The sequence below is a fragment of the Lampetra planeri genome, chromosome 3, assembly GCF_965212315.1.
Source record: "Lampetra planeri chromosome 3, kcLamPlan1.2.h2, whole genome shotgun sequence".
In the NCBI taxonomy this organism is placed as follows: Eukaryota; Metazoa; Chordata; class Hyperoartia; order Petromyzontiformes; family Petromyzontidae; genus Lampetra; species Lampetra planeri.
The window spans coordinates 28,245,996-28,369,461 of record NC_136109.1 but is presented as its reverse complement, the minus strand read 5'-3'; the positions used below and the strand labels follow the sequence as shown (position 1 = coordinate 28,369,461).

The 123,466-nt window shown below is 53.2% G+C and overlaps 1 protein-coding gene and 1 long non-coding RNA gene across 3 annotated transcripts; one reads left to right on the top strand and one right to left on the bottom strand.

Annotated features, from left to right (window-relative positions):
- Positions 1 to 56,631: 56,631 nt before the first annotated feature.
- LOC144717199 (GRAM domain-containing protein 2B-like) lies at positions 56,632 to 95,523 on the top strand. 2 transcript variants are annotated; one of them, XM_078592562.1, is made up of 13 exons: positions 56,632 to 57,123; positions 61,970 to 62,106; positions 69,924 to 69,990; positions 71,320 to 71,392; positions 71,923 to 72,026; positions 74,822 to 74,920; positions 76,988 to 77,059; positions 77,408 to 77,494; positions 78,036 to 78,195; positions 81,854 to 81,988; positions 87,275 to 87,395; positions 88,640 to 88,779; positions 90,181 to 95,523. In XM_078592562.1, exons 2-12 carry the CDS (start codon positions 62,006 to 62,008, stop codon positions 88,752 to 88,754), a joined length of 1,134 nt encoding a protein of 377 aa, XP_078448688.1. In that variant the 5' UTR covers positions 56,632 to 57,123; positions 61,970 to 62,005; the 3' UTR covers positions 88,755 to 88,779; positions 90,181 to 95,523. The 2 variants fall into 2 exon arrangements, with proteins under 2 accessions (XP_078448688.1, XP_078448687.1); XM_078592561.1 differs by having other exon boundaries at positions 56,633 to 57,123; positions 88,640 to 88,750.
- A 21,967-nt stretch (positions 95,524 to 117,490) lies between these two features.
- On the bottom strand, positions 117,491 to 122,579 carry LOC144717200 (uncharacterized). The gene is made up of 3 exons (XR_013585058.1): positions 122,224 to 122,579; positions 118,432 to 118,552; positions 117,491 to 117,712 (listed from the first exon to the last, which is right to left on the bottom strand). It is a non-coding gene; the product is annotated as an uncharacterized LOC144717200 (long non-coding RNA).
- Between the last annotated feature and the right edge of the window lie 887 nt (positions 122,580 to 123,466).

Below are 123,466 nucleotides of genomic sequence, written 5' to 3'. Positions count from 1 at the left end.
CACTTTTGTGGGATAAATATGCTGCAGTTACGTGCGAGTGTGAGTCGTCATTGTCATCATCCGTTTGTTGTCCTTCCCCGCACCTCCGATTAGCACGGTTAGCTACGCACGGCGCAAAAGAAGTTACCCTATACGCTATTTTTCAGAAGCGACCTAGCCACAAACGATATCTCAACGAAGTGGCTCTTCACGTGGGCATTTATAGCAGCAAAATACTCTTAAACGCGCGTTTCTAAATTGTGGGAGGGAAAAACCGGAGGACCCGGAGAAAAATATCCACACGACCATGGGGAGAGAGACACGCAAACTCCAAATATACAGCAGCAGGTGTCAAGGTCGGGATCGAACCCACGACCTCCTGTATACCAGGTGAGGTTGTTAACATCACCTAGCCACCGTGATGATGATGAGAGACGCAAACACCAACTATACAGCAGCAGGCATCGGCAGGGTCGTGGTCGCGACCGTGGCGCCCTTAAACGTACTTACCTGCATCCTCATCGGTCAGCGTCTATCCGCTGCTGGATGAAGTCCTCTTCCGTCATCCGTAACAGTCGCCGTGATGCCACAATGCACGCACCCCCTACTGCATGCGCGCGTGCAGCAACGCAGCGGCCTCGGGATCTGTGCTGCTGCCCCTTTGCAGAGGAGCTGTTGAAAGTTGTTCAGCTCAATGGGCCTCGGCGGCTGGAATCACGGCCCAAGGGTTTCACCGCAGATCCACCGACGAAGCATCGGCACTGCATCTCCCCCCACCCCCCCCCCCCCATTAGTGGCACGCGGCTCTCAGTCGGTGTCTGGACGCAGAGACGGCTGGCGCCGATCGAAAACGACACTGCCCACGTGTGCACACAACACGTGTGCACACAACACGTGTGCACACAACACGTGTGCACACAACGCGCGTGCGTTGCGTCAATAATGTTTGGTGTACGGGAGGCCCAGACCTGGAACCTTTCTGACGGCAGTGTCGGGTTAGAGCGGGGGGTCAGCAACCCAAAATATTCGGTAAAAAAATAAAACAACTCAACAATATTTGAAGAGCCGCAGTGCAACGTGAATAACGACACGAAGCATTGCCGGATTCAGCTAGTGCGGGGCCTGTAGCTGATGTTATAAAGGGGCCCTTCATGAAAAAAACCGCGTAAATATTAAAACAAGTATTTTTTTTACCTGCACAGTAAAGTAATTGATTGTTTTCATTTCTATACGGCAAGATAATACGACAAATAGCTAACCTTAAACACCGAGTCGTTCATACAATTTGAAGGCGGTATAGTACTATATTAATAGAGCAAGTGCAGAATCACTGATTGATAGCTTGAAAGCATTCAGCGCGGGGCCCTTGAACGTACGGGGCCCGTAGTTACTACACATGTAGTAGCTACTGCACATGTAGCTACTACATATGTAGAAAACTACTACATATCTCTGCCGCGTTGGGCGAGATGCCCACGCTGGTGCCTCGCTCCGCTGCGACATTGCCAGCCCCGATGCACGCCGGCGACGCCGCCTCGTGTCGCCCTGAGCCTCCACTGCGTTGCTGTTGCACCTGGGACGGCGGCTGGGCACGGCTGCCAGGTCGGCCCAGATGCAATTGGCGGCTGCTGCTGTTGCAACTGGAGCACCCGGAGAAAAATACACGTGACCACGGGGAGAGAAGACATGCAAACTCCAAATATACAGGTGTGAGGGTTGGGGTAAAACCTACGACCTTCTGTAAACCAGGCAAGGGAGTTAACATCTCGCCACCCCAAAATCCCAATTCACCCCCATCCCCGTGTTTGCTGTGGCCGCTGCTGCTGTGTTTGCTGCGACTGCTGCTGCTGCGTTTGCTGTGGCCGCTGCTGCTGTGTTTGCTGTGACTGCTGCTGCTGTGTTTGCTGTGACTGCTGCTGCTGTGTTTGCTGTGGCTGCTGCTGCTGTGTTTGCTGTGGCCGCTGTTGCTGCTGTGTTTGCTGTGGCTGCTGCTGTGTTTGCTGTGGCCGCTGCTGCTGCTGTGTTTGCTGTGACTGCTGCTGCTGTGTTTGCTGTGGCTGCTGCTGCTGTGTTTGCTGTGACTGCTGCTACTGCTGTGTTTGCTGTGGCCGCTGCTGCTGTGTTTGCTGTGACTGCTGCTGCTGTGTTTGCTGTGGCTGCTGCTGCTGTGTTTGCTGTGACTGCTGCTGCTGCTGTGTTTGCTGTGACTGCTGCTGCTATGGATGCTGCTGCTGTTCCATGGCAGCACCGAATTATTTGCATGATTCTTTGGCTGCTAAACGTCACATAGATCATAAAAAAGTGTTCGATAATTGTTATCGTAATGAAGAGCGACCGTTTCACACAAGGCACGGCGATTTTCTCTCCGCGCTCTGCTGCTGCTGCTTCTGGGTGTGAAGGCAAAGGGGCAGGACCTGCAATTGCTCGCTCACGCACCTGCCGTCGGATCTGTGCTAAGACAAAATAGAGCCACTCATCACGTGTTGCATGTACGTTGAACGTCTTTCGCACCGTACGTAGCCAACCGCGCCAATCGGATGTGCGAGTGTTCACGCGGTATATCACTGGGGCCTCACGTTGTGAACGACCGCCCACTGACATGTTTCTGACGGTGGGCTACCGGCGCTTCGCCGTGCTGTAGATGATGCTGTTGGTTGGCTCGGCACGCAGTGCAAACACCATTAATAATTACTGGGGCCCACGGTCAGACCCGTGTCGGGTTAAAGTGTGTGAGCCCCCCCCCCCGTTTCCCCAATGACCCCCCCAGACTTCCCCCTGCGCCCCTCCTACTCCGACCCTCCCCTGACTCCCAGGTGGCCCCTGCTGACCCGTGACCTCCCCTGGGTCGTGATCTCTGACCCCGGCTCGAGGCGCTGCCCCTCCCCATCGCAGCGCACGTCTTCATTCGCTCACAGTCTCATTCTGAAAAGAAAAAGAAATGAATAGCAACTGACCAAGCATCTCCATCGCTGGACCCAAGCCAACGAAAAAAATGCCTTGAGACTCAGGCGTTTGCGTAAACACGAGATGATGCAAATAAGTAAAGTATTAATTCCGGACCCCAGTGTCTGGCTGCCCAGCGGGACACGACACCCCAGGCTGCCTCCTCTCTCCCTCGCTGTTGTTGTCGTGTTGTTGTTGTTGTTGCTGTCTTTTTACGTATTTATCTTTCCGTTTCATCCGTATAATTTATGCGGGAGATGTAAAATATTTTAATATTTCCCGTTTCATCCAAATACATTCCAACTCGTATCCACTCCACTCTCTTTTCTCTCCCGCATTCCCCTCACCTCCACCCCACTCGTCTCTCCCCCCCCCCTCCCCCTTCTCTCCCCAGCCTATTTATTGTTTCAAGAGATGAAGCCTCTTCCCCGAGGCGGGGGTTGGGACGGGGTCACACGCGGCTGCCGAGCCCCGTGGCAAGATTAACGAGGCCCCTTCAGCAGCGATTAGGCCCCCAGCGCGCGCTCCATCAGGGCCCACCGGGAGGGCGCTCACACACCGCGGGCCGCGGGGATGATGACGACGATGTTGCTGATGATGATGATGACGACGATGTTGCTGATGTTGATGACGACGATGTTGCTGATGATGATGATGACGACGATGTTGCTGATGATGATGATGACGACGATGTTGCTGATGATGATGGTGACGACGATGTTGCTGATGATGATGACGACGCCGCCACTGCTGCTGATGATGATGATGGTGCTGATATATTCCTGATTTTGTTGCAGTGTCGGCTGATGTTGCTCCTATTGCAAATGATGATGCTGATGATGAAGCTGCTGCTGATGATGATGATAGTGCTGATAGTCATGCTTTTGTTGAAGTGTCTGCTGAGGTTGCTGCTACCGCGAATGATGATGCTGATGATGATGCTGCTGATGATGATAGTGTTGATATTCATGTTTTTGTTGAAGTGTCTGCTGAGGTTGCTGCTACTGCAAATGATGATGCTGATGATGAAGCTGCTGCTGCTGATGATGATAGTGCTGATATTCATGTTTTTGTTGAAGTGTCTGCTGCGGTTGCTGCTACCGCGAATGATGATGATGCTGCTGATGATGATAGTGCTGATAGTCATGCTTTTGTTGAAGTGTCTGCTGAGGTTGCTGCTACTGCAAATGATGATGCTGATGATGAAGCTGCTGCTGCTGATGATGATAGTGCTGATATTCATGCTTTTGTTGAAGTGTCTGCTGAGGTTGCTGCTACCGCGAATGATGATGCTGATGATGATATTGCTGATATTCTTGCTAATGCTTTTGTAGCCGTGTCTAATATGGTTGCTCCGACTGCGAAAGATGATGCTGATGTTCCTGCTGATGCTACTGATTGATACTGATTGTGTTACCAATAACGATGCCGCTCCATGTGGTGGTGCTGCTGAGAATTACGCTGCTGCTACCGCTGCAGTTAATGATGCTGCTGCTACTGCACGTGGCGCTGATGCTACTGCTGCTGCTGATGATGACGCTGCTGATGATGACGGTGCTGATGATGATGATGCTACCAGTGCTCATATTGTTGCCACTGCTGCTGCCACTGCGTCTGTTACCGTGATTCCAATCTGTGCATGACGAGCAGTCGGCACCAACAATCGTCTCAGCTGTGCGGTCCTCTCTATATTTGAAGATGTCACCGGCCAATCAAATGGGCGTGCGTGTAGAGGAAGCTGCCAGCCTTACCCAGACCACCAAGCTCAAAAGAACTGAGTTGTGTGTCCGCGATGTCGTTTGGGACCACCGACTCGAAGAGGTGGGTGGTCACGTGGCCATCGCAGCGGGGGGGCGGGCGTCAGTGACACCAAGCACACAGATGGTAGGGTAGGTTTCGTCCACGTTAGAACTCACCAGCACAGCGCAGTTCACCGGCGTCCTCTCTAATGGAAGCGTTCAGCGAGGATGTGCACGGCTGCGACTTTGCCTTACATATTTATATACATACAGTCATAATCCCCATTTACGTCTCCCTCATTCACGTCGTTTCGCAATTACGTCGTCGTTATTGTTTGACTTGCATTCCACTGGGATGTTTGCACACAGCATTGATATACGGTGCTTTTTCTGGAAGACTTTGCTGTTTTTTCCTGGATTTTTCTGTTTGCGCGTAGTCACTAAGGTAGTCACTAAGATGTTTCTTGTTCATGTTTTGTTTGTTGCGGTTGCACCCGATTCAAGAGCCGAATGGCTCACAGGGCTATACCTAATAAATGAAACTGAAAACTGAAAAATAAACTTTATTAACAGCGCTGCTGACCGATTCGCGTGGCCTCAACCCCACGCTCACGTCGCTCAAGGCATCGCCCGTCCATTCTCGCTCAGCCGTCGCCTCCACCGCCACCACCACCACCGCCACCGCCACCACCACCACCGCCACCACCACCACCGCCACCACCACCGCCACCGCCACCACCACCGCCGCCGCCACCACCACCGCCACCGCCACCACCACCACCGCCACCACCACCACCACCGCCACCGCCACCACCACCGCCACCACCACCACCGCCACCACCACCACCGCCACCACCGCCACCACCACCACCGCCACCGCCACCACCACCACCGCCACCACCACCACCACCGCCACCACCACCACCGCCACCACCACCGCCACCACCACCACCGCCACCACCGCCACCACCGCCACCACCGCCACCACCGCTACCGCCGCCACCACCACCACCACCGCCACCACCGCCACCACCACCACCACCACCACCGCCACCACCACCACCATTGCCACCACCGCCACCACCGCCACCACCACCACCGCCACCACCGCTACCGCCGCCACCACCACCGCCGCCACCACCACCACCACCACCGCCACCACCACCACCACCACCACCGCCACCACCACCACCACCAGCCACTACTACCCTGCCAAGCGCTTTTATTGACGCCGTTTCGATATTCGTCGTCGCAGCTTTCGGGAACGCATCCCCGACGTAATGCGGGGTATTGCTGTATATGAATCAAGGTCGCTCTGCGCACACACACACACAACCCCAACTTCGTTTTGTATTCCTAAAGAGGCACATCTGAAAGAGAAAGCCATACAGCTCAGTGGGCCTGAGCTAGTAACATAAAAATAGATAGATCTGACCGAGCGTCGTCGTAATCCTTGCCCGCCATAGCGAAGCAAACACCACGCGCGAGTGCGAGGGAGGTCACGCGCGCGTTTGGACGAGGATGGGATGTAGCCTGGGGAACTAGAGTGGTCTGTGTGTGAGACTGTGTGTGAGACTGTGTGTGAGACTGTGTGTGAGACTGTGTGTGACACTGTGTGTGAGACTGTGTGTGAGACTGTGTGTGACACTGTGTGTGAGACTGTGTGTGAGACTGTGTGTGTGTGAGACTGTGTGTGTGTGAAACTGTGTGTGTGACTGTGTGAGTGAGACTGTGTGTGTGTGAGACTGTGTGTGTGTGAGACTGTGTGTGAGACTGTGTGTGTTACACTGTGTCTGTGAGACTGTGTGTGCTACACTGTGTGTGTGAGACTGTGTGTGTGAGACTCTGTGTGTGTGAGACTGTGTGTGTTACACTGTGTGTGTGTGAGACTGTGTGTGAGACTGTGTGTGTGAGACTGTGTGTGTGAGACTGTGTGTGTGAGACTCTGTGTGTGAGACTGTGTGTGTGTGCGACTGTGTGTGTGAGACGGTGTGAGACTGTGTGAGACTGTGTGTGTGAGACTGTGTATGCTACACTGTGTCTGTGAGACTGTGTGTGAGACTGTGTGTGTGAGACTGTGTGAGACTGTGTGTGTGAGACTGTGTATGTTACACTGTGTCTGTGAGACTGTGTGTGAGACTGTGTGTGTTACACTGTGTGTGAGACACATACATATAGCCTGTGCAGGCTATGTGTGTGTGGGGGGGGGGGCCTATGAGCGAGCGAGGCTGTTGTCTTTGACAACGCGGGGTCGAGTCTGGGTCAATGGCAATGCGAGGTGGTGAGGGGGAGGGGAGTGGAATTGGGCGGGGGAGGGGGTAGTTTGGGAGCGTGTGGGGAGATGGTGTCTGTCTGTGTGTCGACTCAGCCTCAAATGAGTACCTGGTGCGATGTGTAAACATCGCCACTGGGGAGACAAAGGCGACCGGGCGTGGTGTTGACCACCCACCCCCTCGTGGGCCGTTCCGGCCTTCATAGGTGCTCGCTAACAGCACTTGCCCCAACAGTCTGTCAAGGCTACACGGGGGATCTTTGTTTTTACTCTTTGAGGAGCGTCTCGGTCAGCGCCACGCTGCGCTACGAACCCAGCGACCCCAGTTCGATTCCCGCTCAGGGCCAACACCCAGTGACTATTATCTGAACCTGTCCTGGGCCTCCCCTAGGTCGACTCAGCCTCAAATGAGTACCTGGTGCGGTGTGTCGTAAACATCGCCGCCGGTGACGGAATCGATCCGTACGCACTCGCGATTGGACCAGGGGGATGGTGAGCCGTGTTGACATTCACGGATGATTTCGCTCCACCCATGGAGGGGCGGGTGAATCTGATGTTGAACTCGATCTCCCAGCTGTTATTTGTTGCGGCCGTCTCCACAGCAACGGCGGCAGCGTTTGTCTCTGCGCGATAATCGTCACCCGGGGGACAAGCGCCGCTTGACGCGCGCGCGCGCCAATAGCGCCATCGCTTCCTTCCCCACCACCACCACCACCACCATCGCCGCTATCGTTACGACTACATGGCGAGATACTCCCCCTCGTTGCGCAATGGACGCGTCCACCAGCGAGCTTCCCTGCAGTCTCACTACCACAGAGATCGGGCCGTGCAGGTCCTCCCCTCTTCACACGCTCCAATCCGTCCGTGGATCTTGACATGTTGGTGTCCGCCCTTCGCTGGCAGCCCGCAGTCCCTTACTCCCTCCAGCCAGCCAGCCAGCCAGCAAAACTTTATTCCCAAATACGGTGTATTGCAGCCCGCACATATTTGGACGTGACTCTCCCACCCATCACCCCTCCCCCCTCCACCCCCCACCCTTCTTCCCACCACCACCACCGTTCCGACATCAATCGTCGCGTCTGTGTGGAATTGGCCCAGAATCGTGACCACAAATATTCCTGACAACAACAACAACAACAAAAACACAGACAACCTGAACGTCTCGTGGTTCCCGTGTAATTTACACTTTCCCCCCCACCACCACCACCCTCAGCTCCACGCCTGCCCCCCCCCCTACCAAACGGAGAGTCATTTCCACGGGGAGACGCGGGTGTTGATTGAACCACTAATGTTCTTTATTTATCCAGCAAAGTCTCATCAGGAAAAAAAGGTCGTGCGTTTGGAATGCTCGGCCAATTGCTTTTGTGTGGCAGAACAAGGTCCGCCGTGAGACGCACCGTGCACACCGAAAGCGCCGCACACGGTAGGAGCATCAATAATCAACTTTGCTCGACTGCCATGTCTCCCGTCCACCTCCTCGCACATCCCCACTGAATTCTTTGAGAGATGTCATTCATCTCTGCGCTCTCCGTCAATAATAATAATACAAAAACCGCAGGCCGGAATCGAACCCAGTCTCTCAGCCATGTTGGCGTAGTGCTCCGTGGCATGACACGGGATTATCCCCACCCCCCCACTCCCAAACCATCCCACAGCCAGTGGCGTAAATTATAGTTAGTGTTGTAGGCGGTGCAACAGCACCGAGCGGCTCACGGGCCACGCTACGAGGAGGGGCAGGACATTTAACAGGGACTCATGGGCCAGGGACCCGTGGGCCATGATCAGGACCCACGCCAGGACCACGTGCCAACCAACGCTACCGCAACTACCTCTGCGTCGCCCCCGAGCGAGGCACTCCACGCGCAGCATTCTTAGAGAGGAGCTGGAGAGGGAGAGGGTGGGGAGAGAGAGAGAGAGGGCGGGGGGGTGGGTGGAGGATTTAAGCAGTCGCAAGTTGTTGCTGCTAATCGCAGTCAAATACCATACGGGTCCCCAGAGATACCAGCCCCGCCCCCCACACCCCCACCCCCAGCCCCGCCCCCCCTAGCCCCGACCCCCCACCCCCACCACGACCCCCCGTGGGGGTTCTCTGCTCACTCGACAGCCGAGGGTGGCGAGGCGGAGCGAGCAATGCGCTTAGGCGATGTTTGACTCCTCGACTCGCAGACGCGGTCACACGCGGAGCCACCGGGTTGGGTCACGTGGGCCCGGCAGGATCACTGAGGCTTTACAAGGAAATCAATATACGGTCGTAATAACGACACTGTTACGCGACGTTTCGAGCCGTGGGCCTTCTTCGTGTGCTATATGAAGAGGGGCGAATCATTGCCCGAATTGTCGCCTGTTGTATTGATTGGTGGTACAGATGAATGTGTGTGACATTTTTCTCGTTGTTGTTGTTTGTGGTTGCGCACCACTGCCAACACAGCATCCACGGCATTCGCAGCAGCAGCATCAGCAGCAGCATCCGCAGCAGTAGCAACATCCACAGGAGCAGCAGCGTTTACAGCAGCAGTAGCAGCAACGGCATCCGCAGCATTCGCAGCAGTCGTCGCAGCAGCAGTATTTGCAGCAACAGCATCAACAGCAGCAGCATTAGCAGCAGCATCAGCAGCATCAACAGCAGCAGCATCAACAGCAGCAGCACCAGCAACAGCAGCAGCAACAGCATCAGCAGCAACATCAACAGCATCAGCAAGCAGTATCAACAACAACAGCAGCTTTAATAGTAGCAGCATCAACAGCATCAACATCAGCAGCAGCATCAACAGCAGCAGCATCGGCAGCAGCATCAACATCATCAGCAGCAGCAGCAACAGCAGCAGCAGCATCAACAGCAGCAGCATCAACAGCAGCAGCATCAACAGCAGCAGCAGCATCAACAGCAGCAGCATCAGCAGCATCATCAGCAGCATCAACAGCAGCAGCAACAGCAGCAGCAGCAGCAGCATCAACAGCAGCAGCATCAGCAGCATCATCAGCAGCATCAACAGCAGCAGCAACAGCAGCAGCAGCAGCATCAACAGCAGCAGCAATCGCCCAACGCTTTGGGTCTAACAGCGGCTTGAGTGCAGGCGTGAAGAGAAAGCCCTTTCATCGAGGAGCAGACGGACAACGAACGCCCTGTGATGCATCTGGCGCGCAGTCACGACGAGATAGCGACGCCGCCTCACTCGGCCGCCTCGAAGCGGCGGCGACGACGCGGAGCGCGTGGGGCGATGCGGACAATAGCGCAGCACGTGGGGTGTGGCGCGGTCACGTGCTATGGGTGGAGGTGGCCCTCATCCAGCAGCGGGTCGACCGCAGTGCCGGACACGTCGAGCCCAAGTGGATTTGTCTGCTCCGCTCGAATGGGGAATTGAAGGCATCGGTGCTCGGCTCCCGTTTACAGCTATGAGCCACTGGAGCGAATTCTACATTCCTATGACGGGGGCGATGGCCTATCCATAAGCCATACCATACGTGTACACATGAAAACTGCCGCACTGACGGAGATCGATGTGGTTATGGTAACAAAAGAAATAAAACAAATGTTACGCGCGTGTGTGTATTTCATTCTTTGCTACTGGGGGTGGTGGCGTTCCGTCTCCCCTTTAAGAGGTCCCCATCGCGCGTTTATGGGCGGGGGGCGAGCGCTGACGGATGCAGGCGGTGACCGATGCCCTGATACAATTTGACTGAGCGATGGGAAGTGGTGGGGGTAATGGGGAGGGGGGCTTGGAGACATCAGTGGAAAACGCAGTCCGCTTATTAAAAACCAATTTCGTGCCACGGGAAGGGCATGTTAATGCCTCGTGAATGCGCATCGCGCGCCCTGCAGCGGAGGCGCTCGCTAATTGGGCCGGCGGAGGCTCGGGCGCGAGTGTCGAGGCGGAGAGGTGCGGGGGAGGAGAGAGAGAGAGAGATAAAGAGAGACACACGGAGAGATACGGAGAGACTTAGAGGGAGGTGGGGTTGGGGGGGAGTGTAGGGGAGAGATAAGTCGCAGGGGCCGCGAAAGTGACAGGCGAAGGGAGGGAGGGTGGTTGGGGGGGAGACGCGAGGGAGAGAGGCGAAGGCGGATGACGGTAGCTGAGGGTGGGAAGGGTGAGGAGGTGGATGAAAATGGAGGGCGTAAAGGGGGCATTATGATGATGATAATGGAGGATGTGGAGGTAGGATGATGATGATGATAATGGAGGAGGATAGAGAACGAATATATGTTAAACGTCTTTTGTATCGTGTATAGCCAACCGTGCTAATCGGAGGTGATGAAGGCGGAGGCCTACGCCAATGATGATGATGATAGTGGAGGAGGATGATAATGATGATAGTGGATGATGATGCTGATAGTGGAGGAGGATGATAATGATGATAGTCGATGATGATGATAGTGGAGAAGGATAATAAATGGAGGAATATGCAGCATGACGGTGGTGATGGATGAGAGATGAGGTTTATAAGGCTGGAGGAGGAGGAGGATGATGGATGTATGATGATGATAATTATGGAGGGTAGATGATGATAATTATGGAGGGTAGATGATGATGATAATTATGGAGGGTAGATGATGATGATAATTATGGAGGGTAGATGATGATGATAATTATGGAGGGTTGATGATGATGATGATGACGGACGAGCAGGAGAAGCGCGCGAGTTGGGGTTGGTGACGCAGGCGGCGATTCGCCGATTCTCTTCGTCCGAACTTCACCTCCCGCTAGAGAGCGGCACCGCGTGCTGCACCACGGCTCAGCCGAGTCAACGTACGCGGGGGGGGGGGGGGGCAGGATCGATACAGATGTTCGCCACTGACGCTAATCGTGAACTCCGGTCGCCGCTTTCGCGTTGACCAGCGCAGTGCGCTAACCACTGCGCCACCGCTCCGAGCCACGGGAGTACGATTGCGGACATGCAACCCAAACTACGGACCATATCACAAGCACACAGAGACACTCTGAGACTCATAAAGACACCACACAGAGATACACGGAGACGCATGGAGACACCACTCAGAGATACGTGCAGACTCATAGAGGCACAGAGGGACGCATGCAAGACAAGGGCACGGTGGGAGGGTGGCCATACGATTAGCGAGGTTGGCGACGTACCGAAAGACGTTCAACATCCATACAACGCGAAATATCGACCACACAGTATACAACTGCAGTCTGCGCTCCATCAGCGGAGGAGGAAAAGTAAAAAAAAACATCAAGAACTGTCTCTCTCTGTCTCTCTCTAAGCCCTCTGTACCAGCGTGGACGGCACCCTCGTGTTCATCTTCTGAAGCGCTCGCTCGTCACCGTGGCGTGCGCGATGACACCACAACCACCACCACGTGACTTTTCCTTTGTATTGTGCGCGGTGTTTTTTAGCGCCACAGCGCGTCGATTTGTAGCGTTTATTTTCTTTGTTTGCTGGTGACTTTGTGTGTTTTCTTATTGAAATCGCCTCCAGTGCTTTTGCTGCTGTCGGCAATTAAAGTTGTTTAAAAGTCAAAAGTCTCTCTCTGTCTCTCTCTGTCTGTCTCTCTTTTGACTTTCAAAGTCTGTCTCTCTCTCTATTTCCCCTGAAGCCCTCTCATCGTGGCCAGGAGCAGCCCTCCATGTTTGGCATCGAGCTCCTGAACCACATCGCTGTAGCTGTCATCATCATCATCACCATGCGCACCATACACCAAGCTGCGACCACACACGCAAACACAGAAATGTCCGTTCACAAAGACACGCACGCACGGGATGATGCGAATTCAATTCACGGCCAATTCCCCCATCTCATCTCTCTGTCTATCGCTTTTCCATTCATCCACAGTTGAACACGCGCACACCGCTTTTTAGAAGCAAGACCCAACCCTCGAATACGCTACCCCTACCCTATCCCGTCTACCCCACCCCCTTAGCCTACTTCCCTACCCTACCCCCTACCCTACCCAGTACGCTACTCCCTACCCTCTACTCTGAACCCCCCTTACCCACCCCCCAAATCAAGACATAAATAAACCTCAACAAAAACACAGAGCGATGCGGGATTTGGAACGCGGCCGCAACTCCTCGAGTGAGCCGGGCTTGTAATTCCCAGCCCCCCCGACCCTCCCTCCCCCCCCCCAGCGCCTGTTTTTTTGTCGTGGATCGCAGAGCGATCGCTGTCCGCAGGCACGGAACGAGCTGGCGACCGGCGGCCGCGCATTGAAAGGGGGAGGCACAGAGACCGCGTTCCGCGTGTGGAAAAAAGCGAGAGGCGGGGCAGGTGGAGAGATGTCAATTGCCGCGTGATTATAGAACAACACTCACCGAAACGTGTCGTGTTGTCTTTCTCTCTTGCTAAATGTTCGGTAAATAAATAATAACGTACCCCCCCCCCTGCCCCCCCAAAAGCCGGCTGAGCTGCGTTTTTGTGACTTGGTCGTTCGTCGAAGAGTACGGCTCTCATTCAAAATGGCACGATGAAGTTGCTGGCTGGAGACACCGGCGAGACGCCGACGGCACTCCAATTGCAAATGTCGTGGTGGGTTTACTCTCCAACACACAACCGGTTAGTGTACTAGTTTACTACACTATACACTACACTATACACTACATTATCATTGTAAGTGTCGTAGTGGGTTTACTCTCCAACACACAACCAGTTAGTGTACTGGTTTACTACACTATACACTACACTATACACACTACACTATCATTGTAATTGTTGTGGTGGGTTTACTCTCCAACACACAACCGGTTAGTGTTGTACTAGTTTACTACACTATACACTACACTATACACACTACACTATCATTGTAAGTGTCGTGGTGGGTTTACTCTCCAACACACAACCGGTTAGTGTACTAGTTTACTACACTATACACTACACTATACACTACACTATCATTGTAATTGTTGTGGTGGGTTTACTTTCCAACACACAACCGGTTAGTGTACTAGTTTACTACACTATACACTACACTATACACTACACTATCATTGTAATTGTTGTGGTGGGTTTACTCTCCAACACACAACCGGTTAGTGTACTAGTTTACTACACTTTACACTACACTTCACACACTACACTATCATTGTAAGTGTCGTGGTGGGTTTACTTTCCAACACATAACCGGTTAGTGTTGTACTAGTTTACTACACTTTACACTACACTTCACACACTACACTATCATTGTAAGTGTCGTGGTGGGTTTACTTTCCAACACATAACCGGTTAGTGTTGTACTAGTTTACTACACTATACACTACACTACACACACTACACTATCATTGTAATTGTTGGAGTGGGTCTACTCTCAAACACACAACCGGTTAGTGTACTAGTTTACTACACTATACACTTCACTGTCATTGTAATTGTCCTCGTGGGTTTACTCTCCAACACACAACCGGCGTGCTGCAGTGGCAACTCAATTGGCACGTGTTGTTTACGTGACACACCTTGCTGATTGGCTACGTCTGGTGGTGTTGGGGTAAGGACACATTTATATCCACGCAGTCTAACCCAAAAAAAAACCCTTCATTATGAATGATATTGGTCGCGAAAGCCCTATTACTACTACTACTACGCGTCAAACAAACATTACGGATCTCATTTCCCCATCCACTTTACTGAACGAATGCCTTCCAACGCCGTCTCGGTTGTAGGGGGGTGGGGGTTTGTCTGTCCATACTTCACCACGCTGGTCATTGCAGGTTGGTAAAGGCGTGGGGGGTGGGGGGGGTATGCACGAGTGGTTCAGACATCACTCGCCACGACTGTCTTTAGCCGCGGGCTGGCATCAAACTCACGACTTGACGGGTTTAGAGCGCAGCTTGCGTTACAGGTCTTCCTGCTCGCATCTCCAACAGGAAGACCTGTAGGATTTCCCAAGTTGTAAAGCATTAAACCATCTTCATGATCCGTGATCTTTCCACTGCTGGATGAAGGCCTCTGTAACATGTCTCCTTTGCTCACGATCTCTCGCGACTCAACAATTCAGCTCGGCTCCCCGCCGCGGTGAACGCCTCACCCTTTGGCGACCGCTCCGTACTTAGTCTCGACCATCACCCCACCCAGCCACGTGACCTTAACGACATGGATGTGACCTCTACTCGCCTCGTCATCTCTCTCTCTCTCTCAACCTCGTTTCCATCACCGTCTACCACTCTCCCCTCTCTCCTTTTTAGAGTTTCCATCGGTTTGTTTGTTTAACGTTCATAGTAAGTGCACATTACGAATAAGCTTGAAGCACAGCGTGCTCCCAACAGACCAATGGCATTTTAGAGGGGACATTAACACAAAGCCCATACCACAGGTTAACCAACCGTTTGGTCCCCATACTGGTAGCAAGGGGAGGAGAGGGGGGGGGGAGTAAACTGCTTTACAACAGAAAATTATTTCACGTAAAAAAAACCAAGACCACCACAATTCACAGCGAAGTCTCCCCCCCCCCACCCCCTCTTGAGCCATGGACCGGATGCATGTTGATGGCACGGCAGCTCCTGAACACTTCACGCGTCTGGCTGACTCTTCTCCTGGTCAATGCTGCGGAGTTGTTGGGACGCTCAACACAGACACGACCTCCCGGGTTCCTCTTCCCTCTCTTTTGTTTTTACGATCAGTGGAAACAAGAAGATGCCCGGTGTAGTCGGCACTTTGCTTCGTTGATCATTTCGTATTTTTTTTTAAATCTTTGCTTTATGTAACCTCTCGCTCTCGCTCACTCTCTCGCTCACTCTCTCGCTCTCTCTCGTTCTGCACGCAGCCCTTCTCGCAGTCCAACGGCCTCCGACGGGTAGCTCATATCAGCATGCAGAGCTCCCCGTCATCTGCCACCGAGCACACGGCCTCCTCCATCGCCCACTGCTCCTTGAAGGCCGGCACGGCGTGGGTCAACTGCGCATGGCGGAACTCCAGCCCACACACCCTGGGGTTCCGACCAGAGCGCGGAAGATGCCCCCAGGCTGCTGGCCGGACGTTTCCCCTCCAGGGCCACCTTGCTCGCCCTGTATATGGCGAGCTTGGCATCGCCTCTTTCCTCTCTCCACTGTGTGTCTGTCTTCCCTGTCTCTCACAGTTGTGTCTCTCCGTTCCATATAATTTATCCCGCACCTCCGATTGGCACGGTTGGCTACGTACGGTGCGAAATAATTTCAAAGTAGATACCGCTCTCAACTCTCGTCTCTCTCTCTATCTCGATCACTCTCCTCTCTCGCTCCACGCTGTCCCTCTCTGATCTCCACTTTCTCCCCTCCCTCTCTCCCCTCCCTCTCTCCCCCTCTTCCCGCCCACCCCGCTCCCCCCCCCCTCTCTCGCTCTTGCAGGGAGAGTGCTGCTCGGGGTGCTGGTGGTGGTGTTGGGAGCGCAGCTGTCGCCCGTAATTCGATGAAAATGAAGCACGCGCCGCGAGCTCTCCGAGCCTCCTATGCGATGGAAGCGCCGGCGAGTGTGAGGGTTGTGTTGGGTGGGGAGGTGGAGAGGGTGGGGAGGAAGGTGCGGGAGGGGGGTCAATGTTAAGGGCTATACTGAACATCTTACGAGTCGCGGTGGCTGGATGTTAACTACCTCGTCTGGTACACAAGATGTCGTGGGATCGATCCCGCCCCTGACGCCTGCTGTTGTATATTTGGAGTTTGCGTGTCTCTCTCCCTGTGGTCGCGTGGATTTGTCTCCGGGTCCTCCTGTTATCCCCCTCCACATTTAGAATGAGCATGCGTTTGGAGTATTCGGCTGCTATAAATGTCCACATGATGATACGCCATTTCATTAAGCTATCATTTGTGGCCAGACTTAGCACAGCAGTGGTTCCGGAAAATACGGAGTGAATTGGCGCCCTGTGTGTGTGTGTATATTAGGGTTAGCTGATTTAGCATTAATCGGTGGAGGGGAGGGAACTCAAGAAGAGACCAGGAGAGTATTAGTTTGCAAGAGTCTATGTGTCTGTATGTCTGTCTGCTGGTTTTCCTGTCTGCACACCGCTGTGAATGAGCCCGCCCAACCTTCGACCTGCGTCGCTAAGCTACTGCCACCGCTGCTCTCAGCGAAGAGGAGCGAGGGTAGGGAATGACGATGGGGATGGGGGGGGGGCAGGGGAGGGTGAGGAAGTGTATGGAGTGGGGAGGAGGTAAGAGAGCAAGCCAGGAGGACGAGGAGGGAAAGGGGAAATGTGAAACAGGAGAAGGGGATAGGAGCGCTCGGGTCAGAGCAGAGGTTATGAATGGAAATAGAAACCGAGACTCAGAGCGGCGGGAGGAGAGAGGGGGAGTGGGGGTAGGTGGAGGATGCGGGGGTGGGGGGGTTAGTGGGGGGCATTGGGAGCAGCCGTTAAGAGGAGACAAAGGCTCACTCGGAGAGTTGACAGCTCCCAGCGGCCACGTGTCGTGTTCTCGTGCGAGGGGCAACGTTGGTTTTGGGGGAGTGTGGGGAGAGCGGGGGAGGGGGGAGAGGGGGGGATGAGTCGCGCTCTGCTACCCTCCGAACTTTTGTATTTATGCAAAACAATGAAGGGGAAGGTATCCAGGAGGGCGTTGAGTCTGTTTCTGTTTAAGACCCGCGGCCAGAGTCGTTTCGCCCAGGAGGTTTTGTCGAGATGGAAGCCGTGCAGGTGACCCGGCTGGATTGTAATTCCATCGCAGGATCGGCGAGAAGGCGGCGACGGCTTTGGGAGGTACTTCATATCCAGCAGTGGATTTGACCCCAAGGGCTGATGAGAACGATGATAGACTTACCGTGCGTACGTGTGCACAAGTCGTGATGCGCGGTCGTGGGACTTGCGACATCCGTACTGCACTCTGCCTACAATGGCCAGGACGGAGTGTCAGGCATGTGGGGGCAGAATAGAAGAAGATTCGACCGCGCATGCTTGGCAGATTTCAAATCAAGCAGCGTGGCTGTGACTTGTCCAGTCGCATAGCGAGCGTGGGGCCAGCTCTCACCACGCTCGTGGCCAAAGCTCCGAGTTGGGGCACCCCTTGACATCCACCACGTTGTCAACAACAGTGTTAAAGGACAAACGCTAATTTAAAACGCGGCAAAAAAAATTCCCATGAAAATGACCCCATTTACGTTTCACGTTTATTTTAATGTAATTAGAGCGGCAATGCAATGTTGCGAAGAGGTAACTACGGAGCTGTGGTGGCTGTGTTTTGCGACGATGGAGCGCCCCTACAGCGTTAAATGTTCGAGACCGTGAGCGTAACGGCGACGTGGATTCGGCCAGAGGAGCCGCGAGAGCTGTCAGCCCTCCAGGCGCGACCGTGCGAGACAAATCACAATACTGGGGCCCCACCTGACCGATTTCCGCCCCCCCCCCTGAGCCGACGATAATGTCGTCACGACGCCGCTGGACTAGGCGGTGAAATGTCACGGTTCAATCCCCACAAGGACGAGCGCGACTTTGTGCTTGCAGTTTTATTGTTGTTATTATTGTTAATATAGAGATACTAGATTTGAAGATTTCGTGACTGCAAGGATTCATATTCTTAGGTTTTTTCCGGTAAAGTCACGTAAGTAAAGAAATTAAAATTTGAATCAAAATTAATACTTGATACAGCTATCGTGCTGTGACGGTTCCACCTGAAGACAGCAGCTTGTGTTGCCTCCGAAACGTCGTGATTTTGATTTTATTTTTTATTTTACTTTTATTAATTTAAATTTTAATTGTTTTACCTACGTGACTTTACCGAAAAAACCTAAGAATATTATAGAGATAATTGTCGGCAAGAGGTGAGCCACGGCAGTTTTCGCTGCCGTCCGTCCGTAGGTTTGCTTGGCCACGCTGGCAGTCGATAAAGATCGGGGCGCAGCGCTGCGATTTGCTCACTCACGCCACCGACTTTGGTTTTTTTTCTGGAGACGATATTTGACAATCACTCAAATAAAAACAACTAAAATGATTCTTCCCAATCGAGCAGTCGCGGTGGCCCCAAAAACCAGCGGTGGAAATTCCACATTCTCATGACGCGGGGTGGGGTGGCGGGGGTGGGGGCAAACCAAAATTTAATATTTCAAGAGCCACAAATGCACCGTGGCGGTGACTACGAGATGGTGGTCCCGAAATAAAATCAAGGGTCACGAAGCGGCACTCCTTGAAGAGCCGCACGCGGCTCCGTAGCCGCGGGTTTGCCGACCCCCTTCCACAGCGGGATCAGTCTTGCACAGAGGACATCGGCCGTTGCCTTGCCACGTGTTTTTTGTTGTCGTTGAAATATTTTATTTTTTATTTCATCGACCCCTGGATACATGACGATGATGGTGCCGCTGATGATGACGACAACGATGAACCGATATTTTTGACCCCCCTGAACCCTGGAGACGGCGCGGGTCGCGTTGTTCCGTGACCGGAAGCGATAATCATCACAAATCATTGCAAACGCGTTACCGTTAAATTGCCGTTTAATCGGTTTAATTAGGAGCGGAGTCATTGATGTTTAGTTTTTTTCTCTCTCTCTCTCAAACCAAATCCCAGCAGCCGTCTTCCTGCCAGCCGTGCAAACAGCCACCATCACCCGTGACCCTATACCATCATCACCTGTGACCCTTTTCCGGGAACCCCGAGAAAGGGGCAAGGACCCCCCCTCTCTAAAATAAAGGATAGATACCCCATTACGGACTCCGTCTCCCTCACCCCTCCCTCTCCATCTCTAGCCCCCCCCCCACCTTTCTCTCACGCACCTCTGGAAGTTCGCGTGACTCCCGGCTGATGAGAGACTGAATGTGGAACCCGATACTGGAGTTCGCGCTCGCGTTGGACCAGCGCTGACGTAATCGTGCCCAACCCCCACCATGCACTCATTGAAGGCTGAATTGAATCAGAATCAGAATATGTATTTTATGCCGGTTGAATCCGATGAGCTAGAAAGCTCTTTTTCACAGATGTCCGATTGACCTAGGCGAGGTCCAGATCCAGTTCAGATTTCACTCATCAAAAACACAAATACAGAGATTCCACATAAATCCATACAGGCTGCTGGGACAAGTGCTGTTTGCGACCACCTATTAAGGCCGGTACGGTACACAAGGGGGTCAGTGACCAACACCACGCCCGGCCGCCTTTGTTTCTTCTATTGTTGTTTATACACTGCCCCAGGTTGAGCCAACCTAGGGGAGGCCTATTAGCGGGTTATATAATCGCCAATGTTATTTTGTCATGAGCGGGAATCGAACTCACGTCGCCGAATTTCGTAACGCCAGTGACGCTAACCACTTCGCCACCGCTCCCCGCTCACATGCACACACCATTTACACAGTGGACTCTCTCACGGTTGCGCGTCTGAGCGTCCGTGAGAGGAGGCCCTGAACACTAAACCCCCATTCTCTCTCCACGCTCACTCTCCCCCACGCTCTCCCTCCCTCTCCCACACGCTCTCCCCCCACGCTCCCTCTCTCTCACTCTCCCACGCTCTCCTCCTACACTCTCTCCCCCACGCTCTCCCCACACGCTCCCCCCCTCCTACACCCTCTCCCCCACGCTCTCCCCACACGCTCTCCCCCCACGCTCTCCCTCACTTCCCCTTCCTACACCCTCTCCCCCACGCTCTCCCCCACGCTCTCCCCCCACGCTACCCCCTTCCTACACCCTCTCCCCCACGCTCTCCCCCCACGCTCTTCCTCACTCCCCCCTCCTACACCCTCTCCCCCACGCTCTCCCCCCACGCTCTCCCCCCACGCTACCCCCCTCCTACACCCTCTCCCCCCACGCTCTTCCTCACCCCCCCTCCTACACTGTCTCCCCCACGCCCCCCCCCCCACGCTCCTCCCTCCCACTCTCGCCTTTGTCAGCCGCTCTCTGCGCGCCTCTCCTCATCCCTCCGCTGTGTTTATGGCCGCGCTCATCAATTAGCGCTCATCATCATCACTGCCTCCGAAGTCACCTCCCTGTCCACGACTCGCGCGCGCGCTGCCATGCAGCGCATTGGCGGCCTCGGAGGCGGCGGCGGCGGCAGCGGCGGCGTGGCTGAGCGCGCCGCACCGCGCACCGAGCCACGGCCAAGTTCGATTGCCGGCCTCAAGAGCTCAGCTGACATCCGTGGCGAGTGGCGTCAGAACGGCTCCTGGCTCGCACTGCCGCAACCCCTAACCGCGCGGCGACCCTCGCCGGCGAGCGCGGTGGGAGGTGGTCAAGGGGTGGGAGGTGGTCAAGGGGTGGGAGGTGGTCAAGGGGAACCGCGATTTCGAAGAACGCGGCGAGCCGGGAGGGGCCATTTTCTTGCCCGGTGTCGAACCGGGTACTGACAGGCGGGCGCGCCGTGAACGCTGGGTGATACATAGCCACCAAGCCAGCGTGGTGAAGTATGGCCAAACGACACTCTGGCCAGCACTTCACCTTGCTGGGTCAGTACCGCGTGTGGTGAGGTATGGTCAAGCAATTACCACGACCGACGCGGACTGCGGTGGGGTGGTGGAGGGGAGGGCCTTCATCCAGCAGTGGATTGACAAAACGTGCTGGCTCGTTCATTACAGATGCAACCCATTGCCCCCCTCCCCCCACCTCACCTCTATCTTCTGTCGCTCTCCCTGGCGCGCACTCTCTCTCTCTCCCGTAGCCAAACGCTGCGGTGACCTCCAGTGGAGGTTGGCACACTGCACGTTGCCATCAGCCGTGTGGCTCAGCCGAATCTCGCCAGGGGTAACAGACTTGTGCATTACCTGCGGTGCCAGGGAGGATCTGCCCCACCGGTACTTACGCTGCCAGCAGCTCAAACCCAATGTTCCGCCTTTTGGGGGACATCTTCAGGGAACTGTGGGTGCCCTCCTACAACAGCAGCTTCGTATATGGGGTGCCTTACCTGGCTAACAAGCGCCATGACCTTGCCAACTTCGCCTGTGCTCAGGCGAAGATGGCAGTGTTACAGAACGAGGAAAAAGATGCTGGAAGGTGACACTGACGGCTGCTCTGCGCTTCCAGTGTTCAGGGGCCTGCTTAAGGCGCGGCTCCGGCTGGAGCACGCCATGTACCACACACATGGGGAACCGGAAAAGCCCTCTGTACCAGCGTGGACGGCACCCTCGTGTTCACCTTCTGAAGCGCTCGCTCGTCACCGTGGCGTGCACGATGACCACCACAACCACCACCACAACCACCACCACCACAACCACCACCACCACGTGACCTTTCTTTTGTGTTGTGCGCGGTGCTTTTAGCGCCACAGCGCGTGGATTTGTAGCGTTTATTTTCATTTGTGTTGCTGGTGACTTCGTGTATTTCATATCGAAATCGCCTCCAGTGCTTTTGCTGCTGGCGGCAATAAAAGTTTTTAAAAGTCAAAAGTCTCTCTCGCTCTCCGCTCCCTCTTTCTCTCTCGCTCTCGTTCGATTAAACGGGGGCGGGGGGGGGGGTGTGCGTGTGAAAAGCAGCCGATTTGAAATTAAGCCGCTGCCTAGTCTCTCGTTCGTACGCCGAGCGCGGATTCTCGCCTTCGATTCCGCGCATTAGCATCGCGATTATCATTCTGCAGCGAGCGCTCCCGATCTCGCTCGCAAGCACGCACTCATTATCCAAATCAGGCCCCTCTCCGCTCGCTCTCTCGCTCACCAACAAACGCCGCCGCCGCTGCAGCCTTCTTCTCCGGTAATGGTCCTAAGGGAGAAGAGAGGAGAGGGTGGGGAGAGTTGTGAGGAGAGTGGTGGGGAGAGGAGGGGGTAGTAGAGAGAGAGAGGGGGAGGGAGCAGGCGGCACTTTCATTTACAGCGAGGTCGGCGAGTAGAGGGAGGGAGCTGCGAGAAACACGCGGCGCCACGCGCTCGTGCGTGTGTGTGAGTGTGTGTGTGCACGTGTGTGTGAGTGTGCATGTGTGCACGTGTGTGTGTGCACGTGTGTGTGAGTGTGCACGTGTGTGTGTGCACGTGTGTGTGTGCACGTGTGTGTGAATGTGCACGTGTGTGTGTGCACGTGTGTGTGAGTGTGCATGTGTGTGTGTGTGCACGTGTGTGTGTGCACGTGTGTGTGAGTGTGCACGTGTGTGTGTGCACGTGTGTGTGTGCACGTGTGTGTGAATGTGCACGTGTGTGTGTGCACGTGTGTGTGAGTGTGCACGTGTGTGTAAGTGTGCACGTGTGTGAGTGTGCGCATGTGTGTGTGTGCACGTGTGAGTGTGCACGTGTGAGTGTGCACGTGTGTGTGTGAGTGTGCACGTGTGTGTGTGTGCACGTGTGAGTGTGCACGTGTGTGTGCACGTATGTGTGAGTGTGAACGTGGGTGAGTGTGCACGTGTGTGTGTGCACGTGTGAGTATTGCACGTGTGTGTGGGGGGTGTATGGAGCGGTCGTGTGGCGGTTAGGGGCCATCCATTGAGTAGGTACGCAAAAATCTGTCAAAACGTGACCCCTCTCCCTGTACGCACGCGAATTTTTTACCCCCCCCCCCCCACCTGCGTGCGTACGTACGATTGACGCATCCCCCCCCGAATCCTATAGAACGGCCAATATTTAATCCACGTAGGAACGATCAAGGATTAATAATATTAACGTGTTTAAGCAAACAGATAGTCCACCGCCGAACTATCTAACTCATTTGAAGGCCAATGTAGACAAATTATTATCGAGGCTTCACCCCCCCTCCACGTTCCCTATGCGTACATTGTCAGTAGACCCCCCTCCCATACGCAAGCTACGCATTTGGGTTAACCCCCCCTCCATGCGTACGTACTCAATGGATGGCTCCTTAGTTCGCTGCGCTACGAACCCGGCGACCCGAGTTCGATTCCCGCTCACGGCTAACACCAGTGACGATTATCTGAACCGTTCCTGGGCCTCCCCTAGGTCGACTAAACCTCAAATGAGTACCTGGTGCGGTGTGTAAACATCGCCACTGGAGAGACAAAGGCGGTCGGGCGTTCTGCTGGCCACCCACCCCCTCGTGTACCGTTCCGGCCTTCGTAGGTGCTCGCTAACAGCACTTGCCCCTACAGTCTGTTAAGGCTATACGGGGGATCTTTTTCTTTGTGTTTTTTTGCGTGTGTGTGTGCATGTGTGTGAGTTCGTGAGTGTGCGTGTGAGTGTGCGTGCGTGAGTCGGTGTGTAAGTGTGTATGTGCGTGTGTGCGAGTGGGGAGCGGTAGTGCAGGTATTAGCGCGCTGCGCTACGAACCCGGCGACCCAAGTTCCCGCGTGGTGCTGGCCACCCATCCCCCTTGTGTGCCGTGCCGGACTTCATAGATGCTCGCTAAGAGCACTCGCCCCTACAGTCTGTCTTTTGGAGCTGAAGGCAGTCGCCCTCCCGCAACAACAGTGGAGGGCAGAAGGAGCGACGCTCACAACAACGAGCGGAGCCGCCGGCGGATATAACGCAGCGAGTTGGCACCGCGAGGAGCACAGCTGGTGCATCGGCCAGCCAACACACGGCACCTGGGTCTGTTCCGCAAACTCCTGCTAGAAGCGAGCCTTCGACACTTCCCAACGACGGCCTCAAGGTGCACCTAGCCTGGCACAAGCGCCATGGTGACGCCACTGCCACTTACTGGCCAACGGCGACACCGGGCACCCGAGTTCGCTTTCGGCCAACGCCAGTTACGCATATCTCAACTGGTGCTAGACATCCACCCCCTAGGTAGACTCAGCCTTAAATGAGTACCTGCTACGGCCTTCATTGGTGCTCGCTAACAGCACTTGCCACAACAGGCTATTAACGGCAATACGGGGGATCTTTGTCTCTGTATGTAATCATGGAGGCGCGCGTGTGTTAGTGGGAGCCTTGAATGTTAATCCGGTGCACGTGTTCCGATCAAGGTTCTCCCCGTCTCGCTATTCGAAAGGAGACGAAGGGAGAGAGAGAGAGAGCAAATGAGGAGAGGAGGAGGAGGAGAGAGCGGTGGGTGGGGGGGAGATTACGGCCGAGAAAAAGCCGGAGGCTGGCCGGGCCAAGGCACAGCTGCCGCGCGCGTTACGCAGACGATGGAGCGATAACGCCGCTCGATTCATTTCAGATCGAGACCTCTGCCCCCCAAAATCACACGAACTTCTCCACCACACCTCCCCATGCCCCCCCCCCAACATCCTTCATACCACCCCGTTAAGCGGCAGAGCGCGCGAGGGGGGTGTTGTAGCCAAAAACAAACCTCCCCGTCGCCTTTGTCTCCTCAATGGGTGATGGTTACACACCGCACCGGGTGCTCGTTTAAGTCCGAGTCGACCTAGAGGAAGCCGATGAGGCTGGAGGAAGCTGGAACACAGATCGCCAGGTTTGTAGCGCATTGAGCCTAACCACTACGCGTCTGCTCCCCGCACAAATACAAAGATCCCCCGTAAAGCCTTGACAGACTTTTGGGCCAAGTTCTGCAAGCGAGCCCCGATGAAGGCCGGCACGCTGCGCGAAGCGGTGGGTGGCCAGTACGTGACTACACACACGCACACCTACACACACGAGGACCTACACACACGCACACCTACACACACGAGGACCTACACACACGCACACCTACACACACGCGAACCCACACACACGCGCACCTACACACACGAGGACCTACACACACGCACACCTACACACACGAGGACCTACACACACGCACACCTACACACACGCGAACCCACACACACGCGCACCTACACGCACGCACACCTATACATACACGCAACAACAACCGCCATTCGCCAAGTGGCGGTGACGTCACCACGACGCTTGTGCCAGGCCATGTGCACCTTGAGGCCACGTGAAGTGTCGAACGCCCGCTGGCAGGAGGTCACGGGGCAGACCCGGCTGCCACGGGTCGACTGACTGAGATGACCGAGATGACTGGCTGATGCACCACCTGTGCCCCCTACTGTGCCAACTTGCTGTGCTTTAGCCACCCGGTGCTCCGCTCATTGTTGTGAGAGTCGCTCCTCCGCCCTTCGTTGTTGTTGGAGGGCGACTGCCTCCAACTGCCCAGGAGCGTCCTTCACGAGCCTCCTCCACAGAGGCCGATCTTGACACCGCTAGTACCAGTCATTGGCAAGTCCACTCAGCTCCACGTCCTCCTGTACCACATCACTCCCTCTCTTCACACACAAGCGCACGTTGATCTGGCTGCACCCACCCTCATTTGAGCCGAGAACCAGCCGAGACTTGATGCCTGCATAGAACAGCGGCAGTTGCTGCCAAAAGATCTCCCCCCACCCCTGCATCACCCCCCTCCCTCCAGCCCCTCCCTCAGCTCCCTCCCCCATGACTACCTCCAACCCCCTAACCCGCTCTTTTTTCTATTTTACCCTCTCACCACCGCCAGCCTAACACCGCTCCACGCGGCTCCCTCTCACGCGCACCACTCGCTCGCCCACCCCGCTCACTCCCCACCCGGTTGGTGAACGAGTCCGTTAGGGGCCGTCCATAAATGACGTCACGCGATTCATGACGTCACAAAACTCTGCTCCCCCCCCCCCAAAACCATAGTTCTATTTTGAAAATAAAATGTGCTTCAAATCGCTATAAACTATTGTCATTGTAGTGCGTATTCAATGTGGCGCTGCACTCTGATGTTTGTAGGAGAAAACATTTATCAAAAAGTATATTTAATTAAGTAGAACGTGTTGTCTATATTTATTTAAAGTTGCGCATTTTGATGTGACGTCACATTTCTCGTCACGCATCGTCACAAATGTCTGACCCCCCCTAGGTGCGTGACGTCATTTATGGACGGCCCCTTACGAGGCCGCACTCATTGCACGCGCACGCAACCATCACGTGACACTCCGGCGCTCATCCTCGCAGCAGCAGCGGCGGCAGCTTCCTGGCTGGGTCATCGAACGCAGGCGGCGGTCACCGCATCGCGTGGCGTTTTCAGATCCGCTTCTGCGGCCGTCTGGAACGCTCTCCCGTCCCATATTAGGAAGCCGTTGGAGCTACGCCACTTTTACATCTAAACTGGAAACTCGTTTCTTTAGAACTGCTGTTTTGTGTTTCGTTCGTTGTCCTTTCCCCGCACCTTCGATGAGCGCGGTTGGCTACGTACGGTGCGAAAGAAGTTCAACGTAAATGCACCCTCATCCTCCCCCGACTGAGCGCAGCAGGCGGACTAGGAGAGAGAGAGGTCATCATCGTCAAATCATCGCCACGATCAGACAGCCCGTAGGTGTCCTCTGCGCATTTCGTCATTTATCTGCACGACATTACGGCCAACTCATCATCAGTAACATTTGGCACGACCCTCCCCCTTTGTTTTGAACCAGACTTGGGATTTGGCTCAGCTGTCAATTGAATTGTGGAGCCCCCGAGGTGGAGTTAGGGGGAGAGGGTAGGAGATTTGTATTTTTGTTGTTGTTCGTGTTGTAAACTGTCGACTGAAACAAGAGCGAGGCCGTCACGGGAATCACTGTCACCGCATGCATGAGATGGCCCTGGGGAGGGGGGAGGGAGACGTCCCCCCACGCCCCACGCCCCCCCCCGCCCCCCCCCCCCAGAGGTCAGAGACGCTGAGCGTCACCGCTGATAAACCCCTGGGTTCGAAGCCCGCGTGGCAGCCGCCTGTGATGAAACGGGCGTCGCTATGAAGTGAAGACTTCAGTCCGGTAACACAGAGAGACCCATAGACTCACACTAGAGACCCATAGACTCACACAGAGACCCATAGACTCACACAGAGACCCATAGACTCACACCCGATATCCCATAGACTCACACAAAGACGCATAGATTCACAGCAGAGACCCATAGACTCACACCAGAGACCCATAGACTCACACAGAGACCCATAGACTCACACCAGAGACACATAGACTCACACAGAGACCCATAGACTCATACCAGAGACCCATAGACTCACACCAGAGACCCATAGACTCACACAGAGACCCATAGACTCACACCAGAGACACATAGACTCACACAGAGACCCATAGACTCATACCAGAGACCCATAGACTTATCACACAGAGACCCATAGACTCACACCAGAGACCCATAGACTCACACAGGGACACACAGACCCACACAGAGACCCGTAGACTCACACAGAGACATATAGACTCACACCAGAGACCCATAGACTCTCACCGGAGACCCATAGACTCATACTAGAGACCCATAGACTCACAACAGAGACCCATAGACTCACACAGAGACGCATAGACTCACACAAAGACCCAGAGACTCACACCAGAGACCCATAGACTTACACCGGAGACCCATAGACTCACACAGAGACCCATAGACTCACACCAGAGACACATAGACTCACACAGAGACCCATAGACTCATACCAGAGACCCATAGACTTATCACACAGAGACCCATAGACTCACACCAGAGACCCATAGACTCACACAGGGACACACAGACCCACACAGAGACCCGTAGACTCACACAGAGACATATAGACTCACACCAGAGACCCATAGACTCTCACCGGAGACCCATAGACTCATACTAGAGACCCATAGACTCACAACAGAGACCCATAGACTCACACAGAGACGCATAGACTCACACAAAGACCCAGAGACTCACACCAGAGACCCATAGACTTACACCGGAGACCCATAGACTCACACAGAGACATATAGACTCACACAGACACATAGAGTTATACAGAGACCCATAGACTCACACAGAGACCTATAGACTCACACAGACACATAGAGTCACACAGAGACCCATAGTCTCACACAGAGAGACCCATAGACTCACACAGAGACCCATATACTCACACCAGAGACCCATAAACTCACACAGAGACCCATAGACTCACACCGGAAAGCCATAGACTCACACATAGACCCATAGACTCACCACAGAGAGACCCATACACTCATCACACAGAGACCCATAGACTCATCACACAGAGACCCATAGACTCACACAGAGACCCATAGACTCACACCAGAGACACATAGACTCACACAGAGACCCATAGACTCATACCAGAGACCCATAGACTCACACCAGAGACCCATAGACTCACACAGAGACCCATAGACTCACACCAGAGACACATAGACTCACACAGAGACCCATAGACTCATACCAGAGACCCATAGACTTATCACACAGAGACCCATAGACTCACACCAGAGACCCATAGACTCACACAGGGACACACAGACCCACACAGAGACCCGTAGACTCACACAGAGACATATAGACTCACACCAGAGACCCATAGACTCTCACCGGAGACCCATAGACTCATACTAGAGACCCATAGACTCACAACAGAGACCCATAGACTCACACAGAGACGCATAGACTCACACAAAGACCCAGAGACTCACACCAGAGACCCATAGACTTACACCGGAGACCCATAGACTCACACAGAGACCCATAGACTCACACCAGAGACACATAGACTCACACAGAGACCCATAGACTCATACCAGAGACCCATAGACTTATCACACAGAGACCCATAGACTCACACCAGAGACCCATAGACTCACACAGGGACACACAGACCCACACAGAGACCCGTAGACTCACACAGAGACATATAGACTCACACCAGAGACCCATAGACTCTCACCGGAGACCCATAGACTCATACTAGAGACCCATAGACTCACAACAGAGACCCATAGACTCACACAGAGACGCATAGACTCACACAAAGACCCAGAGACTCACACCAGAGACCCATAGACTTACACCGGAGACCCATAGACTCACACAGAGACATATAGACTCACACAGACACATAGAGTTACACAGAGACCCATAGACTCACACAGAGACCTATAGACTCACACAGACACATAGAGTCACACAGAGACCCATAGTCTCACACAGAGAGACCCATAGACTCACACAGAGACCCATATACTCACACCAGAGACCCATAAACTCACACAGAGACCCATAGACTCACACCGGAAAGCCATAGACTCACACATAGACCCATAGACTCACCACAGAGAGACCCATACACTCATCACACAGAGACCCATAGACTCATCACACAGAGACCCATAGACTCACACAGAGTCCCATAGACTCACACAGAGAGACCCATAGACTCAGACAGAGACCCATAGACTCACACAAAGAGACCCATAGACTCACACAGACCCATATACTCAGACAGAGACCCATTTACTCACACCAGAGACCCATAGACTCACACAGAGAGGCCCATAGACTCACACAGAGACCCATATACTCACACCAGAGACCCATAAACTCACACAGAGACCCATAGACTCACACCAGAGACCCATAGACTTACACCGGAAAGCCATAGACTCATACCAGAGACCCATAGACTTATCACACAGAGACCCATAGACTCACCACACAGAGACCCATACACTCATCACACAGAGACCCATAGACGCATCACACAGAGACCCATAGACTCACACAGAGTCCCATAGACCCACACACAGAGACCCATAGACTCAGACAGAGACCCATAGACTCACACAGAGAGACCCATAGACTCACACAGACCCATAGACTCAGACAGAGACCCATATACTCACACCAGAGACCCATAGACTCACACAGAGACCCATAGACTCACACAAAGACCCATAGACTCATCACACAGAGACCCATAGAAGCATCACACAGAGACCCATAGACTCACACAGAGTCCCATAGACTCACACACAGAGACCCATAGACTCAGACAGAGACCCATAGACTCACACAGAGAGACCCATAGACTCACACAGACCCATAGACTCAGACAGAGACCCATATACTCACACCAGAGACCCATAGACTCACACAGAGACCCATAGACTCACACAAAGACCCATAGACTCATCACACAGAGACCCATAGACACATCACACAGAGACCCATAGACTCACACATAAACTCATAGACTCACACCGGAGACCCATAGACTCACACTAGAGACCAATAGACTCACACCAGAGACCCATAGACTTATCACACAGAGACCCATAGACTCACACCAGAGACCCATAGACTCACACAGAGACCCATAGACTCACACAGACCCATAGACTCACACCAGAGACCCATAGACTCACACAGACCCATAGACTCACACCAGAGACCCATAGACTCACACCAGAGACCCATAGACTCATCACACAGAGACCCATAGACTCACACCAGAGACCCATAGACTCATCACACAGAGACCCATAGACTCACACCAGAGACCCATAGACTCACACGCAGAGTCTATGGGGGTCGCTACCTCCCCTCGCTCTGTGTCTGCCCCCCCCCCCCGGCACTCGCCGTCTTCTGGTGCTCCGCGCCTCTCGTGTCCGTCTGTCGACGCCGCCGAGTCGCGCTCCGCTGGGCCACTTCCGCTAATTGCCGCAATTCTCGCTCCGTTTGCAAAATCCTCGTTCCCTTTATGCGGTGCCAAGCAATAGCAAAGCCCTCCCCATCACTGCCACAACAACCACCAGCAGCAACAGCAGCCCGATCCGTTCTCTACGCCTCCCCTCCACCCACCCCCAACACCACCCCCCTCCCCCCACCCACCCCCCCAGCCTCTCTACCCCTCACCTCGCATCGCCTCTCCCCGTGTCTCCGAGCCGAGACGGGAAATGTCAAACACATTACGTAGGTCCCCAGACACTGAGCTCCATACATATTCATCTTGCCCCGCGGATAGCCAAACCCTCGCCTCCGTGTCACCCCCACTTCTCCTCCCCCCCCCCACTTCTCCCCCCCCCCACTTCCCCCGCACACCATCGGCCCCCCACCACCTCCTGCACTCCCGACAGCTCCCCCCCCCCACCACCACAACCATCACGCCGCGCGCACTACAAAGACAAATATCCCCCGTGTAGCCTTGGACAGAGTGTTGGTGCAAGTGCTGTTAGCATGATTTGGCTGAGTAGCCGGCCCCGCTCGCGAAGCGGGTCTCCTCCCCAGTGCAGCACCATGATCATTGTTAGCGAGCACCTATTAAGGTCAGTACGGCACACAAAGCATCACGCCTGGCCGATTTTGCCGCGCCAATTCCGATGGTTTGCACACCGCAGCATGAGCGGTCCTTTGTTTGTTGTTGTTGTTAAGGCCGAGTCGACCTACGAGGGGTCGGTTCAGACATTCCAACTCGCGTCGCCAAGTTTGTAGCGCGAACCACTGCAGCTACCGATCCCTCCACGGACGCAACAACCGAACCAGCAACAGCCGAACCAACAACAGCCGAACCAACAACAACCGCCGTGGCGGTGGCGTCACTAAGGCGCTTGTGCCAGGCTAGGTGCACCTTGAGGCCGGCACGTGAAGTGTCGAAGGCTCGCTGACAGCAGGAGGTCACGAAACAGACCCAGGTGCCGTGTGTGTTGACTGACCGCGTGGGTTGGCCGATGCACCAGCTGTGCTCCTCGCGGTGCCAACTCGCTGCGTTTTATGCGCCTGCGGCTCTGCTCGTTGTTGTGAGCGTCGCTCCTTTGCCCACCATCTGCAAAAGACAAAATCCCCCTCGTGTAGCCTTAACAGATTGTAGGGGCAAGTGCTGTTAGCGAGCACCTATGAAGGCCGGCACGGCACTCGAGGGGGTGGGTGGCCAACACCACGCCCGGCCGCCTTTGTCTCCCCAGTGGCGATGTTTACACACCGCGCCGGGTGCTCATTTGAGGCTGAGTCGACCTATGGGGGACCCTGGACCGGTTCAGAGAATCATCACTGGTGTTGGTCGTGAGCGCGAATGGAACTCGGGTCGCCGCAGTTCGTAGCGCTAAGCGCTCGCTGCGCTACCGCTCCCCCAACCTACCGCCATCTCCGAGCAAAGACAAAGATCCCCCGTGTAGCCTGAACAGACCGTTGGGGCAAGTGCTGTTAGCGAGCACCTATACAGGCCGGAACGGGCACACGAGGGGGGTGAGCGGCCAGCACTACGCCCGGCCGCCTTTGTCTCCCCAGTGGCGATGTTTACACACCGCACCGGGCGCTCATCTCCGAGCGCGCACGCACGCCGACCCTCCCACCCTCTAACGCTTATCCGCCCCCCACCCCCCGCGCGCTCTCCCTCTGTCGGCGTTGTCGGTCCAACACACGGAGCACTAACGGCGCCTTCAAGCGTCAGCGCTGAATTATCAATGAGCGGCGGCGGCGGCGAGGAAGCCCGATAGCTGCAGAAGCCGCCCGCGATTCACTCCGCGCGAGCAGCTCGCCTCGCTCTGCATTATTCACGAGGAAACGCGAGCGGGGATTGGATGATGCGGGCGGAGGAGGGGGGGGGTTAGAGAGGAGGAGGAGGTGTGAGGCTGTGAGCGTAGTCGTGTTGGAGGTGGTGGCGGGGTGTTGGGGGGAGGGGTTGGCATGCTGCGGTGCTGTCGATGGTTGGGGCTGGGTATGGGAGATGGATGGGAGGGACGGAGCGAGGCACGGAGGGAGGGAGGTTTGTAAAGAGCCAGTTGGAGGTGTGTGGAGGGGGTAGGGATGGGAGTCGCGGTGTAGAGGGATGGGTGGGTGGGTGGAGGGTTGAGTGCTATGGATTCTGACAGCGGAGGAACGAGCGGGAGGAGAGAAAGGGGTGGGGGTCTCGGGAAGAGGGAGAGAGATGGGATGGGGGGAAGAGGGAGAGATGGTGGGTGTGGAGTGGGGGTCTCGGGAGAGAGAGAGAGATGGGGTGGGAGGAAGAGATGGTGGGTGTGGAGTGGGGGTCTCGGGAGAGAGAAGAGCTCTTTGGGAGGCTGTGGGGGCTGAAGTTCTCCGCCCCGAGTTCCGGCTGCGAGGAGCAGCAGCAGTAGCGGCACGACGGCGCGTGACACACGCAGAGGCATTATCTCGCCACGGGACAGGGGGCCACGTGCGCGCCTAAGTGCCCTGGCTGCTGAGTTTCGCTCACGTTGTTTCGCGTGCAGGTGACCGGGGGTGGGGTGCGGGGGTTGGGGGGGGGGTCACGACCGGGCGTCGGCGGGGTGATTCATAGTGGCCGCGTCAGAGACACCGAGCGAGTCGGTGGTGGGGCAACGCACTTGGCCCGTGATCCAGGATTGGAAGCGCAGTGCACACGCATACATCGCCGCTCCACCGCCACTCAAACTCAGACGCACGCGAACCGCGAGAACCTTTCACAAAGACACAGAGACCCCGTGTAGCCTACAACAGACTGTTGGGGAAATCTGCTGTTAGCGAGTAGCACCTACGACGGCCGGCACGGCACACGAGGGGGTGGGTGGCCAGCACCACCACGCCTGGCCGCCTTTATCTCCGTACGGGGCAATGTTTGACACATCGCACCAGGTACTCAATTGAGGCTGAGTCGACCTAGGGGAGGCCCAGGACCGATTCAGATAATCGTCATTGACGTTGGCCATGAGCGGGAATCGAACTCGGGTCGCCGGGTTCGTAGCGCACGCACGCACGCACACGCACACACACGCGCACGCACGCACACGCACGCACACGCACGTGCACGCACGCGCACGCACGCACACGCACGCACACGCACGCGCGCGCACGTGCACGCGTGACAATCCCGCGCCGTGCTGCTGCAGCTGCAAGCGATTTGAGTAACAACTCTGGGCCGCGCGGGGAGGCGTCTCGAGCAGAGCCAAAGATAGCACGGCGAGGGATGGGGGGAGCTCTGTCAGCGACAGCTCCCAACCCCCACCCCCCCAAACACCCCCCACCCCCAAGCCACACTCTCCCCCCTCTTCTTCTATTTCCCCTGTCTCCCTCTCTCTCTCTCGCCCAGCCTTTTGCGCTCTCTCTCCACCCTGTATCTCTCTTTTTTTACGATCAGTGGAAACAAGAAGATGCTCGGTGTAGTCGGCACTTTGCTTCGTTCATCATTTCGTAATTTTTTTTTAATAATAACTTTGGTTTATGTAAACCCCCACCTCTCGCTCACTCTCTCGCTCACTCTCGTTCTGCACGCAGCCCTTCTCGCAGTCCAACGGCCTCCGACGGGTAGCTCATAACTGCATGCAGAGCTCCGTCTCCCCCATCTTTCGCTCTCTTTGTCTCTCTCTCTCTCTTCCAGTCGCGATCATCACGTTACCAATCTCCCGCAAACTCCCCCTTCTCTGTATCTCTCTCCCAGGCTCTCTCCTGCTCCTCTCTTTCCCTCTCCACGTCTCCCGCTCACTCTCCCCTCTCCTCCCCATGCCTCGGCTGTCTCCAGCTTTCTCCCCCATCTCCCTCCCTCTCCCGTGTCCAACCCACACTCACACTCTCTCTCCCCCCTTCTCTCTGTTTCTCCCTCTCGCTGCTTCCCTCTCTCCCGCTCTCACAGCGCCCTTGTTAGGAAAGTCCTTGCAACGACATTCCTAATATCGCCTGCGAACACTGGGAGGCACCCGCGCCCGCAAGGCGCATTCCGTGCAGCAGCAGCAGCAGCGGCGGTGCTGCAACGCGCCGCTGCTGCTGCTGCGGTGTTTGATCTCTTGCAGCGCTGGACGCGGGGCATTTCGTCAATGACATAGTACAAAACACCGACAATAAGTTAAATATATCCATTACGTTAATAGAGTTTTTTTTTGGGGGGGGGAGGGTTAGATCACGTAAATTACGTAAATTACGTGATCCATACTCCTCTATTATGTATAATATTGATCGCGAAAGCCTACGCGCTAAACTGATATTCATATACACTATGAGATCTATTTTACCAGTGGCAAAATATAATAGTAGGTTTTTACCCTTTTAACTGGTACAAAACTGACACCTTTAAAGGTGTCAGTTTTTTAACCAGTTAAAAGGGTAAAAACCTACTATTATGATATTCATATCTTTCAGCCATGGAGCAGGTCCATTGCTCCAAAGGTCGCCGATTATTATTTGTGTTTGCCGTATCGGGGGGTCGCGTGACGAACAAATGTGTTGCGCCCGAAAAAAATGCGTGAGAGGCAAGGGGTTGGTGGATCACGTAGAGATGCGCGACACTCTCCAAACCAGGCTCGGGCTGCTGCGAGGTTGGCCATGAGGTGGCAGTACAGCAAGCGGGATCGCGAAACTGCGTGCGAGCGAACAACGATCCGTGGGCAACGACCAACGTGAGTGGTGAGTGATATCGAACGTTCTAAACCAGTCCTGTTGTCCACCCCCCCCCCCCCCCCGTAGCGTGGTGAGCCAGGCTGACCAACGCGGTGAAGTATGGTCAATCCACCCACGTGACTGGCACCGCGCGGAGAGGCGGCCTTCCTCCAGCAGTGGCTGGATACAGGGCGCTAAACATGATTAATTATCATCAACTATCACCACTGGCCAAATCGACTTTTCATTATCAAAGACAAAGATCCCCCGTATAGCCTTAACAGACTGTAGGGACAAGTGCTGTTAGCGAGTAGCACCTATGAAGGCCGACACGGCACACGAGGGGGTGGGTGGACAGCACCACGCCCGACCTACTTTATCTCCCAAGTGGCGATGTTTTTACGCACCACATCAGGTACTTATTTGAGGCTGAGTGGATTTAGGGGAGGCCCAAAACCGGTTCAGATAATCGTCACTGGTGTTGGTGGTGGCCGTGGGCGGGACTCGATCTCGGGTTACCGGCTTTGTCGCGCAGTGCGCTATCCACGACACAAAGACAAAGATCCACCGTGTAGCCTTAACGGACTGTAGGGGCAAGTGCCGTTAGCGAGTTGCACCTATGACGGCCGGGGCACGGCACACGAGGGGGTGGGTGGCCAGCACCACGCCCGCTCCACACACGCGCGAGACACACAGGCGACCCAGACAGGCGATCAGATAGAGAAAACAGACGGACGGACATCCAGAGAGACAGATGGACGGACGGCGATAAACACACACACGCACACGTATACATACACACGGACAGACACGAAGACAGACGGAGCGCAGCCATCAAACACTGCCTCACCCCATCTCCCCACTCCCCCCTAACCCCACCTCCTTCGCCTCCTAACTCCATCTCATCACTCCACTTCCTCACCATACCTCCTGCTTGCCTGTGTGTGTGTCCGTCTGTCAGTGTGTTTGTATCTTTGTCGTTCTCCGTGTCTCCATGTGCCTACGTCTTTGACTCTCTGTCTCTCTCTCTCTCCTTGACTCTTCGAAGGCTGGGGAGCCGTAAAAGCCCCTCTCTGTACCAGCGTGGAAGGCACCCTCGTGTTCACCTTCTGAAGCGCTTGCTCGTCACCGTGGCGTGCGCGACGAACACCACCACCAACCACCACGTGACTTTTCTTTCGTGTTGTGCGCGGTGCATTTAGCCCCACAGCGCGTGGGTTTATAGCGTTTGTTTTCATTTGTTTGCTGGTGGCTGTGTGTGTTTCATATCGGAATCGCCTCCAGTGCTGTTGCTGCTGGCGGCAATAAAAATTGTTTAAAAGTCAAAGTCTGTCTCTCTTTGACTCCTCGCTCTATCTCTCTCTTCCTCTGGCCCTCTCTGTGTGTCTACTGCCTTAACTAGGCTCGAGTTTCCCGTGTCTGGTTACGTCTCTCTCTCTCTCACCACGACGCATTTGCAAAGCGTGCCTGACCCGGTCCCAACCCGAACCCGATCCCTACCCGGCTTGGCCAGGCCTGGCCCGGCTCCCGGCTGTGGCAACGCGACTCAGATGTCACCGCTCGCGTCGCTTCATCTGAACGGTTGGCTTCGTACGGTGCGAAAGAAGTTCAGCGCGTTACATACAAAGGCACAAATCCCTCTCGTAGCCTGAGTGTTGGGGGCAAGTGCTGCGAGCGAGTGGCACCTATGAAGGTCGGCACGGCACACGACTGTTTGGGTGGTGCCCGGCCGCCTTTGTCTCCCCAGTGACGATGTTTACGCATCGCACCAGGTACTCATTTGAGGTTGAGTCGACCTAGGGGCAGGGCCAGAGCCGATTCGGATAATCGTCACTGGTGTTGATGGCCGTGAGCGGGAATCAAACTCGGGTCGCCCGGTTTGTAGCGCAGCGTAGCGCTCACCGCTACACCACCGCTCCCCACTAATATACAAACACCCACTCACCTCCACTCCACTCACCGCAAACCCCATCCCCACCAACCCCGGACGACCCTTACCAGACACATCCATCATCATCATCGCCAACAACAACGATCACATTTTAAGTGTCCACCAACATCACAGGAGGGAGATGGATTACATTGCAGCCTCGCAGGACCGCGAGGCATAGCGACGGACCTCATCCAGCAGTGGATGGAGCGTGGCTCATGATGATGATGATGACGATAATTTCACTTAGAAGTAGGTTAATTACGACTGTTGTAAATGATGATGATGGTGATGGTTGTGTGTGTCTTGGTGTTGTGAATGATGGTGATGGTTGTGTGTCTTGGTGTTGTGAATGATGATGATGGGGAGACAAAGGCGGCCGGGCGTGGTGCTGGCAACCCATCCCCTCGTGTGCCGTACCGGCCTTCATAGGGGCTCGCTAACAGCACTTGCCCTAGAGTATGTCAAAGGCTATACGGGAGATATTTGCTTTGTTGTTGTGTAGGAGGGGGGGGGGGGGCACGGGACGCGCTGTCATTGACGAGCGCGTGGTGACCGCGCTCCGAACGAGGCCGCGCCGCCGCGGGTCTGGCCCGGGTCTGGCCCGGGTCTGGCCCGGGTCTGGCCCGGGTCTGGCCCGGGTCTGGCCCGGGTCTGGCCCGGGTCTGGCCCGGGTCTGGGTCTGATCAGGCAAGCAGCATCATCATCATCGTCGTCGTTGTTGTTGTTGTTGTCGAACACCATGGGTCTCAATCTGGATTCGTGGGTCTCTACGTGGGTCTGTGGTTCTCTTTGTGAGTCTATGCGTAAGTCATCGATGACCAACTTGGGCGGCTGAAACCCAGATTTGAACCTAGGAACTCAGCACAAATAACAAAATATAAACTCAACGATTTGGTATTTTACCAGATAAGGCCTGCCGAGCTATATAATTATTTTTAGAATACGACCTGGCCACAAACTATTGGTCAACGAAGTGGTTTATCACGTGGACATCTATAGCAGCAGCCAAAAACTCTAAACGCGTGGTGATGTTGATTCTAAATGTGAGGGGAAAAACAGGAGGACCCAGAGAAAAAAAATCTAGACTCCAAATATACAGGCGTCAGCATCGAACCCACGACCTCCTGTATACCAGGCGAGGGAGTTAACATCTCGCTACCGCAGCACCCCAGAGCATTCATGCATACCATTAACCCTTAAAAAATAATTTAGATGGAATTTTTTTTTATTTATGGACAAGGTTTCGGGAAATGTCCATATTTCATCGCAAAGATTTGACAAAGCCCCCAGAAACCGCCCCCCTCCTTCCCCCCTCCTTCCCACCGAGACGTTTTGGATCAGGTCCCGCTGATCTTGAGATCGGACTCCTCCGCGAGGCTGGAGTTGTCCCAGCAGTGGGAGGATTTGGATCTGCGCATGAGATTAAGGACAATGTCAGAGGCCGTGACCCCCCCCCCCCTGTACCCACCCCGCCCCCTCCGCGTCGTGTTCTCCTAGACAGACTGGGGGGGGGGGGGGGTGCTGGCTAGAGAGCTCCTGATAATGTCTCTAACAAAGTCCAAACTCTGAGCCGTGAAAGCATTTTACCGAATGGCAAGCCTCGTTCTCGGGAGACCACCACTGCTCGTTAGTGCGATTTGTCAAGCGCGCACGTTGAACTTAAAGAGGGCATTCAGAGGCGCGGGAAATACAGAGAAAGAGAGACAGAGAGACAGAGAGAAAGACAGAGATACAGAGAGACAGAGAACAGTCTTACTGACAGGAGGTCCACACCGACAACCCCGATGTGCGATGCAATGAGAGAGGAGGTGGAAGAGGAGGAGGAGGAGGGAAGAAGAGGAGGGACGAGAAGGGATAAGCTAGGAGGAGAAGGACGAGGATGAGGGAGGAATGAGGTGAAGGGTGGAATGAGGAGGAGGAGGGAGGAGGAGGCCACTTGAAGCAGATCGGAGGTTGCGAGATGGAACGTGCGATGAGACGGCGAGAGTTCAAGATGCCGGTTGACCCAGCATCGCTCAGTGGGAGTCGCGACAATGAATCGAATCGTCAGACTGAGGCACGTGTGGGAGCGGGGATCTAACACCATCACCGCTCCGTCACCATCACTACCGTCCAGAGGGCGATACGGACGGGGGGAGAGTCACGGGGAGAGAGAGAGAGACACCGGGGGAGAGGGAGACACTGGGAGAGAGGCATGGGGGAGGCTCACAGGGGGAAAGAGAGATACACGGAGAGAGAAAGAGACACTGGGAGAGAGACATGGGGAGAGAGGCGTGGGGGGAGAGTCACGGGGAGAAAGAAAGAGAGAGAGAGACACGGGGAGACAGATCTTGTGCCACGTGAGATAAGACGCTGCGTCCGCGAGAATGTGACGCCATCACGGCCACTCGGCCCTCCCTCTGTGAAGGAGAAAATAAATTTGAACTCGCTCGCTGCTCTCGGCCGCTCCAATAGAGGACACTCAATAGAATAATGGGCGCATAATGATTGATCGTGATGGGGATGACGATAATGATGACGATTTGTTTATTGATAATGACTGATGATATGATGGACAATTATTATCGGAGGATGATGATGACTGATAATGACAATCAAGTGATTGATAATTATAACGATCATTGACGATGTTAATGATGATGATTATTATAATGATGAGACGTGAAAATGATTATTGAATTGATGAATCTTTGACGATGATGCTAATGATGATGATGATTACGAAGAGTATGTTGGTGAAGAATGAATACTCAAATATTGTTTGATAATAATTATTAATTAATATACCATGATGGTATTCTGATGATACAGACAATTAAGAAAAAACTAATTCTGTATTTATTTTTTATAACTTATAATATACACGACGACATCATCCGGGCTGTGGTGGCTATACTCCAGAACTGGAGGCAGCAGCGAGTGTTGGTCGATCACACACGGATGTTGTGAAACTCCATTTCCGAGGGGACTAATCTCCATCTGTTTCCATGTGTACGGGGATATAGCGTTGCCCCCTCGCGTGCGTGGGTTTTCTCCACGTGCTCCGGCTTCCTCCCACGTGTGTCATCGTAATAAACAACACTCATCATTCATTGGCTGAAGACATCTTGAAATAAAAACCCAATGTAGCAGGACCCTCCTGTAAAAGATTGTCATTGGACTCCCCCTGGATAAATACACAACTATTACTATTATTTTCAAAAAGCGTCTTCAAAATCATCATCATCGTCAGACAGCACGCACCGTTACTCAACTGCCTTTCCGTCAAAATGAAAAAAAATCCGAGGTTGTTCGCCGGTGGGCAGCGACGCGGCTGCGCGGATTTATAATTCACAACGATTGAGAGATAGAGAGCGACGCAGCTGCGGATGCGCAGATTTTTTACTTTCAATTGAGAGAGAGTGATGCAGCTGCGGTTGCGCAGATTTGTAATTCACAATGATCGAAAGGGAGTGGCGTGGCTGTGGTTTTGGCAGATTTCTAATTCACAACGAGCGAGAGAGCGACGCGGCTGCGCAGACTTCTAATTCCCAAAAATAGAGAGAGAAGCGGCATGACTGCGGTTGGGCAAATTTCTAATTCACAACGGTCGAGAGAGAGCAGCGCGGCTGCGGCTGCGCAGATTTCTAATTCACAACGGTCGAGAGAGAGCAGCGCGGCTGCGGCTGCGCAGATTTCTAATTCACATCGGTCGAGAGAGAGAGAGCAACGCGGCTGCGGCTGCGCAAATTTCTAATTCACAACGGTCGAGAGAGAGCAGCGCGGCTGCGGCTGCGCAGATTTCTAATTCACAACGGTCGAGAGAGAGCAACGCGGCTGCGGCTGCGCAGATTTCTAATTCACAACGAGCGAGAGAAAGAGCAGCGCGGCTGCGCAGATTTCTAATTCACAACGATCGAGAGAGAGAAAGAGCCACGGGGCCGCGGCGACCACGAGTCAGGGCCCAGGAGCCAAGTCGCCACGCCGCAGCGAGAGACCTCAGCTGGCATCTCCCCCCCCCCACCACCCCCCACCCCCCACTGCTCCCACCCTCATTACAGCAGCCGTCAACCCGGCGACGTCTGCTGATTTCACTTTCCAATAAATGTGCGAACATTTAATTTCATTTAATTGTTAAATGTGTCTGTGTGTGTACGTGTGCTGCGGATACATCGGCACGTTCCTTCGCCACGTGACACATCTTACGACTTGGCTATGTCGGGTGGAGGAGGGCGTGCGCCACACAACATCTCACCACGAGTCGCAATATAGCTCGGGCAAGCGTACGCGCGCTGAATTACATATTGCAATGTTGTGTTCGTGTGTTTGTTTTTGCTGCGTGCGCGTGCCGTGCGTGTGTGGGTGGGTGATTCGAGGGCTTGGTGGTGGGGTTGTTAGTGGGTGTAAGTAGAGGGCGAGAGGCATGGGGGGGGGGGAATTAAAGGGTGGGGGGTGGGGGGCGAGAGAGCTGTTTTCAAATACCCAGACGAATAGTTTCGGAGATTTTACACTCAATGATTACTGACGACCGATTGGCTGTCTTCCAAAGCGAAACAAATCGGCGCTTATAGGAGCCAGAAGAGCGAGTGGGGAGGAGGAGGAGGCCGCGTTCGTGGCTGCGAGGCAGCTGCGCGCGCGCGCGGGGGGGTCACGCGCGGCGCAGTTCACGGGCCGCGCCTCTTCACGACGAGGCCAAGCCGCGCGCGGTGCCGTGCCTTGGTGCGGCCACGTGCTGATGGTTACCTACAAGATGACAAACAAGTGGTAACATGTGAACGGGCTGTTTGGTGAGGCTGCTGCTGATGATTATGTGCGTAAACACGGTTCGCGAAAAGCCAGCACGTTCGTCAATAACAGCGCTACGTGGCTTTAGAAGGGAAATGTGAATAAGAGGCGACGTTTCGGACAATAGGCCTTATTCATAGCACGTAAATAAAGAGGTCAGAGAGGTCGAGTAGATAATAGGAGTTGGATACTGCAGTAAAAAAGAAAGCCAAAGTTAGTTTTGGTTCAAATGAGCATTGAGATGATATCCATTAATCGTTTATAGTCAGAGGTAAAAATAAAACACATTCCTATCCACAGGACAGCCACGGTTGACTTCTACACAAAATGGTACTCATTTTATCGAACCCTGAGATAGTGTATGTTGATGGGCTGAGTCAGTTATTAGTCATTACAGCCGCTTTGTCATCATCATCATCATGAATCATTGTTTTTCCACTGTTGGATGAAGTCCACATTCTGATGATTCATGGTATAACCATGACTATATAAAAGGCCCTTTGCATCATCATCATCATCCTTCCTCACATCATAGCCATCTCTGCCGCTCACGACCGTGCGATGTAACAATCTCTCTAACTCCTCCTGCACGTGAACTAATCTCTCTCTCTCTCCTCCTGCACGTGAACTAATCTCTCTCTCAATCGCCGCACCGCAATCACACCGCGAGTTCACAATGATCCGTGTATCTGTAGCGACGACATCCCAGGTCGCATGGAATTAAAACACGAACATGTTGTAGGTGACAAAATGAAAACCTGGCCACGCGCAGGAGGCGATCATTCCCCCCCAGGATCGGTAGCTTCAATGTCGGTGTAAGGAGTCACGATTGCAGGGCACACTTTTTTTCGGGATGACAAGGTGCCTTGATTTTCAGTCGCCGTGACAGAGGCGATAGTGCTCTTCCACTCGTTCACGATCGATGATTTCATTCGTGCCTGCCCTGTCAGCGCTTGTAGATAATAGCATCATCATCTGCAGCAGTATCATCATCATCAGCAGCAGCCGTGATTTATCGATCAATCATTCAATCAAGTGTGTATTTCTACAGCACTATTTCGTGTAAAAAAGATGCAATTGAAAGTGCTGTACAGATTAAAGAAAACATTACTCTTTGGTTCTTTCGCTAAAGTCACGTAGGTATAAAATAAAATAAATCACGACGTTTCAGGTGTCCATCATCAGATGATGTCCATCATCACATGATGGACGCTTGTGTTGCGCCCGAAACGTCGTGATTTATTTTATTTTATACCCACGTGACTTTACCGAAAGAACCAAAGAGTATGGATTCCTGCAGTCACGAAAGCTTCAAATCAAGAAGGAAACCATTGTTCAAAGACTAAATCGCAAGAACAATAAAAGCAATCTCCATACAAAACAAAATTGCATTATAATAAATTGCTATCGAAGGCATATTAAAAAAGAACACTATAAATTTATCTTAAGTAAAAGCGAGTTTAAAAAGGTAAGTTTTTAGATACAAATGTTAAATTGCTCAATTAGTGCGAAACCCTCAGCTCCCCGGGCGGGCAGGCAGGCTGCTCCACAGGCGACGAGCTCGCACACAGGCGGAGGTCGCCGTCTCCGTGAGCTTTGGTCCTGGCCCTTGGGACGACTAAAAGAGCGTAACCGGAGGCTCTGGGGGATCTTTCTAGATTTGAAGCTTTCGTGACTGCAAGGATTCATATTCTTAGGTTTCTTCGGTAAAGTCACGTAGGTAAAAAAATTAAAATTAATAAAAGTAAAATAAAGATAAAATAAAAATCACGACGTTTCGGAGGCAACACAAGCGTCCGTCTTCAGGTGGAACCGTCAACAGCACGATAGCTGTATCAAGTGATAGCTGTATCATGTGATAGCTGTATCATGTGAGAGGGATCTTGTTGGTTCATATCTACGAAGCACGGAAGATATGTATGCTGGTGCCCAACCATTAAACGTTATTTTTTAAATGTATTCTATGACTGACTGGCAGCCAGTCGAGTAGATGTTAGAGGCACTGTTGGTTGAAGGTCTCCTTACTGAGCACCAAATCGGTCACGGTCTCGCGACCACCGCGCCTCCGACGAGAACTTCCACGTGCAGACTCGCGACCGCCAGGCGTCAGACCACGTGTCCTGCTCAATCACACGCAGCCCCCTGAGTCTCGCTTCACTCTTCAGTTTCAGTTGAATTTATTTGGTATAGCCCTGTGAGCCATTCGGCTCTTGAAGCGGGTGCAACCGCAACAAACAAATAAACAAAAACATGAATAAGAAAACATCTTAAAGTGACTATGTGACTATGTGCAAAAAGAAAAATCCAGGAAAAAACCTCGGCAATAGCCGAGGTGTTCATCCAGCAGTGAATAGATCATGGTTGCTGCTGCTGCCGCTGATGATTATGAAGATGACGATGATGAACGTGGACAAAGTAATTATCAGGATATAGGGGGAGGGGGGGAGCAGACGAAACGCACAGCGGAGAGTGAGCCACGGGGATGGCTGTCGGGGGGCGCCGCCGCGTCAGGAGAAGGCGATGTTTATCTCGTTACGGCGCGCGGATCTCAGCGGAATTGAATGAGGATCGATTGGGAAGGGAAGGTTGGGAAGGTTACGGTGTAAGCCACAACTCTCAAGCTCCAGCGACCTCGTGCATACACGCGCGCGCGTGCACACACACACACACACCATCGCGCGCGACCAATATTGCTGTTGTTGTTTTTAGATGTAAGGAGATAGAATGTGTGTGTGTGTAGCACCTGTATCAAAACCGTTCATCCATCAAGCCACCTACCCATTATCCCATCCACTCATCCACCTATTATCAACTTCCACCCACAGCAACCCACCCTGCATCTCGTAAAACGGTCCAAATACCCCACAAATCCATCCACCTACCCAGCGCAAATCATGCCCCCCCCCCACCTATCCACCCACCTACCCATCATGCCATTCGTCCATCCACTCACCCATCATTCCACCCACCCACACCCATTGACTTTGCGGTCCACTGACCCCCTCACCCACCGTACCCATGCACGCACCGACTCACCTATCAACCCATCCACCCACTCACTCACCCACCTACCTACCGAACGACCTGCCGGGCCACCCACCAACTCACCCACCGTCCACCCATCCACCGACATCCCTCTATAACTTGGGCAACTGTAGGTGTGAAGTTAGGTCAATCCCATTTCCAGATATTGATGCGGGGCCGCTGAGAAATCAATGGGAAGCGAATTTCCCGCATTGCGATCGATATAACGCGATGCCTGGGCTCTGGGGGCTGTGCTAAGGGGTTTGGGGTGGGGGGGGTCTACGGTACGGTGGGGTGGGGGGGGGACGTGTAATTGAGTGTCTAATGAATTATGGTGACATCACCGCTCGTACCGGCATTGCGCCTGATGACGTCAGTGTCACGGGGCGGGAGCGTTCTAGGCACGTGCGACGCCGGTGGCTGGAAGGGGGCCGTGGGAATACTTTTTCTGTTGAACGAGTAAATCGAGCAGCAGCAGCAGCAGCCTTGATCAATTCACTGCTGGATGAAAGACTCTCCCCGGCCGAGACGCTTGCCACGTCGCACATTCCTGCGATGTAACACTCCAACAAAAGCGCGTGAACGGATTTCGTCACTCCGTCTACCACGGCGAACGAGCGCGAGTCCAACCCGAAGGAGACATCGGTTCTGCTTGCGTAGTTGATTTCTGTTTTGTATGTTGTCGCGGTGGTTCTGTTGGGTTTCGCCACGCGCTGTGTTGTTTGGAAGGGCAGGTGGTGGAAATTCCACGTGCCTCTGGAGGGGTTGAGTCCATCCCGTAGTCGGGTGAGTCCCGTTGAGCGACGAAGCTCACATTTTGCATTTGAAATGGCATTGGGCATCCACTGTTGATTTCCCTACAAAGTGAAACATTTTAGCGACCACCCCCCCCTCCCCCCACAGAGTGATGATGGGCTGAGTAACCCCCTCACCCCACCCCGACCAGGATTTGAACTCTCCGATTCTGAGCTTCTCGCTCTACCTTAGAGGCACCGACCGGCCGGTTATCCATGTGCAAGTGACAAAGTCGCAACTGAAGAAGTCGCAAGCAACAAAGTAGCAAGCAATAAAGTCGCAATTCACTAAGTCCCAAGTAACAAAGTCGCGAGTAAAAAAGTTGCAACGAATGGTCTAAACCTCCACCCTCCTATCTTCCACAGCAGGCGTTGATGGTCGCGTGTAAAAAAATAAAACCACGACGCGTTTCCATGAATGCGTTTAGGGTCGCGGGGCACGAGAAATAAAAACAAAGCGACTCTTGCAAACCAGACAGGCAATGATACCAACGAGACGACAACGCGTGAGCCACTGTCGATGATAGTAACGACATCGCGAGGATGCACCGAATCTCCGCGCGTGTGGCGGGGGTGGGATGGGCGAGTAGCTACATCGAGCGCGCGCGCGCGCGTGGGGATTCAATCATCCGAGCGTCCTCCCTGGACCCCAATTCTCCCTCCCTCCCTCCGACGCCGTAGGAATGAGGAATTTCCACCGCTGGCTCCGCGCGGCCCGAGACGGGAGATGAGCGCCAATGCATCGATGCTCATTTGAGCAAGGAAGCTCACTTTGTGAGTGTGTGATATTCCACAGGCAGTGTGCGTGTGTGTGGGGAGCCGGTAGTGTAGTGGTTAGCGCGCTGCGATCCGGGATCGATTCCCGCTCACGGTCAACACCAGTGACGATTATTTGAACCGGTCCTGGGCCTCTCCTAGGTCCACTCAGCCTCAAATGAGTACCTGGTGAGATGTGTAAACATCGCCACTGGGGAGACAGAGGCGACCGGGCGTGGTGTTGGCCACCCACCCCCTCTTGTGCCGTGCCGGCCTTTATAGGTGCTCGCTAACAGCACTTGCCCCTACAGACTGTTAAGGCTACACGGGGGTCTTTTTGTGCGTGTGCGTGTGGGGAGCCGGTAGTGTAGTGGTTAGCGCGCTGCGCTGTGAACCCGGCGGCCCAGGTTGGATTCTCGCTCACGGTCAACACCAGCGACGGTTATCTGAACCGGTCCTGAGCCTCTCTCCTAGGTCGACTCAGCCTCAAATGAGTACCTGGTGCGGTGTGTAAAAATTGCAACTGAGGAGACAAAGGCGGTCGGGCGTGGTGCTGGCCACCCACTCCCTCGTGTACCGTGCCGTGCCGGCCTTCATCGGTGCTCGTTAATAGCACTTGCCCCTACAGTCTGTTCAAGGCTATAAGGGGGATCTCTGTCTTTGTTTGCGAGACACAGATCCCTACGCTGATTGATAGCGGCCTCTAGTGGAAAAGACACTGCATGGACATCGACGATGGAATTCGTTGCTATATTTGTTGACTGTGTAGATGGCTTAACTCTGCTGCTGGATGAGGGCCCTTCCCCCACGCCATTGCACATACAACAAGTACCATATAGTACTGCTATAGTACTGCTATAGTACTGCTATACCATTTGTTTTTTTTTTCACCAGGTAGAGGCCCACTAAGCTGTGTAGCTCTGTGTCAGAAGCACCACAGGAAGTGGCTTATCACGTGGAAACGAAACAGCAGCAGCCAAAAATAAAACATAATTAAATACAATTCTCACGACGTTTCGGCCACAACGCAAGCAGCCGTCCTCAGGTGAAGAACAGGTCTGTCGGAAAGATAGCGTCAGACCTGTTCTTCACCTGAGGACCGCTGCTTGCGTTGGGGCCGAAAGTCGTGAGAATTGTATTTTATTGTTTTATTTTTATTATTTGCTTATTTCCCTTCTACGTGACTTTACAGAAAGAACCAAGAAGATGAATCCCTGCAGTCACGAAAGCTTTAAATCGAAATAAAATCACTTTGGTCAAACATCCATAACGAGGCGTCCTGCACGCTCCCGTTAAATAGTCACACGACTCCGCGCGGGGGGGTGGGGGGGGCTTTCGCAGTGAAGCGACGGTGATCATTGCGAGCGTGCTGTTTGTTGTAGCATTGCCGTGTTTAATTAGCGGGCGTCATGGTGACAGCACTGGCCGCGAGTGCGGTGGTGTAACGAGACAAGGGGTGGGGTGGGGGTGAGTTCGGTATCCGGGTGATGATGATGATGTTGTGTGACTTTATGTGAAGATAGCGCCTCCCTGTGGGCTGGGGGGACATGTGGCGAGGAAAAGGAGGGGGGTGAAGGGGGGGGTACGGAAGGGAGTCAGTGGGCAATCTCCAGCAGAGATTCTTAACATCACGCATTTTTTGAGAATAGGGTTTTCCCCTTTTTTCTGGCAACAAAACAGTTGTGTTAAGATGTTAAAACACCAAACTGAAACCTTTACAAAAGAATCACGTCTGCATTCGCCACAATACTTGTGGTCAGAATGCAAACAAAAAACACACTGATAATATATTCATTGTCCTTGAAACTGATTGGTCGAAAGAAAGCTGTCTCTGGTGTGGACCAATCAGTTTCAAGGACAATGCATGTATGATCAGGGTATGTTTTTTGTTTGCATTCTGTCCACAAGCATTGTGGTTAATGTAGACACGATTCCTTGTAAAAGGTTTCAGTTTGGCGTTTCAACGTCTTAACACAGCTGTTTTGTTGCCAATAAAAAAGGGGAAAACCTATTATCATATTTTGGTACTGACAAAGGAGGTCCCATGATCATGCTTTATTTTGTTACGATCTAGAACAGCCTTGCGCCCCTTCGGCTCTCAATCGCTAACCAAATGTTTGACGTTAACAAATACGTTGGCGTTGCTGAAACAAAGTAGTTGTTGCTCACGTGTTCGCGCTAAATTTGTGTTTCCCATTATTTACCTTCTTAGAAACAAATCTGCACGCGTATCGCACCTCCAGAGAGGGCATCTCACGTACCCCGGGGTAGTGCTGGGCACCCCCAGGTGAAGATCCACTGTAAATGAGAAATTATCTTGGAATTTCTCATTTGCTTGATACAGCGAGCGTGCTGTGACGGTTCCACCTGAAGACGGAGGCTTGTGTTGCCTCCGAAACGTCGTGATTTTTATTTTATTTTAATTAATTTAATTTTTTTTACCTACGTGACTTTACCGAAAAACCCAAGAATATGAATATCCACCGCACCACCCAGTGGGCACCGCGTGGCTTGAAGCGCGCGTGACTTCACACTGGCGACATTGAGACGAGGCTCACCACACCGACTGGCTTACCGGTTTGTTTGTTTGTCATGCTACCGGGTGGGGTCTCTGCCTCTCTCTCTTTCGCTCTGTGTGTGCGAGCTATTGGCGTCAATGGACTTAACAATCGAAAGGTTGCGAGTTCAAACGCTCAGGCCCGCTGGTCAAACCGTCCTGGGGATGTGGAATTTCCACCATAGGTCGCCGCCACAATGTTTCTCGTTTGAGCAAGGGGCAGCTTTTGTATATAACATGCAAATGTGTTTTCACGTTTTCACGGTCAGCTTACGCGTTGTTTATTCCTCGGACATTAGTCACGCGTCGGGTTCACAGGGCCGTGCGTTGACCGCTGCGCCACCGCTCCCCATCGCACACAGTGCAACTTGAAGTCCGTTTCACTACGCACTACTGCTGCATATTTAACCATGATCTATCCACTGCTGACTCAGTGAAACCATACTCACAACCGGTCATGCTCTATCCACTCCTGGATGAGTTACGCACTCATCGTCAGCCAGGGTCTATCCACTGCTGGATGAATGAAACACGCTCATCGTTATCGCAATGAGCCGTGGTCCATTTGCTGCTGGATGAAGGGAGCACTCTTTTGCGCTATGCAAAGCACCCCCAATTGTGCAATTGTTTGGGCCACGTGTTTGTCGAGGAATGTTCTTGACGGCTCCGTCCGTTAGACGTTGAGCCGAGTCTAAAGTCGTCAGCCGGACGAGGGAATTTCCACAGTAACAAATATCCGTGACACAAACGAAACAATACACCACAAACAACAACGCACGAGTCAAAGTCCTGTTGAACAACGCACGCGCGACGGAACGAGGGGCGATCTCGTGTCTGCGAACGCCGTTTGTCTGAGCACAGCGGAGGCCGAAAGGGCCAGAGACGTCCGGCGGCCAGCAAGGAGCAGCCCTGGCACCGCGGTCGTATTGGATGCGCGTGGAAAACGCGTGCTGAGTTGAGCGGGGCTACGGGCGTTGTTATGACAGCTTGAGGGGGAAGAGACGATAGATGATGATGTAGGTGGGATGTGTGTATGCTGAACTTCTCTCGCGCCGTACGTAGCCAACCGTGCTAATCGTAGGTGCGGGATGAGGGGATGCCAAAGTCAGGTGACCTGCAGTGTGGTGAGTGAGTGGGTGGGTGAGTGAGTGGGTGAGTAGGTGAGTGGGTGAGTGAATGGGTGCGTGGGTGGGTGAGTGGATGAGTGAGTGGATGGGTGGGTGGGTGAGTCTGGATGAGTGAGTAGATGGGTGGGTGAGTGAGTAGATGGGTGGGTGAGTGGATGAGTGAGTGTGTTATTGTAACCTGCAGTTTGTGTGTGTGTGTGGTGGTGAGACACAGTGTGGATGAGACGACACAGTCGGCATCTGGTAGAGCGAGGAATCGGTGAGTGAAGTTCACGGGAACAGTCGTCATTGTAGTAGCGATGGAGGAGTGACGGTGAGCGAGGTAATGGACTGAATTCGTGATTGGAGTGGCACTGCGAATTTGAACTTCGCCTCTCTCACCCTCACCCCTCCCGCCACCCACAAAGCAAAAGCGTTGTTGCAACAAAAAAAAGTACAATCGTCATTAATCACTCACAGAGCCATCTAAATATTTGCTTTTTCCACGTGATGTTTAACCTGGATAATCCCTCGAGGATGGAACATCGCCGTTTGTACGCGGGTTACAGGCCGAGGGTGTCATGTGACAAGCAGCAGGTCGTGGCTGAACGCACAGCGCGGCGAGGAGCACGCGGGCAGACCTCTTTATTGAAGAAGACGAGGAGGAGGAGGAGGAGGACATCCAGTGCAACATTTCCGAATGACGATCAGCCTCGGCACACACACACACACACATCCCATGGCGTGCTGATCGCAGGGGTCGTTTGACCATACTTCACCACGCTCGGTCGGTTGCGCTTTTGGCGACGGATCGGTTTCTGTTATCACCGCCCGTTGCCGGCGAAGTTCGTCGCGACCGGGACTCGAACTGGAGTGGGGGCGGTGTCGACAGAGCGTGGTGGTGGCAGTGGCGTAGTGACGGCGTTATGTTCAGCTCGGGGGGGGGGGGGGTGCAGCAATGGGTCAGGGGTCGTCCATAAATGACGTCACGCACCTAAGGGGGGGGGGGGGTCAGACATTTGTGACGATGTGTGACGAAGGGGGGGGGGGGGGTTTGAGAAATGTGACGTCACATCAAAATGTGCAACTTCAAATAAATATAGACAACACGTTCTACTTAATAAAATTAAATACGCACTACAATGACAATATTTTAAAGCGATTTGAAGCATGTTTTATTTGAGGGGGGGGGGCAGAGTTTTGTGACGTCATATTTGAGGGGGGGGGGGTCAAAAATAGTCCAAAATCGCGTGACGTCATTTATGGACGACCCCTCAGGTGGGGGCCCAACATTGCGCATTTGTCTCGCACGCTCGCACTTGTGATGTGTCGCGGCTCCTCTTTGCCCTAATGGCGTCGTCGTTACGCACACGGTCTCGAACATTTAACGCTGTAGGGGAGGGGGGGGGGGGCGCTCTGCCACTACAGCTCCGTACAACCTCTTTGCAACATTACATTATTGCTCTCATTACATTAAAGTAAAACGTGGAGGGTAAATTAAAGCATTTTCATTACAAAATATATATACGTTTAAACCGCGTTTTAAATATTTTTTTTCAGGTTCTTCTACACTGTTGTTGAAAACAAATCTCATGGTGGTTGTCAAGGGGGCCCCCCAACTCGTAGCATCGGCCCCCTGCCCCCCCCCGCGCTCGTTACGCTACCGGCAATGTGCCCACCACTGCGCCGACAACCAAGCTCGCCCCACCGACGGACATGGAACGACGTTTTCAAAATAACTCTCCACCACAGAGTGACCTCGAGCGGACAACGCCTCGGTCGGTCAAGAACAATCTGGATATGGGGGAGCGGTGGTGAAATGGTTAGCTCACTACACCGTGAGCCCCGTCACCTGAATTCGAATCCCAGTTTACGCTACCATCAGTGGCGCCCAACCCCTCCGTCAACCTGCACTGAGCAGCGTGGTGAGGTATGGCCCAACAACTCCCATGTCTGACACGGCGTGGGGAGATCTTGATCCAGCAGTAGATTAACATAGGACTCTAATGCGTGTGTTTAAATATGTACCTCGGGTATGATTTGTCAGATGGTAACGCATGAGGCTGTTTTACTACCTCGCCCGGTGTGCAGGTGGTCGTGGGTTCGGTCCAAATCCTGACGGCTGTATATATTTGGAGTTTGCTTGGCTCTCTGTCTCTCTCTCTCACCCTGTGGTCGCGTGGATTTTTATCCTGGTTCTGCGGGGTTTTTCCCCCCTCCACAGTTAGAATCAACATCGCGCGTTTAGATTATTTGGCTGCTGTGTATGTCCACGTGACAAGCCACGTCGTTGAGCTATACTTTGTGATGGTCAACGTCGCTTCTGAAAGAGAGCTGCATAGCTCAGTGGTAGAAGATAAACAAAAGAGTTGTATAGTTGAGTTGAGCATTCACTTGTTTTATGATTTGTCGGTCACTTAGTTGTGAGCATCCGATGTCTAAACGTGAATGAGTAACTTCAGAGCAGAGCCATTCCAGGGCTTCACGAGTCAGCCAACTGCGCTTACGAAGGACTACACGACGCCTCCTCCACGTTGAGAGACGCCCTGCGTAACACACAAAGACAAAGATCCCCCAGACAGCCTTCGCCATGCCGTCGGGGGCAAGCGCTGCTTTGCGACCACCAATTTAGGCTGCAACCCGCGCACGAGGTTGCGTTGGAGTGGCCAGCACCACTCCCAGCCGCCTTCCCCTCCCCGGTACCGATGTTTATACGTGTGTGTGTGTGCTAAACTTCTTTCGCACCGTACGCATCCAAACCGTGCTCATCAAAGGTGCGGGGTGACGCGTGCAAATGTGTTTGTTTGGTGGCCAAGAGAGACATTCGCAGCACGAGGTGCTCGTATTAAGGCCACCGATAAAGTAGAGGCGAGGCCCCGGGACTGTCTGTGATGTTACTCGCCACTGACCTGAGCCGTGGTAGGCAATCGAAACCAGGTCGCTGGTGACTTCGTTCTGCTTGCTAACCCCGAACGATCCAAATACGCATAACGCACGTGCGTTTGCAACACACGAAGACAATAACATGTCCCCCGTTTAATCACAGACTGTTGGGGCAATTGCTGTTCGCGAGCACCTATGAAGGCCGGCACGGTACACGAGCGGGTGGGTGGTCAGCACCACGCCGGGCCGCCTTTGTCTCCCTAGTGGCTATGTTTACACACCCTCCATCAGGTACTAATTTGAGGCTGAGTCGACCTAGGGCAGGCCTAGGACCGCTGCAGATATTTCGCCACTGTGTTTGATCGTGAGCGGGAATCGAACGTCGGTCACCAGGGTTCGTTCGCAGTGCTTTTACCACTGCGCCACCGCTCCCCATCAAAACAACATCAGCCGCCATTCGCCACTCATGGGCGGTCACGTCACCTAGCCTGGTCTGTGCTAGGCTAGGTGCACTTTGAGGTCACGTGAAGTGTCGAAGGCTCGCTAACAGGAGGTCACGGCCCAGACTAAGGTGCCATGGGTTGACTGAGGTGACTGGCAGAGGCACCAGCTGTACTCTGCTAACTTTTTGCACTTTAGCCACCCGGCGCTCCGCTCGTCGTTGTGAGCGTCGCTCCTCTGCCCCCCGTTGTTGTTTGAGGGCGGCTGCCTCCCACTGTCGAGTAGCGCCCTTCACGATCCTCCTCCACAGAGGCCGATCTCGACTCCGCTGCGACCAGTCATTGGCAAGTCCACTCGGCCCCATATCTTCTCGTACCGCATTATTCCATCTCTTCTATAGCCCGTGCCGCGTCCACTAAGCCCCCCAACCCCCCTCTTTCCGGCCAAACAAAAGCTGATGGGCATGCGGTGGCTGGGGCATGCGGGCAGCCTCGCCTGCCGGACGAGCTAACCGATGGGACTGTGCTCAGACCAGTCAAGGAACTACGAGCTCCTCGCACGATCCTGCTTGCTTAAGTCCAGGGTGGATCGGAGGCAAGCCAGCCCGAATGTTTCAAAGCGATGAGGATGTTCCGTCAGAGGGGGTCCACGTTTGTATTGTACGTACTTTGGAGTTCTTGCTTCGCCGTACGTTGCCAACCGTGCCAATCGGTGGTTTTGCAAAGCGTGCACACCCACGCAACACACGCACACACGGGTCGGTGGAGGATGTGGCAATGACCTAAGGGGGGCGAGGTGATGTAAACGCCGCTAACAAAAACTAAACTAAACAAACGTTTTTATTTTATTTTACAAGGTAAAGCCCACTGAGCTGTGTAGCTCTTCTTCAGAAGCGACCTGGCCTCTAATTAGAGCTCAACGAAGTCGCCCATCACGTGGGAATATATATAGCGGCCAAAGACTCTGAACGCGCGTTTTCAAAAGGAGGGAAAAACCGGAGGACCCGGAGAAAAATCCACTCGACCACGGGGAGAACACGCAGACTCCAAATATACAGCAGGCGTCAGGGTTGATATCAAACCTCCTGCATGCCAGGCGAAGTCGTTAACATCTCGCCTTCCCTGCTGCGGGCCCACCACCAACGCAGCCACAACACCACATGAAGTATTCACACATTAGGCCACACACCCGACTATCAACTACCTAACCACAATACCCACCCATCACCCTACTGCCACCGACCTACCAACTGTAACCTAGTCTCGTGACTTCTCGCCCGGTTGAGCAAAGGCACTGGGGCACTGCATATGACGTAATTAACCACAAATGGCATTTTTGTGTGTGTGGAAATGCAACGCGTCTCAAGACACGTTTTTAAAGAGGAGGCATGCAGTGGAATGTTTGTCCAATTTATTTGTCGTGGTGTGGGAGGAGGACGAGGAGGAAACTCGAGTGAAACGAGGTCACCCGCGGTGCAAGGGGGCACATCACTGGGACATCATATCAAAGACAAAGACCCCCCGTGTAGCCTTAACAAACTGCTGGGGCAAGTGCTGTTAACGAGCACCTATGAAGGCCGACACGACACACGAGGTGGTGGGTGGCCAACAATCACCCCCAGCCGCCTTTGTCTCCCGAGTGGCGATGCTTTAACACATCGTACTTGGTACTCATTTGAGTGTGAGTCGACCTCGGGGAGGCCCAGGTACCGATTTCTGATCATCGTCACTGGTGGTGTAGGTGGCCGTGAGCGGGAATCGAACTCGGGGCCGCCGGGTTCGTAGCGCAGCGCGCTAACCACCAACACTACTTTGGTGGAGCTTTGGTGATTGTTGCCCATCTCGTCTGCGTGGCGGCGTTGATTTTGTTTGTCGGTGCGGATGCTCTGCCCGGTGTCCTCTGACACGAGGCCAAACACTCATCACGTGAACGGAATCGGCCAAACATCCCGGCACATTGTGGCAGGATCCTCCTGCCAACGAGGCTTGACACTCTCCTGTTGAATATGAATCCCTGCAGAATATGAATCCCTGCAGTCACGAAAGCTTTAAATCGAAACTCTCTTGTTGGTTCATGAAACCAGATCATCGTGGATCGGCAGACACGGTCTCATTCCTCATACCCGTGTCTCGCCCGACTTATACCCACAACGCCGCCAATGATTGTGCTATTTATATTATAGGACTGTGTGTGTGTGTGTGTCAAACTATAACCCAGATTGTTGGCCTATAAACATCTGGCAGTTGGCCAGCAAAGAAGTGCGTCGGTGTTGCCGAGGAGGAGGCGCTGTCGGCAGCCCGCGGGGCTCGTGGTTTGCTTGGACATCGAACTTTTATGTTTTGTGGTTGCGTTTTATCCCGTGGAGATACGGACATTTGCACGTCTGCCAGGTCATTAGAGGAAATCGTCAACTTTATGACGATCGCACGCACACACCCCACCACCCCGAGTGACGCAACTCACCTGTAAAATCGGAGAAACCGTTCGCGCCTTGCCTGGCCCAGACGTCATCCACTCACGCAAGGAATGCAAATGATCTCGTTCGGCGCATTCCTCAGCATCCTCCACCTTGCCAGCTCGCTCCTCCCCACCTCTCACTTCCTCCAGCTTCACAATTCACACCTCCTCCTCCTCCCTCCTTTCTTCATTCCTCGCGCGCTCTCTCTCTCTCTGCTCCTCCCCCACCCACCACCCAACTTTTTTCTCTCTCGCTCAGGTGTACGTGTGTGTGTAACGTCGGGGGGTGGGGCGGGCTGAGCCAACTCGCCTCGACTTTTAAGTCGCGCGTGGAACGAACCGTGACCGCCCCTGCATGCGACTCACGGCCGCACTCGAGCTGCGTCTGCGCTCCGTGCTGCACGCGTTGTCTCTGTGCTCGGGTTGTTGTTGTTGTTTCCTCTGCGTCTTCACCCTCCCTCCGTCGTATTCCCCAGCGCTCGCCGACCAACTACCCGCGCCCTCGCGCCAAACGACTCATCCCCATCGCGCGCTCGCTCCCCATTCAGCCGCGCGCTGCACAACGAGACGAGGACGAGACGCGCGCGCGCCCGTGCGCCCTGCGCGCGCCGTGCGCGACTGCAGTGCGTGAATAACTAACGACGCGAAGGCCGAAGCGAACGCACTCGTAGCGGCAAAAGACTGGAGAAGAAGACCAAGAAGGTAAACATCTGGGGGTGGGTCAGGGGGTGGGGAGTTGTTACTTCTATTAAACACACATTGAATTTTGGGGAGAATGTTTCGATTGTTGGATTTGTTGCGGCTGTTGTTGGTTGTGAATGTTGTATGTTGAACTTATTTCGCGCCGTACGTAGCCAACCGCGCTAATCGGGAGGTGCGGGGGAAGGACAACAAACTAAACACAAAAAGCAGTTCTACAGAAACGAGTTTTCAATCGAGATGATTTAAAAGTGCACAGCTTCAGTGGCTCCTTAATATCGGAAGGAAGAGCGTTCCAGACGGCCGCAGGAGCGCATCTGAAAGCGCGCGATGTGGTGACCACCGCCTTTGTTCGATGGCTGAGCTAAAATCCGCTGCGGCTGCTTCTGCTGTGTGGACAACAGGAGTCCGCTTCATAGTTTATGCTCCTTGACGACATCAGCGAGGTATTGTGGTTCATTTGTGGCAAGCACTTTGTTCAACGGTGATGATAAAGGAAAAATAGAGGTGATTGCCTATCAAGGAGATATGATTACCGAGTTGTCAACATCCTTTCTCGGGAGGGTTCTAACTACTTATGCTCGTGATTGGTGAGTTTGAAATCGGGAACAGATAACTTTTTACCGCACTGGCAGTGCTGCCAAGATTACAATAAGCCAACACGTGCTGCCTTAATAACAACGTTCAACATCGACGCAGTACGTGATAAAGCGTTTCGACAGTGTCGGCAAGTGGGCCGTGTGGCAGACATCCCTTCTGTACGGGATAGAGTGTTGCCCCCTCGCACGCACGTGTTTTCGCCCACATGTAAACACTCGTTTATCAGCTGCTAACACCTTTATATTATGATAACCGCAGAACTTTGGGTGGTGGTGTTCCTCCTCCTCCTGTCTGGCGCTGTTGAGTCGTCCTCCCCATCAATAGCCCGTTGAGCTGTTGTCGTTTTAATGTCCCTCTGCGGACGGCTGGGACACGCGGGTTAGGATGATTGGAGGCGCTGTAACTTTGTGAGAGAAATTCGGATTTGCCATCGACATCAACGAGCAAAGTTTGTAAGATAATCGTATTGTCTCTGTCCCCAGTGAAACAGAGAAGGAATATCAGTTTAAGACGTTGACTTTCGCGACCAAAGTTAGCCATAAGCGGTTTTTAGGTTAGATCGCGTAAATATGAATGTGTCGTTAAACCCGACACCACCCGACACAGCCAATTAGTAAGGTTTGTCACGTGAACAAAACGTGCCATTGTATTACTAGTTCAGCACACCGGTGTGTTGGAGAGTAAGCCCAGAGTTATTCTGTGTTCAATTATCCACGACAATAATTTCCATTGAAATATATTACAATTCATCATAGATATCATCATCATCAGCAGCCATGGTCAGTCCCCTATTGATCAACGCCTTCCTTCCTGAATATATATCGTGTCTTGCCGCATGCACTTTTGCAAGGATGCAAACAATCCAAACAACAGCACGAATACTATAAATATGTATATTTCCGAGACTAGATTCAACTGTAAAATTATAAATGTTTTACACAGTTTGCATCTCTCTCTTTCTCTCCCCCCGTGGTCGCGTGGATTTTTCTCCGGGTCCTCCACGTTTTTCCCTCCACATTTGGAATCGACATCACGCGTTTAGAGTATTTGGTGACTCTATACAGTTTCCACGTAATGGTGACAAGCCACTTCTTTGAGCCATCATTTGTGGCCGGGTCGGTAATGAAAAAGAGTTATACATCTGAGCGGGGCCTTACCTGTAACAAAAAAATAGGTTAGTAGTTTAATAGTTTTAAACATGGCAACAGGCGGCTACTGGACGCGACAAGAACGTTGCCGTGTGACTGCCTGAATCGCTTTATTTTTATGGTCCTTGCTACCGTCTCTCCTCCACTCGTAAAAGTAAACTCGTGTGAACGCTACACGCCGTTTTAGCAACATCTCGTAAACAAACCGCATTCGGCGCTACAGCCCTACAGCTGCGTGTTGCCTTCAAACTCAGAATGTCTACTTAGACTGGAGAAACCCGATGTGAAGACCCTCGGCTTACGGATCGTCAGGGATATTTATGTATGTCGAGTCCATGGGCCAGAGGAGCAGTGATTGGTACCACCTAATGTTAGTCGTTATTCGCACCGTGTTATCTACACGGCCAATAAGGGTGAGTAAGTGGATAACCCTACTCGCGTTAAGTGGCTGTCACGCAATGAATTCCCTGCGATTAGCCGCACAGAGAAGTGGGAGCCGCTAAAGTGATGCCACTTCAAGTCGTACCGACGCGTTAATTTCAATGCCTGCCCCGGGCTCGTGGGCTAAACAGCACGAAGGTGATGTTGACGAGACGTTAACTACCTCGCCTGGTATATAGGGGGCCGTGGGTACGATTTCTATCCTGACGCCTGCTGTATATTTGGAGTGTGCGTGTCTCTCTCTCTCCGTGGTCGCGTGGCATTTTCTCCCGGTCTTCCGGTTTTTCCCCTCCACATTTAGAATCAATATCGCGCATTGTTTTAGTATTTGGCTGCTTTACGGTTCCGCATGATGATAAGCCACTTCGTTGAGATATAATTTGTGATCGGCAGGTGGCTTCTGAAAGAGAGCTACATAGATTTCGATTTAAAGCTTGCGTGACTGCAGGGATTCATATTCTTGGTTCGTTCGGTAAAGTCACGTAAAAGGGAAATAATTGAAAATTAAACGTAATAAAATACAATTCTCGCGACGTTTCGGCCACAACGCAAGCAGCCGTCCTCAGGTGAAGAACAGAATTGTATTTAATGGTTTATTTTTTATTTTTTTTTATAATTTCCCTTCTACGTGACTTTACCGAAAGAACCAAGAAGAACTACATAGCTCAGGTGGGCCTTACCTGGTAAAATAAAAAAACAAAGTTAAATACTTGTGTTAGGGCACGAACTTCATTTCAGGGCTCATCGGTGATCCAAAGCCCAGCTGCATCCCTGCCACGGGGTCCTTCCTTGTCCGGACCACATGCAACGCGTGACGAGACGATACGGCGGTAAAACCAAGCCCCGCCATAACTCAAGCGTCAACGCTGACGAGCCGATCGCTTTAAGGGCCGGCGCGAATCGTTACGTGAGGCGGAGAGGCGTCGTTGCTCGCAAGAAGTCCCCCGTAGCATCACCCCCCACCCCCCCCTCCGCCTTATCCAATGCGGTGCCACGCATCTTTATATCACCTGCATTGCCGTATTATGCGGATCACAAGGCGCACTTTTCAAAGGATGTATTCTCAAGCAAAAGTTTGCGGGGTGCATCTTCAGGTAAGAGTGTGTGTGTGTGTCTGTGGTATAGGCCACATTTGTATAACCTTCTAGGCACTGGACACATGCGTGGCCTGTGTCTTACTTTCCGAAGTGTCCCCTACAATCCGGAGAATACGGCAATAACATTCCGAGCAGTCATCGTGGTAATGATGAGCACGGTATCCATGTCTAGGTGCCAGGTAAGTAGGGAGAGATTTCCTCCAGCAGTGTATAGATCATGGCTGATGATGACCATCGTCATCGTCGTCATGGTGATGAGCTTAATGTGTGCAATGCATTCGTGAATCAAAGAAAGTTATACGGTTACCAAACTCCCCATCGCTTGCGTAATAAGCATTTGCATTTCAGTTACAACGGGAAAATCTAAATACCGTGGTCAGCAGATGTCAAGTGGCAATGGCCATCTTCTTGCTCCCCCTACTCTGCGAATTCCCTCCCAGCAACGTCCCTGGAGGTGCCGCTGCCGTCTGGGAGCTGAGGGTGACCTCGTAGCTCAACCTTATCACCTGAAACAAAATAAAGTCTCAGTTCGAGTCAAGTCACAGGTCAAAGCGATGTCCCGCCCAAATGAGCATCGAGGCATTGTGGTGGTCATCTCCCATTTACAAGGCATGCAGAGCCAGTGGTGGAAATTCCACGTTCCTATGGCGGGAGAGTGATTGGCACTGGCATGAGCAGGTCGGTGAACAGCACCACGACCGGCCGCCTTTGTCTTCTTCGTGGCGATGTTTACACACCGCTTCACAGGTACTCATTTTTAGGCTGAGTCGACCTGGGTCGAGTCCGGATTGCAAGTCCAGTGTTGCTCAACGTTTTTTTTCCGGAGTTCGGCCCCGGGACAACTCCCAGCTGAAATGAAGCCCCCGGGACAACTCTTTAATAACGCGGTCACGTTTCACGATCCACGCGCCGTTGGCGTGAAACGGGAATCGCGCCAAACTCGCATGGGCGGCGTCACCAAAACGCGATATCCTCTCCGCCTATAGATCTTTCCCTGATCACAGCGAAGCGACTCTCGCTATGATCACTCTCGCAGCCGCAGAAGTTCTCCGCATCGGTGGGTCGGGTGTAGGTCACGTTGGTGGGTTGGGTGCAGGTCATTGCTTTATTTTGGTGATTTCGAAAAGTTTACTGGTTTGGCCATGTTTGTTTTTTGTAGTACAGAGTAAGACTGATGGCCTTAATCTAAGTTGTCTTGTGGTTGTTGTTGTTGTTTGACTTGCATCCCACTGGGATTTTTGCACACAGCGATGGTGTACGGTGTTTTTTCTGCAATATTTTGCTGTCTTTTCTTGGATTTTCTGTTTGCACTTCGTCACATATTCACTTTAAGATGTTTTCTTGTTCATGTTTTTGTTTTTTGTTTGTTGCGGTTGCACCCGATTCAAAAGCCGAATAGCTCACAGGGCGATACCTAATAAATGAACTTGAAGGTCACGTCGATGGGTCGGGGTCGCTGGTGAATCGGGTCGGGTCGATCACTCAATCAGTGTCTCGCTGAAGCAGGCGGGCCGCGTGTGTTTGCGCACTCGCGTTAAGCAAACTCCGATTTCGCGTGCGCAGGGCTCGCTCGCCGACAGGCGAAGGTGCGCAGTGACGATGCCGCACGGCGTGGAGCAGCAGCAGCAGACGACGACGATGACGGAATCTTCGGACTCCTCTTTTAACCTGGGTAGAAGAAATTCTGGCCGACTGTTCGGGTGAGTCTACGTGTGTTTGTGTTTTCACAACAACGACAATGAACATCTGTTGGTCGTGCTTTCTGCGAGTTAAGGGATATCGAGATTCTCTGCCACGTTGACGGGTCGTGCCGCGTGTTGGTCGGAACGATGATGCCCGACGTTTCGCCCCACGTGCCGAGAACCTCTTCGGGGACCGAAACAGAACCACGTGGCTGCGAGTTGCTTGAGGAACCGAATCAGAACTGAACAATTCAGAGCTGAACAGGCACCACCGTGAGACCCTGTGCAGAATAATTATATATCATCATCATCGTCATTCGTGCTCTATCCACCGCTGGATCAATAATCTCCCAAACTTACGCCATCTTTTACTGTCGATCTTTAGGCAAAACTCCGTCTCGCTCCTACACGTGGGCCGATTGATTCAATCGCGATGGTGTCGCTCCATCTCCGCGGTGGAGGTTCCCTCCGGGTAGTCAATTGCTTGTCACGAGGTTAATTGCGCTGTGTGCTATTGACGTGTGCGATTGTGATGTAATACCCTGTCGCAAGATCAGACCTCCGCGAATTTGAACCCAGACGTTCCTAAGAACTGCAACCTTTGTTCCCATGATCTTTCGCCTCGTTCTAAAGAGGATCGTCGCTTGATTGATTGGGTGGCTGGATGATTGATTGGGGTTTCTAGTCGTAAGATTATTTCCTATTTTCCAAATAGCTGTAATAGCTGTATACCCGGGTAACCCAGAGGTCACAAAGGTCACCAGCCGCTCCTTCGTGAGCCACCCCGTAATGCCGGAGTTTGGAGGGCCGGCGGTGGCGGCTGACGGCTGTCTGCTGCCGTACTGCGCATGCGCGACCAATGGAGAGGGGAGTGTGCGAGTCCGGGAGGGGAGGGGGGTGGCTGGATTGGCAACTGAACGGCACGGAGGAGTGTCTGACCGTCCGAGTTTGTAAACTGTGAAGATTCCGCGGCGCACGGCTTGCGAAGTACCGACTCAGTGAGCCGCTCATCTTCGAATGCATCACTGTGACTCTTATCATTGAGACCCGCATCAGTGACCCTCATCAATGTGAGCCTCATCAGTGACCCTCATCATTGAGCCGTTCATCAGCGAGCCGCTCATCAGCGAGCCGCTTCTCACGGAGCCGCAGGCGGATGATGTTGTCCGCAAGGTTGCGTAGAAACAAATTTGCTTGTAGCAGATGCGCGTGGGAGTGACCACGCGGCACGAGCCCGAGCCGCACAGCCCACGGCAGTGATTGACAACAACATCAACAACAACAACATCAACAACAACAACATCAACAACAACAACAGCAGCAACAGCAACAGAGGCGACTGCGCGGCATGTTTGATTCGCAGCTCACATGGCGTACGAAGCGGCGCACATCGCCCGTTCGCAGCCCTGAGCCATCGTGGTGGAAAGTTACGTTCCGCCGACTTGCCCGCAAAGTGGTACCCTTGTTGTTTTAGAACCCCCAGGAGGGATGATGGGCTGAGTTGGCCCCGCAAACCTTTCCGATTTCCGAGCCGCTCGCTCTACCGAGCTGCGAAGGATTCGTACATTTGCTCGAAGGTCCACCTCTAAATCATTGCGCGATATCTCAAGGACCTCTTCCTCCATCCTCCTCCCTTCTGCTCCCCCCACCTCCTCCTCCCCCTCTCTCCTGCCCCCCTTCTCTTCCCCCCCTCCTCCTCCACCTCTTCCCCCGCTCCTCCCCCTCCTCCTCCTCCTCCCCCTCATCTTCCCCCCCTCCCCCCCCCTGTTCCTCCCCCTCCCCGTCCTCCTCCTCCCCCTCATCCTCCTCCTTATCCCCCTCCTCCTCCCCCCTCCTCCTCTTCCCCCCATCCTCCTCCTCCGCCCTCCCTCCTCCTCCTCCTCGTCGTTGTGATAGCGGCACAACATCGGCAAATTCGCAGGGCAGCCCACCGCGGCGCGTTGAAACGCGAGCTGCCCGCCTCGCCTCGCCTCGGGGTGTCTGGCGGATCTGTAGCCAGGACTTAGACACACAAAAAGAGAAGCTCGCGGCTAAATTATTTACATTAATCCTCCCCGCCCCCCCCCCCCCCAAGGTGTTTGAGAACGAAAGTGCTGGCAAACGAATTCATTAAAAAGTATGTATTCTGGGAAGCCCTAAGCAAATATGTACGTTGAACTTCTTTGGCGCCGTACGTATCCCTAATCGGAGGTGCGGTAAGGAAGGACAACACACTAAACGCAAAAAGCGGTTGTGCAAGCAATCGAGATGACGATTTTTTTTTAAAACAAAGTGCACAGCTCCCAGTGGCTTCCAATAGCGATCACGTCTTCCTCGGTTGCCCCTGTGTGCTCGGCCTCGATGTGACAACGAGACGGCCCCGTGGCCATGCAGCTGCCCGTGGCATCTCCAAGTGCGGCAGTGGCGCATCGTCTCGGCGTGCGCGTGGCTCCAGGTCAAAGCGTCACAATCACCGCCGCATTGCTCACCGCATTTCTCGCCACGCGCCCAGGAATTTACACGCAATGTTCGGTGACGCTGTTGTTGCTGTTCCGTTGGAAGTGGCGCACAAAAATATTATTTGCCAAAAAAATATACTAGTCCCATTTGTAAAGAACGCTTCTTTAAAAAATAACGTAACTCAACTATATTGTTCACCGGTTGAAACCCACTGAACTGGTTAGCTCGTTTTCAGAGGCGATCTGGCTACGCGTGTCGATGTCTCATCGAAGCGGCTGATATCGTCATCACAAGTGGGGATTTTATAGTCGCAGGCAAATCATCCGGACGCGCATTGCTTTAAAACAAATGTGGAAGAGGGAGGGCAAACGAGAGGAAACCCGGAGGAAAATCCGCGCGACCACCACGGGCACAGAGAGAGAGGCGGAAACTCTAACTGAAAATATACAACAATAGGCATCACGAGGGTTCGGGATCGAAGCCACGGACCTCCTGCGTAGCAGGCGAGGGATACAGATGACGCTTCGGGCAATAGCCCTTCTTCAGGGAAGACACATATAAAAAACACGAGGGCCATTGCTCGGAATGTCCCCTCTTCTATGCTTTCTTGTAAGGTCCACGGGCAGTGCCATTGGTGAGTGGATAGAGGTTTACGCAATAATTATACGCCTAGCAAGAGAAGAGGCGAGTGTTGTTGTTGTTGTACCCGCGGGGAACATGCGGTTGTCACGGAAACCGACGACGCCGCTTGCTGCTGCCCTGTTTGAGGGGTCAGGGGTCAGGTTGACCGTCAGCAGTCCAGACCGGGGGGGGGGTCAGCAATGAACGAGCCTCGACTCGACTCGTCTCCCTCCGCAGCCAGCGTCCACACCCTCCCTCCTCACCACGGATTTCTAAGAGGTCAACACGAGGCCGCTTGTCCAAGCGAGCGGTGGGGGGGGGGGTCTGTGTAGGCAGGCAGAGGGCGTAAGGGGGGAGAGTCGAGGGCGCTCAGCTCGACTTGCACAACCGCGCGCGTTTGTGCGTGAGAGAGTCGCGGACGGGGAGGCGCCTTCAATACACAGCGCGGGCATGGAAACGACTTTGACCCCTGCGAGGTCGCCCGCTAGAAGACGCCGTGGATGTCCATGGGAAACAGCCGGGGCCAAGCATCCTTCTTGTTGTGCGATCGCGGGCCTCCCTTTGTGGGCGCCCCGGGGGAGGAGGGACGGTGGGGTGGTTGGTTGTGTGCGGACCGCCGGGCGACTAAAACGCAGTAAGTAAAAGTGGGGAGCGGTGGTGTCGCGGTTCGCGCGCTGCCTTACTAACCAGGCGGCCCGAGTTCGATTCCCTCTCAAGGCCACCAACACCGGTGACGATGAATCAAAATCGGTCCTGGGCCTCCCCTAGGTCGACTCAGCCTCAAATCAGTACCTGGTGCGGTGTGTAGTAAACATCGCCACTGGGGAGGCAAAGACGGCCCGGTCATGGTCCTGGCCACCCACCTCCTCGTGTGACGTGCCGGCCTGCTCGCGAACAGCACTTGCCTCAAAAGTCTGTTAACGTCTAATGTCTCGTGCAGCCCGATGTGGCGATCCACGCTGGGATGGCTGCATGAGGGGGGTTCACCCATGCCGGGTGTCTGCGTTGTGGCAGCTTTTGTGGCACACTTCATCACACACACAATTGCTGACGCACGTGCTGCGTTAGCAATGTGACGATTCATCGCCACCCTCCCCACACACCCCATGAATTGTCACGATTTAGGCTGTCGCGATTTGATTCAAGAGGTCCATTTTGCGTGGTTGCGACCGCCCCGTTTTGCATCGTTGGCGTCTCTCGCGAGGACATTTGTATTCGCGTCGTAACGACATTGAAATATCAACAACGGGAACCTAACGGTGTACAAGTGTTGCTGTAACATTGTCAATCGTCGATTCTTACGTGCAAACAAAAAAAACGCTACACGGCTATCGTGAGCATAAGATTGCATTTTAATTGTCCGAATCGATGAATCATCACGTGTCTGCCTGCCGGTCTCGTGTCAACGATGTCCGTGGCATCGGCAGATTTCGTTTATTTGCCTACATCTTGACGATGACTCGGTAAAGTCGAGGCTGGCGAGGGAGGTTGCCTTGTTTGTATTAGCAGTCGCCCCTCGACCGCTGTGATCTGTGCAGCTGTTAATCGATCAACTTTAGAGTGACAGGACATGCGACGCCCATGGGGGGATTGTGACAGACCGCGCGAGTGATACACTCACACACGCGCGCGCGCGCGGGTAACAATGACGTTCTAGAAGGGCCATAGACGACTGAAACTTGGCACGAACAAAATCAAGTCTACGTTTCACCACCAACACCACCACCATCGTCGTCGTCGTCTTCATCCCTCCCACTCTGCTATTTCCCGGCACCTGAGCCGGGATGTAGTTTGCACGGCCTGCCCACTCCGTGCGCTGCGTTCACGACTCCTACCGCTCCTACGTGAGCATATTGGCACAGGAGAGAGAGAGGGGCAGAGGGAGAGGAAATTGGTAACAAAATGCGCGATGTGCAGTGGACACCTGGGGGCTGTCTGCCCATGGATCGTGATGATGATGATGACCACTCCCACCGGGAGAGTTGCAGCGCCTGCACACTCCGTCGTTGGCTACGCAACCACCGAGACCCGACTACAGTCGACCCCCACTACAGTCGACCCCCACTACAGTCGACCCTGACTACAGGCGACCCCCACTACAGGCGACCTCAACCACAGGCGACCCCCACTACAGGCGCCGAGTCACTTCTGGGCGTTGGCTCCGAGCTCTCGCGCCGCGGCCGCCTCTCAGCTGCCACCCGTCACACGTCACCAGCGTCCCGCGTGCGCTTCTTTTATTCTGCCGCATCAGCACCAACATCGAAACCCCACAACAAGCGCCGCTCACGGGCATCGCCGCGGCTGCTGCGAGGTGGAGGGGTGGGGGGGGGGGCAGGGGGGTGCGGGGGGGGGGGCAGGGGGGCGACGGGGGGCGGGGATCGCGACGTGATCCGTTCCGCTGCCGCTAACCCCCCCGGGGCAGGTGGTGGCGGTGGCGCTGATTAAAGAGCAGCGCAGGGCTGCCTGCTGCGCCCGTCGGGAGGGAGGGGCGGCAGGGGGGGAGCGAGGGGGGGGGCGAGGGTGGAGGGGGGGCAAGGGGGGGGGGGGCTCGCCCACCGCTCGCTCGGGGTTTGTGACGCTCACGACAAGCCGGAGACGAACTCTGCGCACAACGGTTTGCGGACGTTCCAAGCCAAAACCACTGAAACATAAACCACTTGCACGTTTCCAGGTAAGGCGCCGCTGAGCTGCATGGCTCTTTGTCAGAAGCGACCACTGGTCTCACGAATGATGAGCTCGACGAAGTGGGCTCTCCGCGTGGAAATGTAGAGCAGCCGAATAATCTAAACGCGCGATGTTGATGCTAAATGTGGAGGGAAAAAACGGAGAAGAATCCACGCTACCACGGGGAGAGAGACAAAAACGGTGCAAACTCCATCTATACAGTTTAACACGTAGGCTTTCGCGACAAATATGTAGCCATAAGGATGCATTTGGGTTAGATCGTCTAAACATAAGCAGGCGTCAGGGTCGGGATCGAACCCACGACCTCCTGCATACCGGGCGAGGTAGTTAACACCTCCTAGCCGCCGTGGCGCCCGAACAAAACAAATCCCATCTCAGATGAAAGCGCGGAAGCGACTCTCGTGGGCAACCCCCCAACCCACGCCACCACTGCCCGGACGGAAACGGAGCAACGCGCGCGGCTCGGCCGAGTCGGCACGGAGCGATCAGAGTCGCGGCGCTGATCCATCCTCCACGAGCGGCGTGCGGTGGCGGCGGCGACTCGAGGCGGGAGGGCCAGCTCGGAATGTGACTGCCGTCGTCCCCAGCCAACGCCATGAGAGATGGAACGATGACATCGGCTCCCGTGCGGGAGCGAGATCGTTACATCGCAAGGGCCGTGTGAGGTGATGGCGACTTGGAAACGCCTTCGTCCACCAGTGGATGGATGATGACGGTGACGATGATGATCATCATCACCGCCACCACCGCCACCACCATCATCATCGTTGCACTCGTCTCTTCTCATATTACTGCCGCATTTCGGCGAAACTGTAAGCAAACGAAGCGGCGTTATAGATATTTTTTATGTACATTTTCGAATTTTCCATATCGGGTGTCTGTCTCAGTGGACTCTTACCTGGCTATGAATAGCGTCGTGACCTTTATCCAAAACCAGCTGAGAGAGCGCGCGCGCGTGCTTACGAGCAGAGCACCTGTGGAATGTCCCCCGTCCCGTCAGACCTGGGAAGCTAAGCGGGTTGTGAGCCTGGTGCAAGTGCTTCTTGGATGGGCGACCACCGGCCGCCGCGCACGAACAGGTTTGCTATGTGTTTGACTTGCAAATATCGTGACTGCAGGAATTCGTATTCTTTGGATCTTTCGGTAAAGTCACGTAGAAAGAATGAAAATAAAATAAAAATAAAAAACAAATAAAATAAAAATAAAATAAAAACTAAATAAAAACCAAAAACCACGACGTTTGGATCGCTTGTGTTGCGATCCAACGTCGTGTTTTTAATTTTATTTTTATTCTATCGATGTGACTTTACCGAAAGAACCAAACAACAGGTTTGCTGTAGGCTGCTTTCGGGGGTGGGGGGCGGCGGGGGGTGGGGGAGGCAAATCAGAAAAACAATCACACATTGTTGTGCTGCACTTCTACGCTGCCGAGGTGTAACGCTCCCTCACCTTCGCCAACCCACACACCTCGCAGGGTCTTTACCGTCCACGGTACCGATGGGGTGGATAGGCGGCGGCTTTCGTTGACACGGGAAGCGCCAAGGGGCTGCGATGGGAGTGGATCTGTGCGGCTGGCTGGGCTGCGAGCCAGCGGACGGTTCGAAACTCGTGGCGAGATTCCCAGGCGGGCGATGGTCACGGCGCGGATGGAAATTGAGATTCGGACCGCTGCATCGCGGAACCGAGAGAGGCCGCGACGAGATAGGGGGAGGCCTTCATCCAGCGGCGGATTGATCCTGGCTGATGATGATCATGATGCTTTGTGTTTTTAAATATGCTGCTTGAATTCATGGCAGAGGTTAAGAATAACAAAAAAGTGAAAATGTTAATAATAATATTTCGATTTAAAGCTTTCGTGACTGCAGGGATTCATCGTCTTGATTATTTCGGTAAAGTCACGTAGAAGGGGAATAATAAAATGATAAAAATAAAACATAATAAAATACAATTCTCACGACGTTTCGGCCACAACGCAAGCAGCCGTCCTCAGGTGAAGAACAGGTCTGTCGGAAAGACAGCGTCTGAATGACTCTCATTAATACTAATAATCAGTCATTCAGAATGTGAATGTTGTCGGTCTCCGATTGCAGGAAGTCAAGGAACGTGGACAACGCGGACTCGGATGATGGACTAAGCCCCACGAGCAGTGCCATGATGGTACACACTCGCTCCGTCTCTCTCGCTCTCTGTCCATCACTCTCCACGTCTGTCCATCGCGCGTTCGCTCTCTCTCTCTCTGTCTCTCTGTATCTTCCCATCGGTCTCTCTCGCATTCTTTCTCTGTGCGTGTCTCTCTCTCTCTCTATGATCTGTACCTTAATGTCTCTCAACGTCACATCCATCACAATCTCTTAACTGCACGATGCACAGCCGTTTTGTTACGCATAAATACAAATACAAAGATCCCCCGTGTAGCCTTAGCAGACTGTTGGGGCAAGTGCGGTTAGCGAGCACCTATGAAAGCCGGCACGGCACACGAAGGGGTGGGTAGCCGCTACCGCGTCCAGCCGCCTTTGTCTCCCCAGTGGCGATGTTTACACACCGCACCAGGTACTCATTTTAGGCTGGGTCGACCTAGGGGAGGCCCAGGACTGGATCAGATAATCGTCACTGATGGTGGCCATGAGTGGGAATTTAATCCGGATCGCCGGGTTCGTAGCGCAGCGCGCTAACCGCGACACTAACGCTCCCCACTTCATTGTATATGTATGCACATTTATACACACTAACAGATATAAATTGTGTCAAAGTGTCTCACAGAGAAACAAGAAACACAACCAGGCACGGTTGAACACCACGAGAATGACTATTCCAGGCACTGGTTCATATCTCATTTTGATAAATAACAAATAAATTAATAAACATCGAAAAATTTTAAGGAATGCAATTCACTCATTTATATCCATTTGTGTCTGTCCACCACCGCCAACACAAATCTCAAACCGTGGCCGTCCGGTGGAATGGCGACAAAAATGTCACATAGCGTGCCTGCAGGAGCTACCGTGGCATTCCGTCTGCCCACCCACTCCCCCAAGGGGGCACCTAGCCTGGCACCGAGCCCTGCCTGGCGACGAGGCTCGCACAGCGAGACCCCGGCACGCGGTCGGCCTTTACCGCAACGCATCGCGCCACGGTGGCTAGGAGATGTTGACTCCCTCGCCTGGTACGCAGGAGGTCGTTGGTTCGATCCCGACCCCGATGCCTGCTGCTGTATATTTGGAGTTTGCGTCTCTCTCTCTCTCTCTCTCCCCGTGATCGCGTGGATTTTTCTCCGAGACCTCCGGGTTTTCCCTCGCAGATTTAGAATCGACGTGACGCGTTCAGAGTATTTGGCTGCTTTCAAATATGAACGCGATCATAAACCACTTCGTTGAGCTGTCATTTGTGAAAGCCATGGTCCCTTCTGAAACAGAGCGAAACAGTAGCTCAGAGACCCTTGCTTGGTGTGGTGTGCTCTGTGTACGTGTGTGTTGTTTCTTTCTGCAGTCGCTCAAGAAGCAGGAGTCGCAGTACCACAAACTGTTCCCCAGCATCCCCCAGCAGGAGCTACTTCTCGAGAGTAGGTTCCTTCAATGCGGGGGGAGGCACGGTGGGGGGGGGGGGGCGGCACGAGGGGCTGGGGTTGTTGTTAAACCGGGATAGGAGGAAATGTGCTGAGCAAGAGCTGTTCGTGATGTTAAGTCGAGAGAAATAAAATCTGCAGCCGAGGAGCCGTAGCCGAGGAGACGGGAGACGACTTCCATTTGAAGACGCGAAGTAGTGAAACGCGCGGTTCGAATCCCCGGCTCAGATTGGCGGCAGGAAGTGATGGCGAGGCGTGGTGGTGACGGTGACTGTAGTGGCGATGGTGACGGTGGTGGTGGTGACGATGGTGGTGGTGACGGTGGTGACGATGGTGATGGTGACGATGGTGATGGTGACGGTGGTGGTGACGGTGGTGGTGACGATGGTGGTGGTGATGGTGGTGGTGGTGACGATGGTGATGATGGTGGACTATCAACAGCATCGATCATTGTCCGTTGCGACCACCTGGCTGACCTTGACCCTCATCTGACCCCCGGGTTCCCCGTGTGGTGCGTGCCCACGCAGCGTACAGCTGTGCTCTCAAGAAGGACTTCCTGTACCACGGCAAGATGTTCATCTCGCAGAACTGGATCTGTTTCCACTCTCGCATCATCCACAAACAGCTGCAGGTGAGGACGACTTTAAAAGTAAACTTTGTTTATTTTATTATTTTACCAGACGATCACAAATGGCAGCTCAACGAGTTGGCTTGTCATCGCCATCATCGTGTGGACATTCATAGCAGCAGCCAGACACTCTAAACGCGTGGTGATGTTGATTCGAAATGTGGAGGGACAAACCGGAGGACCCGGGGTAAAATCCACGCGACCACGTGGAGAATGCGCAAACTCTGAATATACAGCAGGCGTCGGGGTCAGGATCGAACTCAAGACCTCCTGCATACCAGGCGAGGGAGTTGACATCTCATAGCCACCACGACGCTCTGTGCCCTGTGGTCGTGGAGGAGGAGGAGGAGGACCCTGAATATTCAGGGCGTCCACCCAGGGATCGTTCCATCCGCAATCGTTGGGCGACGATGCGGTAGCACGTTCGCTGCTGGTCGCAGAGGTTAGAATCCAGCGGCCGCCCTGATTAATACGGCGGGTGTAATAACCACAGTAACGCTACTACGACTACTACGAGGCGCAGTCTGCTTCACAGTAGACGTTCAAGACGTCGTTCGCAAGAGAAGGCCATTGTGTGCTGGCGTCAGGATGCAAATTTGCTATAAATGTTAAAGGTTAACCAGAACTTACTCAATTGTTATTATATACGAAGCAGCATCCATTGTCGCCTGCTGGCAGGAGTCTGATGCCTCCTGGTCACTCTTGCGAACGAGACTCATTGTGGTCTCTTGAGTTCTCACCCGGTTTAAAAACAAAATAAACTTGAACCGACAGGATCTGCCTACTTGCCGGATAAATTAACCGTTCAGGCTAAACTTGTAGCAGACGTGTGCTTTCGTGAGTTTGATGACCAAAATAAAATCCCATTTCCCTTTTGGCCCGCTGGTTACCCTCCCACTCCAGCAGCCAACCAAACTTCCCTCGTTTGGGTGGTTGCTCCTCGCCCCGTGCTGTCCCCCGCTGTCTGAAATTCACTTCCTCTTGCCGTGCGTGCCGATTTAACGTCACCGGGGTGTCCTCTCGAAAAGAGACAGCTGACGGCAAATAGGATGAAAGAAACCCCGAAATAACCCCCGTTGGTAGGCAGCAATCTAGGGTCTAGCAATCGAGGGTCAACGTGCCAAATATATTGGTTGAGAAAGCTGCCCTGATCCGTCGCGGGCTCACCACTGAGGGCGCACTCTGGCGTCATCGCCTGCGCGCTTTCTCACCTTGCCATGGGCATTCAGAGACGTACTCTTAGGTTTTTCGGTAAAATCACGTAGGTAAAAAATAAAAAATAATAGAAATAATAGTAGAAATAAAATTATAAATCACGACGTTTCGGAGGCAACACAAGTCTCCGTCATCAGGTCGGACCGTCACAGCTAGATTTACTGTCTCAAGATTTATTATTTTATTTATATTATTATTTCTATTATTTTTTATTTTTTACCTACGTGACTTTACCGATACACCTAAGAGTATGAATCCTTGCAGTCACGAAAGCTTCAAATCTATAATTCAGAGACGTCCCACGAAGGGGTCAGAGTCGAGCCCTCCACGCACCGTGGCGAGGTGGTAACGACCTCGCCTGGTGTGCAGGAGGTCGTGCGTTCGGTCCCGACGCTGACGCCTGCTGCTGTATATGTGGAGTTTGCGTACTCTCCCCGGATTTTTCTCCGAGTCCTCCGGTCCCCCCCCCCCCCCCCGCTCCACATTTAGAATCTCCACATTTAGAATCAATACCACGCGTTCAGAGTATTTGGCTGCAGCCATGAATATCCACGTGATGAGCAACTTCCGTTGAGCTATTTTACCTGAATTGTTTAGATTTACTTTCAAATGTCGACTTTCCGCAAACAGTCTCGGCGCTACCTACAGAGATGGAAATCGCCACCCCCGTTCCTCGGTTGATCGAAGAGAGAGTAACGGACGAGAGAGATGGAGAGAGAGAGAGAGACAGAGAGAGGAGAGAGACAGAGCGACGGAGAGAGATAGGGAACCACCAAGAGATTCTCCCGAGTCTGCCCCAAACCGCGCACACAAAACCCAAGACTCGTAAGCGCGTGCCGGCAGCGCCGTGCGTGGAAACTTCAACCCCCGACGCCGCGGCGCGCGACGGCAGCCCCGGCGCGGCGTGAAAGTTCCATGGCACGAGCGCGCCGGCGATGTCACCGCGCACGTGCTTTGCTTTGCTTTGAAAGAAAACAAAAACAACCCCCCTTGCTGCCCTCCACCTGTGCAGGGTGCCGTCTGCTCCCTGCCCTCTCGCGTTATACAAATGATGTCCCCGTTCGCTGCCCACGTTCGCTGCCCACGTTCGCTGCCCGCGTGTTCAGTGCCCGCGTTGGCTGCCCGCGTTGGCTGCCCACGTTCAGTGCCCGCGTTCGCCGTTGAATGCATGCGGCCGGAGGGCAGCAATCTCATCCTAACCGAATCGCGTTGCCGTAACAAGCGAGACGATGCATGCCCGTGTGTTGAACTTCTTTCGCACGGCACGCAGCCAACCGTGCTAATCGGAGGTGCGATGGCAGTGGCGTAGCTATTGAGAGTGCAGGCGGTGCAACTGCACCAGTGCCTATGGGCCAAAGGGGTGGGGGCATGAGGGGGGGGGGGGCGGTTTTCGGCAGAGTGAGGGGCGGGGGGCCTCATTCACTCCATGGCAACGCGAGGTGGCCGAGTGGATTTGCCATCCTGACGAGCGTGGCATGGTGTGGCGTGGTGTGGTGTGGCGTGGTGTGTGCGTGGTGTGTGCGTGGTGTGGTGTGTGCTGTGGTGTGGTGTGGTGTTCTGTGGTGTGCCGTGGTGCGTCGCAGGTGATCATCCCCATGGGGTCGGTGCGCACCATCAAGAAGCACCGCATGGTGAAGCTGCTGCCGAACGCGCTGTGTCTGCTCACCAGCGACGGCACCAAGGTGAGCGAGACTCGCCGCCACCTCGCTCCTTTCACCACCCCCACTGTCACCATCACCACCCCCACTGTCACCATCACCACCACCACTGTCACCATCACCACCACCACCACTGTCACCATCACCACCACCACTGTCACCATCACCACCACCACCATTGTCACTATCACCACCACCACTGTCACCATCACCACCACCACTGTCACCATCACCACCACCACCATTGTCACCATCACCACCACCACTGTCACCATCATCATCACCACTGTCACCATCACCATCACCACCATTGTCACCATCATCACCACCACTGTCACCATCATCATCACCATCATCATTACCACTGTCACCATCATCATCACCGCCACTGTCACCATCACCACCATCGGTGTAGGAGCTACCCGCTGCTGGATGCAGGTCTCCGCCAGGTTTTGTTCCGCCACCTTGTGCGCTCTTGCGATCCGCCGAGCGCCCGCACGATGACCGGTTTTCATCCCGACGCAGAACTCCCTCCCTCCCTGGCCGCAACTCACTCCACGGTTCGCCTCCACCTCCGTGGGGAGGGTGGGTGCAGGGGGGGGGGGGGGTCAGGTGGATCGTTGTATCACGTGATCAAGGGAGTTGGCGACGGTTTGCAAAGGCCTTCATCCAGCAGTGGATAAACCTTTGCCGGTCGTGATTATGGCGAATGGGTTTTTACTGAACGAGGTGAAAGTTCAGACGGAATTCTTGTGTGAAGTGGGAGGAGAGACCTTGCAACGGCGCCACGGTGGCTATAGGAGATGTTGACTACCTCGCCTTGGTATACAGGGGGTCGTGGGATCGATCCTCACCCTGACGCCTGTTGTATATTCGGAGTTTGCATGTCTCTCTCGCTCTCTCCCAGTGATTGTATGGATTTTTCTCCGGGTCCTCCGGGTTTTCCCTACGAAATATACAAACGTGCGTTTAGAGTCTTTGGCTGCTTAAAACGTCCACACTGATAAGCCACTTCGTTGGGCTATCATTTTGTGGCCAGGTCACTTCTGACAAAGAGCTACACAACTCAGTGGGCCTTACCTGATAAAAGAAACACAATAGTAAATGTGAATAGTACGAGTGGTGCACAATGGGGTCTAGAAGAGCTACGTAGTTACCCGCGAGTGATTTTCGAAGTTGTAATTTGTGTCGGGACAATAACGCACAATGGTCCATTCTAATAAGCGACGTGGCGGGCACTGCACCTTCTGCTGCGTTGGCGGTGGTGCACAGGCACGCATCTCAAATCCAACCCATTCGTCAATAGCAACACGTGTGTGGCCTTACATGGATTCATTATCTAGATTGATAACTCTATGGATCTCTGTGGGTCTATGTGAGTCTCTGTGGGTCTCGATGGGTGTCTTCATTCAGACGCCACTGGAGGTATGCACTTTTTAAACCATTTTGATTGCAAACTCATTTCTTTAGAACTGCTTTTTGTGTTTAGTTTGTTGTCCTTCCCCCGCACCTCCGATAAGCACGGTTAGCTACGTAGGGTGCGAAAGAAGTTCAACATACGTAAAAAAACACACACATAACACGGTGTTATAGAGACATGTGTTGAGTTTGTGTTGTTGCTGTTGTCAATCTTATGAGTAGTCGCCCTGGGCTCTCCAAAATCACACAGAGAATCACAATCGTGCCGCGACCTCACACGACCTCTCCCCCCCACCCTCCCCTCCCCCCCGAGTCGCGCGGATTTTCATTCCGCGCGCTCCGCAGCCGTCGCGCCGCGCGACCCGTCACGGCCTTTCCGTGCAACTGGGCTCAAGGAGACGACGCGAAAAATAATCCCCCGCTCTGGTTGCTGAGAAATGTCTCGGAGAAAAGGAAGGACATCTCTCGGGGGCCGTGCAAGGTCCCTTGGTCAACCGCGCCGCTCGTTGCAAACGCTGCTGCTGCTGCTGCACGATGGGATATTTCGTGCGCCCGTCAAATTTGTTTTATTTTTTCCAGAAGTCGCCCGCCGCTCACGACGTGTCCACCCTCTTGCCTCCCTCCCCCCCTCTCCCTGTCCTCCTCGTCCTCGTCATCGTCGTCGTCACCCAGTACCGCTTCACCTCCCTGATGTCACGCGACACCACCTACAACCACCTCCACTCGCTCTGCAAAAACCTGGAGGTGAGACGGGGACGGCGCAAAAACGAGGAAATATTTTCACGGGGGGGTGGGGGGGGTGGGGGTGTCACCGGCTGGCTGTAACAGTAGGCGCTTGACCAGCGGTGGGCAGTAGCCGCAGCCAGAGGTGGCGAGATGTTAACTACCTCGCCTGGTATACAGGAGGTCGGGGGTACGATTTAGACCCTGACGATGCCTGCTGTACACTTGGAGTTTGTAGGATCTCTCTGCCCGTGGTCGCGTGGATTTTCGTCAGGGTTCTCCGTTCTTTGCGATAGCTCGGTGGGGGGGTATCAATACCTGCTCCCCCGGCCAACGCGTTTCGCCCCCCTTCCGCCGTGACCCTGACAGGACCACAACTCCGAGGCAGCGTTGCCCTGCCCAGACCCCAGCCGCTCCGCGCCCTCACGAAGGCCAAGGCCACGGTCGCTGCTCCTGGTAAATCATTGACTGCCGCGTGCGCACCTCGCCCACCCGTTCTACCGGACCGACCGGACCGACTGGACTATCCCCGTCGCCCGTACTGTGTTCATACCCACCACGTCGCAGGATTTATACAGGCAGGGGGTGGTGGTCCCAGATGTCTTGTGACCCTCCCAGTTAATTGATCACCCCCCCCCCCCCCATCAAAAAAGTATTTTTTTTACCCTTGCATATCCCTGTTTTTGGCTTTAAAAACAAAATACGTTTTAGAGGATTAAATAAAGGTCACACGACATCTGCACCTCCCTGTGTATATATATATGAAAACATGTGCTTAATTGGCTACATACGGTGTTAAAGAAGTTTAACATCCATACGTACAGCATGCCCCCCCCCCCCCGACTGTGAGACTATGGGCGGACTCTACCCCTGTGTGACACAGCAGCAGCAGCACCTTCCTTCCCTCCTTGCGCTCACGTAACCCTCGCGCTAAACGAGGACAAACAAATGGGCCGCCAGTCGCGAGGTTTGTTTCGTGTCGTCTCCTCCGACGCAGAACCCGACGGAGGAATTCTCACGCAGCAGCAGCAGCGGCGGCGGCGTCAGGCGGAGAGCCTCGTGCCAGGAGCAGGCGCTGGCTCGGACTCCGCTCAGCGGAGACTTGCAGGGCAGCTACTGCACGCAATGCGACACGCCGCCTCGGATCGACTCGCCCGGTAACACCACCCCCCACCCCCCTCCTCACTGACAACACCACTCATCACACTGCTCCCCATCCACCACCACCACTCATCACACTGCTCCCCATCCACCACCACCACTCATCACACTGCTCCCCTCCACCACCACCACCACTCATCACACTGCCCCCCTCCACCACCACCACTCATCAAGCTGCCCCCCTCCACCACCACCACTCATCAAGCTGCCCCCCTCCACCACCACCACTCATCACACTGCTCCCCATCCACCACCAGCACCACCACCACCACTCATCACACTGCTCCCTCCCCATCCACCACCAGCACCACTCATCACACTGCTCCCCATCCACCACCAGCACCACCACTTGTCACACTACTCCCCCACTCCTCACACTGCCCCCCCCCCCATTCCTCACACGGCTCCCCTCCACCCCCACCACCACTCCTCACGCTGACCCTCCACTATCACCACTTATTACACTGCCCCCCCCCCCCACTCTTCACACTGCCCCCCCCCCCCATTCCTCACACGGCTCCCCTCCACCCCCACCACCACCACCACTCCTCACGCTGACCCTCCACTACCACCACTTATTACACTGCCCCCCCCCCCACTCTTCACACTGCCCCCCCCCATTCCTCACACTGCCCCCCTCCACCCCACCACCACGACAACTCCTCACCACCACCAACACTCCTCGCAACTCTGCGAGCTCGTTTGAAATGGGGGGCGGGGCAGGAGGGGACATTTCCAGGTTGTTGGGTGGCCGAGGCTCGGTATGAATCCGAATGTTTAGAATCTTTAGAACGTGTTCGTTATCCTGGAGAAATCCGACGAGCTCTGAAGATCTCTTTCACATACATCCAGCAGGTCGCGGGTCAGGGAGTTACAAAAACAATTTAACAATCCAAAAAACACGATAGGGAGTACAAAGTATGGGGAAAGGGTGAGCAAATCACTAAAAATAAAATAAGTAAAAGAGATAAGGAGGTGGTGGGCCCCACGCAGTTCGTCCCTGGGCGTGCCGAGCCGCTCCTTCTCCCCATCGACTTGGGGCTCCAAAAGAACCGATGCCTTAGACAAAAACATGTTAGAGATGCAAATCAGGGCAGGGCGCGACAAATACGCGCGAGTTCAGTGATGTGGGTTGAAGGTGGGAGGGGGAGCGGGGGAGGGACGGGATGTGGGGTGGGGGGTCATCGAGCGCCCCGCGGGAGCCACTGTCTCTTTCTCGGAAGACTCGGGGCCTCCCGCTGCCGCGATTGCGTCACGGCGGCCGCACGTACACACGGACACACGTACACACGGACACACACGGACACACACGGACACACGTACACACGGACACACGGACACACGTACGCAAGTACACACGGACACACGTACACACGTATACACGTACACACGGACACACGGACACACGTACACACGGACACACGTACACACGAACACACATGGACGCACGCACAGGGATGAACGTACACACTTACATACGCACGCACGGACGGACACACGCGCGCGCGCGCACGTGCACCACGCACACGGATGGTTGCTTAAATATACTTCACCACGCCGGTCAGTGTGGGTCGGTGAAGGTGTTGGGAGTGTGGGGGTCAGAACCAGTTCAGACACGACCAGTAGTGACACCGTAATGGTGATAAAACGCGACGTTAACGCAACATCATCAAAAAGTCATGAAGACAATAATGCAATTGTGATCATACTTCACCACGCTGGTCACTGCGTGTTGATGAAGGCGGGTGGGGGGGGGGGGGTTCAGGGCCGGCTCACTTATGACTCGCACGTGACGTTAGCCGTGGGTTTATTTTATTATTTTGAAACAGAGGTCAGCTTTGCTGGGTTCATTGTGTTCCAATCACTGCGCCACCAGCTTCTTTTGCAAGTCATCATTATGACTCGAGGAAAACAACCACGTCGAGTTCGTCGGCGTTCGACTCCTACGCCCGCGAAAAAAATGAAACCACGCACCGAGCCCACCGTGACACGTCGGAGAAGAACGCGAATTTTTCGCAAAACGCGCGCGCGCGAGAGAGAGAGGGGGAGAGGGAGGGAGAGAGGGAGGGAGCCCTCCTCCTCCTCCCTCGTGGTCGTGTTCGTCGGCCGATGTTTTCATGCGGGCGCTGGGCCGATTGCAGGCTGCCACCAGAAGCAGGTCGGGTCGGTGCGAGGGCGGGGGGGGGGCACGTGAACAGACTAAACACGAGGGGGGGCAAGGGGCGGGTCCCCACAAAGTGGGTGAGGAGGCTCCCAGGGGTCACGATGAACATCGGGGTTTTGCACCCATTATCAGCTCCAACATCAGCGGCTGATATGCTCGTGATTCTAAACAGCACTTGAAAATATTTTAGCGGGTTTGTGGTTGCTGTATCTAGTCTATTGGATGCATTGTTGCACAAAGTTGTGGTGTTGTACGTATGCATGTTGGGTTTCTTTCGCACCGTACGTAGCCAACCGCGCTCATCGGAGGTGTTATTACGTTGATGGTAGCTGCTCCAGCGTGTGTTTTCTAGTCACGTGTCAAAACAAGTCAACGTGGTTTCCTGCTCCAAAGAGCATTGAAGCGATGTAAATTCCAGGTCCCTATGGCGAGGACGAGTCTCAAACATTAGATAACCACCGTTGACATCCGCACAAAATAGTACCGATTTTATCGACCCCAAATATGGATGATTTGCTGAGTCGACCATCACTGACCAGGACTTGAACTCTCAACCTTTCGATTACGAGCTGCTCGCTCCACCCCACACAGCCACAACACTCTGCCAGATCAGTAAACTGTAATTGCCGTGTTACTGCGAGGAGTGACTTGCTATGATCGTTGTTGTTGTTTGTAGTTTGCAGAGTTATCGCCGTAGACTCGTAGAGGGATTCATAGCCGCACTTAAAGTGTGGTAATTACCGCCCGCTCTCATCGTTGACGTGCCACCGACTGGGCCATGGCTGCGATTGGCGGGGTACAGCGTTACTTTAAAATGTTTTCTTCTTCTTCTGACGACGACGAAGCAGACACTGCCCTTGCCAGCGTCGCCACCTTTGACTTCGACAAACGCTTTTCACACCTCGGGTATAAATATCGAAACACCACCATCATCATTATCACCATCGCCGCAGCTACTGCCTCTCCCTCGTCTGCTAGCCACGTACCCAACCGGGGTTATTAGGCCACTCTGCCACTCGGGGTCACGATGACTCACCCCACCCCCTCCCCCCACCCCCCTCCCCCCATCCCCCAAAAAAAACCTCCTCCGCCTGGAGGCATCACAGCGTGCAAGCGTCGGTGGTGAGATGTTAACTACCTCGCCTGGTATACAGGAGGTCGTGGGTTTCGATCCTGACGCCTGCTGTATATTTGGAGTTTGCGTGTCTCTCTCTCCCCGTGGTCGCGTGGATTTTTCTCCGGGTCCTCCGGTTTTACCACTCCACGTTTAGAATCGACCTCAAGCGTTCACAGTATTCGGCTGCTGCTCTGCATCTCCACGTGACGACGATGAGCCGCCACTTCGTTGAGCTTTCATTTGCGATGACCAGGTCGCTGCTGAAAAAAAACTACCCACAACGCTCAGCGGGGGCATTCCCTGGCAACAAAATGGAAACATTTCATCGTCTAATTGATTTCGCTCCGCGTTGTCGTTTTCGGGAACGGCGAAGACGGCGCGACGGACGCGCACTACGACAACGGCGAGGACGACGACTCAGACGGCGGCCGCCGCGGGAGCACGCCGCGATCCGACAGCGAGGGCGGCTCGCAGACCCACGGAGCCGAGAGCGGCCACTCGGGCAGAGGTGAGCGAGCTTTGGATACCTGCGATGCATCCAACTCCCCCTCCACCCCCACCCTCCACCCCTCAAACCCCGCAACGACGCCAGCGTACCGTGATCAAGGTATTTGCGAAGAAAGGTGAGGAATTTAATTTACCTCGACGGCTGCACCCGTGAAATGCGGACCGGCTGCGTGGCTTTACTTTCTGCCACGCTGACCAAATGGGAGGCAAATCTTTAACGCCGTCGGCCCCCGCACCTCTCACCCCCCCCGCACCCCCTCCTAACGCAACCCTTACGCATTGGAGGGGGGGGGGGGCATACGTAGCGCTACCCTACGTGGCCATTACCAAATTTCCATCTTCAAGTGGCGAATTAAAAGTGTTTTGACGGCCGCCTTTTTTGCCGCGCGGTTGCACCGCCGCACGGCCGGACACTCCGCCCCACCGAGAGCTTTCACAGCACGACGGCCCCAAATGATTGAACAACATTTCTAGTGCACAACCAAATTTTAATGTGCCCGCTTTTTTTCCTGCCCGTCGGGCTGAGGCCATCTCAACTCTCCACAATTGGACGCTGCCTGGATTGGAACCCAGAACCTCAGACGTGGCAGCTTGGCGCTCTCACTTTGAGCTTCCTGGCATGCCTCTCGATGTCTTTGACTCACGAACAAAAAAACACTTTGTCGTGAAAGATCCAGCGCAGAAGATCCCTCTGTGTTTGATCTTCCACGAAAGCTCACGGTCCGCCCTAAACCGCATCCACTGCACACACCACGGCAGATGCGGATACCTGATGCACAAATGGAAAGTGGTCATCCGGAACAGACCGTACACCGAATAACGACACAACTCCTGATCCACAAAAACACGACGGAGACATCGTAGCGATATAACTCCGCTGCTCATGGCGCGATTGTCCGGCTCGACCACCTGAATGCGAAGTTGTGGTTGCTACTCTGCATCGACATCAATCAACAGCCATACGAAAGAAGAAGGATATTCATTTGATATTATTATAACAACAACAACAATGGTCACGACGACGCAACCTACCACGTGCACACAGTTTCACGGAGGGCAGTAAGCGCGACCGCGATGGGAGGTGGGCAGCTGTGGCACTGGGCCCCGCTAACGTGACGGCTCTCTCTCTGTGTGTGTGTGTGCTCTCTCTCTCTGTGTGTGTGTGTGTGCTCTCTCTCTCTGTGTGTGTGTGTGCTCTCTCTGTGTGTGTGTGTGCTCTCTCTCTCTCTGTGTGTGTGTGTGCTCTCTCTGTGTGTGTGTGTGCTCTCTCTCTCTGTGTGTGTGTGTGTTCTCTCTGTGTGTGTGTGTGTGCTCTCTGTGTGTGTGTGTGTGTGCTCTCTCTGTGTGTGTGTGTGCTCTCTCTCTGTGTGTGTGTGTGCTCTCTCTGTGTGTGTGTGTGCTCTCTCTCTCTGTGTGTGTGTGTGTTCTCTCTGTGTGTGTGTGTGTGCTCTCTGTGTGTGTGTGTGTGTGCTCTCTCTGTGTGTGTGTGTGCTCTCTCTCTGTGTGTGTGTGTGCTCTCTGTGTGTGTGTGTGTGTTCTCTCTGTGTGTGTGTGTGCTCTCTCTCTGTGTGTGTGTGTGCTCTCTCTCTTTCTGTGTGTGCTCTCTCTGTGTGTGTGTGTGTGCTCTCTGTGTGTGTGTGTGTGCTCTCTCTGTGTGTGTGTGTGCTCTCTCTCTCTGTGTGTGCTCTCTCTGTGTGTGTGTGTGCTCTCTCTCTCTGTGTGTGTGTGTGCTCTCTCTCTCTGTGTGTGTGTGTGCTCTCTCTCTCTCTGTGTGTGTGTGCTCTCTCTCTCTCTGTGTGTGTGTGTGCTCTCTCTGTGTGTGTGTGTGCTCTCTCTCTCTCTGTGTGTGTGTGCTCTCTCTCTCTGTGTGTGTGTGTGCTCTCTCTCTGTGTGTGTGTGTGCTCTCTCTGTGTGTGTGTGTGTGCTCTCTCTCTCTCTGTGTGTGTGTGTGCTCTCTCTGTGTGTGTGTGTGCTCTCTCTCTCTGTGTGTGTGTGTGCTCTCTCTCTGTGTGTGTGTGTGCTCTCTCTCTGTGTGTGTGTGTGCTCTCTGTGTGTGTGTGTGTGTGCTCTCTCTGTGTGTGTGTGTGCTCTCTCTCTCTGTGTGTGTGTGCTCTCTCTGTGTGTGTGTGTGTGTGCTCTCTCTCTCTCTGTGTGTGTGTGTGCTCTCTCTGTGTGTGTGTGCTCTCTCTCTCTCTGTGTGTGTGTGTGCTCTCTCTCTGTGTGTGTGTGTGCTCTCTCTCTCTCTCTGTGTGTGTGTGCTCTCTCTGTGTGTGTGTGTGCTCTCTCTCTCTGTGTGTGTGTGTGCTCTCTCTCTGTGTGTGTGTGTGCTCTCTCTCTGTGTGTGTGTGCTCTCTCTGTGTGTGTGTGTGTGTGTGCTCTCTCTGTGTGTGTGTGTGCTCTCTCTGTGTGTGTGTGTGTGCTCTCTGTGTGTGTGTGTGCTCTCTCTCTCTGTGTGTGTGTGTGCTCTCTCTGTGTGTGTGTGTGTGCTCTCTCTCTGTGTGTGTGTGTGCTCTCTCTGTGTGTGTGTGTGCTCTCTCTCTCTGTGTGTGTGTGTGCTCTCTCTGTGTGTGTGTGTGCTCTCTCTGTGTGTGTGTGTGTGCTCTCTCTGTGTGTGTGTGTGCTCTCTCTCTGTGTGTGTGTGTGTGCTCTCTCTGTGTGTGTGTGTGTGCTCTCTGTGTGTGTGTGTGTGTTCTCTCTGTGTGTGTGTGTGCTCTCTCTCTGTGTGTGTGTGTGCTCTCTCTCTTTCTGTGTGTGCTCTCTCTGTGTGTGTGTGTGTGCTCTCTGTGTGTGTGTGTGTGCTCTCTCTGTGTGTGTGTGTGCTCTCTCTCTCTGTGTGTGCTCTCTCTGTGTGTGTGTGTGCTCTCTCTCTCTGTGTGTGTGTGTGCTCTCTCTCTCTGTGTGTGTGTGTGCTCTCTCTCTCTCTGTGTGTGTGTGCTCTCTCTCTCTCTGTGTGTGTGTGTGCTCTCTCTGTGTGTGTGTGTGCTCTCTCTCTCTCTGTGTGTGTGTGCTCTCTCTCTCTGTGTGTGTGTGTGCTCTCTCTCTGTGTGTGTGTGTGCTCTCTCTGTGTGTGTGTGTGTGCTCTCTCTCTCTCTGTGTGTGTGTGTGCTCTCTCTGTGTGTGTGTGTGCTCTCTCTCTCTGTGTGTGTGTGTGCTCTCTCTCTGTGTGTGTGTGTGCTCTCTCTCTGTGTGTGTGTGTGCTCTCTGTGTGTGTGTGTGTGTGCTCTCTCTGTGTGTGTGTGTGCTCTCTCTCTCTGTGTGTGTGTGCTCTCTCTGTGTGTGTGTGTGTGTGCTCTCTCTCTCTGTGTGTGTGTGTGCTCTCTCTGTGTGTGTGTGCTCTCTCTCTCTCTCTGTGTGTGTGTGTGCTCTCTCTCTGTGTGTGTGTGTGCTCTCTCTCTCTCTCTGTGTGTGTGTGCTCTCTCTGTGTGTGTGTGTGCTCTCTCTCTCTGTGTGTGTGTGTGCTCTCTCTCTGTGTGTGTGTGTGCTCTCTCTCTGTGTGTGTGTGCTCTCTCTGTGTGTGTGTGTGTGTGCTCTCTCTGTGTGTGTGTGTGCTCTCTCTGTGTGTGTGTGTGTGCTCTCTGTGTGTGTGTGTGCTCTCTCTCTCTGTGTGTGTGTGTGCTCTCTCTGTGTGTGTGTGTGTGCTCTCTCTCTGTGTGTGTGTGTGCTCTCTCTGTGTGTGTGTGTGCTCTCTCTCTCTGTGTGTGTGTGTGCTCTCTCTGTGTGTGTGTGTGCTCTCTCTGTGTGTGTGTGTGTGTGCTCTCTCTGTGTGTGTGTGTGCTCTCTCTCTGTGTGTGTGTGTGTGCTCTCTCTGTGTGTGTGTGTGTGCTCTCTCTGTGTGTGTGTGTGTGCTCTCTCTGTGTGTGTGTGTGTGCTCTCTCTGTGTGTGTGTGTGTGCTCTCTGTGTGTGTGTGTGCTCTCTCTCTGTGTGTGTGTGTGCTCTCTCTGTGTGTGTGTGTGTGTGCTCTCTCTGTGTGTGTGTGTGCTCTCTCTCTGTGTGTGTGTGTGTGCTCTCTGTGTGTGTGTGTGTGTGCTCTCTCTGTGTGTGTGTGTGCTCTCTCTCTCTGTGTGTGTGTGTGTGCTCTCTCTGTGTGTGTGTGTGTGCTCTCTCTGTGTGTGTGTGTGCTCTCTCTCTGTGTGTGTGTGTGTGCTCTCTCTGTGTGTGTGTGTGCTCTCTCTCTGTGTGTGTGTGTGTGTGCTCTCTGTGTGTGTGTGTGTGCTCTCTCTCTCTGTGTGTGTGTGTGCTCTCTCTCTGTGTGTGTGTGTGTGCTCTCTCTCTCTGTGTGTGTGTGTGCTCTCTGTGTGTGTGTGTGTGTGCTCTCTCTGTGTGTGTGTGTGCTCTCTCTCTCTGTGTGTGTGTGTGTGCTCTCTCTGTGTGTGTGTGTGTGCTCTCTCTGTGTGTGTGTGTGCTCTCTCTGTGTGTGTGTGTGTGCTCTCTCTCTGTGTGTGTGTGCTCTCTCTGTGTGTGTGTGTGTGCTCTCTCTGTGTGTGTGTGTGCTCTCTCTGTGTGTGTGTGTGTGTGCTCTCTCTGTGTGTGTGTGCTCTCTCTGTGTGTGTGTGTGTGCTCTCTCTGTGTGTGTGTGTGCTCTCTCTGTGTGTGTGTGTGTGTGCTCTCTCTGTGTGTGTGTGTGCTCTCTCTGTGTGTGTGTGTGCTCTCTCTGTGTGTGTGTGTGCTCTCTCTGTGTGTGTGTGTGCTCTCTCTGTGTGTGTGTGTGCTCTCTCTGTGTGTGTGTGCTCTCTCTGTGTGTGTGTGTGCTCTCTCTCTGTGTGTGTGTGTGTGCTCTCTCTGTGTGTGTGTGTGTGCTCTCTCTCTCTGTGTGTGTGTGTGCTCTCTCTCTCTGTGTGTGTGTGTGCTCTCTCTGTGTGTGTGTGTGCTCTCTCTCTGTGTGTGTGTGTGTGCTCTCTCTGTGTGTGTGTGTGTGCTCTCTCTCTGTGTGTGTGTGCTCTCTCTCTCTCTCTGTGTGTGTGTGTGCTCTCTCTCTCTCTCTGTGTGTGTGTGTGTGCTCTCTCTGTGTGTGTGTGCTCTCTCTCTCTCTGTGTGTGTGTGTGCTCTCTCTGTGTGTGTGTGCTCTCTCTCTCTCTCTCTGTGTGCTCTCTCTGTGCTCTCTCTCTCTCTCTCTGTGTGTGTGTGTGCTCTCTCTCTGTGTGTGTGTGTGTGTGCTCTCTCTGTGTGTGTGTGTGCTCTCTCTCTCTCTCTGTGTGTGTGTGTGTGCTCTCTCTGTGTGTGTGTGCTCTCTCTCTCTCTCTGTGCTCTCTCTGTGCTCTGTGCTCTCTCCCTGTCTGTCTGTCGCAGACCCCCCCAGGTGCAACGGCCACGTGAAAGGCCCGCCCGGGTGGCCGTCCCCCGCGCTCACGGACCCCGGCCCAGCAGGGAAGAAGCGATCGCTGTCTCTGCTCTGGCTTTATTTCTTCATGTGAGTGCCACCCTCTGACGACAGTGTCCTCCGTTGCGTGGCCCCGCGGCCCACTGGCGGTCCCACTGGTGGCCTTTAGGGTGGACCCTGGCGTGCGGCCACCACCCCCCCCCCCCCTCCCCATCATCATAGTGCTGCCACAAACCCCCCAATGGTTTCATATGTGTGGCGGCCCTCGCCCACTGATGATGTCTAGTGGGGCCCCCCTTTGAAGATGAGTGAGGAACACGTGCCCCTGTGCGGTAACCATAGCGACTCGGGGTCTCCACGGCAGTCGGTGCCCCAGTGCCCTGCTGCCCTGGTGCCCCAGTGTCCCAGTGCCCGCGTGTCTTGGTACTCCGGGTAAGATGACTTTGATGGCTGTGTGTGTCTTTGCGGTGCGCTGTGTAAACATCACCACTAGGGAGAAAAAAGCGGTCGGGCGTGGTGCTGGCCACCCACCCACCCCCTCGTGTACCGTCCCGGCCTTCATAGGTGCTCGCTAACAGCACTTGCCCCAACAGTCTATTAAGGCTATACGGGGGGGGGGGGGGTCTTTTATCTTTCTGCCTTGACGTGTGTGTGTGTGTATTTGTAATGTTATCGCCGTAGATGCGATGGAGATTGCCGTGGTAAACAGGGGCCCGGCGTTCCGCCTCGCCGCCCCTCGCGATGAGGAATGCCACTGCGAGTGCTTGCTTGCTTAGCGCAGAGTTCACGAACGGCGTCCGCGCTTGTTTGCTTGGACTGCTGCTGCTGCTGCTCATCTCGGAATTGGAGCGGTGCAGCTGTCTTTGTTGTTTTGTACTCTCTGTGTGCGTGCGCGTGCGTGGCCTCAAACCACACCGAGCCTGGTGATGTCCCACTGGTGGATGGAGGCTGGTGTTTGTTTGTACTGACGGGGGGCAGGAGGGCAGGGGGGGGAGTCAGTGTAATGAATAGCGCGCCGCGCTACGAACCCGGCGTCCCGAGTTAGATTCCCCATCACGGGAAGCGAATATCAGTGGCAAGTGCGCTCTACACTGACCAGGCTCCGTCTTCCCCTAGGTTGACTCAGCCTTAGGTTCTTCGTGTATTTTGTAAAAAAAAAAACACATCAGGACAGAGGGAGAAAAATGCGGCCGATCGTTGTGCTAACCACACCACCACCTCGTGCATCATTCCGGCCTTGATTAGGTAGCCGCCAACAGCACTTGCCCCGACAGTTTACGTAGGGCTACCTGGGAGATCTCCATCTCTGTCGTGGTTTGTGCGTGCGTGCGCAGCGTCCTGCTGCTGGTGCTGGTGAGTTGCTACATGGCGGTGCGCATCAATTTCCTGGAGGAGATGTTGGCCCGGATTCCGATCCCTCCAAAGCCGCCCCTGCGTCCGCAGAGGTGATGGTCGCACTTCCTCGACCTCCTCGGTACAACATCGCACTGCCTCCTCCTCCTCCTACGTCTCCTCCGTCTCCTCCTCTGCCTCCTCCTCTGCACCCTGCGCTGCAAAGCTCTGCATCTCATCACCTCCCCTCCCCACGTGTGCGACAGGGGGCAACGCTCTATCCCGGTGTTCTGCATTGCAAAGCCCCCCTCCCCCCCCGGGACAATACGCAAAGATTGAGAACACCCCCCGGGCATCATCGTGCTGCTGTCAAACCTCAAAGGTGTTAAATGTGTGGCGGTGCTCACTCTGACGACGTCTTATCGGCGAAGGAACCCCCCTGCCCCCCTCTGAAAATGAGTGAAGGGCACTTCTCTATCCCAAACAGAGGGACCAGGTGGATACTCTTAGGTTTTTTCGGTAAAGTCACGTAGGTAAAAAATAACATTTATATTAATAAAAGTAAAATAAAAATCACGACGTTTCGGAGGCAACACAAGCTTCCGTCTTCGTGCTGTGACGGTTCCACCTGAAGACGGAAGCTTGTGTTGCCTCCAAAACGTCGTGATTTTTATTTAACTTTTATTAACTTTTATTTTATTTTTTACCTACTTGACTTTACCGAAAAAACCTAAGAGTATGAATCCTCGCAGTCACGAAAGCTTCAAATCTAGAAGGAATGGGTGGAGTCCACGCCTTCTTTTGTTTGCTGCACCGCATTCTCCTGGCAGAGCCTGGGGTACGGCACCTCATCGACGCCCATGGCAATGCGCGAGGGAGTGACGCCACCCTAAGCCCAGACTACCGATGGCAGCAGGTGGCGATTAGCCCACTTGCCGTACTACCTTCTCCTGGCAAGCCAGGCGATGCTTCCTCCTCCTCCTCCACGCCCACGGGGTTATCGCAAAGTCCGCGTGTGCGGTGATCCACCAACCCAACGTTGCTGCCTCCACAGTGCCGGGTTACAGGCAGCGACGAGCAGCAGCAGCGTAGCCACCACCGCCGGCACCAAAGATAGGCAATGATCCCCTCGTTTCGCCTTCACAGACTGGAGGGACAGGCGCTGTTAGCGAGTAGCACACCTGTGAAGGACGGAGCGGCAAATCACCGCCACTGCCATCAGCACCGCCACCGCCGCCACAACCACCACACCCAGCACCACCAGCTCCACCAGCACCATCACCCCCACCACCACAGCCACAACAACCACACCCAGCACCACCAGCACCACCAGCGCCATCACCCCCACCACCACAACCACCACATCCAGCACCACCAGCGCCATCACCCCCACCCCCACCACCACAACCACCACACCCAGCATCACCACAACCACCACCCCCAGCACCACCAGCACCATCACCCCCACCCCCACCACCACAACCACCACACCCAACACCACCGCCCTGCTTGACGCGGTGTGGTCGCGTTCTCCGTTTCGCAGGTATGGAGAGGTGTGACGCGAGCAGTCTGGGTCACGGCTTCTGGGCCAAGACCCTGCAACGGGAAACACCTCGCGCCGAGCTGCAGGCAGAGTTGGTGGGGGGTGGAGTGGGGGGGGGGAGTCGGTGACTCTGACCCGTCCCCACTGGGCGACTTTGACGAACGGCGTAGCGAGCGCGACAGACATGAAGCTGATCAATTCAACGCGGGGGGAGAGTGGGAGGGGGGGGCGATGTGGACCAACGTGATTGCGTCTTGCACCCAGGCACGATGCACGACTTCGTCCTGTCCACGGTGTCTTATGCCCATTAGCGGGATTCTGTTTCGCTGTTGTTGTTTGAGCAAAGTTGGAACTTTGCACCGTGTACTATATGCGCACTTTGTATTTATACCACAAATCAGTTGATGACCTTCGACGTTGCGCACAGGGAGCGTAGCCCCGTAGCGGGCGATGTGCGGATTTCCTTTGTTGATTATGTTTTGGGTAGTGCGGAAGAGTAGGCCGAATACCGTCGTGTGTGTGTTGAGCTTCTTTCGTTCCGTGCGTAGCCCACCGCGCTAATCTCCAGGTGCGGAATCTCTGCAGGTCTATGTTGCATGTGGTTGGGTAAAACGTGGGCACTCCCACCTTTACCAACATTGTCTCGACAGCATGAAAGAGTAGGCCGAACACCATCTACAGGGGCGGTGAGCTTCTCTGGAGCTCTCTCCAATTGGGGAGGGGGGGGGAGCCTTCCACCAGCAGCGGAGAGAGCAAGACACTGCTGCACCTTTACCTTTACAATATCACGATCCGTGCGGTAGATGAAGCTTTTAACTTGGAGGGGAACTTTCGCCGACGAGTTCCGTGATTATTTCCTGTCGTCATTCACATTTTTTGTCGGGAACGGCGCGTTTCATTATTGGCGGACAAACAACACGACGTGACTACGTGTGTGTGTGTGCGTGCGTGCGTGTCGTCTGTGTGTCCGTTGTGGGCAGCGGTGGCGTAGCGGTGAGCGCTACGCTGCGCTACGAACCTGGCCACCCGGGTTCTATTTCCCGCTCACGGCCAACACCAGTGACGATTATCTGAACAGCTCCTGGGCCTCCCCTAGGTCGACTCAGACTCCAAATGAGTACCTGGTGCGGCGTGTAAACATTGCCACGAGGGAGACAAAGGCGGCCGGGTGTGGTGTTGGCCACCCACCCCCTCGTGTACCGTGCCGGCCTTCATAGGTGCTCGCTAACAGCACTTGCCCCGACAGTCTGTTGAGGCTGCAGGCGGGATGTTTGTCGTGTTCTCGTGTGTCTGTGTGCACGACACGCGCAGTCCAAACCGCGTCGTGCCCACCAGAAGGAGCTTTAAACGCCTCCGGCAAAGTTGTGCACCGCGCATCGAATACGGCACTAAAGCGTTCGGTGCAGAGCAAGCCGCGGTTGTGTAACGCACGTCAAGAGGATTGCGCGATTTGCACCTCGACAATCGGATCTGTTTAATGCGCAGCGGGGTTTAGCGACGAGTTCATTATTGCGGTGTGGCCGGGCGAAACCTTGGGAGACCAGGGTGTGAGTCTCATCTGCAAGAGCGCCCTGGGTGAGATGATTGGTGGCAAGCAGCGCCACTCGGTCCGCCACGGTGGCTAGGAGATGTTAACTCCCTCGCCTGGTATACAAGAGGTCGTGGGTTCGATTCCGATCCTGGCGCCTGCTGTATATTTGCAGTTTTCGTGTTCTCTCTACCCGTGGTCGCGTGTATTTTTCTCCGGGTTATTCACTTTGGAAACGTGCCATACATTTCCACAGCATAAGTCACTTCGTTGAGCTATCATTTGTAGGCAGGTCGCTTCTGAAAAAGAGCTACTGTATAGCTCAGTGGGCCATCACCAGGAAAATATAAATTGAGTAATTTAATAAATAAATCGTGTTGATGATCGACATAGGAATGCCTTCATCCAGCAGTGGATAGACAATGGCTAATGATGATGACTTACTAACGCAATATCATGATAAGATATTCTAATTTAAATGTATAATGTTTCATGTGATCATACTGATTGTGGCCGCTCGATTAATTTTGTGAGTTGCCACATTCGAGTAGCGGGTGGCAGTGGATTCATCAGAAAATCCTTCGGCACATTCATTCACGGCCTCATGTTGATCGGCAGGGGGCGCGGAGCGGTGGCGCAGCGGTTAGGGCATTGCGAGTTCACTTCTCGGCCAGGGCCCGAGTTCACGTACCGGTCACCGCTCGCAGCGTCGAGCGACACCCGACTCGGTCTTCCACCAAACCCGCACCGACCAGCGCGGTCCGCTACGGTCAAGCAACCCCCCACCCCCATGACCGCTACGGGCACAGGGGAAGCCTTCGTCCAGCAGCGGATTAACAATGGGCCCGCAAGTTTATTTATCAGCAGCAGCAGCCAGCATGTGGACGACCAGAGCCACGCGGTCTGTCACGCGATGCTCATCACCAACCAGCGCTCGATCTTGCGCCACCGCTCAGCATTCTCACGTCGCCAGAGTGACTGGACGCACGCAACGCTTGTGTTTCCCCGCAAAAACACACAAATACAAAGATCCCCCGTATAGTCTGTATCAGACTGTCGGGGCAAGTGCTGTGAGCGAGTAGCACCTCTTAAGGTCGGCCATGGCACACGTGAGTGGCTGGGTGGCGAGCACCACGCCCGGCCGCCTTTGTCTTCTCCCTAGCGACGGTGTGTTTTACACCGCACTAGGTACTAATTTGAGGCTGAGTCGACCCAGGAGAGGCCCAGGACCAGTTGAAAACGTATGTCAAGGCTATACGGGAGACCTTTGTCTTTGTCTCATCAGTACAGATTTTCGCTCGTGGTTCTGTCCGGAAGAACCGCAGAGAGACGGAGTTCTAACCTCATGGCAAGAGTCACCAAACAACAACAACAATAACAACGAGAGGGAATGTTTTTTTCTTGATGTTGTTTTAAATCGCAGTTGTTTGCTGAGCGCAGTGCCCAAAGGCACGGATTGCCAAGCGACCAGCTGACAAACAGCACCACTGAAGGTGTGACAGGATGAGTTGACAGGGTTGTGGGAGTAAGCCCGGTTAGAAGGATGTAGGGGGAATCGAGACGAATGGGAGGGATTCCCTTCGGCCAGCGGAGTGAGGAGAGAAGCGTTGTTGTGACCTGCGGTGGTGGTGGTGGTGGTTGAGTGCCCATCAAATGGAACATTCCGATTGGCGGACCGAGTCCTCGGCATGGCGGGGAGGACTCAATGAGTTAAGTTCACGGGTCGGTAATCGTGGTAGCAGCGATGAGAGAATGACAAGTGGGCGACTGACCGCCGGCAAGTCGTGAATTCGGTGAATGCCGGATCATCAATCAGAGCCCCGCTGCTTTGCTGCTGCATGGGGAGTGCACCCTGATCGAGATGCAGGAATGCAGCGCCGCGCGCGTTTGATCCGCGTGTGTCGGACGCAAGTCGCTGGCTGTTGCGACCTCTATACAAATCCAAGAACGAATTGGCCCAACCTCGTCAGGAGGGACCCCCCTGAGTGGCGGGTGGTTGGCTCGCAGATCTGCTCCAGGGGCGGGTCGGCGAGATGTTAACTACCTCGCCTGGCATACAGGAGGTCGTGGATTTGAACCCGACCCTGACGCCGGTATATTTGGAGTTTCTGCCCGTGGTAGCGTGGATTTATCACCGGGTCCTTCGGTTATGCCCTCCACATTTAGAAGAATCGACTTGCGATCAGGGTATTTGGCCGCTATATATCTCCACGTGATAAGCCACTTCGTTGAGCTATCATTTCCGGCCAGGTTGTGTCTGAAAAAGAGCTATATAGCTCAGTGGGCCTTTCTTGGTAAAATAAAAAAAAAACATTCATCTTCTTGGTTCTTTCGGTAAAGTCACGTAGAAGGGAAATAATAAAATAAAAAAAATAAAACATAACAAAATAATTCTCACGACGTTTCGGCCACAACGGCTGCTTGCGTTGTGGCCGAAACGTCGTGAGAATTATTGTATGATGTTTTATTTTTATTATTTTATTATTTCCCTTCTACGTGACTTTACCGAAAGAAGCAAGAAGATGAATCCCTGCGGTCACGAAAGCTTTAAATTAAAAAAAAACATTGTTAAGGTTAGCTTAAACTGCACGCCTATCTCGAGACAGCCTGCGCGTGTAGGTGGGCGAGTCGCTCTGGGATCCGTGTTCTCAGGCCAAGGCGTCCCCTGGCTATGCAGTCACGCGTTCGTCCCACCGGTGTTGTGATGCCTTCACGCTGGAGCCATTTCGGGACCATCGGCTTTCGCGTCATGATACCAAAAAAAAATCTCAATTGTTATTTATTTTCTTCTTCTATCGTTTGCATCGCTCAAACGCGAGTCTATGCGAGAGACGATTTATAATTGTCGGGGGGAAAACCGGAGAAAAATCCTCGCCACCACAGCGAGAGAGAGGACATTTCAACTCCAAATATGCGTAGAGGGATTTTTTTGGGTTAGATCGCGTAAAATATGTGTCGTTAAATCCGCCACCACCCAAAAATTGGTGAGGTTTGTCGCGTAAACAAAACATAGCAATTCGTTACGAGTTCAGCACACCGGTGTGCTGGGGGGTAAACCCACAACGTTTACGATTCGACTACGACGTTTCGCCGGTTATTACAACCAGCATCATCAGGCGACAGCCAAAGTTGTTGACAAACCTTACGAATTAGCTGTGTGGGGTAGTTTAACGACGCATTTATATTTACGCGATCTAAGCCAAAACAACGTCTATAATGGATAATATTGGTCGCGAAAGCCACCGTGTTAATCTGTCCAGGGCCTCTGGGTCGGGATCGAACCTACGACCTTCTTCTGTATACCAGGCGAGGTAGTTAACATCTCGCCACAGGGAGGACATCAACGGCACTCCTTCTCAATTACCCCCGGACCAGTCCACATGCGGCTCTTCACGACTGTTTAACCTCGTGCCTTGCACCACTCTTCCCATTCGCCGAAAGAACGTCGGGGGAAAACAAATCTTACGGCTTTCATTTATTTACGTGCTCTTAACTGCAACACTGTTTTATCGTAGTGAACGGTTTACGATTTTTTTTTTTTAAAGTTGACTCCGTTTGCCATCTGTGTAGGGACTGTTCTCCTCGATGCGTTCGTGTAGAATTGTAAATCTATTTTTGTAAAGTATTTTTTTTTTATTTAAGACAGAGTGGGTTTATGAAGAAACGGTGCGTAATGTGCAAAGTGCGAGTGGTTGTCCCACGGTAAACAGGTGGGACGTCGAAGGGCCGACGTTGGCTTGACGTTGGAATGTTTACTTGGTCGATTTAAAAAATAAACTTATCACAAATAATAATAATAAAAGTACAGGTATTAATGATTGTTCCCGACTGTTTCATTATCCCCCGAGATCCCCCGCGTCACGGAGTCAAACCGTGTCACGTTATCCCCTCTGTGTGTGTGCGCGCGCGCGCTGTGGGGAGCGGTGGCGCAGTGATTCGCGCAAAGCGCCACAAACCTGGCCACCCGAGTGACGAGAAGGCGCTAAACCGTTACCCTGGGCCTCCAACCTCGACCTTAAATCGAGCACCTGGATGCTATGTAAACCTAAGTGCTTGGGAGACAAAGGTGGCTGGGCTCGGGTGAGCAACCTACCACTCCCTCGCGCGCCGTGGCGCCCGAAGGAGCACTTTGTCTCAGCAGCCCGTCAAAGAGTATCTACACGATACATGTGGTGGGGTGGGGGTGGGGGGGTCTTTGTCTTTGTGTTGTCGGCTCCTGCACTCAAGTCACTCGGTCACGCCCAAGACTCAACTCGGTGATGCAACATTTCGCTCCCGCAATTCGTATCTTTTGCTCCGAGCTCGGCTCCATGAACACACTCGCTCTGCGATGCGGGGGGGGGGGGCTGCGTGCACCTGCGCGTTGTTCAGGCACAGAGATGTTCGACGTTGACGCCGCACGTCGGCACGACCAGTAGAGATGGGGGGGGGGGGACAGAAACCCAACCACATCGGACATCGATGGTGGGCCTAGCCGGTGACCACCAACACGTGGCAGTCAGAGCCGGGCACGTGGCAGCCAGCGTCGTCACCACGCATGCCGTCGGCCCTCGGCCATTTGATTTTGCCATCGTTTGGGCCGGATGCGGCACGCACGTTGTTATTTATTTATCTGTCTTTGCTGAGCGGGTTCGTACGCCAGATTACGAAACGACGAAATTGAAAATATTTGAAGAGCGCTGTGGATTGTGGAAGTTGACGTCAAAAGGTATCGAAACTCCCTCGCTGCCCCACGGCGACGTGGCGCTCGCAGCTGCCCCCGTGTCCCCCTCCACTCACGAAATGCGCGGCTGCCCTTTAAGTAAAGGAGCAGAGCCATGGAACTCGCATGTCATCTCGTCAAACGAGTTTACCTTCCTTTCTCTCTCGGCGCCAGGGACGTGAGCAATGTCACCCCCCCCCCCGCCACCCCCACGTCCCCCTCCCACCCCAAATCCCCCCCCCCCCCAAATCTCCCCCCCCCCTCACGCTCCCATCGTCTCACCCTCCCTCCCTCTTGTGCTCATGTTCAGGGGGTGGGTCGACAATCAACGTAACAAGAAGGGAGTGTTTTTTTTTCTCGAATTCGGTCAAAAAAACTTAATATTTCAAGAGCCGCCGCACAATCCAATGTGGCGAATACGAGATGGGTGGTGGTCACTTAATGAATAATGAAATAACCGTCTCACGAATCAGTTCCCTTAAAGAGCCACACGCGGCGACTCCTGCCGGTTGCGGACCCCTTGGATCGGTGGACGTTGAAGGACGCCGCCGTGAGGGCCTTGGCCAGGGTTAGGCCATTACATCCTGGCGTCACGGTTCAAATTTGACAAATTTGAAATACGCGCCCCGGTTAATGACTCAGGACCTGGAAATCGTCGACCCCGACTAGAAGGAATAAAAAACAAGACAGGACCCTCCTGGGAGAACCATGAAAACAAAACTAAAACATTGTTTGTTATTTTACCAGGGTAAGGCCCACTGAGCTATTTAGCTCTTTTCAGAAGCGGTTTGGCAATCACAAATGATAGCTCAACGAAGTGGCTCGTCATCGCGTGGACATTTATAGCGGTAGCCAAATACGCACGTTGATTCTACACGTGGAGGGAAACACCGGAGGGCGAGGAGAAACATCCACGCGACCACGGAGAGAACGACACCGCAAACTCCAAATATACAGCAGCAGGTGTCAGGGTCGGGATTGGGATCGAACCCGCGACCTCCTCTATACCAGGCGAGGTAGTTAACATCTCATATTCTTAGGTTTTTTCCGGCTGTGACGGTCCCACCTGATGACGGAGACTTGTGTTGCCTCCGAAACGTCGTGATTTTTGTTTTATTTTATTTTATTTTCATTAATTTTGATGTTTTACCTACGTGACTTTACCGAAAAAACCTAAGAATATGATTCCTTGCAGTCACGAAAGCTTCAAATCTAGAGTTAACATCTCGTCACCGCGAAGCCCCTCATACATAAGCGAGACTCAGCGAGGGCTATTCTCGGTTTCAAAGACCTTGTGGCGTAAATAAAGAAAACGTGCCACGGTTAGCAACCAGAGTTCCAAACCCGAAGCCGACATCGTGGCGGGTGAAATCAGAACCGGTCCTGAGCCTCCCCCCTCGGTAGACTCGGCCTTAACTTAGTACCTGGTGCGGCGGGCACATTTCAGCACTGGGGAGACAAAGGCGAATAGTGGTGTTGGCGACCCACCCACTCACGTACCGTACAATCCTTAATGGGTGCTCGCTAACAATACTGCGGTTTTTTAAAAGAGGCTACAATGGCGATCCTTATCTGTGTGTGTGAGTGTGTTTAGTGGGGTGCGTGTGTGTGTGTGTGTTTAGTAGGGTCCGTGTGTGTGTGTTTAGTGCGGTGCGTGGGGGGGCGGTGGCATAGCGGTTAGCGCGCTGCGCTACGAACCTGGCCACCCGAGTTCAATTCCCACTCACGGCCACCAACACCGTTGACGATTATCTGAACCGGTCCTGGGCCTCCCCTCGGTCGATTCAACCTCAAATTAGTATAATAATTAGTTTTTTTACCCTTTTATCTAGGCAAAGGAGGTTCCAATGGTGTCTCAAATGAGTACCTGGTGCGGTGTGTAAACATCACCACTAGGGAGACAAAGGCGGTCGGGCGTGGTGGTGTTGGCAACTCACCCACCCGCTCGTGTACCATGCCGGTCTTCATTAGGTGATCGCTAATAGCACTTGCCACAACAGTCTGTTGCAGGCTATACGGGGGGTCTTTATCATTGCGTAAGTGTTTGGACGTTTAGGTAAACATGTTTGGTTGGGAGTGATAGCGTAGTGGTTATCAGGTGAGTTCAAGCCCAAGCAGTCTATGTAACCTACACGGGGGACCTTAGTCTTTTGTGCGGATTTTGGTATGTGTGTGGATTTTGGTATGTGTGTGTATTGAAGCGTGCGTGTGTGTGTATATCGCGGGGCATTCGTATGTATGCGTGTATGTTTGCATAGTGGTATGCATATGTGCGCGCATTGTGGCGTGTTTATGACAGCAGGGAGCATAGGTGGTGCATCTGCCAGTCATCTCAGTCAACCCATAACACCTGCGTCTGTCCCGTGACCTCGTGCGACAGGAAACTCGTGTTGGGCCCGAGTTCAGTTCCCTGTCCCGGTTCACGTCAGTGGCGACGTTCTGAACCAATACTGGGCCTCCCGTAGGTCGACTGGGCCTCAAATTAGTACCTGATCCAGTGAGTAAACATCAGCACTGGGGAGATAAAGGCGGCCGGGAATGGTTCTGATCACCACGTCCACTGCACCGGCCTTCACAGGTGCTCGATTACAGCAAGATCGCCAAGATTTCATATCGGCTATACAGGGGATCTTTGTCTTATTTGGTGAGAATGTTGACAGGTGTGAGTTGTTCTCAGAGTGCACGACAGCTGTGATGAGCCGAGTTCGACTCGTGGTGCTGCCCACTTGCATTCTAACCACCAGGAACAATAGGTACGAGGAGCCTAGCTTGGGCGTTGCCGAGGTTCACCGGCCATCATTGGGGTTCGCAAACAGAACTGGCCTCAAATAAATTTAACGCAGCTTAACAATTGTGGTGTGTTGTACCCAGCGCCGTCGTTCATGCAAATTGCATCTCACATTCGCTGAGGCTCCACAGGCAAAGGCAGCCAGGCGATGAGCCAGCTCTGCAGTCCTCTGTATATAAAGATGTTTGCAGCTAACTAATGAGTGTCTGCTAAAACTACACCGTAAACTATTTTTTATTTTTTATCAGGTAAGGCCCACTGAGCTATGTAGCTCTTTTTTCAGAAGCGCCCTGGCCACAAATGATAGCTCAACGAAGTGGCTTATCATATGGAAATGTATAACAGCCAAACACTAAAAATGCATGTTGATTCTAATGTGGAGGGAAAAACCGGAGGACCTGGAGAAAAACCCCACGCTACCACGGGGAAAGCATACAAACAACAACATCTGTGCGTTAAACCACCAACCCCTCGCTGCGTTCACAGTGCACGTTTGAAGGCCCAGCATGAGCAATGAGTTTGACTGCAGTGTCAGAATGAATTTTTATTATTTCCATGCAGGCGTAATCAGTAGTGCAGGCGGTGCAGTGATGAGTTTACTTTACATGTCGGTTGCAAGTTCTAATCTCGGTCAGCGGTGCGTCGACTTATCGGCCCATCATTAACGATCTGAGATAGATGATGTGAGTACAACCTTGTGCCATTTGAAACATGGAATTTCGGCAAAATCAAGGCAAGCTCTACCACTTCGTGGGAAGTCACTCTATGGATAGACCACCTCCTGTCACAGCAATGTGGAATTGTCACCACCTGCTGAGAGTCCTCATTTTGAGATGAGCGGCGCAAGGAGGAGGAGGAGGAGACAGGGAGCAGCCGGGATCACATCGTGTCGCCGAATTTTTCCTCTTTTGCCCGATTCCTCTCCCCCCACCAAAATAAAAAATCTCCCAAATCATCACCAAATCTCCCAAAAAAGCTCCATGACTACAAGGCACGGGGGAGGGAAGGCTTTCATCCAGCAGCGGATTAACACAAGGGTCTGTAAATTATTATCATGTTTTTTTATTTATCAGCCATGCCTACAGCTTTTTATATATATATCTGTCAAGCGGTGCTTCGGGACCTTTTAAACCCCGCGCATCGCACCGTCCCCTCGGTGCGATCACGCGAGGTGACAGCTGCCCGGCAAGGTGACGCAGGCGGCTTTAGAAGCACGGCATTGTCCCTCGCGTGCCACCGATGAAATGTGGCCTAAGAGGGATTTAAAAAGTTCGCGTAGATGTCCATCGGCCCGTCCACCTCAGCCTGCGGAGGGAACGCATCCCTCCACCCAACCCACGCAAGAGTAACGACTACCGCGCAGACGGAGCGATACAATCAGCTGGTGGTGTGGGCACCCAGGTTGGTGCGCGTGGCATCTAGCGGTAGATTGACAAAGGCCTGTACAGATATGTTGACGATAACAGGGTCGTTTGTTTCTTCGCCGCAAGATGCTGATGTCGCAACGAGTTAGTTTGTGGCAGAGCTACCGAGTTGTTCAGGCGGTGGGGGCTGTGGGGGGTGGTGGGGGTCGTGGCGGGGGAGGGGGAATTGGAATAAAAGGAGTGGCCCCATTCCATTCATTCCATGCAGCAGGGCCCACGTCAGTGACGCGGCTCGGCCACTCCTCCTCCTCCTTGATAGTAAAACAAACAAAACATTTATTATCGTTTAAAATTTACGAGAAATGTCCCGCGTTTACCCGAGATTCCACCGGCCTCACGTGACCCCCGCACGAGATGGCACGTGATGAGTTTTTACTCTTGCATTGTGGGTAGGGTGTCACTGTGGCTATGGCTGATGAAACGCAACGGCAACACGCTTTGGAAGTACCGTAAACAAATTAAATCCGGTTTGTTGGGAGGTCGCCTATCATCCCTAACGGGGGTGGATAAAATTAGCACCACTTTGTGGCGAAGTCTGCAGTGGATGTCCAATGGATCGGCCCGCGCTCAGGCTCGTCGCTCTGACCTCTAAGCATAAACCGGACCCACTTTACATTTGAGGCTCTCATAACAAAGTGACAACTCCATTTGAATCGTAATGCACGTTGAGATTATTTCGCACCGTACGTAGCCAACCGGGAATCGGTACGTTACTACAAACGAATCGAAAACCAAATTGGAGGTGATGGCGCCATAACTTGGCAGTCACCACTGACCGTGCCGAGATCACCAACTCACCGCAATCAAGAGCCCGGCGTCATCACGACTCAGTCTATGAAAATCCATGGGGATCTCAGACTCATAATATTTATTGAAACTGGATGACTCAGATGAGCTGTGAAACTCTTTATTTATTTTACAGAATGTTCAAAACGTTACAACAAACGTGTAATGCCCACCACTGGCTCAGGGCTGTAAAACGAGAAATTAAAGCTAAAGCCTCAATGCCTCCAATTGAGCAGGAGATCACGATTCACGTCTTGACCAGGGCACGGCCACAAGGTACACTTACGTTCAGAGAAAATTTCTACTGCTACAACAGCATTTAAGAGGTAAATATTCTTTGTGTTGTTGTTCAAAGGGCGTGAAACAAAACACAAAACACCCCCAACTGTGCGGCCGTGCACATACAACACACACAAACACACACAGCACACACAAACACGCCACCGACAAAAGGTGTTGCTCAAGACTTCATGAGAAGTCGGACGGCCGAGACCAGATCGTGGTCGAGTATTCCGTTGTTTCTGCGCCACAGCGTGGGCCAACAGTCTCTATAGGAGCTAAGCTCAGGCATGTCACGGAAAACAACAGGGGGCCAAGATTTACAGCCGCCCGGTCTATTATTTGGCGAACACTCTGTTGTTACAACAATCTGCCCATTGCGGTCCCACAGGTTAAGGAGAGGTTACGCTACGGATAGAAAGTGGCTGGGTGGGAGGAGAAGGGTGGGAGGTGGGGGGGTTGACGCAACAGCCACTACGAACCCCGCAACCCGAGTTCGATTCTTGGGCATGGATAATAAACACGTGAGTTGTGAGCTGGAGATCTGAGCTGGTCCTGAGCCTGGTTAGGAATTGGGATTGGGAGGCTGCTGGGGCGGGACGTGCCAGGCGTTGTACCCAGCACTGTGGAGGCAGCAGCGAGGGGTTGGTGGACCGCACAGAGATTTTGTTAAACTCCATTCTCGTCGACGTTTGAGGAAATATCAATCCCCGACAGCAAACAGGTGGGACTCCATCTGTTCCAACATGGGACCTTGCCAGTATCAACGTATAAGAATAGGTTTTACCACTTCTGGCAATAAAACGGGTGTTAAAATGTTCAAACACCAAACAGAAACCTTTTGCAAGGAATCATGTCCGCATACTTGTGGTGAACATGCAAACAAAAAACATGCTCTGGTAATATATTCATTGTCTTTGAAACGGATTGGTTTGCACCCGAGACAGCCTTTTTTAGAGCTTAAGTCTCAACCAGCTGTTCGCCTCTAATAATCCATCTGTTCGGTTTGTACAGAATAAAGCGTTGCCCCCTCGCACGTGTCTTTTTTTTTAAACCCACAAACATTGTAAATATGAACTGCAGCAATGAATACTGAAAAAAAAATAAAGAGGGATTTTAAAAAAAATGTGAATTGTGGGGCGGAGGTCACAGTGAATGGCATGGGGCCGGTGGGGACGGCTCGTACCTGCGGCTGATTGGTCGCCGCTCGCTGGTTCGGGTGAGTGTCACGTGGAGGGGGACATAACTCGTGACCGATTGGCTCGTTGGGTCGGAGTCGTCGTGGGTGAGGCTCGCGTTGCAATGGGGCGCAGCGGAGTGGCTCCCTCTCTGCGAACGCGACGGTAACTGCAGGGGGGGCCCGTCGCCAACAAACTACGCGGAACGTCCACGCGGGCATTCACCAGCAGGCGGAGTGCGTAGACTGCAGCCCGCCTCTCGTCTTACCCACAAATACAAAGATACAGATCCACCGTGTAGCCTGTAACAGACTGTAGGGGCAAGTGCTGTTAGCGAGCACCTATGAAGGCCGGCACGGCACACGAGGGGGTGGGTGGCCAACACCACGCTCGGCCGCCTTTGTCTCCCTCGTGGCGATATTTACACATCGCACCAGGTCGAGTCGACCTAGGGGAGGCCCAGGACCGGTTCAAATAATCGTCACCGGTGTTGGCCGTGAGCGGGAATCGAACCCGGGTCGCCAGGTTCGCAGCGCAGCGCTAACCGCCACACCACCGCTACCCACACACACGCGCACACACACAGGGTCTGTGACGTCAAAGATGTCGCTCTCTCTCGTCTGACGCGCGGATCAGCTGATGTGCAAATGGAAGAAAGGAAAACATCTCGAGTAGTAGTGGCGGTGGTGCGACTGTGGCCATCCAGCACGGACCGTGGTAACAGGCGTGGAACGACGCAATTCCACGACCCACGCATACGAAGGAGACGTCGCAGCGATGATGCACTCGGCTGCTCCTGGCTCCGTTATCTGGCTTGACCGCCTCTGAATGTGAAATTGAAAGTTGTTGCTCTGCATCGACCACGGCAGCCGTACGAAAGAAGAAGACCCAATGGGGGGAAGGCCGGCAGGACTAACTGGTCCCTGGCCATGGGAATGTGGAATTTGATTTGCGGGCTTAGAGCCACCAAAATGCGGAAGATGACTCTGGATGTACTTAAGCGTTTATAAAGGACAGATGATCCTCGCAACCATCAACGTCATCATCGGCCATTGTCAATCCACTGCTGGATGATGGCCTTCCCCAACCCTCTGCTACCTGCCTCAACCCTGCGATTCAACAACAAAATAAATGCACCCACAGCACCTGCACGCGCGGGCGGATGACAGATGACCTCTATTTATGACCGGGTGAGAGTCAACGTAGACCTGAAGTCCATCGTTTAAGGGCCATAATCACAGGCTCGCTTAACCTCCGCCGCGTGTCTGTTGAGCCAAACGCGTTATCCACTCGCCTGCGTCAAGACCACACAACTGCGGGTGTCATGTTTTCAAAATAAGTTGCGGCTATGTTATGCAGTTATTTGTTTCGCGGTTCAGAGCAGTTACGGGTTTTATTTTTATTTTTTGAAGTGTATAGTCAGTTTAGTCACGCACGTACCGATACTCGCTGTTTGTATCACGATCTACGCCACTCTGATTGCAACTGAGATCTGCCCCGTCCACGGATGACCTTCCTGCTGAAAGTGCGGCGCGGTTGCAAGATGTTAACGACCTCTCCTGCTATACAGGAGGTCGTGGGTTCGATCCCGACCCTGACGCCTGCTGTATATTTGGAGTTTGCGTGTCTCTCTCTCATCATCATCACGGTGGTAAAGAGATGTTAACTACCTCGTCTGGTATACATGAGGTCGTGGGTTCTATCCCGACCCTGACGCCTGCTGCTGTATATTTGGAGTTTGCGTGTCTCTCTCTCTCTCATCATCATCATCACGGTGATTAAGAGATGTTAACGACCTCTCTTGCTATACAGGAGGTCGTGGGTTCGATCCCGACCCTGACGCCTGCTGTATATTTGGAGTTTGCGTGTCTCTCTCCCCGTAGTAGCGTGGATTTTTCTCCGGGTCCTCCGGCTTTTCCCTCCACATTTAGAATCAACATCACGCGTTTAGAGCAGCGGTTCTTAACCTGGGGTGCACGCACCCCCTGGGGGTGCAAGATGCCCTTCCTGAGAATCATAGGGGTGCACAGGCTGCAAGACAGGTTAACAACCACTCGTTCAGAGTATTTGGCTGCAATACATTTCCACGTGATGCTAAGCCACGAAGTTGAACGGACATTTGTGGTCTGGTCACTTCTGAAAAAGAGCTATATACAGCTCAGGTGGGTCTCACCTGGGAAAAGAAATACAACCTAATCGAATCAGAGTTGTTTACCAGGTGTGGTGTGTATATAAGTATGGGGCTGTGTGAGGTGGCTAAGAGATAGCAGGGCGGGAAATGGGTTCAGGATATGCACATATATTGAATGTACAGACGTTGGTTCAACTGGGGATTGAATCCATCTTTGATGAGTCTTTGTGGGTTTTCTCCAGGACACTCAGATTTTATGCCATACCGAAGCCAAACGCTCGTTAATGTAATGGACCGAACTTGCCAATGCTGGCGCCTTCTGGAAACATCAAGTCTCGAAACTCAAATTTCGATTTAAAGCTTTCGTGACTGCAGGGATTCATCTTCTAAGTGCTTTCGGTAAAGTCACGTAGAAGGGAAATAATAAAATAATAAAAATAAAACATAATAAAATAATTCTCTCGAAACTCAGTGAAGCTTTCTTCGTGGATAATTAACGATCTTGATTTGAGGCTTTCGTGACTGCAGAAAGAACCAGAGTGACAATTAACGAGCCGCAGAAATGTTGTTCATATGTCATGGCTTTTCAATGTCTCTCATCTCATTCCACTGACATTTACCTTTGCTAAGTACCACTTTTGTACGTGTACTGGTTCACATTAACCTACACGATGCGTCTTTGAAACAAATGAAATGTTGCCCACTATACTGCAATGACAATTAATATCGTTCGTCGAGTGGGGCTTCGTGTGTGCGTGGGGTGTACGGGACACCTCATTTTAGATTTTGAAGAGCAAGAGAGAGACACACACCGTCTCATTGTTAAATTGTTCAGTGCGCACATCCCTTGACAGAAACACGAACCTTGTCAAGTTTCACTATTACATTTTGGTCTGTTTTGTTGAGAAATAAATGGCACTCGTCACTTGTCAATTCACTGACGTTTCTGATTTTAGCTTCTGTGAAAAACAATGTTTGCCATCTCAATGTTGCTTCTCGAGAATGACTCGCGGGGGTAGGGAATTGCTGGCGGAATAAACAACTCAGCAGATTTGGTTTGTATTAAAAAAACATACGTAATGCGTTGTGCTTCAAGAACGAGAGCCTCGTTTTTTTGTCTCGCGGGTCCTTTTGTAAAAGAAATAAGAAGCTCTCTCGCACTCCCACTTGCCCTCGCTGCGAGGCCGCTCGCCATCTCCCCCTCCCCCCCCCGCGCTCTCGCTCTTCGCCTCTCATCCCTCGTCTCGCTCATCTCATTCAGCCGCGAGCGCGGGAGGATGCTGTGGACGACGCGGGGCCGAGTGCGAGTGGCTCATCCGCTCGCTTGCGCTTCGCTGGAGAGATGCGAGAGAGGAGATGAGGGGGGGGGGAGGTGGGAGAGAAAGAGAGATAAAAGAAAGAACGAGCAGGGGAGCGAGATGGAGAGGGCTTGGCTCGGTGAGTGGCGCGCGCCGAGGGTAACTTTAATTACCGACAACACAATGCGACAGGAAATTAAAAGCCGCCACTAGACGAGACCGCTCCGCGATGTGACACGAATATCTGATGCATCTTCCCTACGCGTATTGTTCCCAGGTATTTTAAATCACAATAATAATAGTAATAATACAAACAGCACCGACGGTGGGGCGAATAGCAGCAGCAGCCAGTCACAGCCAGCGCGCTTCAGATGTTAATTTCGATCAACCTCTCAACAATAAAATCACAACGCTGCTCTTCATGATTAGGTATACAGTATGTGTATATATATATTATATAGGGACAAACAAAGACAAAGATTCCCCGTGTAGCCGCTGTAGACTGCCTGGGCAAGCAAATGTATTGTTAGTCAACACCTATTAAAGGCCGGAATAGAGCACGTGGTCGTGTTGTGGCCAGCACCACGTCCGGCCGCATTGGTCTCCCCAGTACCGATACTGATGGTACTTGCTACTCATTTAAGGCCGCAGAGACCTATGGGAGGCCGAACACTTGTTTGGATATCACTAGCCAATGAAGTTAGCTGTCGTCTGGATTCTAACTCTGCACCAGTGCTCGCCGCTGCTCGCCACCGCACACACACACACGAATACGCGCGCACACTGCTATTTATGAAAAATAAGAATGAGTGTTACCCTTTCTGGAAATGCAACAGGTGTTGTGTTGCTAGATTAGCGCGGTTGGCTACGAGCGTCGCGAAACAAGTTCAACACACATTCATACACGAACACATTTTATGACCACATTCACCTCCGGATGAAATGGCCAAAATGCATCTCCTCGGCGTTGCAATTTAAATCGATTGTTATGCTTGAGATGACCATGCCGATGAAAAGAAAATGCGATTCGGGCTCTGGGGGGTAGGGTAGATGGTGGGGGCTACCCCAGGCCTCACATCCGAAGGGCCCTCAGTAAGAGCCAAGGGGCCTTCCATAGGTGGCCTCCGTCTGGTATTTTGTCCCAGGTTTCCCAAAAAATATTTTGGCGGCTTTGATAGTGATCGTGATTATGAGGCGACCATACATGCAGTGGTTATCATCATGCTGGGGCCGGTGTTTCTCTTACAGTAGCTGCTGCTGCTGGACATGATCACGAGAACGATGATGATAATAACAAGGGTGAAAACAATGACACCCATGACTTGGATGATGATGATAATTCTGATGACAACTATAATGCTGCCGCTGCTGCTCGTGACGATGAAGATGCTGCTGCTGATTACAACAGCGATGATGACGATGCTGATGCTAAAGATGTCTTGGGTGGGGTTCGGAGGGGGGGACAGAGGCGCGCACCTACCCCCGCGGGGGTCGATCCCCCAACCTGGGTCTATCCCCCCCTCCACGTGGATCCATCCTCCCCCCCCCACGTGGATCCATCCTCCCCCCCCCCCACGTGGATCCATCCTCCCCCCCCCCACGTGGATCCATCCTCCCCCCCCCCCCCACGTGGATCCTTCCCACCCCCCCCCCACGTGGGTCTATCCCCCCACGTGGGTCTATCCCCTCACGTGGGTCTATCCTCCCTCCACGTGGGTCTACCCCCCCCCCCCATGTGGGTTTATCCCCCCCCCCCCCTCGTGTGGGTATACCTGCGCGCGTCTCGGCTCGGCGCGAGCAGCGCGTGCGCCGAATGAGCGAATCCCTCGGCAGCGGTGGCCCCACGGGGTCGCCACTCGGCGGAGAGGCCCTCGGCCAGGAGCAGCAGCCCCGAGGGGTGGCTCCTCCACAGGAGGGGAGCGACGCGCGCGACGCCGCCTCCGTCGCACGGGGCGCGCCGTCTATCAGTGCACCGGACTGGATGTTGTTTGCACGGCGGCTGGGGGGTTGGAGGGGTCTCCGCTCGTGAGTTCTCGATCGGCCAGAGTTGAGCTGCGTTGACGCTTGAAGGAGGGGGGGGGGGGTAATTAGACCGCAATGTGGGGGAGGCGCAGCCCCGCAATTGCTCGCTCACGCCACCGCTGACGGAAGTGCAGAGGCTGCTAACGAGTGCACACGGCTAGAAAGCCAGCCAGTCACCGCGTCATTCAGTCATTTGATCATTCACACAGTTCGCCTATCCAGCTACCTATAGCCAGCCACTAGCCCAGTCAACAATTCACCGAGACCCACTCAGCCACGGACCCAGACGCTCAATAACTACATAACTCACACGGCCACGCAGCCACCATCCCAGTCATTCAATCACCCACTCAGTCACTGTGTCACCCACTGACCCAGCCACTCGCTCAGTACCTAAGTTGTCTACTCAGTCGCCCACCGATCCAGCCACCCAATGACCCAGCCACCCAACCAGCCACCCAGTCATCCACCCAGTCATCCACCCACATACCCAATCATCCAGCCACCCACCCAGCCAACGACTCAATCACGACATTACCCACTCAGACACCCAACGACCCAGTCATCCACCCACCTACCGGACCACCTAGCCACTCACCCAGCCAACTACCCATCCACCACATCATTTACTCAGCCAACTACTCCTTCACTACATCACTCACTCACCAACCCACTGACCCAACTATCGAGCCACCCAACCACTGAAACCTCCCAGCCACCCACCCACCCAGCCGGCCCAGCCACCCACGCGACAAACGCTCCGGCTGGGCTTCACGCTTGGCAGCGGCGGCTGTCGAAGCTTCCCCCGTCAGCTCCACGGCGTCCCGAGCCGTCCCGAGCCCCCCCCCCCGCCCCCTGTGATGAAAGGAGCAGCAAGATCGAGGAAACGCGATCTGCCCCCTGCATTGAGGCGGCTATGCCGAGACGCCACTCAGCGCCGCTCCCCTCGCCCCCCACATTAAAAGGAAGCTGCGATCGCCGCATCAATGCCAGTTGATTGCATTCGTGTGTTGATGTGTCTGTGCGCGCGCGCGTGTCTGTATGTACGCGGGGAGCGGTGGCGTAGTGGTTAGCGCACAGTCACGCACGCGGTCGTCCCGAATTCGATTCCCGCTCACGGTCAACACCGGTGACGATTATCTGAACCGGTCCTGGGCCTCCCTTAGGTCGACTCGGCCTCAAATGAGTACCTGGTGCGTTGTGCAAACATCGTGACGAGGGAGACAAAGGCGGCCGAGCGTGGCGCTGGCCGCCCACCCCCTCTCCCCTGTGCCGTCCCGGCCTTCATAGGTGCTACTCGCTAACAGCAATTGGCCCCAACAGGCTGTTGATGGCGACACGGGCGTTCCTCGTCTCTTTGTACGTTGGACGTGGTGGCGTCGTGGTTAGCTGACTGCGCCACGAACCCCGGTGACCCGAGTTCGGTTCCTGTTTCTCAGGGCCAACGTCAATGGGGAATATTTGTAGCGGTTCTGGACCCCCCCCCCAACCCCCCCCCCCCCCCTCAACAGACAGCAGACCCCCAGTGCGGTGGATGAAGGACGCTCAAACAACCCCCGTTAACGACACAGCATAGGGTGGGGCCTTCATCCAGCAGTGGATTGACAAAGGCCCGTCAATTATTTACATTAGTCGTCATCATCATGTATTATTCATACCGCGCCAGGCGTGCGCTACGCGAGTGACAAAAAGGTCACCGTCCTCTTTACAATTTTTTTAGGGGCAAAAATTATGAAACAATGCGCGCGGTGTCTGCTCCCTCTTTGTCATCGAGTGAATAATTAAATACATCCCGCCTACTCCCGATCCAGCCGCAACATCGCAGGCCTCTTCCACGCCACTTCGCTCAATGTCCTCGTCAAAAGGGGGACATCTGTGCGACGTTTCTTATGAGATGTAATAAGCGACAACATTTGGACCCCAAACCGAGAGGATTCTGGGATGTTTATGCTCCGTAGCTCGTCGGATTCCTCCAAAAAAAGTGACACATTTCTCATCCTGATCCGATTGCTGATGAAGCATCAAAATTACGCGAACTCCGGTCGAACAAAGGCGGCGGTCACAACGTCGCCCGCTTTCGGATGCGCTTCTGCGGCCGTCTGGAACGTTCTTCCGTCCGATATTAGGGAGCCGCTGGAGCGACGCGCTTTCAAATCAACTGAAGATTGACGAACGCATTTCTTTAGAGCTGCTGTGTTGTTGCGTTGAGCACGATTGGCCACGTAGGGTGCGAAAGAAGTTCATCAAACAGTACGTACTTGGGGGTTTCGTTGACCATACCTCACCACACCGATCGGTGCTGCTATCAGTGAGTGAATGTTTACCTGCTCAGGTGGGCCGGCTTTCCAGGTGAGGCGGACTTCAAGGGCTGCCCCCCCCTCCACCGCCCCTCTGCTTCCCCCTCTCCCTCCACCCACCAGCACTACCCGAATAAGCCAGGCGAGACCGAACTTTTTCACTCCCCTTTCTCTCTCTTTCGCGGGGGGTGAGAAGTCAAAAGGCGCTTGACCCCGGGGATGGGGAGAAGGAATGGGGAGGGGGGAGCCCTCGGCTAGGGATCGCGTGTCGCGAAACGACTCCCGCACGCCCCCCCACCCCTCCCCGCCCAGGAGCCCCCCCCTCCCACGCACACACCGCAGTGGTCACACAAACACCGCCCCTAACACCACAAGCCCTACAGTAGCAAGCAAAAGGTGGCACCGTGATATCAAGAACGTTGGCGCCACGGTGGCGAGATGCTAACGACCTCGTCTGGTACAGAGAAGGTCCGTGGGTGTCTCTCTCTCTCGGTGGTCGTGTGGATTTTTCTCCGGGTCCTCCGGTTTTTCCCCACCACATTTAGAAACGTGCGTTTAGAGCAGTGATTCTTCTTCACCTGGGGTGCGCGCACCCCTTGGGGGTGGGAGATGCCCTTTCTGGGAGTGCGAGAGATGGTCAGATGTTTTTAGGTCAATCATCGAAACGCAAATATAAGCACGGACACATAAGTACACAACTACTTTGTTTCATCAAACCTATGTCATTGTTGACATAATTTTCTTTACGATTTAGAACCAAAGGGGTGCAAGGCCGTAGTAAAGGTTAATAACCACTGCTTTCGAGCATGTGGCTGCTGTACATTTCCACGTGATAAGCGATTTCATAGAGCTATCATTTGTAGCCAGGTCGCTTCTGAAAAATAACTGTAGAGCTCAGGTGAGCCTTACCTGATAAAATAAAAAAGAGTGTTAGTTTTAGTTTAAATAGTAATACCGCTCATAGACTATAACGTGACTGATGATGCAAATACTACATTCATGATGATGATGATGAGGGTAATCATTATTATTATTACAGTTTTCAGACCATTGCCAATCCACATACTGGATGAAGTACGTCCCGGGCCGTGTGGATTTTGCTTTCAACCGCGGAATGAGCCATCTGCATAATTTGTCCGCGAGAATTTAAGAGAGCGAGGCGGAGTTCAGGGTTGGACGCAGTCTGGCGAAGGGGGCTAGCCTGAAAGACGCCCTCTAGTAGAGGCCCTTCTTCCAGCAGGGGCGCGAGCGAAAAATTTCAGGGCCGCACCTTTGCCATTCGTTACAGTGCTGCATTGGCTTTGGCTATCAAGCGAGTCGCTGCGGGTCTCCGTGAAGGCAGTCACCAACGACTGCACACAAAGTCACGTTACAATTGGCGCGTCGTTACAATCGGCGTGGCAATATTCCCGGCTGTAAGGATGAAGAAAACAAAAAGAAATTTGCCCTCCACGCGACAATCGTTTTCCTCTCTAGCAGACCCCCTTGTGTGTGTAGAGCGAGGTGATCCCTTCAAGGTCACCTTGAAGAGACCGGGCAGAGAGTGGCCATCGAAGACGACTGCGTCCACGACCGATGGAGCTGGCGCTCCTGTGATGAAAGGCGACAGATCGCGCGCTCGCTCCCCCAATGAAGGCGAACGCCCACGGACGAGGACTCGGACCACGCGGGTTTCACGCAGAGAACAACTCCACCGGCCCGGGTTTCGAACCGGGACTTTCCACTATTGAGTGTTCGGGAGAACGCCGCCCAAAGGTCCGTAACAAAGGTTCGAGGGGTTGGCGGCGTTCGGGGGGGTTGGGTGGAAGTGGGAGGGGGGGCAGAGGGGGGCGAGTAGGTGATGAAGGCGCTTGTTACGTCAATGTCGCTCTGGGATTTTTGTTGCGATTGTTTGTTACGGCTTGGAACTCCAAGCGCCGCTCTCCGGGAGGCGCCACACAGGATTGTTTGGGTGAGCCCGCGGTGACCCCGCGCGACCTCAGGCCCCTGACTTTCCGTGACCCCACTGGCAGCGAGTGTCTCGTTAGTGGGAATGAGGTGGGAGTGGAATGAGGAGAGGTCGGTGGGCGGGCGGGGGGAGTGGAACGTGGAGTGGGCCGAGCCGCTAACGTGAACCCTCTTGAGATAATTAACGCGGCACTGACGGGGGACACGACCTCAATAGGGGGGAGGGAGGAGGGGGGTGACCTCCTCCAGCGTTTTGTTTAACTCGGGAAAGTTGAACTTGTTAAACGACCTCATGAATCCCAGGGGTCAGCGAGTAGCGTAGCTTAGGCGGCCTGTAACACCGCCTCCGCTCATCGGGAACAAAAAACAGTTAGATTTTCTCAAGAGCTCACGATTGAGACAAGTGGCAAAAAAAACAGGCGCATGCAAAGTTGAACTGAACATAAATACTTTTGACCTGAACATAAATACTTGCTTGCCACCAGCGAATGAAAAGGCGCGCTCGACATCAGTTCCGACCCGACACATTGATGGAAGATCTCCAGGGGATGGAGTGGGACGCACGTGGAGGAGACGTCACCGGTTCGGGTGTCGTTCTCGGGAGGCGACACCGCAGAGGCGAGGGGACCGCGTTCACAAACGACGACACGACGGCGGCGAGCCCGGAGCGCGGGGGGCGGTCGGAAGCGATTTCGAAAAAGAAAGTGACGGCAAGGCGAGAAGGGGACACACACCCGCGAGAGGGTGTCCGCCGTGGCGTTGGCGCCCACAAAGGTCAAGCGCGAGAGATGACACACGGGTTTGGAGGGGGGCGAGGGGTGGGCGGGGGGGAGGGGCTCGACCTAAGTTGGCATAACGTAGAACGCGCTACTCTCACGACAGTAGCAAAGAGATGATGAACGTCTCCTGTGCTGTGCTGAAAACTGTCTATATACACACACAACTTATATAAATATACACACTATGGGAACCTCATTTGCCAGTAAAAATATGATAATTGGTTTTTTACCCTTCTATCTGGCAACAAAACTGACACCTTTTTACAAGGAGTCATGTTTGCATAGACTGCAATACCTGCAGTCATAATACAAACAAAAGAACATAACTCTGATAATGTGCACTGTCCTTGAAGTTGATTGGTCCACACCCGAGACAGCTTTCCTTAGAGCCTAGTCTCACATGGGTTGGACCAGATGACGCCAAAAGGCGCACAACTCAAAGACAATGCACCATCAGAGTATGAGAGCTCGGGGCAAGCATCTACACTATGGGAACCTCATTTGCCAGTAAAAATATGATAATTGGTTTTTTACCCTTCTATCTGGCAACAAAACTGACACCTTTTTACAAGGAGTCATGTTTGCATAGACTGCAATACCTGCAGTCATAATACAAACAAAAGAACATAACTCTGATAATGTGCACTGTCCTTGAAGTTGATTGGTCCACACCCGAGACAGCTTTCCTTAGAGCCTAGTCTCACATGGGTTGGACCAGATGACGCCAAAAGGCGCACAACTCAAAGACAATGCACCATCAGAGTATGAGAGCTCGGGGCAAGCATCTACACTATGGGAACCTCATTTGCCAGTAAAAATATGATAATTGGTTTTTTACCCTTCTATCTGGCAACAAAACTGACACCTTTTTACAAGGAGTCATGTTTGCATAGACTGCAATACCTGCAGTCATAATACAAACAAAAGAACATAACTCTGATAATGTGCACTGTCCTTGAAGTTGATTGGTCCACACCCGAGACAGCTTTCCTTAGAGCCTAGTCTCACATGGGTTGGACCAGATGACGCCAAAAGGCGCACAACTCAAAGACAATGCACCATCAGAGTATGAGAGCTCGGGGCAAGCATCTACACTATGGGAACCTCATTTGCCAGTAAAAATATGATAATTGGTTTTTTACCCTTCTATCTGGCAACAAAACTGACACCTTTTTACAAGGAGTCATGTTTGCATAGACTGCAATACCTGCAGTCATAATACAAACAAAAGAACATAACTCTGATAATGTGCACTGTCCTTGAAGTTGATTGGTCCACACCCGAGACAGCTTTCCTTAGAGCCTAGTCTCACATGGGTTGGACCAGATGACGCCAAAAGGCGCACAACTCAAAGACAATGCACCATCAGAGTATGAGAGCTCGGGGCAAGCATCTACACTATGGGAACCTCATTTGCCAGTAAAAATATGATAATTGGTTTTTTACCCTTCTATCTGGCAACAAAACTGACACCTTTTTACAAGGAGTCATGTTTGCATAGACTGCAATACCTGCAGTCATAATACAAACAAAAGAACATAACTCTGATAATGTGCACTGTCCTTGAAGTTGATTGGTCCACACCCGAGACAGCTTTCCTTAGAGCCTAGTCTCACATGGGTTGGACCAGATGACGCCAAAAGGCGCACAACTCAAAGACAATGCACCATCAGAGTATGAGAGCTCGGGGCAAGCATCTACACTATGGGAACCTCATTTGCCAGTAAAAATATGATAATTGGTTTTTTACCCTTCTATCTGGCAACAAAACTGACACCTTTTTACAAGGAGTCATGTTTGCATAGACTGCAATACCTGCAGTCATAATACAAACAAAAGAACATAACTCTGATAATGTGCACTGTCCTTGAAGTTGATTGGTCCACACCCGAGACAGCTTTCCTTAGAGCCTAGTCTCACATGGGTTGGACCAGATGACGCCAAAAGGCGCACAACTCAAAGACAATGCACCATCAGAGTATGAGAGCTCGGGGCAAGCATCTACACTATGGGAACCTCATTTGCCAGTAAAAATATGATAATTGGTTTTTTACCCTTCTATCTGGCAACAAAACTGACACCTTTTTACAAGGAGTCATGTTTGCATAGACTGCAATACCTGCAGTCATAATACAAACAAAAGAACATAACTCTGATAATGTGCACTGTCCTTGAAGTTGATTGGTCCACACCCGAGACAGCTTTCCTTAGAGCCTAGTCTCACATGGGTTGGACCAGATGACGCCAAAAGGCGCACAACTCAAAGACAATGCACCATCAGAGTATGAGAGCTCGGGGCAAGCATCTACACTATGGGAACCTCATTTGCCAGTAAAACCAATTATCATATTTTTACTGGCAAATGAGGTTCCCATAGTGTAGATGCTTGCCCCGAGCTCTCATACTCTGATGGTGCATTGGCTTTGAGTTGTGCGCCTTTTGGCGTCATCTGGTCCAACCCATGTGAGACTAGGCTCTAAGGAAAGCTGTCTCGGGTGTGGACCAATCAACTTCAAGGACAGTGCACATTATCAGAGTTATGTTCTTTTGTTTGTATTATGACTGCAGGTATTGCAGTCTATGCAAACATGACTCCTTGTAAAAAGGTGTCAGTTTTGTTGCCAGATAGAAGGGTAAAAAACCAATTATCATATTTTTACTGGCAAATGAGGTTCCCATATTGTAGATGCTTGCCCCGAGCTCTCATACTCTGATGGTGCATTGTCTTTGAGTTGTGCGCCTTTTGGCGTCATCTGGTCCAACCCATGTGAGACTAGGCTCTAAGGAAAGCTGTCTCGGGTGTGGACCAATCAACTTCAAGGACAGTGCACATTATCAGAGTTATGTTCTTTTGTTTGTATTATGACTGCAGGTATTGCAGTCTATGCAAACATGACTCCTTGTAAAAAGGTGTCAGTTTTGTTGCCAGATAGAAGGGTAAAAAACCAATTATCATATTTTTACTGGCAAATGAGGTTCCCATAGTGTAGATGCTTGCCCCGAGCTCTCATACTCTGATGGTGCATTGTCTTTGAGTTGTGCGCCTTTTGGCGTCATCTGGTCCAACCCATGTGAGACTAGGCTCTAAGGAAAGCTGTCTCGGGTGTGGACCAATCAACTTCAAGGACAGTGCACATTATCAGAGTTATGTTCTTTTGTTTGTATTATGACTGCAGGTATTGCAGTCTATGCAAACATGACTCCTTGTAAAAAGGTGTCAGTTTTGTTGCCAGATAGAAGGGTAAAAAACCAATTATCATATTTTTACTGGCAAATGAGGTTCCCATAGTGTAGATGCTTGCCCCGAGCTCTCATACTCTGATGGTGCATTGTCTTTGAGTTGTGCGCCTTTTGGCGTCATCTGGTCCAACCCATGTGAGACTAGGCTCTAAGGAAAGCTGTCTCGGGTGTGGACCAATCAACTTCAAGGACAGTGCACATTATCAGAGTTATGTTCTTTTGTTTGTATTATGACTGCAGGTATTGCAGTCTATGCAAACATGACTCCTTGTAAAAAGGTGTCAGTTTTGTTGCCAGATAGAAGGGTAAAAAACCAATTATCATATTTTTACTGGCAAATGAGGTTCCCATAGTGTAGATGCTTGCCCCGAGCTCTCATACTCTGATGGTGCATTGTCTTTGAGTTGTGCGCCTTTTGGCGTCATCTGGTCCAACCCATGTGAGACTAGGCTCTAAGGAAAGCTGTCTCGGGTGTGGACCAATCAACTTCAAGGACAGTGCACATTATCAGAGTTATGTTCTTTTGTTTGTATTATGACTGCAGGTATTGCAGTCTATGCAAACATGACTCCTTGTAAAAAGGTGTCAGTTTTGTTGCCAGATAGAAGGGTAAAAAACCAATTATCATATTTTTACTGGCAAATGAGGTTCCCATAGTGTAGATGCTTGCCCCGAGCTCTCATACTCTGATGGTGCATTGTCTTTGAGTTGTGCGCCTTTTGGCGTCATCTGGTCCAACCCATGTGAGACTAGGCTCTAAGGAAAGCTGTCTCGGGTGTGGACCAATCAACTTCAAGGACAGTGCACATTATCAGAGTTATGTTCTTTTGTTTGTATTATGACTGCAGGTATTGCAGTCTATGCAAACATGACTCCTTGTAAAAAGGTGTCAGTTTTGTTGCCAGATAAATATACACACTTATATATATACACACACTGGGCTCTTTTGCAGAACTCATGACTACTTTTGGCACTTGGTCTGTTCCAGGTTGGGCCAACCCTGGGATGGATCATGGACGATGACGACGACGATGACCTCCTCGCTCAATACACGCGGCCGATGTCCGCCGATTCGAGGTCGTCACTTGTAGACGGTGTCTCGTGACGCCCCGGCCGTTAAAAATTCTGAAGAGCTGTGAAAAAGGAATGGACCATCATCATCACCATCATCACCATCACCATCATCACCATCATCATCATCAAGCGGGGCGATGATGCCGCAGGCCCAGCGGCGTCGGTGGTCGTTCTGCCGAGCGCCGGACAGAATTCCTTCCCTCGACGATTCTCTCCGTAGCTTCGCACGAGAGAGAGAGAGAGAGGGGGATAGAGAGACGCACGCAGCACGCAATCTTCACCGTGCGAGCTGCAAAGCGCGATAACAAACCGGACCGCGGTCGGCCATGCAGATATTGAACTCCCAATTAAAGCAATTAGGCGGTTCACATTACGCAATAGCGTCACTAACCAACGGGGATGGCTCGATCCACGTGCGGATCGCTCGTATTGTCATTCTTCCACACCACGGCTGTTATCGCTGATCGACGATTTCGTCGCCTGTACGACGACACGCGCCGAGTTTCCCGGCCACGCGGACGCGGCGGCGCGTTCATCGGCACATTTTGTATTTTAGTTAAGAGTCAAAGCGTCCGGGCGGATGGTCAAACAAAGCCGCGACCTCGCCTCCTAGTGCACATCCACCGACAGCCCTCCATTATTGATGACGGAGCTCAGGTTGTTCACAGATCGTGTCTCGTGCCACGTGGTAACTCCATTCTTCACGCGCGCGAGCTCGGTTTTCCCCTCCCGAGTTTTAAATAAAAAGGAAGAGGAGGAGGGGGGGGGGAGGCGTCACCTGTAGGAGGAGGCCCTGCTGGGGCTGGCACAGCTGAGAAGCTCCATCCGAACGCAGCACCCCTGCGAGTGTGGCGAGTTGATGGGGCTGAGCACTGGGTCGCGTGAGTTGACCGTCTCAGCTTGGTCATCAAATGCCCGAATCAACGACAACGACAAAAACACAAACACACGCGCGACAAATGAAATGTCGTTCTTCCGCTTAATACATTTCCAGCTCCTGGTGATGGAGTGAAAACATCGACGTGACAAGTCCTTTGTCTGGCAAACTAAAAATCATCACTGTACGGAACTCTCAAACGCATAGCAAGCGGGCAAGCGTTGCCCGCTAGTGAAGGGAGGCAGATCTGACATTCGCTTCCCAACGCACGAAGGATTTGAGTACGGGTCTGCGAAACATCTGAATGGGCATTCGATAGGATGGGGGGGGTATGAAGAATTACAGAAATTAAAAAACGTAATGTTTTTCATTCGGTTTAAGAGCTGCTGGAGCGCCCGTTTCTCCAGACAAAGGCGCTCGCTGCTGCTGCTGCTGCTGCTCCTTCCCCGGCGTCTGATCCACGCACGGCCAGACACGGCGCGGCCTGTTCACTCTTCTCCCCATCCTCATCGCGCTGCTGCTTACGAAACACAACCCGAGTTCGTTTCCCGTGGGGGGGGGGGGGGCGTTTTTTTGCTGCTTTCACGGCCGTTGGCGGCGTGAGCGCGCACGCGGTTTGCTGCCTCTCGCAAGAGCGACTCGGCACGATTTTGCGTTGCAATCGCAGTGCGACTGTATGCATGCATGCATGCAGGTTGAACTTCTTTCGCACCGTACGCGGCCGACCGTTGCTAATTATCGGGAGCTGTATGGATTAAGAGGCCCCTCGCGTGTACATGCCCCTCCTCCCCCCCCCCCCTTATTATATGGGGTAAACTTATTCGGGTGGTTCTAGATTTGAAGCTTTCGTGACTGCAAGGATTCATACTCTTAGGTTTTTTCGGTAAAATCACGTAGGTAATTTTTTTTATAATAAAATAAAATAATAATACATGAAAATAACTCAATTAAATCACGACGTTTCGGAGGCAACACAAGTCTCCGTCTTCAGGTGGGACCGTCACAGCTAAATTTACTGTATCAAGTAAAGATACATCCAAGAGACAAGATCTTAAATACCTCCCCTTAACCAGTATTTAAAATCTTGTCTCTTGGATTTCTCTTCACTTGATACAGTAAATTTGACTGTGACGGTCCCACCTGAAGACGGAGACTTGTGTTGCCTCCGAAACGTCGTGATTTAATTGAGTTATTTTCATTTATTATTATTATTATTATTATTTTTTTAATTATAAATTTTTACCTACGTGACTTTACCGAAAAAAACTAAGAGCATTTTTTCGGGTGGTGCTGGTGGGAGGAGGGGGTGGGGTGATTTGGTGGGGGGTGGTTTGGTTGGGGGGTGGGGGCGAGTAGAGGGGGCGGGGGGGGGGGTAGCCATTTAAGTCCACCCCACCAGGAAACCCGGCCCACCCTAGCAGGTAAACACTCACTCACCTGACAGCAGCACTGACCGGTGTGGTGAGGTATGGTCAACGAACCCCCATGTACAGTATGTTGAGAACTTCTTTCGCACCGTACGTAGCCAACGGTGCGTAAATGATCATGAACACCTGGTCGTGGTGATGATCATGATGCGATGAAGCGGTTTCCCATATAAAGTCTCGTGAAACTTGACAGTTTCTTAAACCCACTCTGCCTCGGTCCACCCAGCATACGATACGAGTACACCGTAGGTGCGTACTCCGACTTCCAAGACATCTGGTCAGCGTGGAGGATTAGGCCGAATAGAGGTAGACCTCGCTTAGCGCTCAAGATGCGTTCCTGGAGAAGTGAGCGCTATATAACGAATCAGCGTTCTACGGGGTCGTGCTAAAGGAGGTCTGCCTGTACCCTCTAGAACTCGCTCTCGAGGAGGCCCCTTCCACCAGCAGTGGCGTGAGCGAGCAATTGCAGGGCTGCGCCTCTATCTTGCTATATCGGGGTTTTTGTTGCTACACAAAATCACACGGTAAGTTTAGACAATTTGGTGCATTTTTTTCTGACAGTTCACGACCGGTAGATGTGTTGTTGTTGTTGTTGTTTTCATTCGGCATTTGCTTCCCACACACGATCTAATATATCCGGGTGGCGGTGGTGGCGGCTACCCAACGTGGCTGGCATTGAAGGCAGGAGCGGGGGTTGGTGGATCACCGCACACACGGACGTTGTGAAACCCTCTTGGGCGTCGAAGAGGAGGAGGAGGCATGGCCTGGCTCGCCAGGAGAAGGCAGCGCCGCAAGTGGACAATTTATTTGTTCAATTAAAACAATCGCTTATCGTAATTTTCCATCTGTACGGGGATAGCGAGTTGTTGCTCCCACGCGCATGCTAATTTGGTCCGGATGCTCCGGTTTCATCCCACGTGTGCAACAATAACGATACACACAACTCATCATTCACTGTCTGAAAGCATCTTACAAATACTATACTGAAACTAAACTACTTTTTTAAATAATAAGGGTTTTCCCCTTTTTTCTGGCAACAAAACTGAAACCTTTTTACAGGATTCATGTCTGCATTAACCACAATACTTGCAGTCAAAATGCAAACAAAAAACACACTATGATAATATATGCATTGTCCTTGAAACTGATTGGTCCACACCAAGGGACGGCTTTCTTTCAAGGACAATGCATATATTATCAGTGTGTTTTTTGTTTGCATTTTGACTGCAAGTATTGTGGTTAATGCAGACATGAATCCTCGTAAAAAGGTTTCAATTTTGTTGCCAGAAAAAAGGGGAAAACCCTATTATTATATTTTGGTACTGGCAAAGGAGGTCTAATGATACTTTATTAACTTTTATTTTACCAGGTAAGGCCCACCGAGTTTTCCAGCGCCCTTTTCAGAAGCGACCTGGCCACAACTGATAGCCCAACGAAGTTGTACATCGCGTGGAAATTACAGCAGCAGCCAAATATTCTAAACGCGTGGTGTTGATTCTAAATGTGGAGGGGAAAACCCGGAAGACCGGGAGAAAAATCCACGCGACCAGGGAGAGAGTGAGCATGCAAACTCCAAATATACAGCAGACCACGTGTATACCAGGCGAGGTAGTTAGCATCTCGCCACTGTAGCGCCCTTGTAAATACAAATTCAATGCAGCAGCAGCAGCAGCAGGACCCCTCTTGGAACAAAGTGTCCAACGCCTCAGCGTGGCTTCCCCGGGATAAATAGTAGTACTGTACTTATATTGCACCTGCTTATGGCCAATCGAGCCATGGCGTGGTGACACGTTCGCTCGGTTCGTGTTTTTCCAGTTTTTGTAAACAGCATTTAACCGATGACGACAGCTGTGAGGTGTTGCCCACCCGAAACTGGTTCTCGGTTGGGCCGCGTTTTGTTTTTTAAGGTTTCAAAACGCAGCGATTTGAAAATGTGAAATTACAGCCTCCGCGTAAAACAAAAAGTCGTGAGTTCGAATGTCAGCAAGGGATTAGCTCGGCCCATCACCACTCCCGGGCCTTACAATGAGTACCAAATAGTTGTTGCTATCATCAGAGGTTGCGGCACGGATTTGTTTTTATTGTGGCTTAACAACAACAATAATACATCTGTATTTAGGCAGGATAAACAGTTCAGAGGGACATCTCATTTGCTAAAACTGATTCTTGCGTGGCAAGACTGCCGCAGGGCATTGATTTCACTTGTCAATTGACAAAGAATAGCAACCAATTACTAACACAACAACAATCATCCTGTGGTACTTACCACGAGAATGTGTCTGTTCCGCCCATCAGAGTGTGGAACGTTTTCACCAAGAGCTCGCGACGCCGCCAACACCCACGCCGCACAGCGTGGCGTGGGCGGCATGGGGCCTTTCGGTACAAGGACATCCGAATCTTTATTCAGGAATGGAGGAATCTCAGTGATTCCACCTCCTCCTTCACCTCTTCCCCTACCTCCTCCACCTCGTCCTCCAACGTGGGGCAGGTGGGGGTGGCGAGGAGTCGGTATAACGAGAGGACGCGTCGCGTGGGAGGAATCGAAGGGTTGGGGAGGGAGAGATGAGGGATTCTTTCTCTCTCTCCCGTCGCTTGAGTGAACTCGGCTGGCAACGCAACGACTGTCGGAGCAAACGAAGAGCCACTCGGAGACGCACAAAATGAAAATAAATATTCCCCCCCCCCCCCCGCGTTGCTGCTCCGTATCACGGACACCCCGCTTCACGGAGCCTCGGGGACCGATGCTGCGATTATTGCATCGCGCGCACGCGTGCGATGCAATAATCGCGATTTGCCTAAATGACAACAATCAAGCCACGCCGCATACGTGGATTGATGTAGTCATGAATGCGTCGCATTTACTCGCAAAGTGGCGAGCGGGTTTAGGTTTGAGAATTTGAGGGCCAGCCCCCCACCAACCCCCCACCCCCCTCCCCTACCACCCCCCTCCCCTACCACCCCCCCACCCCCCTCCCCCCTCCACCCCCCTCCCCCACCACCCCCCACCACCCCCCCACCACCCCACACCCCCCCAATGGGATCAATTTCTTAAAACAAGCGACGTATAAACATATTGCCGTGGCTGCTGTGCGAATCAGTGTGTCAATTGAAATGAGACGTGCCCTTGAGGTGTTGTGTAGGCGACTTGGTACCGTGATGGTTACTAACTGGGGTTGCCACCCCCTGAGGTTCAACACGCAGGGACGTATCATGGGGCAGAAGAAGAATATCTCACAGGACGAGAGCAGAAGACGGAATAAATCATTACACGCGCATGCATTGCGTTGAGGAGTGTACTTTGTAAGTATTAGAACCGGGACTTTTTAAATGTCTTCATCGCCTTGGAGATGTCATGCGACAGCTACTAAATGTACGCGTTGCGAGCACTCGGCTGCCATGAATGTCCACGTGACGACTACGAGCCCCTTCGCCGAGCGATCGTTTGTGGGCATGTCCGCTTCGGGATAAAAAAAAAGCTCTGTAGCTCAGTGGGTCTCGCCTGGCAAAAA

What these genes read in the sequence shown, in the direction of transcription:
- LOC144717199 (XM_078592561.1), top strand. Translation starts at nt 62,006, where the DNA reads ATGCCGCACGGCGTGGAGCAGCAGCAGCAGACGACGACGATGACGGAA. An exon ending in TCATCCACAAACAGCTGCAG is followed by an intron (nt 72,027 to 74,821) that starts GTGAGGACGACT and finishes GGTGCGTCGCAG; the next exon opens with GTGATCATCCCCATGGGGTC. An exon ending in GAGCGGCCACTCGGGCAGAG is followed by an intron (nt 81,989 to 87,274) that starts GTGAGCGAGCTT and finishes TGTCTGTCGCAG; the next exon opens with ACCCCCCCAGGTGCAACGGC.